This window comes from Argentina silus (assembly GCF_951799395.1).
Source record: "Argentina silus genome assembly, chromosome: 2".
Lineage (NCBI taxonomy): Eukaryota > Metazoa > Chordata > Actinopteri > Argentiniformes > Argentinidae > Argentina > Argentina silus.
In genome coordinates, this window is record NC_139656.1 from 9,309,647 (window position 1) to 9,453,825 (window position 144,179).

A 144,179-nucleotide genomic window follows, 5' to 3' on the forward strand; every position below is an offset into this window, starting at 1 on the left:
CTTTGATTTTGCTGCCATCTTCTGTAAATAAAGGGCAACTTTTTAATGAACAACTCCCCACCTATAGATCGCAAATATATAATCTCATTACAGAGATCATACAGTAATGAAATATGAAAAAGTATACCAATAAAGTGTGACATGACAGGCATAATGATTATCTTATGAATGACAGTTTAGCAAGACAAGTGTTGATTAGCTATTATATGTGAGGCATTACCAAATCTAGTCACACAAAGTATGTTTAAATAAAAGCAAGATTCACCATGAAGAAATGAAACGTGAAGCCCACAGAAGAAGAATGAAACATGAAGGCATGCCTTATTCGTGGATAGTCAGAATAAGTACTGCGCGTGCTCAATAGAGGCTTTGCTTTGTTATTTTTTCCCCTCTGGAATTTTGTTTGGTCGGTAGTGGTACTGCTCTGCTACGCTGCGCATGGTTCTACTGTAGCCGGTTATGGCGGCGATGTGTATTTTTCCATGAGGCGGGGAAAGAGAGTTTTTCTTTCGGACTGCGTGTGTTGAGATAGACCGAGGCCATGGCTGGGGTGTTCGACATTGATTTGGATCAGCCGGACGAAAACGTGTCTGACGACGAGCTCGAAGATGCAGATGGGGTGAGAGATTAGCTAGCTAGTCTCTAGGTACCTCCTATACGGTAGCTGGTGTTAGCATTTAGCCATAGTGAAAAAGTGAGGCCCAGGCCAGTGCTATTAGCTTGGTAGCTAGGAGGTTTGATGTACAGACACTGAGCTGACTAATTTGGGAAAATGGCTCGCTAGTGAGCTTGTTGAGCTTTGGTGGTTTATTTTCACAACGGCAAATAATATTAAACTAGCCAGTACAACTATCTTGGCGTCAGCTCCTAGTAACATTACACTTAGTTGGCTTTTAGCTCGCTATTGAGTGTTTGTCTTATTAGCCGGGTAACGCTGGGAGAATGAAGATAACGCTAGCTAGCTTGCTAAAGTTGTGGCAAACCACAAAGCAGTAGCACTTCTTTAAGTAGTTTTTGGTTGTTTGTTTGTTTTTGTTTTTTTTGGTGGGGGGGTGTAAGAATGCCTATGAAGACACTATGAAAACTAATCTGAAGTGCATGAGAGCAGGTGGGGGTAATATCAATTAATTCAGATATAGATAGATGCATACGGTTCATCATGCAGATGCAGTAAATGTACTTGACTGCAAGTGTGTATGGAATGTATGGATACGGTTAACAATGTAATGCCAGCCTCCAAGTTTATTTCAGAAATAACCCTAACTTATTCAGAAGGGACTTCATAGGTTCTTGTTATATGCTTGACTCATACAGTACACCTCTACTGTGTTAAAGGCAGGCAGCAAAGTAACAGGAAGTGTGGTGTATCAATGATATTGCTTACTGAACGAATAAAAGTCAGTCGGTGCCAGTGGGCAGACTGTCTGAATCATCATACCAGCTCTGTCTTTTCTGCCTTGCTACTGGATCTGATTAAGTTTTCTGATCAGCTGTCATCAGTATGGCACACTTATTTATTATATTGCAATGAATCCTGAATGGCAGTGGTTCTTTCATGATTCTGAGTCTGTTGCCCACTGGGTGTGTGGGATCAGTCTTGAACGATAGATAAAGTTGGCAAGCAGAGTATTTATTCATTTATTTATTTATGTATTAATTTTTCACCAGGCCCAGATTGGTGAATACATGGAGCAGTGCACTGGATTTGAATTGTAAGTATTTAAGTTAATTGAGTATTTGACACATCGGTTCAACACATCGGTTTGGCAAGCACTCTGACATAATTCACTCTGTCCACCCAACGTCTTTGTGAACTATAGGTACACCTTTGCCCACTTGTTATGCTATATGGCGTTATGAACATATGGAAGAATGTCATTAAATGTTAGATGTCTGAGTCATAACTCTCTTGTTTTTGTTTTTAAGTAACATGGATGATTGTGAGAAGTTTGAAATCTCAGAGGACAGTGTCAACAAAGGAACTGAGCAGATGGGGCCAGAATGCTTTGAGTTGCTCAGAGTTTTAGGAAAAGGAGGCTATGGAAAGGTGAGGTATTCTTCATGAAGCATCCCCGTATTTACTCCAAGTAAGAAAATAAATTCATGAATCCAGTGAAATTAATCTTTTGTCCTCTCTCCGTCATTGTCAGGTTTTTCAAGTTCGAAAGGTATCAGGTGCTACTTCGGGGAAGATATTCGCCATGAAGGTCTTAAAGAAGGTGGTTGTGGTTTTATACCTATACATGTGTCTAGTGTATTGCAGAGGAATAGTACAAGGTGCATTCAGGCTTGTATTCAGAAATGAGGCGAGCATATTCAAGTCATAGAACCAAAGTACTTCCCATGAAACCTTGAGGCTATTTGTTCTCTCCAGTGTCCTATTTGTATGGCCTTCTTTCAGTAATTGACAACCGCTGGTCTGGTTTGCATCTTGGCCCAGGAACCCACCTCAGTTTCCCAGAAGCCTAGAGGTTTGGTTGTGGCTCTGTTTGTTTATAGTTTTTATGAGCCTGTATTTACTGTAGCTACCATGCGGGAGTTCTGATTTCTATTCTACCTCCATGGCTGATGAAAAAGGCATTTGACCAGCTTGCAGTGATCACTACCAAAATGAAACATCAGGATTTTCCCCAGTCTTTCCTACACTGTGTTGGAAGCCAATGTGCTTTAACAGACATGCTGGAGTTTAGCATGGTTGATTGAACCTGCTTTGTTAGAGCCCAGCGATGTATACTTATGAGTGTGACTGAGGCTTTGCTGCCATGCACAGCCACTTATGAGAGTGCCCTTTGCCACTAGGCCCAGCTTAGTCAAACTGAAACAGATATAGTATTGTTCCCAATGGCTGAAATAGTTTGAATGCTTTAGATTCCTTTGCCCAAACAAGATTTGTACGTGTCATTGACCAGAGGGCAACAATAACAGCATTAATGACCTGCCTCAGAGGAGTTTCTCTTTGGACTGGGAGAGAAAAAAGAGAAAGCAAATCATTATAATCTAAGCCAGATGGTAATGAGCATTTACTAAACTACGTTTACAATGCCTGAGACGGCTCTGAGAGAAACTCTAACCTAGTGTCTGTTGTTGCATACTGTACACCTCAGTTTATGTATCAATAGCTACTTGTTGTCGTGATGAATTTGCTTGCTCTACAACCCATGCCTTGTTCCCTCCAGGCCATGATTGTGCGTAACGCGAAGGACACGGCCCACACCAAGGCCGAGCGGAACATCCTGGAGGAGGTGAAGCACCCGTTCATTGTGGACCTCATCTATGCGTTCCAGACCGGGGGGAAGCTGTACCTCATCCTGGAGTATCTCAGCGGTGAGTGGGACACACACAGCCTGGCATCACTCACAAATTATTAATTGCAGCCTGAATCCATAAATATGGTAATTCTGTCCATTTTTCATCTTTTTAAAGGGGCCATCTGGGATTGGTACATCAATAGTAATGATATATAGTCATTGATTCTTGAAGAATGTGACTTATAGATGCTTTATGAGCTCAACTTTCTTACCTCATCAGAACCCAAAATATAAGCTTGTTTTATCCCAATATTTGTATCAACAATGTAATTGTAAACCAACACTATAGTTTCAAGACATCAACTATCATTTTGATCTCATGGTATTGTTTGAATCCCAGATTGCCACTTTTTCATATTTCATACAGTATATTCTCTGAGTAATGAGATGATATATTTGCGACTTACAGGTGGGGAGTTGTTCATGCAACTGGAGAGAGAGGGGATCTTCATGGAGGACACAGCATGGTAAGCTAGAGTCTGCATTTGCAGGTTGCAATTCTCACTTATGTTGTGTAAATACATCTGAGATGGAGGTAGTGATTACATTATCATCATGTATGGTGGTGAAAATACAGGAGTGTTTTGTTACGTCGCTATTTATAGAACAAGTCAAATGTCAATGTTGAAACCACAACATCTGAAGGCATGAATTTAGAGTGTAATTGAAGACAGGAAATGTGTTGTGCTTCCTTCCTTGTTCCTTCGTAGAAATGAATCTATACAATGTATTTGATATTTGCCAAATGCATGTTATACATGAATGAATGGAGGGAGGGATTTGGTGCAAACCAATACTTTGTCATACTTTGTCACGTAACCATATATTTGCTCAGACAAATTTCATCAGGCAATGAATTTACAATTCTAGCATTTGAAGATTGTTTCACTTTACATTACGTTGCCCCTTTACCTGTGTAGTTAAGACCAAAGAAAAGAACAAGTGAGTTTAAAGATTGTTTGCTGTTGGCAGCTTCTACCTGGCTGAGATTTCCATGGCTCTGGGGCACCTGCATCAGAAAGGCATCATCTACAGAGACCTGAAGCCAGAGAACATCATGCTCAATAACAATGGTAACGTCAACAGCCTGGGGATAAACATGATGCAGAGGGTTAGGTGTAGACACCTGTAATATCAGACCCCTTTCATCATGACAGAGGTTCTCTCGGCCTGGCTCCCTCTGTGCCTTCGCCACTAAAACTCTGGGCTCACCTTCTTTACCTCCTGAATGTTACCTCAGCTTCAATGAAAGAAGACATTTTCCATCAATTATTTTGTTTAATTGTTTGTATTCCTCTCTTTCTAGGTCATGTAAAGCTGACAGACTTTGGCCTGTGTAAAGAGTCCATCCATGATGGCACGGTTACCCACACCTTCTGTGGCACCATAGAATACATGTAAGTCACACTAAATCAGGGCATTCACTGAACTGATGGGAGTGGGATGTGTATTTGTTAGGGTCCTTTCCATTTGGAACAAATACATCAGGTAATGTCTGTCTACATTTGTCAGCTTTCTATCATCAAGAGCTCTACACACACTTTTGGATGGTCCCATTTAGGTAGATTGTAACTTGCACATTACTTTTATAGCCCAGTTAACACAGAAGCATGTCCCGGTAACTTCCAGTCTGTGTAAACTGACCTGGTGTAGGGCGTATCGGTCCTGTACCTGTGGCAGACCTAGTCACGGTCCTGGTAAAAAGCTGAAACATTGCCCATTCAATCCCATGCTCTGTTTAGGTTCGGGGGTTTGGCGCTCACTAGAGAGCACCAAGCAAAGTAGAAACACTTCATTGACTATGCTTACTTACTACTATGCATCATGAGCCAAGCGTTCAAGTGGTCTTAGTTTGTTTTTCCCTCCAGTGCAATAGCAAATAGTTCCACTCAGAGCAGGCAATAGCTAGCTAGTACTAGTGTGACTTGTTGCATCTGCTGTGAAACCTAGCTGTAGCTAGCAAACAAAGTTACTTTGAATGATGATAGAAAGGTAAGTTTGTCATTGTGTTACAAATAGTTACCTACAGTAGCAAGCCAGATAGCGAACTACATATTACCTGAGTGACATGACTCAGAACTCTGATCATGTTTCAGTGCAGAGCTGAGTTTATAGCTGTTGTGTATTGCTCCTCTTCTAGCTGATGTCTGACGTTTCCTGGCTTTCTAAGTACCTCGGTTATAATCTTTTTCTGACACCTGCCAATTATGAAACTAACAGTGTAGGCTACCATATATTGTGTCCCCTGAAACTAGATAGCTGGTCTGTTAGTAGTTTGGGTGTGACTAAAAAGTTTGTGATAACACTATCATGTACATGCCGGTGCGAAGCCATGTCTGTCTCTATACTAAAATAAATATACCTTGCTTTTTGGTATAAAAGAAGAAAAATGTTGTCCCCTGCAATTAGCTTGTTTGTGTGTTTGCAGTTTATGTGCCTAAAAGGTTTTGATTATTAGCATGGGAAGTTCGCCATTAGCTTTTGCATTGCACTGTTTGGACTGGACGGTGGGGGGTGAACCTAGATGCATATCTTTTCAATAGCTAGTTTGACGAAGGATAAAGCACGGTAGGGCATCATTCAACAAAACATATCACTGGATAACTCGCACTACATTAAATACTATTACTAGCCTGCATTTAGTAATGTATAAGGTGTTTTTTGTGTGTAAGATGTACATTATTTTTCCCCAACATCTCCACCTCATTTTATTGGTTATAGTCACTTTCACCTTCAACATCCACCCTGAATCCACCCTTCCGGTGGGATCAAGATGATCCTTTTTTCTGCATAAAATGATCCTAATCAGTATCTTTTGAGTTTTGTGCAAATATATGCAAAAACAACATTCATTCTTGATTTAAAGGTCCGGTTGAATTCCCATATCCGAAACCCTCACCGATGATCAGAATCACATTTTTCAGTTTTGAAATACCCAATTCCAAGATTTAATGCAATCCGTTTAGATACGTTTTGGAATACTGGGCCCAGGATATAACCGCCCATATGTGTAAATGGGGTAAATCAGTGCCTCTGTTAACAGGGGTCAGACCAAAATCACTGGGAGTTTTATTCAGGCATTTTAGATTAGATTAGATTAGATTCAACTTTATTGTCATTGTGCAGAGTACAAGTACAGAGACAACGAAATGCAGTTAGCGTCTAACCAGAAGTGCAAAATAGCAGAAAGTGCAATGAACAGTATTTACAGGTAGTGCAGTATATGATCAGTAGTAGTGCAGTATAATATAGCAGTGCAGTATAGCAGTATGAGTACAGTAGCATTATAGCAGAATAAATAGTTACAGTATGAACAGTGTAGCAGCATATGAGCTGTATGGGTAATGCAGTCTAGCAGTATATATGTATTAACAGTAGCATGAGGTAGATAGCAGAATAAATATAAATATGAATATGGAATGCCGTATAAACAGTATAAACAGGTATGTACAGTATGTGCAGTATTTTACTGTTATGTCTATGGGAATTGGGCTTATGACTGTCTCTCCCCCCCCCAACCCACACACACACACCAAAGGGCCCCAGAGATCCTGATGAGGAGTGGACACAACCGGGCAGTGGACTGGTGGAGCCTGGGAGCCCTCATGTATGACATGCTGACTGGAGCAGTGAGTACGCTTACCCCCTTGAGCTTCTACCTCACATTAGATTTGATGTCAGATTTGATTTGTGAACATTGTTCCCTCACAGCCACCGTTCACTGGTGAAAATAGAAAGAAGACCATTGACAAAATCTTAAAGTGCAAACTCAACCTCCCACCTTACCTCACACAAGAAGCCAGGGACCTTCTAAAAAAGGTAAGCGTTTCACTGATGGTCAATTCAATATTAATATTGCACTGGTTTGAATATTGTAAGCATTTTTGGTCGTATTTCAGGTTACTTACTCACTTATTGTTTGATTAGTTAGATGATGGATTTGGACTAATATTCACCCCTCTGTTTCAGCTGCTGAAACGAAATGCCTCATCACGGCTGGGGGCGGGACCAGGAGACGCCACAGAAGTGCAGGTAATGATGGAGATAACAGACAGGACCGGTTGCAGAATGGCTTGTGTAGAGCACTGTTGATTGAACTTAAACTGACGGTTGTGAGATTGTGTAGTCAACGCTACGGTGAGCAGCAACATGTCTGCTCCTCTCTCTAGACCCACCCGTTCTTCAGACATATTAACTGGGATGATCTTCTCGCTCGCAAAGTGGAGCCTCCATTCAAGCCTTTTCTGGTAAGTGAGTCCCATTTCCCACCCTCAGATAAAGAGCACCCGACAAATAGTCATGTCTTCCATGACCCCTCAGAGAGTCGAGGGTTAACTTGCATGCCCTGCTTCCATTTGCAGCAATCAGCTGATGATGTCAGCCAGTTTGACTCCAAGTTCACCAGCCAGCCTCCGGTGGACAGCCCTGATGACTCTACGCTCAGTGAAAGTGCCAATCAAGTCTTCCTGGTAGGCAGCCTCCTGCTCCATTTGGTCTCTGTTAGACCATGGCCTCTTTTTGCCGTCTTATTGTGTGCGCACGCACAGATGCTGGACGGTTTGTTTTTCTTCTGTTTTTGACCGAAAAAGGTCGTTGTTATGAGAAACAGTTAATGCATTACATCTGTTTTGACTTTTTATGTTCCTGGAAACTCTGCTGCCCGTTCCGCCACATTGCATGATATGGTTTAACGTGTTTCATTGCTCATCTGCTTTGTGTTGTGTTTTGTTGTAATGGTCCTTGATGAGGATGACTCTAATCCTCCCCTGTGACCTCTGTCTCACATAGGGTTTTACATATGTAGCCCCATCTGTGCTTGAAAATGTCAAGGAGAAATTCAACTTTGAGCCAAAAGTCCGGTCACCACGAAGGTTTCTGGGAAGCCCAAGAACACCAGTGAGGTAATTCCTGTTTAATTTGTCTTGTTGTACTTGGGATCCTCAAGTTTTTTAAGAATTTGAATTTTCCCATTAAATAGTCTTGGCCACCTGTGGTTGAATCCAGTATCCTACTGGTCTGCAGTTCTGCTTTGGTTTGATCGCAACTATTCAAATGCACTATTCTAATCCTCCCTGTCCCCTCAGTCCAGTGAAGTTTGCAGGAGGGGACTGCTGGCCTCGGGGGGCCACACTGCCTGGAGCCACGTCCCTGCTGTCCCCAGGAGGGGGTGGAGACCAGCCCATGGAGGTGTCTGGAGTGGAACAGATGGATGTGAGTGCCAGCTCCGAGGCCTCGGCCCCCCGGCCCATCAAACAGCCCTCTGGTACCAGCAGTGGACTCTTCAAGAAGCAGGCCTACCCCATGATGTCCAAACGACCCGAGCACCTCCGGATGAACCTATGACGCTCAGCTCCACCCAGAACCTAGAACTCTTCTACTCCTCCTTCCCTTTTTCATTTGAAAGACTCATAGGAATTAAACAAATGACTGACAGACTGTCGTCACCAATCACCAGCTCCTCCAAGCCACCTTCCCTCCCCTTCTCCCTCCCTGTGTCTCTGGCTGAGCATGGGAGCCCCATAGAGCTGCTTAGATGGCTGCTGCCCTGCCCTGCCCTGGCCTCCTGTACCCCAGCAGATATCAACACTGATCCTCTCTAGCAGCCACCTCCTGAGCAGGGAGAGGGCTCCCTCTCCCACCAATGAGAGCTTTAGTTTGAGAGAGGGTTCCTGTCCTGACTATTGTTGTCCTCCTATGCCATGTAAGAGCAGCGGCTGGAGGATGAGAGGCAGGCTTTGCTACTGCCTGATTCCTGTTTGCTTGACTGGCTTGTCATATGACACACTGGTGCTTTGTACATTGGGGGGGGGAAAGTGTCCTGCTGCTGCGCTGCTTTCCCCACCATCAGTGAGATGTTAATGATCTTTGAAACTGTGTAATAGAGACATTTTAGACTGAAGGGGGGGGAGATTCCCTCTTTAATGCCAGGCTTCCTTTTTTTGTATGACTTGCTGACAAGGGGTTAGAGGCTATAGTATTAAGTAGGTGGAATCAATCACAATGAACACATAACACTGTATTCACTTTTTCCTGCTAATTTACAGAATTCAGTTTTTAGGATGGAATCCACAATGCCCGTTTCTGCTTTGTCACTTAAAAATCTAGTCAGGATAAGATGGACACATCTGGTGTCATTGATGGAGGGACGACAGTAACAAAACTCTATGACTTCAGCTGAAAATATCACCTGATATATCACCACCATCAATACCAAATGCTGACACTGCTTTACAAGTCCAACTGGATTGCTCTAGGCCTTTCTATAGATTTTTGCATTGAATGTAAACTGACTTTTAAAATGCCTTTTTTTAGTGTCACTTACTCAAATGACCTCCATGAATTCTCCATATGTTATGATTCATGCAGTTGTATTATGGACCTGTGCTATTTGGGCATCAGCTGACTGTCATATTAAGCGACCAATAGAGAGCTTTTCATATTAATTTTAAGTCTAAGTAGAATATCAAGGCCAAATTCTCATCACTGCCTGTGGTATTTACCTGATGGTCAGGCTACATTGGGCTAATGTACCTAGGTGCTTCATGAGTATGCAGGCCATTTGACCAGTATGCAGCAGCCTGGGTGGCATCAGTAAGGCTACCTCTCTACTCTGGTTACTTGGCCATGTAGTACTCTTCCATTTGAAGTGATTGTGTGAAATGTGTGTGATATAAAGCTGCAGTGTGGGGTCCTATCTGAGCCTCTGGAGCCATGACATTTGATCCTCTTCCCCTAACAGGAACATTTGTCAGATCAATCCAACCATGAAGTATTAGCTGAAGGCAGTATGCTGCCCCAGCACTAACCCTCACATTTGTTATTAAGTGATCTGGATTTTTCACATTTTGCCTGAAGATTAATTAATATTTGCTCCAGTTAAAACAAGTTTAGACAGTTTCCCTGTGTTTCTAGCATCTGATATCTACAGTTCATTTACCAAGACCAAGAGCACTGTTTTTAACCAAACGTTGTCGGTTATTTGATCAACTTGAATATGTCTCATTCAATAACAAAACTATTGTATTCAGATTATTTCCGAACAAGGCAGGTTACATGGGTTGGTCTGTGGAATCTGCTCAGGTTTGGCCAACTCCATGCCTCTATGGAGTCACCCCTCTACAAATGTAGCTCTTCTTTATTGTAATTGGACAAAAAAGGTGTGTACTGTTTGTGTGTTCATGTGAATATGAGTGTCCTGACTGGATACTCATATGTCCTATATGATGTCCTATATATCCTAAGACAGCCAAGGTTTATCTTAAAGCAGACCGTTGCTACCCCCTATGTCCAGGTGAAGTTGGTCAAATGGTGGCAGTAGTAGAAGGTCTTAGTGTGTCAGCAAAGGGCTGGACTGAGCTTTGGCCACATCTTCCACAGCGCTACAGGTTCCATTGGAGAGGATGGAAATTGTGCTCTAGAGCAACCTTCACACTCACCATTGACTGTTTGTTTTTAATCCATTTTAAACACAAAACATTTCGATGGTGATTTGTTTTTCCAATATGATATTTATTTCAAGTGCCATTTCTGTTTTTCCACTGCATCAGTCACACTATGCAAATGATGTATTTATTGTATTGTCAGTTGTAGACCAGGCAGACATGAATCTGTAAATTACTTTGCTTTCCTTTATGTTTGACATTGCTGGTATTGCTTTTGTAGTTATAATGTTTTATTTTTATTTTTTATTATTTCTTATGAATCTCTGAAAGAAACCTCAAAAGCAGCAGTTTGTTCTATCCAAACTATGAACAATGTTCTCAATGTCTTACAATATTTATGGTGCAACATTAAAATCATACTGTAGGGAAAATGTCAAAATACTTTTTTTTTTTTTTAATATATATATATAACTATATATATATATATATTGTACCTGCTTCTCTAACTCTGAAAACTTGAATCTCAAGATGCTTGTCCAGAGTATTTGAAACTTGGGCAGCTTAGTTGTGTGGTGGAAAAAAAAAATGTAATCACTGATGCAAAAACCAATAGGGAATGGGGGTTGTGCCTTTATTGACAAATTGCATGTATTTGCGGATGTGTGGAATGCTATTGATACAGAGGAAGATCAGACCATGTGCTTCTCTATAGTGGTGTAGTGTCTCTGGATGAAGTGTTTTTCTTGCTCTAACTTGTTCAAGTTGATAGTGAAGTGATCTGGGTTTGTTTTTCTCAAGTGGGTTAGGGCTGGAGGACCTTTTGTATGATGTTGTTCAGTGCTAGACTGATTTGATCCTTGGGGAACATGAATATATGATCATCACATTACAGGACAGCTGCAGACATTTCATCAGTGTCAATATTTCACCCCTCTATTTCCATGACATTTCAGGGGAGGTGAGTTGTTGATATGATTTGTATGTAATGGATGGATGATGACAAATAAAAAAAGGCATTACTGATTTGAAGCCTGTGAAAGTGATTACAGTATGACCCAGGCTGAATGATGCTAACCCAAAGCTGTTGCTTAACTATCCTCATAACGGCCATTGCAAAGGAATGGCCAAAAAGACACAGACTTGAGGTAACTGTTTTTGGCCATTTAAATTCTGCAATTTATCAAGCTGCGTATTCAAACTTTTTGTTACTGCAGTGAAAGCACCAAATGATCATGGGAGACCCTAATTTGTGAATAGCCTATGATTTCTAAGTAACATTTTCAGTGGAAGTGCAATCATCATTAGATTGCATTGTTCTGAATCAGACTGCTCTGGCCCTAGCCCTGTCATTGTTCTGAATCAGACTGCTCTGGCCCTAGCCCTGTCATTGTTCTGAATCAGACTGCTCTGGCCCTAGCCCTGTCATTGTTCTGAATCAGACTGCTCTGGCCCTAGCCCTGTCATTGTTCTGAATCAGACTGCTCTGGCCCTAGCCCTGTCATTGTTCTGAATCAGACTGCTCTGGCCCTAGCCCTGTCATTGTTCTGAATCAGACTGCTCTGGCCCTAGCCCTGTCATTGTTCTGAATCAGACTGCTCTGGCCCTAGCCCTGTCATTGTTCTGAATCAGACTGCTCTGGCCCTAGCCCTGTCATTGTTCTGAATCAGACTGCTCTGGCCCTAGCCCCGTCATTGCTTCAATGCCTTATACACAGAAAGCACCATCCAAACAGAGCCGACACATACTGTAGTCTTCTGTGCATGTGTGACGGATCCAACAAGATGCTTGACGGACAACTGTCTGGCATATGTTAACATGTTACTGAGGATTCCTCATATGAACAGTCTTGAATGGTAACAGGATTAGGACAGAATGGTAGAGTTGAAGCTTCTCTGTCCATCTGACCTTTGCACTCTTGATTCTAAAGCTGAATAGTTGTAAGTAATTGAGTGACAATAAAGTCATAACCAGCTTCAACATGTCTGTGTGTTTTGAATAAATATAAATGTAGTCCAGGGAAATTGGTAAATTCAAAACACAATTGTATATATTTTATTAAATGCATTGATTGAAACAGATTTTATGCATAAAAACATGTTCATGTGACATGATTTCACTACATAATGAAATGTGATAATAAAATAGATGCATCTTCCACTCTTTGGTTTTTAAAAGGATAACTGCACCACTATAGAAAAATAATTTATGGATCAAATCAATCTCACAATCTTAGTTGCATATTTGTTATCTTGAAAACAAATTCAAACTCAAAAGATATCTCAAAAAGCTGATGGACAATTTGTAAATAAAGACATTCTGAACAATCCAACTCTGTGTTATTAATTGTTTCTCAACATTTGGAGTATATTTTGTTCTTTAACTGCTAGTCTAGCCTGGATGTCAGCTCCAGAAACAGACTGGCATCCACAGGCTAGTCAGATACATCACTGCGCACTGACACTCTAATGCAGGACCTCAGACTCACCTCCTGAAGGGTAATATGTAAGCTGCTTTTCATTCAAAACTGATTCAATGAACTATTTCCCTTTCACATTGAAATCTCTGCGCAAAGTACAGGACAGGTTCGCTTATTACAGCGACATGTCTATCTTGCTTGCAGAGTGTTGAAGTCTCTGCTCTGTCAATGTTATGATGGACTAGAGTAAAAGCCAGCATGCACATGGATTTCCAGGAACTGGATCTGAGGGTATTTGAGGGTATTATATCCTTTGCAGCTCAAAGGGAAAAGTGTTTGAAAGACCTGGCCTCCTCCAAACACAGAACAAAAATGGTCTAAATTTGATCTAACTTAGGAGTGACAAATCTGGTTAAAATACTATACTCTAATATATTCCTCTTATGAAGCTATATTTACAGGTTAAAGAAACCTCACGGTATTCCCCATCAGTTCTGTCCAATAAAGGAGAGGCTGTCTGTTCTTCTAAACTGGTAGTTATAACAATAAATGAACATTTGCACATGATTTTAAAAAGAAAATGAGAGAACCATTAAAGGGCATGCAGAGCACGTCTATAAAAGTGACAAAAAGGGAGTTCCAGTTACAGTAACGGTAACATGCCAAGGTGCCAAATGCATCCCAATGCAAATATGTGCCCTTACTGACATTGGCCAGTAGAGGGCACAGCCCTTAATGAATGGAGGAACAGTGTGGTCAACTTCACAAGTCATGGAGTATTGCTATCAATACCAAGGTCAAACATCACAAACAATGTCCGAAGGCTCTCAGCTTCTCTCCATCATCTCTGTCTGTCTGTCTGTCTGTCTGTCTGTCAATAGATCTGCAGGTAGGGTGATGTGGCTCCATCCCTCCACTTGTGAATCTTGTCAGTGATAGCTGTACGGCAGAGCGGACACGTCTTCTCCCGGTTGAACCACAGAGCGATGCACTCATCACAGAATATGTGCTTTTGTTGACAAAAAAAAAACAGGACTTTGATCAAACCATGCTCCGTGCATACTAAAGAAGCAGAATATATGTGACAAACTAAATTGTCTGAGTTAAAAGTGTGTGTCTCTTCCATCCCTAACCCTCTTACCTGACACAGGAGGGCCCGAGGCTCCCTGTACTCTGCCTGACAGATGGGGCAGATGTCTCCTGCCTCGCTGCACTGGCTCCTGGTGGCTGCTGCCCCCGTGTGCTGAGAAACGACACCATGCTTAGTTCATTAACCAGACAGACATCCTGGATTGAATTTAATGTCAAGGCTTATTCTATTCATTTCCAGCATCAGACAAATAACCCTGTTGGCTATTTGAAGTTGCTTTACAGTGAGTGCAAAGTCTCTTCTGGACAGTCAACCCAGCATATGCAGTTGTGAATATCCTATTGTGTGACATAAGCTTAGTATACATATGACATGAACTAATAGTCTTGTACCTCGCCATTGAGAAATATTCTCACACTCTTCTGAAAAGATCCCCATTGTCCATACAGTCCTAAAAGCTAAACAGAAGGAGAAAGAGTTTAGCAGATGGGGTTGACTTGACAGCACAATTTAACATTATTTTCAGGTTGCCTAGTGATGTGTTCTTGTGAAGGAGGACAGCTTTACCCATGCATCTAAATCTGAGGGGTAAAAATGCCATGCGATCCTAGTGCAGTCACCTTCAGTATGAAGTAGACCAGCGCCAGCAAGACGCCCAGCGTGAGTCCAGTGGTACCGTCCACCTCCTGGTAGGTGACCAGGTAGCGGAACCACAGGGGAATGGGAGCAACAGCCTGGTACACCTGGCCCACCTCTTCAGTCAGCATGTACCACCGCCCCTGGGGACAACAAAACAGTCAACACTCTCCATCACCTGCTCAAAAAGGTGTCAGAGAGCCTTGTCACACAACTGGAGATAGTAGCCTATCCTCCCTTACCTGGGCTCTGTATGTCACCAGAGAAGTGGGCAGCAGCAGAATAAGGCACTTCAACCCCATGAAGAGGAACTTGACTATGAAGTTGGTCACGCCCACTGCCCATAAGACCTCCCAGAAGCCCAGGGGTTCAACAGTTGGGCTGAGAAAGATGAGGCTGAGAAGAGAGAGAAAGAGATGGATGGACTATACTCTGATATTACACTTGTGTTTCCTCTGAGCACATGATGTGACGGGAAACTCAGTCTTACCAATAGTAAAGTGTCTCAGTGAGAAAGGTGTAGTAAAGCAGGAGTGTGGAGGACGTCAAGAAGAGTAGCAGCCATATGCAGTGCAGCTTTGAACTACGATCCTGGTGAAAGATACACAAAGAAAGGATTATATTCAGATCAAAATTTGAGGAAAGTGTGGATGTAAAACTTTTGCTTATTAAAGGAGCAGGGTGTAAGTCTGTTAGAAATGTGCCACTGCGACAAAATTCAGTTCGAAGTTCCAAAAAACAACATCCTCCCTAATAATAATATAACCCCCCCGAAATGCGGACATAGCTGTTGTGTTTCCGCATCTGAGTCCACTCCCCTAGCACCCCCTGACCTGTAACATGTTTGTATACAGTGTTGCACCCGATACTCCATTTTAGAAAGAGTTTTTCGAGACCAAAACAGCATTGGTAAATTAAATATTTATTTCAAGGGGTCTCAATCCCTGATCACTCTCGATTAAACACAGTCATTAAAACCATTAGAAAGCTTGAATCTTACATATTGCACCTTTAATGACTTACCTGTAGAAAGACTTGGGTTTGAATGTTTTTATTTACATAGAGAAAAGTTGTAAACAGGCCAACTCCAACTGCTAGACCTGAAACAATGGAAAAGATGTTAAGCTAACTCCTTTGAGCAAACTAACTCCTTTGAGGCCTATGTTGTTACCTGATACCTACCTAGGGCATGTTGGATGACTAGCTTAGCACACAGGATCACTATGAAAGGAAGACTCTTCTGAACCCAGCGAAAGAGGTAGCGTAGTTCAGAGAACGAGGCACTAGCCTCCCCAGACTCAGAGTCAGAGTCAGCCGGATCAGGTTCAGGGTCATTGTGTGAGTGATGCTGGGGGCGACTATATCCATGGGAATGAGAGTGGCTGTGGGAACTTGCTCTGGACCTCCGGGACGACGCCCCTCCGCTAGACTCCCCAGGCCCGCTGGTGATTGGCACCCGGACTTCACCACACTCTGGGATGGTCGAACTCCCAGTGACAGGTGTCCTCGTTAGAAGCTCCGGCTGCAGAGTCAGGGATAAGCCGTTTCCTGCCTGGGCACCCAGCTCGTTAGAATTAGACTGCATTACAGTTGGTGATTCCTTCAGTTTCAGTGCTCTTCTGGAATCACTCCTTTACAAACAAGTGAAGAAAAGAGGACACAAGTAAGATAACCTGGTTAGCTAGTGGTTATAAATGTGCAATGGTAACTTACAGCCACAGGTTGTTTAGTTGCCATATTGATTTACATTCAGAGGTTCAGAACCATTGATAGTAGGATATTATCAAATCCACTTTTATATCCATCTATCTCGCATTAGCCATATATCTACTTAGATAGCTATCTGGCTCTAGTCCAGGGCTTTAAGTGCGGCTTGCTGACGCTGAGCCTACAACCAGCCATCTACCTTGTCTCTTGTTCACATTATCAACGTAGACAACAACAGTAATTGACAGCCTGCTACGGATACGCCTAAACTAAAGCTATCCAAACTAGCAAAACAGATAGCTTGCTAAGTGTGACAGTCAATTTGACATATCTTTTTCAGATAATCTGGAGCTGCTAGCAACGTTGTGGTACTGATGAGTGATGACATTTATCCAAATTATAATTATGACAAGTTTGCTAACTAGACATAAGTGACAGATTTTCACTTGAATCTGACTCTAGCTACCTAGCTAGCTAATCTAGATTGCTAGCCTTTTAGTTAGGGATTCGCAGCTCAAAACTCTGAAAATACCTGTCATATTGAGCCCGTTGTTTCATGGTAAACCACCGATCTCCATCTAATAATCTGTCCAAAAACACAAAATGAAACGAAAATAAAACAAACGATCGAAAATAAAACTAACTCGCTAGCTAAGCCATAAGCCTATCGTCGTTTCGAAGACATCTTTGAATACGGCTGCATCAAAGTCGCAAACTGACGTAAAATCGGTCGACGGTTGAAAGAGAAACACACACACACACACACACACACACACACACACACACACACACACACACTCTCTCTCTCTCTCTCTCTCTCTCTCTCTCTCTCTCTCTCTCTCTCTTCATGTCTAGCAGTCGTTTGTCACCTTTATGTCATATTCAGTCACAATTTACACATCTTGTTTATCATGGTGAGAGCTTGTGAAAGTCTTTGGGTTTTAGCAGTATAAAGCAAGTCTCCCAATTATGTAAAGAGGCAGAGAATATTGTATTAGTATGGTTTTGTATTGTGAAACATCTAGTTTTATGCTCCAAACCACATGCATTATTGCTCTATGCTCCTGGCCTCTACAGTGGGCTGCAGATCAAACCCACCTCAACAGTGTATATTTACCACAGGAAACAAGACCATCCCAGATGAACATGCTGTTAATCTTCCTCTATTGCCTGGGTCCCCAGATGCTGCTGGGCCTCATGCCAGCCATCTGTTCTCCTCTGCCATCCATCGAGCAGGCCTGCCTGCCTGGGCTCACCTGCAGCTAGGGGCCACGGCAGGTCATCTCCCACTGTATAATGGATTACCCACTAGATGAGACTGGCAGCGTAGAGAGCTATCCACAGACTGAGACCCATTCCTACTACCTCTCCTGGGACAAGGGAGATTTGTGCACTCAACACTGTGCCCTGTCATAGATACTCTCACATTACGTGTGATATCCACATGTAATGATCCAACAGGAGAGTCTTGAGGTAAATCTGGCTCTGTTGAACACAGATTGATGATGATGATGATGATGACCCTGCAGTATCATTCTGCCCTACAAGTGGTGAAGCAATTATTCTGACATACTCTGTGTCCAAACTGTTAAAGAGCGAGGGAGTACACCCACATATAGTGTACAACAAAGAATAGTGTCTAAATATAGGCTACTGCATGTTGGGATGTACTGTATTTAGTTACAGTACCCCTTTGACTTATTTGTAATGAAGGGTTGTTTTCTTTAATCTCGGTCTCTCAGTTGCTTGGGCAGTATATGAGCGTTAAGTGATCCGGCGCTGTACCCAGTCATCATCCTGAAAAGAGGTTAATGCGCTGTGGCTGTGAGCTACTCCCAGTTCCCCCGTGCCCTGTAATTGTGTTATTATGTTGTAGAATTGTCAGTGGAGTTGTAGGCCCCAGTGAAGACATCTGAGCAGTGCCTGTGCAGGGAGGTTAACTTGACATATAAATTGCTATCTGCCGGAGATGAATGGAGCTCGCCAGAGAACAGATGCGGAGAGCAGTGACCTGACATCGCTTTTGACAGACTCAGTCTCTCCCCCTCGCTCTCTCTCGCTCTCTCTCGCTCTCTCTCGTTCTCTCTCTCTGCTCACTGTGTCAGCTGCTGCCTTTGATATCTTACTGGAGCTGAGCTGCCACAGACAGAACCAGAGCCTGTTTCCTATTGACCTGGTGGGGCTGTGGTGTGGAAGATGGGGCCAGGTGCTGCTCATGCATGGTGGTCTATGACTCATGCCTCTGAGGTCACAAGTCAGGTCATGAATCTCATTCATAGAGGGCAGAGTATTATGTCCAAATTAGGGTTGGCCCGCTATAAAATATTATTGAATATTGTGAGCATATTGTGATATTTGGAACAAATTGTGATATTTGGAGCATATTGTGATATTGTTCTCTTACAGGAAATAGTCTATAAAAGTGCTAAAATAGTTTACAACACCCACCATTCACTCTACGAGCTGCAATTTAATCCATTTTGCTCACGCTTGCATGTCTCCACCATACTTCAGGCATGAATGATATTATCGTATGTTGTATCGTGATATAGAAAATGAGTAATTTTCCTAGTAAAATTGAATTAAAAAATGTGGAAATCGCCCAGCCGTAGTCCAAAAAGATAGGTGAAGAATATCAAGTTCAAGTGCATATTGTATTACTTCCTTAGATGATTTACATTGACCTCGCATAAAGTAAATGAACCATCAGCATATAGTAATGCTTCTCAAGAGGACATTAGTTAAACATATATATGTTCTAAGGAAATATCTGGTGATGTTATCTATTCTGTCCTAATATCACTGATCAGCTGTACATGCCTAGCCATTGGGCTTGCTTTATTGCCACGATACAGAGCTGATTCTGTGTCCCCTTCTATGGGACAGCTCTTATAGCAACCGTTACAATAGTGTTGTTTATACAGCTGAGGAGACAAAAGAGTCAACGACTGATTGATATCCTGTTAGTGTGTGGAGATTTTGGTGTGTGTGTGTGTGTGTGTGTGTGTGTGTGTGTGTGTGTGTGTGTGTGTGTGTCTGTGTGTGTCTGTGTCTGTGTCTGTGTGTGAGTCTGTCTATTTGTCTGTGCATCACACTCACAGCAGCATGAAGACTTCATTGCATCACACTCACAGCAGTCTGGAGACCCTCCAGTTGGCAGGGCATCGTGTACACAAGCACATCTGTTATTTTGCAGTGTGGACTGGGCAAGGTAGCTAGGACAAACAGGACGAGATATGGAATTTCTTGGACACAGTAACATTAGTTATTGACTGTAAGTGACATCCATGAGTGATTGGAGGAGGGTGGGGGGTTGGAGCCTTGCACAAGGACACAAGGATAATGAAATCATGTCTTCTACAGCTCCCCCCACTCTCTAAGAGCTAACATGCCAAGGGCTTGATTTGCTTCAGTGGGCTTCTCTTGCAGCAACTAGATCCCCTTGCCTGTTATGGCTTGATCCATAGGCTGTGTCTACTTCAGAAGGACCCCCGTCACCCCTCTCCACGCCTGTGTGATGTTACTGAGGAGGAATGCCTGGTTTGGCAATGAGTGTATGGGAGCTTTATCTTCCTAGTCTGATTGATGACTGTGTGTCCCCAGAGGAGTCTGCTGTCTGCTGGGGTGTGTGTGGGCCCTGGGCCGGCGCTGAGGGGCTGAAACCTCACTGAACTCCTGAAGATGGCAGGTCATGTTGAGGGTCTTTGATATGAGTAGTGAGGCTAAGAAAAGATTTTGTGGGAAGGCTTGGCTTGTTCGGAGCTTTACTCTCACACTTTTCTATTCTATTCTATTTGGCACTATTCATTCCAATGCATTCCAGAGAAGGAGCTATATCTCAATATGCTCTTGACATACACCACCATAATACATCCTGAACACCACAGTGGAGTTTGGTATGTACTCAAAATGAACCCTCCCAACAACATCCAGCAGAGGGCGCCTCATAACAGGAGATGAGCGTAAACAATGAATAGAGCTGTATGAGAGTAGGTTGTCCCTTCAGCAGCATACAGTACATCGTTACTTAACTAGTAAGGAATGTCTGCCTCTCCTTTGTCATTTGTTGACAAAGAAACACATACATTATACACGTAATTCACATGGTTTTCATTTCACTATGTAATATTATGTCAATCAGTGTTACAAATAGACGTATGGCATTGTTTGCAAACCTATTTCTAAGCAAATGTGTGTGTGTCAAATCAGGAGCTTTTATGAATCTCAATTGATAACACATGTCAAAGACATACCCTACATCAACATTTCGGTGGTGTTTACTGTAACATCTCATGGCTGGTTTTATTCCCTCCAACCTTAGAACAGTCATGAGCATCAGCTTTCCAAAATCTATTGGCCAACATGTTGAATCGTCACCTCACTCTCAGACATGGCTTCATGTCTGTGTGAATAGAGAGAGACGACCAGAGCGGCAGCTCCAGAGGCCAGTCTGTGAATAGTTATAAATGTGCTAGATAGTAGTAGATAGTATGGCAGGCCTAGATCCTCTCCACTCCACGTGCGTGGCCACGAAGGTGAAATAAATCGTTCCACTGTGACCTCTGCATGCTGTTGCTTACTCAAAGCCTGCTCTCCTCCCCTTCTGCCCGCCTGGCTGCCCACTCTGCTTCATGTGCCACCCTACACAGTCGCTGTCCTCTTTACTCTCCCCTAAGAGATGGCCAGGATAGGCTCCTTCCCTGACCGCTGCTCAGCTCACCATCCACGGCAGTCTCTCAATTGTCACTCTGATCAATGTGTGTCCCATGGTTATCTGGGCCATTGCATTAAGTGGGGTTGCAAACTCAGAGCCTCTTCTCTTGGATAGACTCACACCACTCTCCCCATCTCTCCTTGCTGTTGTGATGTAATGACTTTGTTATTGCAGCACACGCATATTTAATATACTTAACAGTTTCCCCTTAAATAGTGTTATTTAACCTTCATTTGCATTTTGGGTATCACATTTGTTTTCCATTCTGCAATGTAATGTTTTACCACGCTGCTTGGGGATGCATAATGTTAGTGTTGATGGTGTGCATCCCAGCAGAGGTCCTCACTTCCCTGGCTGATACTCTGGAGGCCAACTGCCTTGACTGCTCTGCTGTGCCAATCCTAATAAATCCTCATCGTAGAGAGCAGCCCCACATTCCACAGCAGCCAGAACTTCCCTTAATCTGCCTCGGAGATGGAGCAACAGTTGGCCTGGAGGGCGGGAACGGGAGAGGGCTGGGGGGGCTAGAGCTCCCCATTGACAGCGCTGTGCTGTGTTTGTAAAACGCCGGGAATGTTGGGATTGGATTCATTCTCTCCCCCAGCTCTGTAAGGAACTAGTGGGAAGCTGACTTTGGCAGATGTGTTAATTCTCCCCAATGTTCCGTACATACGTAGAGCTAGATGTTCAATGCAAAGAAAACAGATCATATTACGTTACCTGCTACATTTGTTTTTCCCATGATGTCCTAAGCTCTGTGCCTCTGTGTGTGTTTGTGTATGTGTGTGTGAGAGTGGGCTGAACTTGGAAATGCTTTGCAGATGTGAGGAACAGCTATAGCCCTGTAGTCATTTGTCTGCCAAGTGATTTTTGTCAGCAGAGTGATGGACATAATTCACCTTGAGGGTTTGATGGGTTCCACTTAAAGATCTGGGGTAGTTGGCGGCCAGGTTTGTGGATGTACAGTTATCATATAGGCTGAGGTTATGTTTCTCATGCAGGGGTGAATTATTGACTGATTGATTGACCAGTGTCAATAAGAATGGCTCTGGTCTGTTTTTGCTGATGTGGCCAACACTGATAGAAGATCGAGGTGGTCTGGACTGTAATAAGTGCCTGTGGTCCTTCTCTTTTCCTGCTGATCGCTAGTCCGAATTGATTGCTTTAATTTGGCCTGTGATGTGCAGGCTCTTGCCTGTGATTAGTGTATGTGTGTGTGTGTGTGTTTGTGTGTGTGTTTGTGTGTGTGTTTGCGTGTGTATTTGTGTGTGTGTTTGCGTGATGCGCTGTGTTTAATTACTGCAGCAGATGAGTGCTGTGTGGCCCAGCGGGGGCCTGAAGGAGTGGGAGGACCATGGCTGTGCAGCACTAATGCACACTACGTCTCTGCCTTATGATGGTGTACGGTACAGTACGTCTGCACTGATAGGGGAGAGATGGCCAGGGCTGGGAGCTGCGGGGATAGGACAGACTACTTATCCATATCCAATTATGACATTTCAATACCTGGTGAAATGTATATTCACAAGGCGCAGCAATAATCCCTATGCTATGGGGGTGTAATACCCTCGGTTCTGTTAACTCTGATATCTCCTAATAATTTACTGATGTATTCAGTCTGTGGCCAATCATGTTTAAAGATAATAAAGCTTGCCACACCCATACTGCTCAGAGAAGACCAAAAGAGGACACACAGTTCATGTCCTCATGTCGTTAAACAGATCTTCACCCCTCTCTCACTTCTTTCTTCCTCTGTTTTTGTTTAATAAAAACATGCTTACTCATCAGACGATGGCGTCTCCCCTTTCTGGGCAGGAGCAGCCATTCCCCAGGGCCGTTGAGCGCGCTCTGGATTTGCACAGAATGCAGATGAGATAAACAGGCTTTTCTGTCCCTCTCTCCCAGCCCCCTGGGTACATATCATCCTCCACCTGCGTTTTAATCAGTATGACAGTATGTACTGAAGTAGCACTGAGCCAAAATCCCTGTTTTATTACATATGAAAGTATGCAGTGGGTTTTATTTTATTCATGTTTAGCTGAATTGAAAAGATATTGACCACAGTCAGATATTATTGAGATATTCAGGAATCTGAAAACATGTTTTTGGCACTATGAATGACTAGCACCCACATTTTATATTTTTTATACAATTATTAATTATTATAATTACTAGTTTCATTTGAATGTTCACCTGAAGAAAATATGTTGTGTCTTATTTGATGGTCAATGGCCTATACTATATATAGCCATGTAATCCAGAGTTCCTAAATGAGTCAAAGTGCATACAAAATGAGTCCAAAGTGCATGTGTGAGTCCCAATCCCCTCATGTCCAATAGCTTGGCCAAAGCGATTTGGCACTAGGTACTATGTCACCAACATCCTTCATTGTGAAACGGTACCACCTGCTAGTAAGGCAGGTGCCACACATAATGACCCATAAGTAGAGTTCCAGTTTGCATCAGTCCTGAAGAATATGATTAAATAAGTTATGTGATTGAATATCCCACCAAGACAGTGCCATTATTTCTTTACAAAGGAGAAACCCTTATCTGTAGTAACCTCAAACTCTATTTAATTATCTAACATTGTTTCATGAATGTTAATTTGAAGTTTAATACACGGATCCTAATTATGTTGTTTCTTTGATCACACTGCAGCGTATCAACCAGTAGAATAAATACCAGTTGTTTTTTCTCAGTCATTAAACAGATAATCTCACACTGATTAGCAAAGCTAATTACAATTTCCAATTAACAAGCTGCTGAGCTCTATATGATCTAACCTGACACGTTGAGTAGAACAGTTTTTTACCACTGAAGCTTTTCCCAGCTGTTGTCACGCCCTCCACTTCCACCTAGCCTGTGCCAGTCTCTCTCTCCCCTGTCTCTCTCTCCCCTGTCTCTCTCTCCCCTGTCTCTCTCTCCCCTGTCTCTCTCTGTCTGTCTGTCTCTGTCTGTCTGTCTCTGTCTGTCTGTGTGTGTCTGTGTGTGGGCGTGGCTCCAGGCTCCAGCTATCCTGTTCACGTCATCATCTCCACCTGTCCGATCTACACACCTGCGGTTCATCAACTCATCACCTTGCTGTATTTAAACCCCGTCCACTCATCCACTCATCGCCAGATCGTTTGTTGTTGTTTCACATCAGTCTCGCTCTCGGGCGCTGAGCAGTGCTTAGTTCTCTGTAGATTCTCTGTGTCTAAGTATTTGTCTAACCTCGCTCTCTTTGTGCTATAGGACCAATACCCGGTTTTTGGCTGCCTGCCTGCCCTGCCTCCCTGCCCAGTCTGCCTGTGTACTTGTCCTGCCTGCCCTGCCCTGCCCTGCCTGCCTACTCTACCTGTCCTGCCTGCCCAGCCTACCTACCCAGTCTGCCTGTCTACCTGCCCTACCTGCCCTGCCTGCCAGCCCTGCTACCCTACCCTGCTTGCCATTCCACCCTGCTTCTCCATTTTCCCCTATTCCCTCATTAAAACCCGATTCTTTTTATGTCTCTGTGTTCTGCGCTTGGGTTCCTTAGCTCTGACTGTAACAGCTGTTCTCTTTTCTGGCGTCTCTCTCTCTCTTTTGTTGATTCATTTCAATTAATTGACCCAATATGCCCTTGCATGTCTACAGGGGGTCAGTGAGGCACACATGCAGTGCAATCAAAATTACATGGTCTGCTCTCTGTGACTTGTCATTGCAATAATTAAAGCAAAGCACATTGTAAATAGAAATCCTCCTCTTTTCCAATGAAGACCTATTTTTAACATACTGTATGTATCTTATGCCTTTTGAATAAATTGAATTGTCCTTAGAGCAACAACCATATCTCTTGTCTATCACAGAGATACAGTCACAGGCTGTGCTCGCTTGGCATTCTGAGAACACACGAGTCAGCATCTGTTTCCTCCGGTCCACCTCAAGGGTTCTGTGGTTATTTCAGGAGGTCAACAGACAACCGTTTATACAATGGAATGTTTACACAGTGGACACACTGCAATGATAAATGTCATTTCCAACTGCAGTATATAGATTTTTTTTCAGTTATCAGAGGTCTTTATTTTTGCACTATTTTCCTGTATTTAATTGTTTGCACCGTTTCGATCCTCAGCTGTGGAGGGAGATGTCCCTATTAGATAACAACTGGTTTTATCTCCCCTCCCACCTCAAACAGAGACAAATACTCTTAACCCTGGAAAACATTTGTTAGTAGGGCTGTGATCTCTCCTAATCTTCTGTAGGAATTTACTCTTTTGATATATTGTGTATATATATATATATATATATATATATATATATATATATATATATATGTGTATATATATATATATATATATATAGAGAGAGAGAGAGAGAGAGAGAGAATAGAATAGAGAAAAAGAAATGCATAAAAACCTAAAATGTTTAATTTCTTGCAGACATCAAAACATTGTAGCTCGAATGTCTTTATCATAAAACAATAGGGTCAGTTGGTGCTGAAATATCAATATCCTGTCTATGTGCATATGCAAGCAGAGGGCATGAGGCTGGTGTGATTGACTACCTCCACTGAGCTTTGTGTGTGAGCTGGCAGCCTGAGGCCTCGGCTTGCCCCTCTCCATCCCCTCCAGCTGTGTGCTTTAACCCAGGCCTTCACCGTGGGCTGTGTGGTCCACACATCATTCACACAGACACCAGCTCAAAACACACACGTGTGCACATCGTAAGCCCTAATTAATGCAATCACTTGGCGCAATTTACATACATTACCATAGATCATACATGTTTAGGCAGCTACAAGGTTGTTGCTAACTCCCTCTTAATCGTTAGTGATGGAATGGGGTTGTGTACAGTAACAACAGTTACAGGGATCTGGTCTAAAGAGGTTAGTGAAGGAAACACTACCGCTCTGCTACCTGCTCATGCTGCTTAAGTGGGTGTGTGAAATACATAGGCCTCATTACAGCATAATTGCAGACTACCACTGAGTATGTATCCATTTGTTAGCGTAAGGGCTCTTAATACTAAACAATAGGGCTCTCTGTTTCAGCTGTGGAGGTATGTTTCTAATAGCTGTGTGTGAGAGCAGAGCTTGGCGTTAGACAGTAGGCTGGGATGGTAATCCACCCTCCCTTCTCTCTTTTCTGGTTAATATGCATTTCATTAGCAGGCCTGCTGCTGTGAGCCCTGCTCTTTTGGCTTGTCTCCTCAAATCACAGCGTGACTCCCCCGGGACCATTTCTAATGATTCTCATGGATGGCAGCATATCCAAATACACTTCACATCCAGTCACAGGGACATGTATGGATGATGCACCTCTCCTCTCCCTGTTTCTAAGTGAGACGGATGCAGATTAGTTTTTTTTTAATATACCCATGTGTGTGTGTATGTGTGTCTGTTATGTATGTGTGTTTGTGTCTGTGTGTGACTGTGTGTGGCCAAGGCACTAAAGTCTGGAAATTGATTGGTCCAGGAGCTGTTTCTTTAGACGGGGCCTGGTGAGGCAGCCACAGAGGATAATCTGATTTAAAGCATGTCAAGGATTGTGAATAATTTCCTCATTACCCCCACCCCTCTTGTCATTTTAAAGGCATATTTTATTTTACGAGGGTAAGGAATGTGTGTGTGTGTGTGTGTGTTTGTGTTTGTGTGTGTATGTGTGCATGTGCATTTGTGTGTGTCTTTGTTTGTGAGTGTGGACCAAGTATGTATGCTTGAGGAGGTAAAAATCACTCTATGCATGCACACTCTGTCTCTCTCTCTCACTCCTGTTTCTTCCCCCCTCCTCTCTCTTGAGAGGTAAAGCTGTCACAGTGTCACTTTTCCCATCCATAATTGAGGAGTGCACAGTGCACAAAGCCCTGAAACCGTGTCACCCACTTCCAGTTGCTCCTGTTGAATAATCAGGCAGAACCAATGGGTAGGGGGGAATCTGCTCATGCAGCTGCCTGTGTCACTGTGTTGTGTAATCAGCCCCAAGTATCCCCCACCCCAACCCCTAGGACTCACATTCTCCTGCTCCAGTTGCTCCAGTTCTGTATGGGTAGACTTGAAGCATGCCGACCTGAACGGTCGGCTGTGAGAGGCGTTCAGTGAGTCATCTGGGGGTCGTGGGGTTGGGGTGTCTGGATGGAACTGAACACCAGCTCTCATCTGGCCCTGACTGTCATGTCACGTCACTCTTCTAGTCTGTGATGATAGTGTTGGTGGGTAGAGGCAGGGTTTATAGGGTTCAAGTTGACCTTGAAATGAGCAACACATCGACTGTGTGTGGTTGTTCATATATTCCACTGGAAAAATATATGAAAATGACATACAGTGGGGAGCTTAGATTAGATTAGATTAGATTCAACTTTATTGTCATTGTGCAGAGTACAAGTACAGAGACAACGAAATGCAGTTAGCGTCTAACCAGAAGTGCAAAATAGCAGAAAGTGCAATGAACAGTATTTACAGGTAGTGCAATATATGATCAGTAGTAGTGCAGTATAATATAGTATAATATAAGCAGTATAATATAGCAGTGCAGTATAGCAGTATGTGAGTAGCAGTAGCATTATAGCAGAATAAATAGTTACAGTATGAGCAGTGTAGCAGCATATGAGCTGTATGGGTAATGCAGTCTAGCAGTATATATGTATTAACAGTAACATGAGGTAGATGCAGAATAAATATAAATATGGAATGCCGTATAAACAGTATAAACAAGTATGTACAGTATGTGCAGTAGTATTAAAGAAAATATAGGATATGTGCATTATGTGCATTATGAACAGTATGAACAGTATGGACAGGTATGTACAGAAGAGCAGTGGTATTGAGTAAGAGCAGGGGAGGGGAGTAATAGTGCAATAGTGCAATTGTCCGGGTGGGGGGGGGGGGGTTGCGGGGGTAGTAGGTTGTCAGGTAGGTGTAGTGTTCGTGTTCAGCAGGGTGACAGCCGCAGGGAAGAAGCTGCCTCTGAACCTACTGGTTCGGGTGCGGAGAGACCTGTAGCGCCTCCCGGAGGGGAGTGGGGTGAAAAGTCTATGGTTGGGGTGAGAGATGTCCTTGACGATGCTGCGTGCCTTACGCAAGCATCGTTTGCCCTGGACAGCCTCGATGGAGGGGAGTGAGGAACCGGTGATGCGTTGGGCAGTTTTCACCACCCTCTGCAGTGCTTTCCGGTCCGATGCCGAGCAGTTGCCATACCATACTGTGACACAGTTGGTAAGGATACTCTCGATGGTGCAGCGGTAGAAGTTCACCAGGATCTGAGGAGATAGATGGACCTTCTTTAGTCTCCTCAAAGAAGCTTAGTGGCGTAGCACACTAATGCGCATGCCGCGTAGTCGCAAGATTCCTGGTTCGATTCCGACCCTCGACAGATCTTGCATGTCATCCCTCCTCTCTTTCACCCATCCTTCCTGTCAATCTCTGCTGTCTCTATCTCAATAAAAGCAGAAATGCCCTAAAAACATATTTTTTTTTAAAAAGAAAAGAAAATGACATACAGTGTAATGCTATTGTAATAGTATGATGGTGCTGCCTTTATGCTGCAGTCGCTAGAAATAGTTGTAGCATTTTCCCATTGAAAATAAATAACTAAATAACCATGCTGAATCATTACTTATGATGCATTGGCAGTCTGTGACAGTGCGTGCACCTGCTAAGAACCTGCTCCTCCACCTGAATTTGCTTTTCCAAAATGATCGGGACGTTTCTGGGCATCTACCACTTGCTGTCGGGGTGTAACCTGTGACTTGTATGTGTGTGGCTCATTAACCTTTGTGTGTTAAGTTTGTGTATTCTGATGATTATTCCTAGTAAACTGTTTGACATTACAGTCTTGTCTTTGTTTGGGGATTGAGGGGATTTGTTTGACATTTCGGGTTTGCTGGGTTCAAGTTCATGTAACTAAGACATTCGCTGGCTAAAAATGTGAAAATGATTGACAGATTCATTGTTTCATTTGGAAATAGTTTGCATTGAGCAAGGGGAGGGAGAGAGGAGACAACACTATTCTGAATTGTCTTTGCAATTCCCATTGCAGTGAAAAGAGGGCGCAGTCCTACATATGGTGCATTTAATTAGTGGACAAATGCAACAAGCTCCTTGATTAATTGGCGGTTGTGAGGTTTGAGGAGGTGTTGTCCACACCCCCCCCTCCCCCCCCCCCCCTTCCTGATGATTCACATAGTCGCAATCAGATACAGGAACCATGATAATACCAGCTCTGGAAATGGCACTACAAAAGGCTATGAAACCAAAATCAGAACTGCAGTGAAATTACTTTATGAAAAATGGTGTTGCAAGGAAATTCCCAACAATATGACTGTCCCCAGTGATCAAAACACAAGGGCTGTGGAGGACTGTTGAGTACATGATGGTATGGTGTTTTCTAGGCAAAGTAACCTGAGAGCTGTAATTACTACGTAGTACATGTAAAACCCCCACTTCACAGGCATTTGGCAGGGACACCTACGCTCTTTTGGGAGAGTGGATTTCCTCCATAACATGAGTGGTTCCCTGAGCAGGGGTCCTGGGGAACTATAATATAGCTCATGTAATAGGCCCAGTGGTGAGTTATCAGTACAATGGCTGGGAGGAGTGGAGCAGGGGATCTCGTGTTAAGATATATCTCCCTCTCATCTCTGTCATAACTCATAAAACTCATAAAGTGGTGTCACACACAAGGCTTCTGAAGAGAAAGCGTGGTAGAGTGTTTTACGAGGAGGACTAGGACTCACAGAGAGACAGCACAGTGGTCCTCAATGTCACCTTAATAGATTTTCTGACTTTTGTATTTTTATGGACTTTTTTTTTTTACTTAACAGTTTTTGTTTAAATGTGCTGTATTTTCCCTCAAGCTACATTTGCTGTTGCTGCTATGGGAATTACTTGTACTTTATCGTAATGTCCAAGCAGGTAACAATTTAGTTTTGCTTCATTTATGCTGACATGGGCAGGTAGGATACTGTAGCTGGAAAAGGTAAATCTAGTCTCAATACAGAGGAAATGACTGAATTATTGGATCCATAACATCCACATTTTTGACATACTATGATTGCTTTACCTTCTCTAGGTGTAGCTATTTACTCCTTTTAGAATAGTCATTCTAGTGAGATGAGAGATTCCAGACAGGCGTTAGTTATGTTAATTTGGTGTCTATGGGTGGGGAAGAAAGACTGTGGTGTTGTGTTTGTGTTTCCCTGCCACTCAGCTGCCGTGCCGTATGAAAGCAGACAGCTTCAAGGTTTTCTTTTCTCTCTTCAGTAACCAGACTATTCAAAGCTGTGAGTGACCCCGAGCAGAGCTTTGTGTGTGTGTCTGTGTGTGTGTGTGTGTGTGTGTGTGTGTGTGTCTGTGTGTGTGTGTGTGTGTGTGTCTGTGTGTGTGTGTGTGTGTCTGTGTGTCAGTGTGTTTGGTGGTTTCGTGGAGTAAACTAAAGGCCCATCAAAGCCAACCAGCTCTGAGAACATAAGGGAGGTTTCAGTGAGGGCAGCTTTGGTTTATAACATTATACATGTAGTGCGATTAAGAAAAACAGATTGTATGGTGTGTTCCATGCTGAGAAGAAAACAAATATATGCACAGTACATGAGTAGAAATTCACCCTTAGTGATTTAGAGAAGGTGCCTCTTCACATTTGTAAGGAATGCTAGTCAAAATCCCAGTATGAAAATAGAGATAGTATGCCATGTGGCTTTATATGTGATGAGGCTTCTGCTGAAAGGGGATGCCACATGGGAATGGTGATGTCATTCAGACTGTGTGTCCCTCCCTCTGCTGGGGTCTGTGATGTGGGTCTGGGTGTAGAATGTGATGTGGGTCTGGGTGTAGAATGTGACATATGTGAGAGTTTGTGTCGTCAGCAGTTCAGGCTGGGCTCTGGAGGCACATGACTCTGCAGAGAACTGGGGGTCACTGTGTACGTCATAGCCTGTGCTGGTAACAGAATCATACATGCATGAAAATATGTATCTATGTCAGGATATTCTTTTACCATTTATTTAAAAGATTAGTTCTGAATATAAAATGACCAAATTATAGTCATAATTTGTTCATACCTAGTTTATAATGTTCCACTTTATATTGCTCCCTGGTAAAAATGCTCATGATAATATCCCATATCACAAGCCTAATTTGGCTCAATATCCCACACTGGGATGCTTTTTCACAGTCTCTGTCAGGTTAATTCTGAATGATTTCCCTGTGTATTCCTGAATGGCCTACCAGGCTGAGTGTCCTTGGCCACATCTCTCACAGAGCTGTCTAGGGAACCAAGGAAAATGTGATCCCCTGTGTGTGTGTGTGTGTGTGTGTGTGTGTGTGTGTGTGTGTGTGTGTGTGTGTGTGCGTGTGTGTGTGTGTGTGTGTGCAGTGGAACACTCCAGTCCTGGCCACTGCTCCACTTTGGGTCTGAGCGTCGCTCCTCAGACATCTTGTGTGTTTCTGGTGAGTAATCAGGTAATTGATCATAGAGACAGGTAATTATTCCTGTGCCAAGCTCACTGGCAAATGAAAAGTCCAGTTGGATCCATCTCCTCCAACACAACGGAGGAAAAAGTGAGTAAGAGGCCAAAGGGAGGAGTAAAGATGGGATCTGAAGGGATGGATGGTCAAACTAAAGCCCTTAAATCTAAGGCTGAAGATTTTAGACTTTCAGCCTCAGTGTATTAGAAGTGTGTGCACCAGATGTCCACACTACCAGATTCACGCTGACTAAAACTACACAGGGGTTGAACTGACAACTGGTAAAGATCTCCAGGTTGTTGTTGTTGTTGATCCTTCTGTGTCATGCATACAGTAGCTAATAAATACCATATGCCATTTAATACTGTCACTAACTACAAGAGAGTTGCCAATCCAATTAGAGTCTAAACATTAAATTTGTAACATGTAAAGCACAGCAATAATCTCTTGTAGTCAATACAGTCAGTTAGTTGGAGCCTTTCAATCAGTGTCGTGTGAGTGTTTACTCAGGTCTATGCCCCATAGGTTATGAAAGGTGAGCTGCTGCTGCTGTGACAGAGTGCTTACAGGGGGATTTTCCCTCCTTCCCCCCTGACTACATCAGAGACCTTGCCTTTCAGCTTCATTGGTGTCATTTAGGTTTGTTCTGGGTTAGTGAGTAAACCAATCTCCTTATATATACCCCTGTCTGCAGTTTGTCTTGATTTATGAACAACCGATAACCAAGCAGAGCTTTGGGGCCATTTGTAACCTGTCATTAAGATGTACTGGTGGGGTGTTTTATTTTTACAGACAAATAGTTCAGTCCAAGGTAAATGCAGTGTTCCCAGTATGTTATGGAGGAGATGCATCTCGCTGGTTGTAAGGATATGGAATAGATCAGACAGGGAGGAAAGGGTGATGGTATTGTTTGTTGTACAGTTTGTTTGTGGTAATAGCGTGGCCGTCTGGACCAGAAGATCTTGTTCCCTCACTGCTATCACTCTTTGTCATTTTTCATCTTGGTGAGTGAGAGTCTTTCCTTCCGCTTCCCTCCCCCTCAGATAACTGCCCCCGCCTCCTCTCCTTCCCTCCCTCCCCCCTCCATGTAGTGAAGTGGTTGTGCTCCTGTGGGCTCTTCCCACCAGAGACATACACTTATTTGACTCCAAGATAAGCTAGCAGTGTGCTGAATGGAAATGCTAACTCTAGCATGACACCCAGGCCAGGAGAGACTAATCAGTTGTTGAAAAATAAATAAATAAAGCAGCACTGCAAATCTAATTTAGCCTCCACGTATACTTCTGCTGAACTGAATTGTAAAAAACAGGAGAACACATAAGGTTTTCCCTTTGTCTCTGTTGGGAGGGAGGGAAGGAGGGATGGAAGGAGGGAGGGAAGCAGGGATGGAAGGGGGATTGAGCCCCGCAGAGGTGAGAGGGAGAGAGGAAGTGAGGGGGGGTGGTGCTGAAGTTGAAAGAAACGAGTCTCTGTATGCACCAAGAAATTGTAGACTCGTCATTAATTATGTATTTCCTCAATAGAAATCCCTCTAAATACACTCCCAGAACTGACATTAAATTGGTTTCCTCCAGGCTATGTGGAGACAGAGAAAGAGAGAGAGTAGAATACGGATGACAAGAAAGAGAGACAAGGGGAAGAGGGCAGTCAGGGAGAAAAAGCTTAGCAGACAAACCTGGAAATGTAGCCCTAATCACATGAGAATGTTAAATATTCAGTGATAGAATGGAAGAATGTCTGAAATATAAATGCAGCCATTGTTAACAGAAACATAGGCCTACAACTTTTGCAGTTTCATTTTTCATGTCCGTAAGACTGCATAGAGTACACTGTATTTGGCACTAGATGTAACATAATTGGTCTGTGTGGCAGTTTTAGCTAATACTGCCTAATTCTTTGGTCTAATTATGGCAACTTGTATGTGCAATGCTATTTACAACCCTATACTTTCTAAGGTGTTTTCAGAGTAGAACTTTCATTATGAACAACAACCTTTCCCACCACTGGGCATAACATGCAGGAAACTAATGATTGATGGCTAAGACATGTTTGAAGACACAGAAGGATGTGCCTTTCAGTAACAAAAGGAGTTCACACCTGAAAAACCCTTGGGGCCATCTCAGAGTCACACTACCCTACTGGCCTCTGTTATAGTAATTAGCTGTTGTGTTGTGGTTTGGTGTTGGTGTGGTATCTGTGACCTGGGGCAGGAGCTGATATCAGACTGATGATGTACTGTACTGTATGTCTGGAGCAGAAGGAACTCAGTGGGTTTTAAGACAGCTCCAGCTCCAACCTCAGCCCCTGGGACCTCTGGACCAGAGAGCAGAGCAGAGCAGACCACTGCATCACCTGTCCAGAGATAGGGTCTTCCCACCCCCCTGGACCTGTCACAGCCAAGGGCAAAGCGGTCAGAGCTCAGCCAGACACAGGCAGTGTTGTGACAATCTACTACATGTACTGTATTTACCAGTAGAGAAGCCAAAGGAGATGGATGGTTGTGTTTGGGAACAGGGACAGCACAAGGAAGGGATGATCCATAGACACGCCCTATCTTTCCCCCCATGGTTTTCATCGCAGGGAGATAATTTCTCCTACCTCCACTCACTTTGCTAGTCCCTTAGAACAGACTTGAACCCCAATCCTTTTGATCTTTACCAGTAAAGAATGAGGTGGAGAGAGAAGGCAGGGTGACATACTGTCCTCCAGTGTATGCCTCAGTACCAATGAAATAACATGATACCAACACTGCCACTGTGTTTGATATCTCCAAGCAACAGACAAGACAGTTAATGACACGTTTCCCTCAGCAGTAATGTGAGCTCCAGCTCAGATTCCATACTGTAGTCTAACAGGCTGGGCTGTATAGGGTTAACCCCGGGGCTCTCTCCTCTTTACCGTGCAGATAGAGTTCCCTGTGTCTCAGCAGGAACCCACTCTGATGAATGCAGCCAGTGGACCACTAACACATGAGTCTCCCGACTCTGAGAGCTAGTTGAAAAACATGGAAATCGCATTCAGAAGCACTCTGGGAGTTGCTGTGCTCCTTCCTGCCTTCCCCCAGCCTGGATTGAGACCCCTGTTGAAACCTTAGGGAGAGGTAGTCAAGCCAGAGGTGGGGTGTCCTGTGCTGTATGTGGCGATGTGGGCAGTTAAAAAGGCCATAGTGTGATAGAGGAGCAGCAGCCACCACCCTGTGGGCTCATATTCCACTGAGGCCATTGGCTGCCTGGACCCAGCGGTGAGTCATCAGCACCATAGAGAGATGAATCAGACAGGAGGAGAAAGGCCAGGGTGGACTGAGGGGAGAGGAGAGGAATGGAGAAAGAGGAGAGAACAGAACAGAGTGGACCTAGGGGGAGTTGTATATGTATATGAAGGTGTAGAAGTCTATCGAAATGGGATGCTCTGATTCTTGGTAAAGAGACGTTTATGGTTTGTATGGGCAGAAACAGATTTATAGTATTACAAGCTCTGGTGAAGATATGTGAATGAAGTGAGCAGGGACTGTTAGGTATTTCTCTGTTGAAAAAGGTTTTGTGAAAGCACTCAGGAGTTTGAGGACACATCTGATTTACAAACTAAATAGTCTCAGCCAACATACAGTATAGCCTCTAAACTGTTCACACGTGGAGTGTTTTTCAGAATACTATTTCTGCACAATGTCATCCCTTAAACAAACAGAACTGTCTTTGTACAGGCGGACCAATAAATGGCATATTTCACACCTCATTTCCCTGGCAGTCTTGCAGGCTAGGTTAAATGAAAACTGAATATTGAACCATATTGCCCAAATTACAACCAATTGTTGTTTCCGGTATTTCTATTCCTTTTTTTATTTCACCTTTATTTATACAGGTAAGTCAATTAAGAAACATTTCTTATTTACATTGACGACCTGTCAAGGGGCGAGTGCAGCAAGTATAACACATAAATAAGTTAAAACAATAACACACCAACAACAGTCAGACAAAATACACATAATGCAAAGTCAACAGTATGTGAAAGGGTTAGAGAAGTGACTTCAACCATAATGTTACCCACAACAGGACACTCCATACTGTATACATGCATAATGCATGAGCATTGAGCAAGTACGTAAATTGCTTTGCAAGGGTGCATGTTGGGAGCGTTTATGGTGTATTGCACCATGGCTAATGCCATCATACAGATATTCCCACACACTCAAATTCAACCTCTCCTGGCAGTGGACAAGTCTGCCTCCTCAGCAAATGAGGTCCGATATCAGCCTACCTGTTCTCCATAGTCAGGTAATGACTTGCAGACCTTGTTGCTCCGCACATTCGGTGCCGAAGACTGAACAGCTATTTCATTGAGTTTGACGATCAGTATCATACACATGTATTCTAGCTTTTGAAAAAAGTAGACTAAAAAACACTTAATGTCATGGATGGAAAATGTTCACTAGAAATTAAATATGATAATGTGTATAACTTGTATATACATAAAAGTACATGATGTATACATTAATTAAACATTAATATGGAGGGGGGGGGGGTGTCTTGAGGGGCTCGGTAGAAAGCAAACACTTATAAGCTACAAATGAGTAGCTAATATGTGTTCACTAAAATAAAGTGTTTGCAAAATATTTAATGGATAGACTTAGGTCAGATACACCTGTTTACCCAGACTTCTGCCAAAGCTCTTTGTACACTTATTGACCAGTAACTAATATGTTCAAATAAACTGTTTCATAAATATTGAGTAAAATCCTATGAAATATTGATGAATGGATCCTTGTTTTTTTCTGTTTCTCCACTCCTTCAGCGCAGCTGCATCTATGCCCCTCACAGGCATAAGTTACCGTGGTCTTTGTTTGTCTTCTAGGGCCTCCCGGGCCTGTTGTGAGCCCCATGGGGATCTCTCTGTATGGGCTGGGGACGGGCAGGGTGAACCATGCTGGCTGGCTGGCTGCTGGACTCAGCTAGGGAAAGCACCAGCAGGTCTAATTCAAAAGGACCTGAACCAGTACTGATTATATTCCATAGCTACATATCTCTCTTAACATTCCACTGGTTCACTGTTCACTCAAATATCCATTAATAAAACAACTATTTAATCTAACCATAATCATCTGTTGTCAGAAATATGACGTGGTTATACATATTAATCATATCACAACTTTAATCTGTGTGTTTCTGCAAGTATTGCATTTCACTCTCAGGCATATATTATCAACTGATGTAATGAGCTCACATGCAGGAAGCTCAAAGGGAAGCCAATCCAATCCCAGCCTGAGGACTGGAGGCCCTGCTGGGAAATGGCTCCATATGAATCAGCTGAGGAAGAGACACATGTGGAACATGTTGATTCTGGTGCCTCTCCATCTCACAGGCAATGTGTTAGCACCCTGCCTTGTCTCCAATTAAGCAATTAAGAGATGAAGCCCCTGATAGGAAACATGGCCGCTCCTACGAGGGTCCTCGAGATCTAGGACATAAACAGCCCTCCAGGCAGACCATACCCCAACCTCCCAACCTGCCCTTGGATTTAACCCTGACCAGGGCTCTCCATTTCTCTCTCTACTCTCTCTCTGTTTCTGATCTAATTGCAGCTCCCAGTTCAGATAGAGAGGATACTGCAGTGTGTGCAAACCTGGGTGTCTTTCTCTCTGAGTGTCTTTCAACTCTGAGTGGTGCTTGTCCTTTGTTGTGGCATTGGCAGTCATGCTCCAGACATCAGGATTCAGTACCCTACTGTCGAAGGCAGCGCTGGTTATGGCTCTGTGGTTGGGTGTGGAGTGCATCCTTTCTAACAGCTGTTACAGAAATGACCAGCACATGAATTTAAACAAATAGTTGAAAATCTGTTTTATTGAATGGCATTGTAAGAATTTCATTCACACACAATCTGTTGATGCCTTTTATGTGCTGCATATAGCTTCATGATCCATGAAAATAAACTCATATACCTGATGTTTGCAACTGAATGCAGTGTGAGTGTTCCATTTTCTATGAAAAGGTTATCTTATTCCAACTGTCACCACAAAGAAAATGACAAAGCACACTGTCACTAAGGAATGTCAGGTATGTTGTAGTCATTCACACAGGTCAGGTTCTGACAGTTTTCTGACAGCTGACTTCTGTGTTTGATGGTACAATTTCAACAATGATCTAATTCTTTGCCTCGTCTCAAGAAGCTCACACACTCTGCTGCCATTCCAGTTGCAGGGAGTTGGGGTGCTCATTTCATTAGTTTACAATTCATATTGAAGTTATTAATCCCATGCTGTTTTTGGCTGCTTAAGGAGGAAAAAATCCTTGATTTAGACACCTTTCCTCCATCTGCTCACAATGTGTGTGTGTGTGAGTATGAGAGAGAGAGGGAGAGAGAGAGAGAGAGAGAGAGAGAGAGAGAGAGAGAGAGGGGGGGGGGGGGTAGAGGGAGGGATGAGGGGGCTGGGTAGGAAGGCGGAGTGAGGGAGAGTGAGGGAGCCTAACAACAAGGGTCTGTGAAAAGACTGCAGCGGGAAAAAGTGTGTCAGATCATTTACCAGCGGGGATGCGCGACGTCGTCTTTTCAGAGGCGGCAGCCCTGCAGAAAGGCTCTTGTCTAGTCAGCAGCACAACAAAGGGACGGCCACGGCTTTATTTGTGCGTCTGGAATGTTCCTGCATAGGCACGGCGTGTACCAGCACCCATACAAGTGGCCTCCCGCTTCAGCTGGGGACGAGGCAGGGTGCTAACACACAGCCCACTAGAGGCACCACAAAACAGAGGCATCAGAGAGCCGCCTAAACAAAGAAACCAAGCAGTCTTAAAACAAGTGAGCCGCCAAGCACTTTATTCCCTCAACTACAAAGGACAGACCCTGGCAGTCGTTTTGACTCGACTGAAAGAACACTGCTCTGCCCAACTGCTTTTGAGTGACACAATCTGACACAGTTTAAAAGAGCCCCTTTTTGCCAGTAGCTGGCTCCGTCTGTGCCACACAGGCCCTTTACAAAGCAGCACTGACTGGCGGATCTGAGGGGGGGGTGAGCCTGCATAGCCCCACAGTGTATATGTCCACCCCCCTGCACGGACAACCCACAGGGAAGACAGCCAGGGATGCAATTACTCACAAAAAGAACAGCCATATTGGGTCTCACCAAAATGATAGTTCTCACACAATTCCCTTGTTGACCTGAGCAGCTAACAGGACATTAGCCTGATTGGAGCTCTAAGGGTAGAGAGGCTGCGTTTGACCCCTCAATCAGCATGCCTTTGAACCAGCACATTCTACCCGCTGGTCAGATAAAGGCTGGCGGCTCCAAGCCAGGAGTAAATCTGGGGGTTCTGTTAATGTACTGGAACTCCAAGAGAAAAGATTGAAAGCTTTTGTCTTTATGGTACATGTCAGTTATTCTAATGTTTCATCATAGTTCATCAAACTCCCTGAGAAACCCACAATGTAATACATTTTGAATTGCTGATTTATCACAGTCTTACTTCAGGGATTAAATTGGTTCTGTTTGAATTGATAATCACATGAACAAAACAGCACTTATTTAGCAACATGAAGTGAGCAAACAGAGCTTCCTGTTGTCTCTTTCAGGCTCTATAAATAGCTATGTTTACTTTCTAGTATTGAAATGTGCAACCTGGTTTCAGTAATTATGGTTGTACCGATCAGTGTTCTTTAGTCAGTCTCAATAAACACTTGCAAATACACCCATATGTGTATATCTTTCTTACAAGCTTTATGCAATTCATCTGTTGATTAGTGAGCATGCTTATTAGGCCATTAACATTACCAACTGAGGGCTACACATAAATCAACACATACATGGATCCCTTAAGGGATTACTGAAAAAAAAAATTAAAGAGAAAAACAAATTAAAACTTGAATCCCATGAGCTTTAATTTTTTAGATCAAGCCTCTCTGCCTTTTAAAACATAATTTCAAATACAGACACAGCCTTGGCTCTTGAGATGGCTTTTTATATTTAAATAACTTTGCAGTCAGGTCCAAGTATCATTATATGGGCAAATGGATGGGATAATTGCTTGTTCTCATTGGTTTTACAAGCTCTTCACAATCCATCATAGTATGCTTAGGCAAAAAAGACTGAATGAGGTGTGTGTGTGTGTGTGTGTGTGTGTGTGTGTGTGTGTGTGTGTGTGTGTGTGTGTGTGTGTGTGTGTGTGTGTGTGTGTGTGTATCCAGGGTGGGAGGTGCTACTTTATTTGAACATGGCGCCCTTGTTGACCCACTTGATTACTAACCCGTTCCTCAACTGCAGAGTCGAAGAAAAGGATATTACCACTTAGCCTTTGTAAACAAGAGCTGTGCTGTTGAACTATAGACCTTCGATTTCTGGCCTCAAATGCTACCGGCTGCTGACACCTTGGCTCTTTCAGAAAAGCTGTGTCTGTCTGTGAAGGGAACGTTTTCCTGGGTGGTCAATTCTATTGATTTGCAGAAAGCTTTTTGAATTTGTCACGTGACTCCTCCATAAGAGTGTTCATTTTGTCTCTGCTTAAGGTCACACACTTGTCACACACACACACACACACACACACACACACACACACACACACACTCACACCTGGTTAACAGCAAGACTGCATGAAAAAAATAACTGTAATATGAGTTCAATTGAATTTGAATATTGAATTTCATGTAATGAAATCTTCAATTCAAAGCCAATTTGATTAGTGCACAATTGATTTGTAACTGTTAAAATCACATTGAATTTAAATCCTATAATTGCTGCACTCAAACTGTTCACCAGTATTTGAGCATCCAGATTGACATTCCACTTACGCTTCAATGTTTAACTCACTATCACTTATGACATTGATCTAATATCCTGTTCCACTTGTTGCTGTTTTTCTGTCTTATCTGACCACATGGTTTCATTAGATTCAGGCAAGGTCCCATCACAGCTCACAAAAGCTCCGATTTACTATTCACTTTCTACAGGATTTAGTCACAGAACAGTAAGACTTTCTGACACACGCAGCACAGCTCCTTTTGCAGACACACAGGGACTGCAGAGCATGTCAGATCAGATGTCATAAGAGCAGTCGGCCAGCTCCAAACTGCAAGCCAACTTGTTATATCTTATGCCTTCATTTTCACCATTTTCCCATTGTTTTACATTGTGTCTCTGTAGGACTTTGCAAAGATAAGTGAGAGAAAAACACATAAGCAATCTAGTTTCCCGTTAGTTACAGTGTTATGACAATTGTACATATCAGCTGTATCATCAATTTTTATTTTATTTTAAACAGTTTGACACAGATATATCTAGGGGAGAGATGATAAAGAGAGGGGAAGTGAATGTGAAATTATCAGGCTTGTCTGGTGGGAGATTTAACGATGGGAACTGTTCAACCTGCCAGGATCAGATCAGAATCACTGATGGGAATCAGATAGATATCTAGTGGCCTTGGAGACTGCACAATATCACAGCAATCATTAACAGATGGGTATTTGTATACAATGGAGGGCAATGACTTTTACTGAGGATCTCCTAGTGTGACACATTCATGATCATGTGCACCTTGCCTGAGACACAAGTGTGAGGGAAGATATCAATGCTGAAGGAGTATTGGGTGACCATTGATACAGTAGGTCAGATACCCAAATACATTTTTGATATGCCAAACTGCATAGGCCCATTATATGGACATAACCTAATAACTAAATAACCAAGAGAAGAGGAGACTGGAAAAAACATTCCAATTGATCAACAACAGCACATATATACAAAAAAATTTGTAACTGGTTGTTTGCAACAATGAAGAATATTTTGGATTCGGCTTCTTGAAATATCAACCACGCATCATCAATCATCTAAAAGCATGGCTTCCCTTGTTCACACACAACACATCTTTTCAAAGAAATGAAGGAAAGCATGTAAGGCCATCATGAATATCAAAACACTTTAGCTGCAAAAGTAATTCAGTGAACATGAACTTTCAAAAACATGATACAAGCATATATTTTGCAATCATCATGTCGCCAGCCACGCATATAACACATTCAGTTGATTCTGCTCTTTGCACTTCTTCACATGCATGGTGTTGCAAACATGTTACACTGTGTACTTATAGACACACACAAATAATATCCAGGTATATTATATTGCAAGGGCACACTTTACATTGATGCAAATGTTGATGCATGGATAGCCTACATTTCTTTGAGGATGCACTAGGTGGAGCACTGTGAAAGTCGGCAAGTTTAAAGGTTTGATCATTAGTAACAAAATCTGGTTGCTCAGTAGCGCCACTTGCTCTCGCCTAGCGGCAATACCCATCAGTTACAGTGTTATTACACCCCTCATGACCACGAATGAGCCAATAGGCTTTGGGAGGCAGAGTTGTCCCTGTGGCCGCCATTAAAGAAAGGAATCCATGAATTCAAATGGAAACCAGCAGGAACAGAGACCGAAATAATGGTTAAAATTACCGTAAAAATATAGGCATATGCCAAATTTCAATCGGTTTTTAAGGATGTATTTCATTTTTAGATCGAATTTGAAGGTGATGGAGGAATAGAGGGACGTTTTTAGCAAAGACCGTTTTAAGCTAAGGGGGAGGGGGAGAGTTGCTTCTTTGCTCTCCTTTTCTTTTTGTTTTAAGAGCATTTTTCGCTCCCTTTAAATTTTTACTTCATGTGTATTTGAGAGGTCGACACAGAGGTTGTGAAGACTACATTTTAACTGCCTATATTTTCGGCAGATAAGAGCAGTCGAAAGGTTGTTGAATTACAATCTCCAACCGATTGTTTTAAAAATAATTCTCGTAGATTAGCTTACATACATCTCACTAAATACATTTGAAAATCGTTCTTTATTTCCCGGGAACTGAAATGATGGAATGTTCGATCTCGCTGTGAAAGGATGAGTTCTTGTTTTGTACCAAACGGGGCCAGCTTGGAGGATTGCCATTCCAATCTATTCTGTCTGGTAAGAGATTTAAAACTAAAGGAAAAGCAGCCATTTTTAACTAGCTGAGAGAGCTTGCTAACGTTAGCCACAGCAGAGGGAGAGCAGGCGTAGGGCCTGTCGAGCAGTGCAATTCAAACATCATTCACCAATTCATATTTATTTGCATACTGCGAAGTTGTGCACGATTAGTAAGCTAAGAAAAAGAACGGTGTTATCTGTTACTAACAGCTGCATGCATAGGGTTTGCCCGTATAGATGTCCAGTTTCATATTATTAAATGCTTCCAGAGTTTTGAGGCAATAAAAGTGCAACTAGCTACGTGGTGTGGTGGTGATAAACATGTTTAAGTCAGCTAACGTTAGCTGGCTTTACCATGTGTATTATTTACCACCATGCAACATTACAAATATTTGTTTGTCTAGCTGTTTACTCGAGTCTCTTGGTTGAACAAGATTCCTTTTATCCCATAGCACTGTGAAGCATGTTTACGTGACCTAAAAAACATAGCACCTAGTATCTAGCTAGCACAGCTCCCGTCATGTCGTTTATATTTTGCACAGTCAGACATGCACGACTCGCTACACTGTTGTTGGCATTTGATGGAATATAAAGTCTCGCGAACATTGGTTTCTCGTATGTCAACTCCAGTGTTCAATCATGTTCTTAGTTGTGTAGTTTAAAGTTGCTATTACGAGTTTAATTACGTTAGTAAATGATAGTTTTTGGCCTCTATTTTTGTTTTGCAGATAACTTATTTTGTCCTCGGAAGTTGTCAGCTTGCTTGTCAATCATTTGTTGTTTACACTCTGGGCTTGCTACACTAGTCTACACACGGGCCCCAAACTGAGTTATATAAACAAGAGTAGCTACTCTAGATATTAAACGCATATTTGACAGATAAACGCATTCTATAGAAGTGTTTAATCTGTTATGTATTCAGTCTAAAGTTCTCATCATGCTAATACTGTTGTCAGTCAGTGGCATCGAAATTAAATTATATTAGCTATAACTTTTGATTGTCCTCTTCCCCCTTCCCACCAACCATTTGTTTCAATAATAGCATTGCAATTGTTCTTGTGTGAGTGGATATTGTATGGGAGTGTTTATAAATGTATGTCCAGGAAGGAGGGATAGATTGAATGGAAAGATATCATAAACATTGAAGTGTTAATATAGTTTGCATTAGAAAATATTCCATGTATTCTTCAGCATTTGTCATGCAGCTGGAAGAACCAACCAGAAAGGCTAGAGTCAATCGGGGAGACATTTTACTGCAAACTGAGGCTAATCATGACACTGCTGCACGCATGTTGTATGAGTCACACTGAACAGACTTTGTGGTTTCTGCTGAAAGAATGCGAACACAGCCTGGTACTTTTTCCATAACTTTTAACGGTTCGCAGGAGTCTTAACGCTGATTTTGTTTTGTCTTTATAATGGCTTGTGCTTGCAAATGTCTGAATGGTAGGTTTACATATGTAGGTTTTGTTTATTGCTTAGTTTCCGACACATGCTGCCATTTGAATCAACAGTCACAACTGCTGTGTTATTTCTTGGCAGTCTAATTTTTAACCTTGTTTTTAAGTTCTGTAATTGCAGTACTCATCACACTCTTCTGGGCCATGCCAGGATTATAACACAAACACTGCAGTGACAAATGCTGTGCAAAGGGAGGGTGGATGAAGCCAATAGGATTTGCATTCTCCAGAGTAGAGGATGCAAACAGACACTTGTTAGTTTCATGTGTGCTGTTGCTGCTGCTCCTCCTGGTTGCAGCGGGAGGGGTGAGAGAGCTGCTGGTGGTGGGGTGTGTGTCTGAGATGATTTGAGCAACTTCACCTGTTGCTTGTCTCAGGCTCAGAAAATGACAGAAAAGCAGCTGTTTGCACTTAGCATTTTCAGTGGGACCTGAAGCCTAGAGCTGTGAGAGGGAAAGTGAGTAGCTGACGAAAGGAGGTCATAACCCCTAAACCCAAACACATTTTTAAGTCAAGTCTTTCTATGTCCGTAAAATTGCTTTGCCCTCAGATTCCCCTAAAGCTGCTGTATTTTGCCTCACCATCTGAAAAGCGAAACTTGACGACCCCCCTCCTTGTCCTTTGCTTGGACACTTTGCATACACAGTTTCCTACATATCTAGGCAATAAGCATTAGATCGAAACATGCACCACAAAAGCATCAAACACCATAGTTTGACTCCCACTCATACAGCCTGTCACTGATGGGCTGTATTTTAAAAAGACAGATTGAGCGTAGAAGGCACAAATCCTTGATGGAGCAATCGGCCTGTTGAAGATTGCCACTTTGTATTTGTAGAGGTCATTTATGTATTGAAATAACCGATGTGATCTCTGACAGGGAGAGTTGATGTGCAGGGTTCTCCCCAAAGAATGTGAGAGTGGTGCTGCGCCACACTGTGAACTTGGCGGTGCCACTATGTAAACATTTCAAGGCAAATTAAACTGTATATTTAGTGATGATAGAGAAACTACCTTTGATCTCCAAGGGCATCGTTGTTAAAAAACGAAAGTGAAAGAGAAAGCGTAATGATTTTTCTCAGTGAATTGATCGTTTGCATATTTTGACATGAATAAACGCGAGTCGGGTTTTGTTAATGCAGTCCAGCGCCACACTGTTCAAAAATCGTGGGGGAGAACCCTGATGTGGATCTATCTTAAGTGTTAGAAAGGCCAGAGAGACAGTGTGTGACTGTGGTGAAAGTGTGTTGTGTGACGAAGAGCTGTCTCTATTTTTATATACAAGAATGAAGAGGCTGATGTTACAGTCCAAGCTTGGCCTATTTCAGAAACAGTCAGTTTCTTTTTCAGATGATCTGGTTTCATACAACAGTTTCCACCCTCCTATTTTGTTGTGTGCACAGATGTCTTTTTGCAAGATGCAGGTGTCAGGTAGTTCCTTACACCACTGTCTCTGCATGATAAAAGAGGCTGCAGAGAAAGTAGTCATCCTAGTAGTCGTAGTAGAAGGAAGGAATAGAATAGTTGTGGCACGTAGGCCTCGTTCATGTGTTTGTGATTTGAATGAAGCTAGGCATGTGATTGTGGAATAGTGGTTGAAAGCCTCTGAGCAAGCTTCTTGATCTGAGACATTCCATGTCATGCAGCTTGATTAATTTGATAATGCATGGTAACAAGACAGTTATGTAAGTGGCTCAGAGTTATTGTGTGTTTGCCAATATTAAGACTTAACATTGAAAGATAAATGAATTTAGAGGTCTTAAATTGTATATATTGTTCCACTGAGCGGGATTTTTGCTCTCAATGACTGTTATAAATTCTCTCAATAGTTTTTGTTGCCTGTTTATTATCAGCATATGTGATAATATATATGAGAATAGGTTTTATTAAGATAAATTGTATTATTCTGTATATAATGCTCAGCAGTGTTTTCTCACTGGCCAGCGTGTGCCTTGACACGTAGAGTGGATAACTAACTTGTTATTGTGATCCAGCTTCGCTCCAGTTGACACCACAGAGCTCTCTGTTTTGACAATTCTTAACACTACCCCCCACCACAAATCTCACAGCTTATCCCCAGCAAGACTAAGACCACTGTGCTACCACAACCACAATAAATTGCTCGCTCATGCTCAAAGCATTGAAATTGATTTAAATTTACCCTGTGAATTTTAAGACTAATTGGCTACTTTTACAAAACAGCAGTTTGTCAACTCGAGCAATCATCCAGCAGTGCAAAATAACCTGCTCGAAAAAATGAGCAAGACCAGTCCATACAGATCAGTTAAAATGTCTGCTGCAAGGAGTGATGGAAGACCCATCTCCATTAGAGGAGCCTTATAAGGCTCATGAAGCGTGTGGCTCTTGTGTGTTTTGTGGTGGTGATAGTGTTGGTTTTTGTGGTGTGTCGGGTGGATGACATGGGCACAGAGCGCCGGTTGTTGGTCCTGCTGATGAGCGGCAGCAGTAGCAGTGGAGCGTAATGTTCCTGGTTTAACACTTAATAACCGTGCCAGTGATTTATGGCCTATGAGATTTTTTTGTGTGTTTTGTTCTCTCCATAAAAGCAAGACAGCTTTTTTTTATGAAGCAGACTCCCCAAAGCACTCATCATTAAAAAGGATTAAGGTGGTCAGACCCCATTTACAAGCATTACGTTGTTTTTTTTTGTTTTTTAGCTTCGAACATGTTGTTCATGGTGAAATTGAAAGCACCTGAAGCTAAAGTGCACACAATGCGAACAAAAATAAACAAATGTGTTTGAGCTTTTCTCTCAAATCTCTCTTTCAGCTTCTATCATCATCGCTCTCTCTATGTAGTCACTCTCTCTAATACTCTCTAGCTGTCTTCTCAGTCCTCCTCTTTATCTCTCTCCTCCTTCTACCTGTCTGTCCCTTTTTCCTCTTCTGGCTGCTTTTGGCTTTCCTTGTCATAAGTGTTCTTCAGAAGGCGCTTCATAAAAGACGATTCATGCCTGCTCTTTAAATGCTGCTCAGCAGATGTTTATTCACAGTGGCTCCTGTACCAGTGGCTGACACACTCTCTCTTCCCCTTCCCTTTCTCCATCTCTCCCTTTCCTCCTCCAGGCTGACCTGACAGGGATCAAATGGAAGCGGTACGTGTGGCAGGGCCCCACCTCGGCGCCCATCCTCTTCCCGGTGACTGAGGAGGACCCCATCCTGTGCAGCTTCAGCCGCTGCCTGAAGGCAGATGTGCTGAGTGTCTGGAGGCGCAGCCAGAGGCCGGGCCGCCGGGAGCTCTGGCTCTTTTGGTGGGGGGACGATCCCAACTTCGCCGAGCTCATCCACCATGAGCTTACAGGTGAGAGGAATGAATAAATCAATGAATCAATGAATGAACACACACACACACACACACAGAGCAACATATTATTGGTCATGAACCAATGATAATGTTTTGGTAGGTAGCTGATTTAAACCTGAAACAGAAATCTTTCATTTGCATGGTGGCATTGGCTTATTAAGAGAGAAGAATGCAGCCAAACCATGGCCTTCTTGGACCAAGGGTTTCAAATCTTTTCAGATTCATTTTATCCAATTGCCCTAGCTTCACTTACGAGAAAAGGAGATGATGAATGTGGAATTTATTTTCCTTTCAGTGCACCTTTTTAACACGTTCACTCAAGGTTACAGAGATGGCTGAATGAGTGATCACTGTCAAAGATAATGAAAAAGTATGGCTTGTATGTGTCTGTTTGAAAAGGAGCCTCTTGAACGCTGCAGACCTCAGAGCACACCCTGTCATGATAGCCTGGTTGTTGTATAATGAGAAATATTACATGGTTCACGGGTTGATTGTCAAGCTGATGCTGCAAGCTCAGAGGATATCCATTCCCTGTAAGTGAGAGCTTAGAAGGTGTTAAAGTTGGTGTAACCTGATCTCCTTGGTTTTCCCCTCATCCCCTAGCTAAATGACAAAACCATGCTGGCACAGCCAAACACCTGCAGGTGAACTCTCTGTCTGGTGCTAGCTGACAACCAGAGTTATTTGTGTGTCTGTGTGTGTGAGATCGCAGCATCTAAGCGACTCCCGCCCTCCAGCACATAAAGCAGCACCCTGCACTTTGTGCCGGCGAGGCAGAACAAGAAGGCCTATTGCATCTTCCCATTTAAAAAGAAGGAGAGAGAAGAAGGGAAGAGAAATCGAGCTCCCTCCTCCCATGACTTTTGTGAAAAATGGAATATGCAGGAGCAACGATGCAGAAAGGCAAATGCATCATGGAGGTCTGGCGCTCTTGCTCGCCACCCGCCCCCCCCCCCCTTCTGTCGTGTTTTTTCTTCCTAGCAGCAGTGGTGGATGGACCGAGGCCATCTTTATTCATGCTCTCTGGCGGTGAGATTGAACTTCTGAGTCTGAGCCGTCCGACGGCCTTCCTTCATTATGGCACATTGTGCCTGAAGTGGGCTGGAAATGGAAGCTAAAGGCTGTGAGGGCAGCCAATTCAGCCCTCACGGGCCCCAGCAATAACCTGCAGAGCCAGGGCTGGTGTGTGGGGGGGGTGGCACTGGGGATGTGCATGTTTATACACTGCTCGGTGCATTCTAGCAATTACTCACATGGTGGCGTAGCCTATTCTTGACATTTTTAAATTTTAAATATTGTTGAAAAGTCCACTGTTCTACTCTTTGGGATTGGTATTGTATTTACGTAAGAAAAAAACCCAAACATTTTTCATGATCCCATTTACCCATGCACGATAATGCTGGTGGTTGTGTAATCTGTGTGTTTCCTGTTTTGGAAGCTCCTCTCTCTGCTGGAGGACACCCACCTCACACAGCACTGGTCCCTGCCAGCAGAGCAGAGCAGAGCAGAGCAGCCTCACTGGACTGATCTGAGGTCAGACAGAACCCCCCCTACCTTTCCCTCCTCTCTGTTTATCAGGCTGGGGCGCCTGGAGTCTTGACAACACGGTGGTCGTGACCCTGCCTCACCAGCCTGAGGTGTGAACCTGTGTTTCCTCCTGTGGATCACACCGACCAGTTTCTCCGGGCCCTCAGAGTGTATCTGCCTGTGCGCAGATAGTGTGTGTTTGTGTGTGTGCACATGCACACTGGATGGGCCCAGACAGGCGGGGTGATGATTGACAGCCTGCTGTATTGGAGACTCTCCTGGGCATGCTGGCAGTGGAGGTGTGAAACTACAGACAACGGTTAGCGGCGGTAGCGGCAGTCGGACTGGCCAATCCACGGGCATTCAACTGGAATGTCACAGCCATTGTCAGCTGCTAAACACCCTGCTCATTTACCCACATGCATGTGGGCGATTGGATTTTCCTCGGCCCAGAGTCAGTGGGACCATGCTTGGAAATTGAAGCATTGTTTTCTGATATTAAGCATGTTTTCATTTGTCTGTATTGCAACGATGGTGGTAAACATGGAAATGTGTGTTTTTCTTTCTAGTCAGCTGCAGAAATGGTGCCTGCATGTTTTCCCCTTCCACCCTCATTAGATTAGCGGTCTGTGAAAGTCTTTTAATTTTGAGCAAGTGCCATTTCTGTAAACCACTGTGCCAGTAATCCCTTCTCTCCAGAGAGAGAGAAAGAGACAGACAAACAGACAGAAGAAAGAAACAGGGAGAGGGGAAAGCTTGAGGAATCTTTATTTTTTTTATTTTTTTTTACGCCTGACACTTAATCACCATTCAAGGAGAGCGTAGAGAGAGGGCAGCGAGGTGGGGGTGGGTAACTGGGAGGGGGGTTAGAGGAGAAGACCGCTAGGACCGCTAGGCCCTGTTCTCCAGTGTTCTTAACCGAACACTTGAGAGAACCAATTCTAATCTTCCTCTGGCCATGCACAGAAATTATTCCAAGAAAATGAACACGATTGCTAAATTAAACTGCTTGCCCCCCCTCCCACTGGGTACACCATAGGCTCTTATTCTCATGCAAATGCACTCCGCTCCTCCTCTCCCCCTTCCCAAAAGCTGGTGGAGCCTATCCAGGGGCATCCACGAAACTGGAGATAAATGCTGGCATTTCCCCCCCCCCAAAGAACGATTGATCTTTTTTTGCATAGAAATTAGGAATGGAGGCCTGTCTGTGAGGGTAATTGCTCTGCGGTTCATCCCCCCCCCCCCCTCTCTGTCAGGCCACAGTGGGGTTGTCTCTGCTGGCAGCCTCTCCCCTGGGCTTTACCAGCCCTACCTGTTGACTCCTCCGTTCCACACTGCTGCAGGTGACGCCAAGGCTGCAGGCTCTGCTTTGCAATCATTGCTCCAAGTGTGTTTCCCCCCCCTTTACCCCCCCTTCCCCCCCCTTTCTGATGAAAGTGGAAATGCTGTCAGTGAGGTAAAACTGGAAACAAAAGTTCAAGAAATTCTGAAACTTTTGCTCTGTGTATGAATGTAAAACCTTTTTTGTGTCCAGTATTATGATGGAACCATACATACAATCCTCTGTGCAGTTTGCAATGGGAAGGTTAAAATGGAAAGGAAGAGAGTCATCTGGAGACCAGGATCCCTTATCAGCAAGCCATCTCCACTGTGGTCCCTGGGGTACCGGAACTGAGCAGCACACAGATTCATTCATTACCGTGTGTTGGGTCAGATCTCTAGAGAAGAGGAAATAAGAGTGCACTTGCAAGACCATCTCTGCTGTTTCATTAACCACACCTTTTTGTTTTGAGTCTTTGCAACCAGTGTTGGGAAGCAAAAATGCCCAATTTATCAGCTTTCTTGTGAATAGTGTCTGTGTAGGGCTGCGTGTGGCAGTCGCTGCTGTAGTTGGCATTCTGTTCTTGTTGGCATTGCCAACTTCTTTGGGCATTGTCAGGCCCGTCCATTCTTTACTTATTCTCTCTATTGAAATCAATGTTGAGTTAGAAAAGCCCCGGCATGCACCTCTGGGCAGTTCACAGTTCCAAAGGGCATATTTCAGTACACTTGCGGGCTGTTGTATGCAGGTTGACTCAGTATCTATTTCTTGCCCTCACCCCTGCTGAAGATGCCTGCCCTTCAAAAGGAATGAGGTGTCCAGGGAGGACAGATCTCTCAGAAGATGCCTGCCCTTCAAAAGGAATGAGGTGTCCAGGGAGGACAGATCTCTCAGATCTGCGAGAGGAGAGTTAAACATTCTGACTGAATCACAGCCTGCTGAGTGCAGATACCATTGTTTTTGTCAAACACTTTCTACAGAATCTAAAATATATAAAGGACTACATCTTGATTGTACCCGTGGTCGGCTTTAAATTTCGAGCAATTTATTCAGACCTATTTTACTGTGTATGGTGTATTAGAAAAATGGCAATAGAAAAATGGCAATATTCACAGAATTCTTTTGGTTTTAATGGAAAAGGTGTTTGTGTGTGTTTGTGTCTGTGAGAGAGTGATTGCCCTGCAGGAAGCCTAGTGTTTAGAGAGGATGAGTTGGAGTACACACTGCTTCTCTTTTACTCCAGTCTTTGAGTGTCTCTCTGAGGATTTATCCTCAGGGCCAAGTGTTGACAAGTGCAACTGTCTCAAAAGATGTGCTCTTTTTGCCCCTCAACAATGGATGACACTGATGAAAGCTTAAGCCGTAACGTCTACCTGTCCCTAAATCAAATAACAGTAAGTACTGCTAAAAAATAAACCTTTAATGGCTTTTTTGAGTGCGAACCAGCTACATCATTTTGGAGCTCTTCAGCCCTGTCAACATACTGTAATTGATACCATACATGATGCCCACAGTTAACATTCATCTTAAAGTAAGAAAGAAAATGAAACGGTACAGTATTAGGCCCAGTCCATTATTGCTATCAGGCCACACCTAAGGAAGAATTACGTTGTTTTCCCACTCAGGTGTTGCATTTATATTATCAAGTTGTAGGCCTATTTAGCTCATGATCACAGTTGCCTGAGATGGTTTGAACTACATTTGGATGTTGTGGTTGCAATGGGGCTGTTGATGTGTATCTAAGATAATTGGTGAGTGATATGCCCTATTAACCTTGGCAAAGGATTCTAAGTGCTTCAGTTTTAGTCTCGGCAGTGTCAAGCATTAAATGCTGAGGCTAATAAATGGATAAATCTAGAATGCTAGTGGTTGGCTTTTTAGAGGGAGGGGGGTGTTGATGCCTTCTGTGCTTGGGGTTCCATTTTCCAGGGCGAATCTCCAGCCTCTTCCCCCCCCCCTTCCCCCTACTCTCTGATGGATCTCCATTGGCTGGCTTGGGGCTGGCGCAGCGCAGGGATGCGGCCATGCGTGCAGCTCCTACTCTGGGCGCGGGCGCTCTCGGTCTGCTCAGGAAATATTCATTAATTAGTAATGGAGACTTTGTGGAGTACCACTGGTGCTCTCTCTGCTCACGGATGGGGAGAGTGGGAAGGAGAGGGGGGGGGAGAGAAAAAGCTCTGCCTAGCCTGGAAGAATCCCCCGGAGCCCTGTGGATCACAAGACATTAATCTTGCTGTTTAATGACCGACTGCCGCTCTAATTACTTGTGCATAGAGACCTGTAGCTGGAGGGACCACCTCTAAAATGCTGCCCTCTCCTCTCAAATCTCCCCTTTACCATGGACAAACAGTACCGGAATGGGCCCTGAAACCTGTGTGTGTGTGGGGGGGGGGGGGGGGCTGAGTAAGGTGGGCTGAGTACTAGGTGTAAAGCTGTATCACAGCATCCCTGCTTGTCACCAGGCTCTAGGAGAAATCTTACACGCACTGGTTCTTGGTGGAAGTGCCTGTGGTCGTTTGGTGTGTGTGCATGTGTGTGAGTTTTGGGAGCTTCCTCTGTGGAGCCGCTATGGCCCTGTGTAAGAGCTCTGTTAAAGGTCAGCTCATTTGGGCCCGCCACATGGGAGGGGGACATGAAAGTGTCGCAGCCATCAGCTGAGCCCATAAATCTGTTTTTGAACCAGTCTCTCTGTGAGCCGGCCACCACAAACCCCCACACCACAGCCAATTAACGGCCTGGAATTAGGAGCCATGGAGTTAAGGACTGGGGCATTGATTTATAAGCTGTTGAACTGACACTATTCTGGTTTTGATATGGAGAGATGTTCACTCTGATCAATCTTGTCACCACTGGAAAAATAGGCAGATTGCCTAATGCGTATATATTTCCACAGTGGCATTTTCAACAGCCTGTATTGGAAGTAAGTGGTTTCATTTAGTTGAATGTCATAAGTGCTCGCTATTCAACATACAGATATTTGTTGCTCGAGAGAAATGGAGACAGATCATCTTTTGTTCCTGTCTTTGTCGCACAAGAATGCTCCTAATGGCCTTTTTAAGGACTGTGGGAACATGAGTGTGTAACACACTCCACGCAGTTTGAGTGGAAACAGGTTGCACCCTTTTATTGAAGCGGGTGTAGTTCAGAAGTCCATTGAAACGTTTCCTGTGATAGTGGCAGCTCTCTCTGTCTCTTCGGCAGAGCTATACCCCCCCTCCTCTCAGGCCCTCCCTCTCCTCTCATTGCTCCACACACTGCTCAGGTTGCAGTTGATATTTTAGCTGTTGTTGTGTCTGTATATCAGTGTTTGTTTATATGCTTGTGTCTGTCAGTAATGATAGGTTTTGTCTGTTTGTATGTCATTTTTTTCTGATGGTCTTGAGAGTATTTGTGGTCTCTTGGCTGTGGTGTACTATGAGAGACATAAGGTCGTTAGGAATGCTTGATGCAAACCAGACGCCTGTTTGCTTCTCGGCACTAGAGGAAAAGACTGAGGAGGGGGGGTTAGTGGAAGAGGGGGTGAGAGGGGGCTAAGGCAGATGTGATCTTGATGGCTGTTTATGTAAATGTAGGTGTAGGGGTTTCCTGTAATTTACGAAGGGGCTATCTTTTTTTTTTTTTAAATAAAAGAAAGGGAATGTAAGTTGGCTACAGAGGAAATTTAGCCTTCGTCCCCCTTGCTGTTTGTTTGATAGGTTTGAGCCCCTCTCTCCTCTCCTCCTACGCACTAACCTTGGACCATATGTGTTATCAGTCACAGTGGTGATCTGTCTATCTTCAGCATGGGTTTGGATGAATCCCATGTTTTTTTTTCTTAATCTGGTGTTGTTGTTGTCAGGGACTGAGCAGGCTGGCTTTCTAGTTGTTGTGACCTTTTACCCTTTGTACCGCCATGTCAGAGGCAAGATGGCTGGGGCGTCCATGTTAAATCCCTATTCATAAATAGACATTTAGAACAAGGGCTCCTGCACATAATACCAGCCCAGTTTCCCAGCACGCTGATTTAATTCATGGTCCTCATTTCAGGTTGAATTGGTATATGGATGCCGGTCTCTCCTTCGGGTTCTTGTTTCCTCTGCTCATTTGAATGAATATGGGCCAGTGTACAGCATCCTTCTCTGTGAGAAGTATATAATGACGGATTCATAAGTTTGTAGCTCCATCATATTGTGTTTTTTGCTGGAAGCCACTCCACTCAGCAGACAGCTCAGGGTTGTTTTCTTTTAGCTGAATGTGAAATCGGTTTGGAGGCTTGCTCACAGTGTCCAGAGGGGCTAAGGCATTTGATAGCAGCGTGAGTGCAAGTGGGGGGTAAAGGGGGGATTGGGGAATGAGAAATGTTTCCTTCTAGATGGGGTGGGGGATAGGGAGGGATTGAAGAATAAGGTCAAGCTCCCTTCAGGAGGGGTGGGGGTTCTTTTCCCCTTGGGCAATGAAGTTAAAATTTCTGCCCTTTTTAAGTTTCTCTGGCGCTTGTTTACAAGTGCACCCATGAAATGTAGCTGGCCCTCTACTTAAACTCATGAAAGATATATGAGCACAGATTCCCTTAAACAAGCTTTTCAGCACTCCCTGCTCCAACGCAGGCAACAGTGTTTCACTGTTGCTAGGGGGTGAAAATCAGTTTGATTTCCTCTTCAGATAATATTGTAATCAGTGATGGAGTTTTACATCTGTAGATTTTCACCTCAGCACCTACCCCTAACCCCTTTCTCAATGTATTTAATACATTTTAATTGACCTGAATTTATTGCACAGTTTGGTAACTCCTTAGTACTCTAATACAGCGAATAAACCAAAATGTCTTGTCAAATAAGGCATGAGGATGGCGGGTCATGTCTGCTGTTTATTTTTTTTAGTGCTGTATACCAAGTGCTGTGACGTGGTACTCATAGGGAGATGTTTGCTGGAGACATGTTTGAAAGGAGCTTAAGTGCTGTAAGATGTGAGCAGTGGCTGTTAATGGGATTAGCAGAGCGCCCAGGCCAGTGTGGAACGTGATCCAGAAACAAACCCTGGTATTAGAGTGTGGTAGACAGCACCTGGAGGCTGCAACCACCAACAGCAAGCAGCAGGTCTCTACTTGACTCCTAACAGGGCTCAAACACACTCCAACCATGAATGAAAATGTGTGGTGAATGTATGCTGTCCAATTCTTTCTCTTGCAAAGAAAAAGACTTGGTTGTATTTTTTCCCTCCCCTTGCTTGTGGTGAACCTATGATCTTCCGATGTCACTAAAGACAGTTTCAAATCTATGTTGAGATGACAGCTACAGTGTGGACAGTAAATAGTTTTGCTACCTTAATATGTCTATCAAACTGTCTATTGTCTTCTCTCAAAGTAAGCGCATTTTGAGTGAGATCACTTTCATTTTCTGTAACTTTTTTGTTTGATGTGTGCACTTTCTTTCATGCCAGATGTGCTTGCTTTCTGCTGAACAAACAAGTATATCTTCTATTTAAAAGTGTTTGATGAGTATTGTTATTCATTAGTTATTCAGTAATAGCAATAGCAGTCCACCACCAAGTTATTCTGGCTCTGTCATACGGTAATGTTGTGTTAATCAGGGATTGCATTAGCTTTCAAATGTCAGCATCTTTGACACGCAGATCCACCAAAAGTCTGCGTTTTGATACATTTCACCTGCATTCCAATTAAACAAATGAACAATATCTCTATAAACTGTGGTAAAATGAGCGTCGCACTCAATTATGGGTGTTGGAACATAATATTGCTATTGCTAAAACACTGCGATTATGCTCTTTTCAACTGTGGACTGTAAGATGTATTTGGAAGACACCAATCAGAGGGGGAGGGTCCGTCTCAGACAGGCATTGCCTATTTAAATATAAGGAGTTGGAACTGAACGGTTATGACGGGTTATACCGAATATTTGACGATCGACCGCTACCCAAAATTCCATTACCGTCACAGCCCTATATCTGGCTCTTGAATTCCCATCACCACTGTAGACATCTCTTTAACACCTTGACTGTTTTAACACAGAGTCAGGAAATGTTATTTGTTCACAGCCGTGGTGTGAAGTTGTTAGTGTTAGGTCTTACATTTGCATCTCCTGCTAACCTTGTCTCGTCAAACTGGATTGGAAACATTGCCATGTAACAGTTGAATTAATGCCATATGTTAATACAGGATTTAAATTGGTAGTCTTGATGGTGTGGTAAACAAAGAGAGGGTTATTGAAAGTGGCCTTGGAGAGGAAGTGTTTGTCTCAGTTAATAAGCATGCTTATTGTTGTTCGTGCTGCTGTTTCAGGAGCTGTCGCTGCAGGAGGCTTGCATGTTTGTACCTGCTGGTTCAGCTCACCTTATCAAACAGACCTGTTACAGAATGTCCTCAATCATACATAAAGGACACCTCTAAAATACATAGAATAGAAGCACAGGTTTTTAGGTTCTGTTTAGTGCTTGTAACTCTTTCAAAATATAATTTGGTGGTGCTCGTAGTTTAGTAAGTGGGTGCAGTATGCTTGTTCCACGTGCAGGGAGAGAACCTTGCACTGGAGGTGTTTCAGAGTAATGTGATGGTTAAAGAGTAGCGGGAGTGATGTGTTTTGTTCTCTGGAGGACTTTTACCTCAGCCCACCCTGGCTCTATCTAACTCCATCTTCCTCTCCCTCAGCTGAGGAGGACGGTGTGTGGGAGAGTGGCCTGTCCTACGAGTGTCGCACGCTCCTGTTCAAAGCCATCCACAACCTGCTGGAGCGCTGCCTCATGAACCGCGGCTTTGTACGTATCGGCAAGTGGTTCGTCAAACCCTACGAGAAGGACGAGAAGCCTATCAACAAGAGGTAAGGGGCTCTCCTTAATTCTCCCTGACTCCTCCTTCCCTGATTCCCTCCACATTTCCAGTTGTCAACTATCTTGCTCCTTTCTTTTGTTATAACAAGCACACCCAAGGATAGTGAGAAAATGTATTGCATTCTTGACCTGCTAATTTAAACTAGGGTATTTTTTATATATTTTTTGTATAAGTATTCAACTCCCCTTATTCCCTCTCTGGATAGATTTAGCATCGAACCCTTCCAGTTCCATCTACGCTGCGAATACCTACGGTAAGCTCCTTTAGAGGAGTGAGCTGCGTTTGAAAGGTTTTGAATTGGACTTGGGCCCATGGGCCAGTGTCAGCCCTCCTCTTCCCTCTGCTCTTCTTGGAAGTGTGTTGCTGAGCAGCTGAGCCGTCCCCTCTATCTGGTGGGCAGGTTTTCTCCCTGTCAGTGTCTGCGCTCTTTGATAAGAAAACGAGACACTGCTGGTGAGGGGAAAAAACAAGCGGGGTTGCACTGCACTCCCTGCCGCCCCATTCACATGGCTCCCACAACTTCATCTGGCCCTATCTCCCTCCAGATGATGTGTGTGGTATTTGAATGCAGGGATGGAGTCTTACAGTCCTGTTTATTAAGACCTCCTGTCCCTTTTTTCATTTACTTGAATATATGTATTTGGATGTGAAGCATTGCAGATTAAACAGAAGCCTAATAACCAAACGGCAGTATTTTGTCGTGAGCAGTCCAGAGCAGGGATTGAAAACCAAACATGATAAAGCCCTAACAAATGAGGGGAGAGCTGAGTTTTGTATTCAATGGGTAGTACAGTGGAGTCCCTGGTATTGTGTTTTTGTTTTTGTACTAAATGTCTCACTCGTGTTGTTGCCAGAATCCCCAGGAAATCAGGTGACCACAGGCCATGCAGTCGGGTGACAGCATTGTGATGTGAAAGCTGCTGGCTGGGGGACAGAAGGGTGGTGGTTGGTTCCATGGTTAGAGAGCAGTCAGTCAGTCAGTCAGTCCCACTCAGTTAACCTCCAGAGGTTGTTATCGGACGGCTGTTTGATTTTATCTCTTGTCTGTTAAATACCTGAGAGGAAGTCTCAGCCCTAACACTGTCTTATTGAGGGCCCCTGCAGACAAAGAGCTGTCTTCTTCCTACCTTATAGAATGTAAATTTTCATTGCAGTAGACATTGAAATGCAGTGGCATTTTAAGTCCTATACTGTATAGGCCACATTGAACCGATCTGTCTGTTCAGTGTGTTAGTCACAGAGCAGCTCTGCTCTGACACTGCCTGGCTGAGATGGCCTCAGTCGGGGAAAGGGAACAATGGAGTTTCCTCAGCCCTGGAATTCACAGGCCCTCTCCACTCTCACTGTGCACCAGGGGTATAAATAGATTTATTTACAGCCACCCAGAAATCATGTTCTCTTTAGGATGTTGTTTTTCTTCTCTCATCAGTTTGTTCCTGTGTTCCGTGGCTATGCCGGATTTGAACAAATAAAGTGCACGGCCATGACGGATATTCATTAAGCCAGTTTGTGTTCTAATGCAGCACCAAAAACAGGTGGTTTTGTAAACCTTTGCACCACCTTTGATATAGATAGCAGCTCTCGCTATTTAGATGAAGAAGAGTCACTTTCCTTTGAAGTAGGATGTAAGGCGGCCGTTTGAGTTGGTGTTGTACTAAAGAGCACAGTGCAGGTGTTGAGAGCTCTTTGCTTTGCCTCCCCAGTGACCGGCTCCAAGTCTCTAAGCTTTGTGTGTTTTTCACTGAGGAGCCATTTAGGTTTGTCCCAGAGGAGTCTCCCTAGAGGGCTGTCCCCACCCCCCCGGGAACCTCCATCCACCTTACATCATATCCCATCATTTCCACTGCCATTGTGGAGCCTAGTCGATGCTGACTTCTAACCGTCTACAATGGTTTTGTCTTCTTACTCATAGTGCTGGCAGTTTAGGACTAGTGAATAATAAATTAGAGTGTTTATTGAGACACCCACTTGTCTTAAGAACTCTGAAAGGCCTTTTCTCAGATGGCCTGGGTAAACCTGTTAGAGAGCGTTAGGTCACACCATGCTGTCCCGCCAGTGCTTAAAGTCACACTCTTAGTCCCACTGCAAACTAATGACTTAAGCAAAGCAGGCTGCGAACTCACTGTTTCACGATGGGACTTCCTCTTGTTCTTCTCTTCAAAGTGAATGGCGTGTATGTGATGTGGTGGTAGTAGAGAGAGTGGAAGTGTCTGCCGTACTAGTAAGGCCGTAGAGGAAGTGTGTTGCTGCGTAGCCTAATTCTCAGGTCATTGATGCCCACAGATCATCAGACAGCTCTAGAAGTACACCCATCTGCTGTTGCTATGTTCTTTGTTACCACCCCCCTGTTGCGTCTGTGTAGCATCATCGAGGGCTCCCATTCCAACACTGTGTTGCCATTCGCCCATGTTTGTAACCCAAACCCCAAACCTCAGCTTGTTTGAAATGCTTACGTCACTTCTCTCACACTCACTCCCCCTCCCTCCCTCCCTCAGTCGTGTTCTCTTTCTCTCTCTCTCTCTATTGCTTCACATGCTCTTAAAGTATGTACATCCAGTTCTATGATACTTTGTTGGTCTAGACAGATGCTAGACTAAAGGAGGGTTCCAGGTCCCTGTTCTTCTCTGGAAACCTGGACTAGATTACCCTGAGGCTCCCCTGAATTGTTTTGGTTTGAGAATGTGTCTGAGAGAATGCATTGCTGCACTGTCTAGGCAGGGGGAAGCAACGGAAGCCATTTGAAAGAGAGAGCGAGCAAGAGAAGGAGAGATCCTCCTCGTTGTCATGGCAGCAGGGAGATGCACCCCGGGATTGCATGTTTCCAAGGGGAAGGAGGATGCTTGTCCTCTATTGGTCAGCTTCAGGGAGACTTTTTTTATTTTTTTTATTTGTTGACCTGAACCTAATTGGTTGCTCAGAGCTGTGTTAAAACCAGTCTCTCATATGTTTAGATTTCTCAATCAAAATGGCTCTATATTTTAAACATGGCCTAGATTTGAACACTTCTGTTTAAACGTGTGATTCAGTAGCTACTGTAGCCTATATTTTTTTCAGACTTGTAACATTAAATCACTCAAGCTCTGTCATTAAACCAGGGTAGCTTATATCAGCTTGCCTTATAAAACTGAGTGGCAATGAATGAATGCAATGCAGTGCCTTATGCAATGAAGCATGCTTGAGTGTGTGTGTGTGTGTGTGTGTGTGTGTGTGTGTGTGTGTGTGTGTGTGTGTGTGTGTGTGTGTGTGTGTGTGTGTGTGTGTGTGTGTGTGTGTGTGTGTGTGTGTGCATACATCTGTGTGTGTGTTGTGCCTTTGTGGTGTGTCTCTCTCTCTCTCTCTCATGGTCAGATTGAGGGAGGTGAGTGACACTCCTCCTGCACTGGGCGGAAGCAGAGAGCAGTGCTCCGTTAAGTAGGACAGCGCAGGATAAAGAGCCACAGCCTCCAGTCTGGGGCTAAAGCGCTAAATTTATCCCCCTCCCCCTGACACACAGGCAGTCACAGACACACAAACAAATACATGCACACAATCACAGGCAGATGGAGACACAAACATATGACTACCACACATGGAGAGACCCACATATGCACACTTTAATATTGTACAGAAGCAAATGGGTACGTGCAACATACAAACACACACACACACACGCACACGCACACAAACATACACACACAGACTCTCTCCCACAGATACCCCATGCACACAGCCACCCAGTAGTCTCTCTAGCAACAGGAATTCCAAAGAGACCAGCGTGCCATGTGACCAGCTCTGGATATATCATGTTGCGGGCGAGATCCTGCGGAGCAGATAAATATGGCTCTTAAGCACAGGAAAGTGAGATTACGTCGCCAATTCCCCACCTCTTTAATATCATCCCTTTTACTCTAATACCAGCTGGAGCTCCCTGAGCAGCAACAGTTACAGTGATCTGATCTCCCATTACTGAGCAGATGTCATAATGTTACTCAGCCTTTTTAGTGGCATATGAAAATGGCGTAAAGCACAGCTGTAAAAATGTACGACAATGGCAAAGCCCCTATTCCTCTCCTCTGATGAGTCGACTTGTGTACAGGGGCTAAAGGGGGCCAAAACCGGGCTGAACTATTCCTTCCATGTGCCCTCTGCTTCCTCTCCTTGTCCGCCCTCTCCCAGCCCCTCCACAAGGCATTCCTCCCATTCCAGCCTGCTCTTCCCATGTGACCCGGAGCTCTGCTCTGGTGGAGCTGCACAGCACGGCAGTCTGAGGAAGTCGTCATAGTTAATCTGTCAGGCCTCCCAGCCTCTCTCTCTCTCTCTTGAACGTGTGTATTTCCCATGTACTCTCTGTTCCAGAGGTCAGTACATACAGGTCTAGGCATTAAATACATTTCATCGAGGATCAAATGTGCTAAGGATTTCACGAAACCTGTGCAGCACCTTTCCTTGTAACCTCATGAGGGGTAGCGGTGTTAGTGTGTGTGCGTGTGTGTGTGTGTGTGTGTGTGCGTGCGTGTGCAGCTCTGAGCCAAGGACAAGGTGTCTGAGAAGTGGCAGACATTGTCTGGCCATTATACGGCCCAGTCTGAGGCTAACACTGACCTTTTTCCCAGCTCTCAGCCTCCACCACAGACAAGGACAGAAACGTGTCTCCTCAGTTCAGCGGTACACACTAGGATGCTTATGTTTTTTTTGGTTAAGCCACTCTTCTGTAGGGCTGTGCAATAACATCTATACAGACGATTATTACCGATTATTATTATTTGTCATGATACTGTATCGATAATCCAGCCCTACATCACTATGTTGTTTCGGGGGCGGACAATTTGTTCCCCGAGTTGTATCAATAATGTATTGTATACAGACAACCAAGGTGGTACACACAACATAGTAGGCTGAATTCTCGGTTAAATGTTTACATTTTCAGTAAATGTACGTACAGTATTGCAGTGTATCACCATATGTATTGTATCGCGATGGTATCGTATTGTGAGCCGTGTATGGTGATACGTATGGTATTGTGAGGTGTCCCAACCAGGTAGTAGGAGCCTGAGGAGAGACACACCCCCGGTCCCCTCCTACCCCCCTCCTACCCCCCTCCTACCCCCCTCATCATTGAGTCCAGTGTTGAGAGGAAGGGAAAGCCTCCACAAGTAGGATTAGAGAGATGGGACTGGCTGTCAGTACACTCTTTAGGCAGAGGAAGTAGAGGAAGTGCTCTGGGTGTTGCAGTGTCTCTCTCTCTCTCTCTGATAAATCTGAGCTGAATTGGATTTCTCTGGTTTCTCTGGGCTGGCTCCTCTGCAGCCTCCCTCTGTCTTTTTCTGTCTCTCTCTTTCACTCTTTCTCTCTCCTCCCCTGACAGCTCTAATCTGACATGTATAAAGTGGCTTCCTCTCTTCTCCATTTGTGGCAGAGGGAAATCAATTCTAAGTAATATGGCTCTGTGTTTGAATGCATGGATTTTAAAGTTGGTTTACTGTGTGCTGCTACACCATAGGCCTAGTCCCCTGGGTGAGTGCTGTATTTATGCTTAGGACTGAGGTGTGTGTGTGTCAGTCTGTTCCCCAGCAGACTGTGCTGATGTGGTCAGGTGGGCACAGTGTGAACCCCCAGCGGTCATGTGGTCTGACAGTAGGGGGAGATTACATCACCCTGGAAGCATCTCCTGAGCTCTGCGCTCTCTCTCTCTCTCTCTCTCTCTCTCTCTCTCTCTCTCTCTCTCTCCGATGACTGAGCTGGGATATCCTGACTCTCTCTCTCTCTCACTCTCGCTCGGACACCAGTGCACCTGCCTCTTTTAAATGAAATGTGACTCACATCAAGTCATTATTCAGCTCGGCGTGAAACCCAGAGGTTGACACTTGTCTCTCGTATACAGCAGCATTGTGTCCAAGGCAATTTCCCCCTCTTACCTTATATTGGGTAATATGGTGTCTGCATGGCTAAAGATGACTGAGGCGTGCGTGCGTGTGTGTGTGTGTGTGTCTGTGTGTTAGCCCCACCCAAAACAACAGCCACTTGTTGTCAGGAAGTGTGCAGCTGCTAACCGGAAGCCTTGTTTTTGTAGCACTGCTGGCCAAGCCCAACAAACATCTGTGGAATGTGACATCCCTCCCCCCTCCACATTCTCTCTCTCTGTCCTACATTTCAGTTTCTATTTACTCTCTATTACGTTTGATATGAAGAAGTGTAGTACTATGATTGTGCAAGCTATTTCTCTGTGTGTGTGTGTGTGTGTGTGTGTGTGTGTGTGTGTGTGTGTGTGTGTGTGTGTGTGTGTGTGTGTGTGTGTGTGTGTGTGTGTGTGTGTGTGTGTGTGTGTGTGTGTGTGTGTGTGTGTGTGTCCATAGTGGTGATGATTATCCCAGTAAGTGTCAATGGTAGTCAGGTTTTCCCCCTCCTCTCCAACCAAGCCTACAGGTATTGGAGAATGGGAGTATCTGTTTTGTTGCCCACAGGATTCTGCTCCTGTGTAGCTATAGAGCTGTGTGTGTGTTAGACTGCACACTCTCAGGGCAGGGCTGGGCTCCTGTAGTCAAAAAGTGTCCTCTCCTTTCCTTTTTAAAGCCAGTTATAGATTTCCGTCATATTGCTTCCATCAAGGACATGTGACGAGGTTTAGCTGTCTAGGACCATTGAGAGGTTTTTACCCTCAACCTGTGCATTATTGGTTGCCCATCCATTCCTTCACAGATACCTTTACACCCAGCCCCACCCCACACTGCCCCGATTCACACACATACCTGCTGTGTTTACCAGTGTGTGTGTGTGCAGGGAAGCGGGGGGGTGTGTGTTTGTGTGTGTGGAGCTGGCCGGGGATGTTTGCAGAAGAATTGAGAGCTTACAGAGTTTGTTAGGAGCTGACAGTGTGTGTGCGCTGGCCGTGACCATGACAATGGGGGCCTTGGTGGCCTGGCCGCTGCATGCTGGCCCAATGTGATTGTGCTGCAGTTTTCAGCCAGCTCACTGGGGCTCGTGCTAAATCCCCAGCCCCTTTGTTTGTGTGTGTGTGTGTGTGTGTGTGTGTGTGTGTACGTGTGTGTACGTGTGTGTGTCAGTCAGTGACACAGCGGTTAAGTCATGTGTTGCTATTGATCTAGTTTTTGTATTTTGGGGGAAGGGGTTGCTAAGGGCGTAAAAACAAACACCTGTTTCCTAATTGACATCCATTCCTCACATCCTGGGAGAGAGATGATCCGTTTAGCTCAATTGACCCGCCGCTGAGAAGTGCCTCAGAATGATTCCACATATTTGATCGATACAGGACTCACTGTTTTGATCTAGAGCACTTAAACAAATCAGGCTGAATTATTTTCCAGAGAATCTGAAAGAATCTGAATCCTTAAGAATTGGATTAAACGCTGGCCTCTTCCGATGGTAACTAAATAGATTGTTGTTCAAGTGATAGATATCTCCATTGTCCATGTTGATTTTATGTGGTTGTGGTTCTGCATAATGGACCGCAGGTGGCAGTCCTCCATCCCTTCAGCCTACTGCTGCTCACACAGTACACACAGGGCCTAGCCTAACACCAGTTTGCATTGGAACGTTTGAGAGTTGGACTAGTCTGTGTGTGAGGACCAGGTTGGTTGTGTCTGTGGGTGTGTGAGTAAATTATTAGGATTTGACAGTTGTATACTGCAGTTATGTTTACTAACTCAGGCAGTCAGATGGCTACATACAGATTATCCCCCCCCCCCCCCCCCTCCCTGTGTGCTTCCCCGTCTCCTCTCCTCCTCCTCCCTGTCTGTCAGCTCACCTTAGCCCTGCTACAGTTGAGGCCTGCGCCATCTCTCCCTCCTGCACCATGGTAACAGAGGGGGCGGAGCACATGCCTGTCTCTGTCTCCAGCCCCTCCTCCCTGCACTGTGTCACACCCCCACAGGTGGTTGGCTGTCACGACCGTAGAGGCACGCCCCGTGTATGTATGTGTGTGCATGCGTGTGTGTGTGCATGTGCGCGCGCATTTTCAGAAAGTGGGGGTGAGGTGTGAGGCTTCCTCCCCTCAGTGAATTGGCCTTCTGCCCTGCCTTGCTTCAACAGCCCTAACAGTCACAGGAGGCCAGCAGCTTAGCACTCAGCTTCTGGGCGGTCCTGACGCACCTTACTTACACAGTCGTCTTTCCTTTCAAATCCAACGGGGTGGCCTTTTTTAAATAGTATATTCGACACTCACCTCGCCTGTCATCGATCCTTTGAACTAGATGCACTGTGACGCTCCCTGGAGACTTCCCAAGCCACACAGTCAATACGGGAGCCATAGGGCTTCACCTCTGGAGTTCCTACCTTGCTTTCTAACTTCCCACCTCCGTGGCGAGGAGAGGCAGGGGGATCCTGTGGTTAACAGCCAGTCAGGACGTCTGAGCTGAAGACTGGCCTACAGACGGCCATTAGGAAATGTATCTCGTCTGTCAGGGAGATTCACCCACCCAGAGCTGTGTGTGATGGACACGAGACATCAACGCGCAGATAAACACACACTGACACCTCCACGTCCCGTCTTATCAGACAGGCGCCATTGTCAGAACCTCCTTGTTAGTGCAAGTCTGGTGTGCGAAGAGAATGATGAAGTTTTAAAAGATCATGTTCATAGGAGGTATTATTCTCTCTCCCTCTCCTACATTCACTCCTTCAGGCCCAGTGATGTATTATTAGTCTGTCTCACAGTTCCTTTTTATTGCTCCTTCTTTTCTTTAATCCTCTGCAGCAGGAGCCGTGCCAGTGAGCGAGCGCGGCGGTACAGACTGATATTTGCTTAACCAAATCCTCTGAGGAGGCACCCCTCTTTTGATCCACTCCCAAATTCACCACGTCCGCTTTCATTTGATCGTCTGTCGTGTGTGTGTGTGTGTGTGTGTGTGTGTGTGTGTGTGTGTGTGTGTGAGTGTGTGAGTGTGTGAGTGTGTGAGTGTGTGAGTGTGTGAGTGTGTGAGTGTGTGTGTGTGTGTGTGTGTGTGTGGGAGATGAGAGCAGACGGAGAGGGGCTGCTGGAGACAATGGCCTATGTCTTACTCATCCCTTCTTTTCCTTCTCCTTCTATCTTTGTTGCTTTCTCTGAGTTGAAGTACTGCTGGCACCTGCAGGCGTTGTTTTTTCAGCCTACCCTTTGGTTGTGTGTTGCGTGAGCTCAAGCACACACACATTCTCAGAGCTCAAGCACACACACACACACACAGACACACACACACACACACACACCTGTCAGTGGGTCACTGGTAGCTTGACCTCTGTATGGGTGAAGTAGTTTTATAATCCCTCTCTTAAACTCCCAAATTATATTACATCCCATTGGTTACGTTTATGATTTGGGGGGATAAACTAGAGTCTACAGGTTACGCAGGAGTCTTAAGAATGCGTCTAGTTCATGTGATTTACGTTTTCCACGGGTTGTTTGCTGAAATGCGTCCTCATAAGGGTGGTTGACTAGTGAAACAACTTGATTTGGATAGTCATGTAGGTCTCCCCTGACCACGTCCTTCTCTGGTAGGCCAGAGTGTGAGGTGAGACCCTGTCATGTTTAAACGTCCCGTGGATGAGAGATTTCATTGTAATCTCAGACAAAAGTGACAGGTCCTTTTTCACCTTCGCTCTCTTCAATGGGCTCTCTTCTCGCTGCTCCTCCGTCCATTAGCAGGGAAATTGAGTGTTTTGCCCTCTTTCTCTCCCTCTCACTTGCACTCTCTATTTCTCTCTAGCTCTCTCTCTCTCTCTCTCCCCCTCATCCACTCTCTGCTTCCACTCAGTTGTGTCATCCACAGGGAGTCTCAACTGTTCACAGATTCACTTCCAAAATGGTATTGGAGCTGAAATAACTCACTCATTTTGGCTGTCTTCTCTCTCTCTCTCTCTCTCTCTCTCTCTGTAGTGAACACCTGTCGTGCTCCTTCACCTTCTTCTTGCATGGGGAGAGTAACGTGTGCACCAGTGTGGAGATCAACCAGCATCAGCCGGTCTACCACCTGAGTGAGGAGCACCTCACCCTGGCCCAGCAGTCCTCCAGCCCCTTCCAAGGTGGGTAGACACACACACACACACACACACACACACACACACACCCCTATTATACCTCTGCATGCTCCCCAACATCACTGGGATACAGTGCCCAGACCCCCCCCCCTCCCCTTACCCCTACATTGCCCCGTGGGGCAGGATTTCATGGCTTAACTGAGCATGTATCATTGGCTGTGAGCGCGTGTAGAAACCAAAGGGGAATAAAGACAGTGAGTGAGTGTGCAGTGCAGAACATCACTGCTCCGTGTCGCCGTGTGAGAATAGACCGCTGTGTGTCTAATAGAAGACGGGGGTAATCCTCAGGTATTAAGAACAGGCGCTGCTCCTCGCTTCATCACAGATGGTGACAGTAATGATGTGCCACCAGCCCCCGTCTCCCTCCGTCCCCCTCCTCTGCCTTTTCCCTGTCCTCCTACTCCGCTACCCTCCCGTCTGTCTTCCACCTCTCCCTCGCCGCTACCTCCCCTCCTCCTTTTTCCTGTTTCCTTTCTCTCCCTCCACCAATCTCCCTCTTCTTATTCCTCCCATCCACCCTTTTCCCTCCCTCCCTCCCTCCCTCCCTCTAGCCCTCAGAGGGCTGTCCCCACTAGCTCTGCTCTGCTGCTGGAGACATCTGTGCAATTAGTGGGGCCCAACGGCAGTGGTGGCACCGCCGTGTACAACACAGAGCCCAGACGAGACGAGAGGAGAGGAGAGGAGAGGCCCGCGCAACAAAGGAGCTCTCATCAAAAGACCCAGCTCAGAGAGAAGGAGGAGGAGGAGGAGGAGGAGGAGGAGGGGCGCTTTATGGAGAGATCATAACACCAGGCACAAGTGCTCTGTCTTAGGTTAGAGAACAAGATACCACCTCTCCTCTCTTCACCTCATCTCCTCCACAGCTAGATCTACTCTGAATTGTGCCCCCACCCTCCCCTCCTAGCCCCTATCTGGCGCCTAATAACGGTGATGACTTTCTCCGTTTGCCTGATCTGGAGTGCACAGGGACAATCCTCCTCCCCTCTGGCCATAATAATATCAATTGTAGTTAAAAGGCCGGTGCCGTTTAAAACCCCTTATATTAGAGATGGGTCTATAGATTCAATAGCAGGTCAATTAATCTCATCGGGGTGGAGAGAGATGGTTTTGCAGCTGGGCAGGTCAATAGCTCAGCTCTCCCCAGTGATTCTCTGGTTCATCTGTTTTACCTGTTACCAGCGGTGTAGTGGAGGCTGAACACATGTAAACGCTGTTAACCTCTCAGAATGGGAGTGTTTACCCACCTTTTATCGGTAATCTTTTTTTAAAAAAATGTTTTATCGGTAATCTTTTTCCTAAGACTTTTTGTTGGACTCGTTACTTGCATTTCTTTTAAGACGTTTGTTGAGTATGCTTGCAGTATGGTGTAAATGATGATAAAATACTGCACTGAAGTTTTAAAGATCCACTACAGAAGTTTATTTGCTAACTGTTGATTGTGCTGACTGCATGGTTATAATATAATATCTGTAGATTTCTTGCCTCATTAAACCACACAATTCTTAGTTTTAGCCTTACAAACATTGGCAAAATAAGCTTATGTTTATGGGCATTGGGAGCCTTTTTAGACCATGGAAATAATTTAAGGGACCCCCTTTTTTTTAAAGAGCTATAAAGTATTGCAGTTTAAATTATGTATTTGAATTTTGTCTCATTTGTGTTTCTGATACTATGGGTCGAAGTGATGCTGTTCATCACTGGCATTTAGGGTTTACCACTACACCACTACTGGCAACCAGTCGCTATTGATCAGAGTAAAGGCTGTTTTTTGCTTTTTAAATATGTGTAGATCGACATATCGTTGCTCAACAAAAATGAAGTGTCTTACAGAGCGTTGGCGACATAAGAAAGTTCAGGAGGTGCGTGACACCGCTTTGCGACACCCAAAAGTGTCGACTGGACCTCATTTCTGTTTACCGTCATCAGCAGTGTCGATCGACAAAGCATTTAAATGTAACCTTTAGGCTGCGGTTTGGCTATTCCTGCTTCACCGGTATTGGAGCCCCATGTTATGTATATGACTAATGAGCAGACAGTGTGATAAACATCATGTGTCTTTAATTGTAAATACAGACATTTTCATCTCTGAGTAACACACAAGATGTGTGCGCAGGTGTGTGTTCTCACCCTACTTGTGTGTCTGTTTTAGCAGATCGAGCGTAGCGGCAGCGCTGGGCTGACGTCCCCCCCGCCTCTCTCCCCCCCCCCCCCCCTCACCTCTGACAAGCTTGGTTTACTGTGTGGCAGAGCGCTCGAGCCTCTCCAGGATATGACCTCATAAAACAGTGCATAGTGAATGTAATGAACTCTCAGCCCATTTAACTGATCTGAGCATATTTGACATGTCTTCAGGGAGATGGAGACAGAGAGGGCGGCCGGGAAGAAAGCCGTATTTCCGTAATTGTGCTGAATTTTATATTTTCCCTGGCTCCGGATTTTCCCCCCCCTCCAAATAGAAATGCACCCAAAGCGAGCGAGAGAGAGAGAGAGAGAGAGAGAGAGGGGTTTGAATTTAATTAAAGTTAATATGATCACCCAACGCTCTGGGTTGTGTAGGGCTGCCTGGGTGCTCCTGCAATGCAAACGACCTTAGGTTTACAACCGCTTGTTCCCTCTCAATAGTCGACCCGTTTCTGCTGAGTCTGTTTGCTGCAACAATGAGTATATTTCGTCTTGTGTAATGTGGACTGTATTGAATACTGGAGATGTTAGTCAGCCTGTTTCATGTGTAGTGTCGTCCCTGACTGGAAGGTATTGGGCTGCCTGCACACACCATCCGCTTACTGTACCCTCTCCACCCGACCTCAGTGGTGGGATATAGATATAGATTTACCAGGCTATTCTCCTTTTCTGAAGGTTCACACCATGAGCCCTGGAGTTGGTGGTGTTTAGCTCTCGTAATGCTCTGAATGCCCTCTCAGACACACAGTCTTCTCTCTAGACCTGAGGCTGAGACATGAGCCCACCTCTAGATCCTCTCTGTATATGACGGCTCTAAATGGACCCCTGTCTGCTGCCGTGCAGGAAGCCTGCTAATGGATCCTCTCTCTGAGGATGGGACCCCCCTCTCTCCCCTGCTTCAAGGAGAAGCTCCACTCTGACCAGCCACACGATCAATACCCAGGGACATGGCAATACAGTCCAGTAATGACACCAACTGGAAGAGCCAGCTAGAAGACGGGGGATTAACAAATGGTCACTTACCTACCTCCCCCTCCTCCTCACCCCCATTTATATTTCCTGCCCCCCCCCCCCCTCCCCTCCCTAGTGATTATGCTAACCTGTGAGAAGGATGTCAGTGTGTGTGGCCTTTGTAAAAGGAGCACAGGGAAATGTGTGCATCACTCCCTCATGCCTGTCCAGCTCTGTGTGTTTGCTGTGGCAGAGGCCTTTATTAGGCCCTGTTTATGGGCTCTGAGCGCCAGCTCCTTGCCAATAATGGGCTGCTGTATTGCTCTGTAAGTGTTTGGCGAGCCGCATGGGGCTGGCTGGAGTGCCGCGCGTTGTGTAAAGGTCAGACTATGCTGAATGGACTGAGGGGGAGGGATGGGGTGATGGATGGAGCGGATCGGGGTCATAGGTGGAAAATGGGGAAGGATGATATAGGATGGGGATCGCTGTGTGTCTGTGGTGAGATATGAGGTGTGCTGACTCTCTCTCTCTCTCTCTCTCTCCCTCTCTCTCTCTCTAGTGATTCTGAGTCCGTTTGGGTTGAATGGGACTCTGACAGGACAGTCTTTTAAGCGGTCGGACCCACCCACACAGAAGCTGATTGAGGAATGGAACCAGTTCTATCCCATCAGCCCCAGCTCCAAGGACAGCTCAGAGGACAAGATGGAGGACATGGACTGGGAGGACGACTCCCTGGCCGCCGTCGAGGTCCTCGTTGGTAAGAACCTCTCTCCACAGCCAGCTGGTGACAAGGACACACAATGTGTCTGTTTGATAGGGTCAGCCATCTGTCATCTGCATATGATTCTGCTTTCAGATGAAATGTACAAACAATGAGTCATTTGATTTAGATGCAGTTACACTGTGGATAATCTCTCGATTCACAATCTACATGTACTGTATTTGTTATGAAACTGAACAGTTTTTTTCAGAGAAAGAGTTCGCTGCGGTGCTTGGAGAAGTAGTATCCCAGGTAGCTGACTGTGTGTGTGTATCCCGTCTGCCAGGGGGTGTGCGGATGGTGTATCCCGCCTGCCTGGTGCTGGTTCCCCAGTCGGACATCCCCTCAGTGACCCCTGTGGGGTCCTCACACTGCACCGCTGTCTATTCGGGCGGCCACCAAGTGCCTGCATCCCAACGAGACTCTGCCATCTCGTCGGTCACCCTCACGCCTCCCACCTCACCCGAGGAGGCCCAAACAGGTACTCACTCATGTCTGCTACGCTATAGAAACATGCCCCCCCCGTCATGTTTAGAATAGAATTGATTTGTGCTTTTTATTTAAATCACATTAACCTTCTCTAGATAATAGGAAAAGCTTAGTTATCAAATACACCAATGAAAGTCTACTGACTGGTCTTTGGTGCATGTCCCCACCATCCTGAATGGTCTGGACAGAATGAGTTTTGTTTGATATTGGCCCTTTATGGGGGAGAGTGAATACCTTGCCTTCCTCTCTCCCTCCCCCAGTGGACTCCCAGTCGGCTCAGAAATGGGTGAAGTTGTCGTCGACGTCGGACAGCTTCAGTGTGGACAGTACCAGCCACCATGGGGGCAAGATCCCACGCAGATTGGCCAGCCAGGTGGTGGAGCGTGTCTGGCAGGAGTGCAATATCAACAGAGCCCAGAACAAGTATGTCTCATACACACACCCTACTGTACACACACACACACACACACACACACACACACAAACAAACTGAGCCAAGAATGATATTTCCTATTGTATCATGGCATATGATACACATGCACAACAGAGCCAAGAGAAACTTTATATCCATCACCGCACACATGTATAGTCAACGCTCTTTAGAACAAGTGTCTACCACGTCACAGAAACAGTCAAAAGAGTGTACAACAAATATTACAATATCACAGGCCTACTCAACAGAGCCCAGAAGAAATGTCTTGTACACACACACCCCTCAACATTGCCAAATGTCTGTCAAATTATAGGTTACACTCAAGTGATGAAGTGGAGTTGGAAATTAAACATTGAATGAGGCTCAAATTCCAAGTGAAGAACGTTTAGGAAAGACAGTATATAAAGAAGGTGAGAATAAGAATGACAAATAATCCATTTCTATCCAGTGTGCTCAGTGAGTGGTTGTATTTTCCAGGCGTAAATTCTCAGCAACAGCCAACGGTACCTGTGAGGATGAGCTGATGGAGAAAGTGGGAGCCTGGGATTTTGTGGAGTCAACACAGAGGTCAAGCTGCAACTGCTCGAGGTACGTGTGTGTGTGTTCTTTCTGCTGGACTAGCCCCTGCGGTCTCAATCCAAGCCATCTGGAAGAGGATACACTTAGGTGTCACTCTGCAAAACATTCATTGAAAACCATGTTTGAGGCTGTGGACTCAGTTCCATTGGATTTGTATTGGTTGACCTTAATAAGCAAAATTACTGTCTGGAACTTAAGTTAAAGTCTGGAGTATGACAAGCATTTTATTCTTAATGTGTATGATTTGTCTCTATTTCTTATTTAAGTGATAACCATGTCAGGGTTCAAGCCCCTACTTGTGTTTTTCCTGGAAGCTCAGACATTTATTCCCATGGTGGGTCAAAAGCAGTACTCTCTAGAAGAGATACGCGGCTGGTTTGACCTCTGGGAGAACTGTTTAGGGAGATGGCTGTTCTAAAAATGGAGTGTGTGTCTGCAACCCCTAATGTTGACAAATGAGACAGTGTGTCTAGTGGGTTAAATGTGAGGTTGAATGAGGTTGAATGTCGCCAGTCGTCTTCTTCTTTTATACACACACACACACACACACACACACACACACACACACACACACACACACAGTGCATTCGGAAAATACTAATGTAAATGTGATATTTCAGTTTTTTATTTTTAATAAATTAGCAAACATTTCTAAAAACCTGTTTTGGCTTTGTCATTATGGGGTATTGTGTGTATATTGATGAGGGGAAAAAATGAATTTAATCCATTTTAGAATAAGGCTGAAACATAACAAAATGTGGAAAAAGTGAAGGGGTCTGAATACTTTCCGAATGCACTGTGTGTATGTTTGTGTGTGTGTGTGTGTGTGTGTGTGTGTGTGTATATATATATAGTCGGGGGGGGGGGGGGGGTTAAGTCTCCCATTAACCAGCGCACTAAACCATTTGGTAATAAGCGGCTGCCTTTAATCTGTACACTAGCCAAGGGTGAGTGGTAAAGGAGCTTTACCCACTTAATAGAGTTTTCACCGATGCCAAACTTTGCTAGGACGCCTTTTCAGCATCAAACAATATCACAAGCCCCCACGTTTGGGTCTCACTGGCATGTTGAAGAACATGTAGAAGTGTCCTCATTAGGGAAAGCCTATTCAAGCCTATCATGAAGCCGGTTTGGTCCTCTTTTATGATCACGGGCAGCAGCTCCACTAGCCGTCTTGCAAGAAGCTTAGAGCACTTCATTGTCAATGGTGATGAGACAAGTCTACAAGACCCACATTTGTTGTTCTCTCTGATTGAAGATATATGCTAAATACAGAAGAGGTAGGCACCCATGCATGGCTGGGCTAGGGAGACAAGACAGAGGGACAGGGTGGGGGACACTACAGGGGGGGACGACGACTTGGTTGACCCCCTCAGGTCAACGTCATCACGTGACTCATCAGGACACAATCTTGTACTGCACCATCTGTGTGCTCTCAGTAAGGGAAAGGCTGCAGTCAGCAAGTCCCGCCACACACACACACACACACACACACACACACACACACACACACACACACAGAGCCACAAAAACACACCATGCTGCAGCTTGCACAAAGCTAGCTCCTTGACACCCTGCCTTGACACATATATATAATATAATATATATATATATATATATATAAGCTTTGCACAGAGTGAAGAGGACAGAGTTGGGGAAAGTCTGCTGGAGCTGTTAATTTGTTGGAGGGAACCCAGCATACGGGTGACATTGAAAAGGGAATCCCTGTGAGCAAAAATGGTATTGGCTCAGGCGTGCGTGCGTGTGTGTGTATGTTTTATACTAGCACGTTGTTTTCACTCCAGCCTGCTCTCTGCCGCAGTTAAGCAGCCGAGTTCTGTTCTAATCCTCTGAAGTAGTGGGGAGGACAAAAACTCCCGCCATTAAGAGGGAGAGCTTAGTTGTCAACGTGCTGCGCCCTGACCACAAGAGCAGCCTGCGGTTACACTGTTGACAGACGACCCACCAAATACACCTTCTAACCCCCCCTGACCCTGAAAAGACCATTCTCTCTCTATCACTCACACACACACACACACACACACACACACACACACACTGCAGTCAAGGCCTGGGTTTGGGCTGCTCAGCCCCCTTACAGTGAAACGTGAACGCTGTATGAGTGGGTAAAGCACGCCAGTGCTAACCTAGCGGCTCTCCCATGACCTGGCCCACAAATGTGTTTGTAGTGGGCGGGGGGTGTTGACAGCGGTGCTGGTATGCCTCGGACGGCCTGGGGCAGCAGGCTGGTTAGCAGGGGAGCGTGACAGTGCTAGGGCTTTATTGGCCGGTCAAATGGCCATGGAGTGGATGTCTGGCAGGGCGGCAGAGGGGGCCTGAGCTACTGGGGCCACACCACGAAACGTTCCAGAGAAACAGGGTTCCAACCAGGTGTTAGGGAATACTGCACTTGGAAAGAACAGGATGGGATGTGTGGTTTTGGTTGTGATCTGGATAGTAGAATGCAAAATAACAAACATGATTTTTGATTGGATGACATGTTTCGGAAGCAATTCATTTATTCAGCCTATTAATTACTTTTTAACTGCTCACTGGTTTAGTAAGTCAATGCAATGAAAAAGGAGGCAATTTGGCAGGGGCTTTATCAATTTATTAAAGGTGCTGTCTGTAATTCAAACAACAACAAAGCGGGTTCCGCGCCACTTTTTTGTTAAACAGCTGAGGGATGTGGCTGGAGAAATGTAACCATTGTTTACAAACAATGGAGTAAAATAAGCTTATTTTGCATTCTGATAGGGTAAAACAGCTTAGCCTAAGCTCATGAGGCATTATAAGTCATATTCTTCAAGAATCAATGGCTATATATTATAAAAAATGTATGTACCAATTACATTGCCACTTTAACAAAGCAAATGAAACAATACAGCTCACTAAAAGACGGATTGTGTACTCACTTCATTAAATTCATTGAATGTGAATAATTGAGCAAGTTGTGAATGTTGTATGTCAATGTTGAACTTTCTCCTGCACAAATCTCGTACTTTACATTTATTTGTTGTTGATTGTTTACATAGCTAATTGGTTTAAGGTTAGATATGTTCAGTTTTAAAACAAGTGCTTCAGTGTTTGAGAGTGTTGCTGCTTTTTTTTTTGCTTTTTTTTATCTATGGTACAGTTTTGATAGATTCTTTCTCTCTGAAGTATTTCATTTAATCTCTGTCATTGTTTTAAGCCTTTGTGAAGGTTTTGGCAAGCTGTCTCCCTCTACATAGAAATGACACGGTCCCTCTGTTCCATCTCTCTCCCAGGCACAAAACCCTGAAGCAGCGAGGAGGCAGCACCCCAGGCCAGCCCCAGTCTGCAGGCCAGCCCCCCCAGCCGCCCACCAAGCACAAGGCCGGGGGCGAGAAGCCCGACAAGGGTGACAAGCAGCAGAAGAGGCCGCAGACACCCTTCCACCACCGCAGCTCAGCCTGCGATGACGCCACCATGGAGACGGAGGCGGCCGCAGCGGGTCAGAGGTTAGCCATGAGGGCCCAGGAGGGCGGGCGCTTCCCTGGCCTGCGCCAGGCTGATGTGGGCAATGACTCCAAACCCCCCCAGCTACACAGCCGAGGAGTCAGCGGGGGACCCCCAGAGCTGGCAGGTTCGCCGCAGCCCCCTCCGCTCAGCCCCCACCCCTGCGAGCGCGGAGAAGAGACGGGGGACTCCATGAAGAACCCCTCCACCCCACACAGCCAACACTTCTACCAGCCACCCACTGAGCCCTGCCTGGTCTCCCAGAAGGGGGGCGACGACCCCCGCATGGACGGCCTGGCCCAGCACTTCCACACAGCCTACCCCGAGCCACTGGAGCCCACCGTCTACGTGGGTGCAGCAGTCAACTTGGAGGAGGACAGCTCCCATGCGCCCTGGAGGTTCTTCAACCTGCCCCGCAGGAAAGAGGCAGAGCTTCCCACGCCGCTGCTGCCTGGGGACAAGCTGAGGGACGAGGCCTCGGGAGGCCAGGACAACGTGGTGTCCGTCACTGAGTGAGTCACATTCACTGCCCACTCATACACATAGAGGGAGCTAGAGGCCCCAGTCATTCATTCTAGCTAGGCGTGCAATACCGTGTCCCCTCTATTTCATATACAGACTGGTCCCCTTTTTGAGGACCTCCAACATTCGAGAAAAAAAAAAACATGTTTTGAAAGAGCAGTGATGCAAAACCAAGCCCCTCCCCTCCCTTGCCCACCCCCCGTTCCACCGGCCTCAGAATGTTCTAGGTGGCGCTGAGCGCACACGGCACGTTAATCTCTCGCTATGTGCCCTTTTGACATCATACATCACTAATGTGCCTGGCCAGCACTGCGGCAGGCTGGAGACATTATTGATCCCCAACACACACAGGACCTGGGGATGGAGGTATGGTTAGATAAAGAAATGGATCCATCTACGCCCCTTCTATTACAACCACCCCCCCCCCCCCCCCCCCCCTCCCTGAAGGATAGTGTCAATCTCAAAGCATTGATATCATAGATGTGGCTTTGGTGGGAGAGGGAGGAGAGAAGTGGACATGAGAGATGAGTGGGCTGGAGAGCATGCAGGCAGACTAACTGTCCAGTCGGGTGGTGGTGGTGGTGGTGGTGGTGGTGAGAATTATCGGAGGGGTTATGCAATTCCAGGGTAGGCTGCTGGGCAGGGCTATTCTGGTGTGGTGTAATCCTTGTGGCCGCAGCTTTGAATGGCCGCTAATCTCCGGCCTGGGCCACTGCGCACTGTCGCCTCGCATCAGAGCCTGACCAGCCCGACGAGAGAGGGGAGCTAGGTCACTCCCTCCCCTCTCCTACAGAGGGGCAGCTCTCTCTAGTAGCATCTAAGCAATAACAACTAGAACACAGACCATGCTTATTGTTTTGGCCAGATACTGTGAGGGTGGGCCATTCTTAAAAAGAGCTAGTCATGAGACCAAGTCTAAGCTGATTATCTTGAGCTTGCAAACTCCCATGGTTCCCCCCCATGTCTGCTTCGGTATCCTCCTACCATTAGGTAGCCCCCCCCCCCCCCTTCCATTCTCATCAGTAACTGACAGCACTGTGTACCCCTGCTCTCCCTCATGCTACCCCTGTCTCATCCCAGACTGATGGCCACCTCCAAGAGGCCTCTGAAGGTGTCTGAGGAGCTACTGCAGAAGTACATTCAGAGGAGGAACCAGTACCTGGTGTCCGCCATCACAGACGGAGACCATGAGCCCGAAGTGGACCCCTACGCCTTTGTGGATGGGGACGTCAAGTTCTCCTTCTCCGACAAGAAGGACAAGACCGGCGCTGAGCGTGAGCCTGGGAAGAAACACAAGGTAGGTCTCTCTGCTTGGCACGTGGTCCCTGACACACCCATTGGGGTCCTGTCAGGTGAAGGGTGAAGAGATGGGTAGGGCTCATTATTAGGGTCAGGCTTTGGGTACGAAAATAAGTCATCTGCATTCCTGGAATTGTGCACTAGGTCTTGTCCTCTTTCGCTTTCCCCAAATCCACTGCACAGGAAGCCAGCTCTAATTCCCATTGTTATCTAAGCTGAGGGATGCCAAAATAGTTTGACGCCTCTAATTTCCTCACGCTTGTTTTGTTTTTCCTCTCTATCTGCCCCCTCTTACTCTCTCCTCCCTCGCCCGTGGGTTCTTGTGTTAATGTTAGTTGTGTTTCCAAACCTTGGCCACCTGTTAGCAGCGGAGAACGCCCTAAGCGCTTAGAGATCGGGAGCAGGGAGGAGAGACTGGGAGAGAGATTGTGGGGGCGTGTGGATGAAGTGAATTGGTTGCCTCCCTCCCTGTGTCTGAGGCTGCATGTCTCCCTGTGTCTGAGGCTGCATGTCTGCAGCATCCGTGAAGGCGCTTGGCTTTAACAGGCGAAATAAACCTAGCTCACTGAACCGTGCCATTTAAAAAGTCCTTTTTTTCTTTTTTTTCTTTTTTTTTTTTCTTTCATGAGGGCTGAGATTTTTTTTCTCTCCCTCGTGTGTAACTGTACTGTTGCCGCTGCTGCGCTGCTCCGGCCAGAGATGTCCCCCAGTGGCCACAATGTGCCTGCGTTTGCGTGTGTGTGTGTGTGTGTGTGTCTGTGTGTGCACTCACTCGCTCCCTCTCCTCTCCCCAGGATATGCTTCACAATGCATTGATGACACTGCAAAGTGTCAGTCTGTTTTTGTGTTTTTATGTGTGTGTGTTCATGAGTGGGCTCCTGGCAATCAATTCCTTTTGCCAAATTGGCTTCTATTTCTCTTTTTAAGATGTTTATCTGTGTGCAGGAGTTTGGTGTGCTGCCAATGCCCCAAACGTGATCTCTCCCCACTAGAAGCCCCTGCCTATGATGTTATACACTCACTTACCAGTGGGGTGTTGCAGAGAAAACAGGAAATGCTAGTGCACTACAGGGCACAATATGAGCATCCCACTGGCCTCTGCTGAGGTTTCAGCTGGATTTATTCAGTGCTGCAGGCTGCACTGGTATACAATGAGGTCGCCATGTCAGTAGTGCATCCACATTCTTTGGCATCACAGAAATTGTAGGGTTTGAGTCAGGACCTTTTGAATAAGTGCCTGAGCGAGAGAGAGAGAGTGAGTGAGAGCTCTTGCATGCAGACAGCCTTGGAATAATAAGGGCAGTGTGATGCAAGCCTGGAACACGTCCATCTACAGTGCCTTGTGTAAGTAATGGGACAGTGAAGCATGTTTTCTTCTTTTGGCTCTATACTCCAAAAGTTTAGATTTGGAATCAAACAATTATGTTGAGGTTGAAGTATAGATTGTCGGCTTTTATTTAAGGGTGTTTTTGTACATTATAACACTTGTTACACAGTCCCCCAATTTTCAGGGCACCAGAAGTAATGTGACAGGTTCATATAATGTCCAAATTAAGCACTCATGTTTAGTATTTGGTCAACAATCCTTTGCATGCAATAACTGCCTGGAGTCTGCAACCCATTGACCCCACCAGACGCTGGGTTAAATGAAATGCATGTTCAATTGGATTTAAATCTGAAGATTGAATTGGCCAGTCAAGAACTTTCCACTTTTTGGCCCTGAAAAGTTACTATGGCAGTATGACTTGAGTTATTGTGTTACGTCATCCAATGAATTTGGAGGCATTTGTGTGTACTTGTGCAGACAAGACGTTTCTGTACACCTCAGAATACATCAGTTAAGACAAGTTAGGCATTACAAACCATCACACCCCCTCCACCATGTTTCACAGATGAAGTGATGTGCAGAAAATGTTGGGCAGATCCTTTTTTCTCCAAACATTCTTGCAATCACTCTGGTACAAGAAGATAATATCCTTTTTCCAGGCTTTTTAGATACTTTTTTTTAACAAACTGTAACCTGACTATCATTTCTGAGGATAACGGTTTGCACCTTGCAGTAGTTTGGATGTTAATCTCTGACACATTTACACCTACCTTCTGGAGAGTGTTCCTGATCTGTGTGACAGTTGTTCTGGGTTTTTTCTTAATTATTGGTAAGCATGACACTTAATATAGACAGTTAATATATTGCATTCCATACGCACACACATACACAAACACACACTCACTCCTAGTTATTGATAAGGGAGATGGCGTCATTAGTGCTTATAGGTTTTCTTTTGTGGTTGTGTTGTTGTCTTTGCTGCTGTGCAGCGGGCCTTTAAGGGAAACAGATTAAAGGCCTTTACACAGATAGAGAGCCCCTGGAGCGTAATGAAATCAATGGCTGGAACATACCATTCCAATTCCCCAGCAGTGCTGCTGCTGTGTACACTGGGCCCATCAGAGGAGCACACAGCACTGAGCACTATCCCTCCCATATATTGACATCGCATTAGGCCGCGTTACCCGGCCGTGGCATTTCTCTGATACACTGCAAGCCTAGTCTGGAAATCTCATTAGCAGAGTCAGTGCAGAGCTGCCCCCCCTTCTACCTTCTCTCTCTTTATTTATTTTTTTTGAAGTGTGCCAAAAATAAACCCATTCTCCTCTGAGAAAGCAGCCCTGTTCTCACAGGCTCCAGACACCTGTGTAACGTTGCAGAAGCCAAAAGAAACATTTATGGTGTTTTTTTCTTTTTTCTTCATATTTCTCATCTTATACTGTGTTTATTGAATTACATCCTTGATCGGTATTTAAAAAAAAAAAAAAAATGTTTTATCATGTTTCATCAACTTTTTCCTGTCTGTTAAGTTTCTCTAAATTTGTTTCAAAATGTGTGTGCAGTGTTGATCTCGCTCTCATTCCTTCCCTCCTCCTGTCTCATTTTCTCTCCCAGGGGGAAGATGGAGCAGCAGGCCTATCAGATGGTAAGGATGCCCTGTATCTCCACTGCAGCTCTTTGGCTTGTTAGATGACAGGGTTGCCATTACATGAGCCTTCGGCCTTTCTGTCAGCACCACTAGCTTTGGATAATGGGTGAAACCATATTGTTGCTTCACTGTCATGGGCCTCCCTTAACAAAAGTCAAGGGTCTTTAAGCTTGGGTGTATCCGTGGCTCATGTTGATATCTATTGTAATGGAAAACTCGAATTCAGAGATACACAGCTTCAATTTTATTGAGATTAATTAGCAAGTTGTGACATCTTTGGCCAGTTATAGTGCATATAGTGGCAAGACTGTCCTCCTCAATGGTTTCTCTACCACTGAATTCCTCCTCTGTGTAATCATTGCCAGGTTCTGATATTGAGGTCTGGGTATGTGTTTGAGGGTTGGGAGATAGGTGCCTTGTTAGGGTTGGATGGTTACTTACCCCATCTCTGTGTGTATTCCTCCCCCTCAGACGCCCAGCGGGCAGCAGCCCACAACCGCACAGCGTCCACCAGCCTGATCCACGAGACAGACCTGGCCGTGTCCATCAACGACCTGGACAACCTCTTCAACTCTGACGAGGATGAGCTCGCGGTCAGTGGGGCCTGCCAGCAGCCTGCTGCACTAAACCACAATGAATATCCCATTAGCTAGAGTACTGCCTGGCAAGAGAGCTGTGTGTGTGTGTGTGTGTGTGTGTGTGTGTGTGTGTGTGTGTGTGTGTGTGTGTGTTGCATACATGCAGTTCATCAGCGGCTGACAAGTCATCCTACAACACATTGCAGTGTAATAGTGGCTTAGATTCAAATAGGCTTTCCCCAGCCCTGAGATGGATTGATTCCAAAGTGTTCCATACCCCACAGAACTGCTGAAGCTCACAGTCCAAGCCCTTTGCGGTGACTATGTATAGACCAGCCTGGCAGTGCTACTGCAACACTCTAGGGTGCAATGTCACCAGTGTGAAGGGATCCCAAAACCTCTACTCAAATGCCCTCACTGTTGTGGAACTTAGCATTGACTTGCTGTCCCCATAGTAATACAATATGTATGTGTATGATGATGTTCAAATTCACCGTTGAATGTAACAACGTGTTTTTGTTTTTTCCACAGCCTGGTTCCAGGCGAGCGGTGAACGGAACGGACGATAAATTTGGCAGCAAGGAACCAAAGCCAACAAATCTGGACCCAGTATCCTGCATCAGTAAGTCTGCCTCTGCTGGCTCACTGCACACTGATCAGATATGGCTCGCTCACCTAGCCCCAAGCGCCATGCCCCAGGGAAAGAGTTGCCCTAAGCATTGGTCTAGGATCAGCTCTCCCTATTCCCGAACCACTTAAGGCTTTAAGATCATGCACTGCAAATGTGCTTGGGGCATCTTTAACCTATGCAAAAGTCATCATATGATACTTGGAAAGTACGGGATTGGATCCATTAATTCCCTAATGAAGCTTAAAGCTCTTCAGTAACAAGTCTGAGCACCATTTGTTCTCCGGAAAGATGTGTACCCACGTTGCGCCACCTAGTGGTAGAGTTTGGCTGTATTTAGTGATTGATTGTCCAAGCAGCTGCAGCTCAACTTAAAACAGACAGCTCTGAGCCTTGGGGCAGGAACCACTCTTGTTATCTTTATGTGACTTGCTCAGTGCTTTGTATTCAAAACAAGGGGCTCATCCAGCAGCAGGAGTCTCAAACTGTTGCTCATACATATTGTCTGAGCTTTCATTGCCTTCGGATTTCAAATCCAGACTTTATTCTCTTAATGGGAACTGTAACCTTCATTTCTCTGACTGTTTTCACCCCCCCCCCCCCCCCCCCCCAATCCAGGCTCAGCAGACCTGCACCAGATGTTCCCCACGCCCCCCTCCCTGGAGCAACACATCATGGGCTACTCCCCTATGAACATGGGCAGTAAGGAATATGGCAACATGGAGCATGGCGCCGGCATGACCTCGCTTGACGGCACCTCCCTGGGGGGACAGTTCAAGATCGAGGTGGAGGAGAGCTATTGCAGCCCAAAGCCCTCGGAGATCAAGGTGAGTTTGGACTATAACTTCAACACCAACCGACGACCCCTTAAGCCATGGATCGATTCACTGCGTCACTGAACTTGTATTTCTTGATTTCAGGATGCCGGTGTGCACAAGCCTCTTAATGGTTTTGAGTTATTGTCGCTTCATTTTAAATGAGAAATACATGAAGGTCTCGTATTACTGTGGCTATTTGACAGCTACTGTATGCACACATGGTCTCACCGCTTCATTCCCTCTGTGCCCGCCTCTCTTAGGACTTCTCCTTTGTGTACAAGCCGGAGCTGTGCCAGGCGTTCGTGGGCTGCTCCATGTTCGCCCCTCTGAAGGTCCTGCCCAGCCAGTGTCTACCGCCCATCAAGCTGCCTGAAGAGTGTGTGTATAGATCTAGCTGGACTGTGGGAAAACTGGACATGCTCAACCCTGTACCCACTATGACTTTCCTTAACAAGGACAGGTAAGACCACCGCACTCAAGTATATCCTGTCAATAGCCAAAACCGCTTTCCCTGAAAACCATTTGCCTCATCTTCTTCTATATGAAGCACTTGAAAAAAGAAGCACACTTCACCAGTAGAAAAAGTACTGAATAGGGCCCACCTGCTAAGTATGGGAGGGCTGTCTCACCAGCCAGACTGACTGAGGACCCTCTCCGTCTAAAGCCTGTGGAACCAATAGAGATTTTTCCACTCGCTCCAAGGATTCTTTACAATTCGCAATGCTCATCTGTACTGAGGGATACCGAAGCCAGAGTGTAATTTAGACTTACAGGATACAGACAGATACCGTGGCTGTCTTGAATTTGTGCGCAAGCGCAGAAACATACACGCGCACACACACACACACACACACACACACACATACACACACACACACACAGGTTTATCCCTTGCCCCCTGAGGAGACTTCTCCATTTCTCATGCATGGCTGATTGAGGCAGAGGAGGGAAATGAGTGTAAAATTCATCATGATTGAAGGTGAGGATTATCAGCCCAGAGTGCTGAGCTGGGCCTGTGGCAGCTGGATGTCACCTCTGTGTAGATCATCTCACTGTTTATTTTGCAGATATTATTAACCGTTTTCTACACAACTCAATACACCCACGTGTCGTAGCTGCAAGACCTCATCCGTAGTGTGATATTGGCAAAAAAGCAATTGAGGGATTTGCTGTTCTTTTTTATTTTTCAAAATGGCTTCATTCAAAATCAGATTAATTCTACTTAAAATGGTGGAGAATTGCTGTCGTCCAAACATATGCCTATGTGATTTGAGCTGTACCTCTGCTCCTGGTCAGAGGGGCTGTAGAGGGGGGCCTTCTGTGCACAGCAGGGAATCTGCAGAGTGCTAAGACTGGCTATAAAGTCCCAGGTTGTAAAGGAGTCATGGGAAATCCGTTTATAAGCTGGTCAGGCTGCTTTTATGGCCCTCAGTACTTAACCTGCCTCGGGTATAAAGAGGGCCTTCTCTAGGTGCAGGGGCCTGGTTTGAGAGAGGGCTCCACCAGGAGTTGTTTCCCACACGTATAGGGACAGGCTGTGCTCTCTCCTCGCAGCTGCTTGCCTGCCCAAAAATAGACTCTCCCTCACGGAGGGGAGCTTGTTGAAATGGCAGCACCTTCCTCTCTCTCGCTCTCTCTCTCTCTCGCTCTCTCTCTCTCTGTCTCTCTGTCTCTGTCTATGTACCACGGTCGCATACCCTGACAGTCAAGCAGTCATCTCAGCTTGTTCTGCATTCCTCCCTTGTTGAATGTTTTTACATTCCTCTCCCTTGTTAGCTGACCTATTTACAGGAATGGGGTTGCACTTGATGATAGTGAAATGCATTGTTTACATACTGACATTTGTAACCATACACAGAGCTGTCTTGTCTTGAAGACATAGGATACAAACTAGCAGGGCGCTGCTCTGTCATTCCCAGATATACAGTTCCTGCATGCTCTGCTGTGTTACTCACTCTTCTGTATCTCTGTGTTCATATCTGACTCCTCCTGTCCTCTCTCTCTCTGTTGCAGTAACATCCCCAGTGTAGGCAGTGCCATGGACCAGGACTATAGCCAGAGCTACACGCCCCAGACCCACACGCCCTTCATGTCCAACAGTGCCCCGCCTAGCAACAGTGGCACGGGCATCCTACCCTCCCCAGCCACCCCGCGCTTCTCCGCCCCAACCCCACGCACACCCCGCACCCCACGCACCCCCCGGGGTCCCTCCAGTGTCCAGGGCTCGCTCAAGTATGAGAACTCGGACCTGTACTCGCCCGCCTCCACCCCCTCTACCTGCAGACCCCTCAACTCTGTAGAGCCTGCCACCGTGCCCTCCATCCCTGAGGCCCACAGCCTCTACGTCACCCTCATCCTCTCTGAGTCGGTCATGAACCTCTTCAAGGACTGCAACTTTGACAGCTGCTGCATCTGTGTGTGCAACATGAACATCAAGGGAGCCGACGTGGGGGTCTACCTGAGTGACCCCATCGGAGAGGCCCAGTACCCCTGCACCTGTGGTTTTAGCGCTGTGGTCAACCGCCGCTACGGCAACGGCTCAGGCCTCTTCCTGGAGGACGAGCTGGACATCATTGGACGGGGCTCGGACGTGAGCCGTGAGGCCGAGAAGCGGTTCGAGGCCCTGCGTCTGTCGTCTCTGGAGAGGACGGGGGGTGGGGGAGGAGGAGCTGGGAGGGGGGAGCGCGTCCCAGACGAGCTCATCCTCCTGCTGCAGGACCAGTGCACCAACCCCTTCTCACCCATCGCTGGCGTGGAGCCTGATAGCCTGGCGGCGCGGGGAGCCGAGGGTGCCCCTGTTCCCCCCTGTGTGAGGGTGGAGGAAAGGGACTACCACAGCGACTGTTACATGGCTCTGGAACACGGCCGCCAGTTTATGGACAACATGTCAGGAGGCAAGGTGGATGAAGCACTGGTCAAGAGTACCTGTCTACACCACTGGTCCAAACGGAATGGTGAGACCTTTGTTTTTCTTGTTTGTTTTCATAAATTTGCAATGTGTCATTCCAACCCCAACCTTTATGACTGATGATTTAACCTATTCAAAATCATAAGCTTCACAGGGGTCTCTAAATGCATGTACATTTTTTGTAGTAATAAAAAAAAAAAAAGGTTTCAGCATGTAGTTATCTAGCGTTCTCAGTGTTCTGTGTGTCTCTCTCTGACTCCTCCTCCTCTCCAGCGGTGGACGTGAGTGCCCTGTGCTCTCAGGATGTGTTGCGGGTGCTGCTCTCCCTCCAGCCTGTTCTCCAGGACGCCATTCAGAAGAAGAGGACGGTGCGATCCTGGGGCGTCCAGGGACCCCTCACCTGGCAGCAGTTCCACAAGATGGCTGGACGAGGCTCCTACGGTAAGCCACCAGGGACACAGCGTCCTCCAAGGGCAGGAAGCACACTGTTTTTCAAAGGATACTAATTGCTTCAGTGTAGTAGTGCCACCCAACCTGAGCCTGGTAATGACATTTGTTGTCACTCTTGTCAGAGTTTGTGTGTGTGTGCGTGTGTGTGTGTGTGTGTGTGTGTGTGTGTGTGTGGCTGAGTCAGGGCAGGCAGATGCATGTGTGTGCTGGCAGATCAATAGGCAGCTCAGTCACACTGCTGTACTCCAGATGTCTGCTCTGTGGGGAGCCGCCGCTGGGACTCATTTGAGGCTCTCAATCTCGCCCTGAAAGGTGGCTGTGGTGGCTTGTTTAGGCACTTACTCACCACCTTCCCTCTCTCCTCCCTCCCTCAGGTACAGACGAGTCTCCAGAGCCCCTGCCCATCCCTACGTTCTTAGTGGGTTATGAGTATGACTTTGTGGTGCTGTCACCGTTCGGCCTGCCCTACTGGGAGAAGCTGCTTCTGGACCCCTTTGGCTCCCAGAGGGACGTGGGCTACCTGGTGGTGTGTCCTGACAACGAGGCCCTCCTCAGTGGAGCCAAGAGCTTCTTCAGAGACTTAACGGCCGTCTACGAGGTAAGGCTGACAAAATGCCTACAACAACACCAATTGGAATTGAATTGGAATTTCAAGAGATTGAAGTGGAATTGACACTAGCCCTGCTAGAGCAGCTTTCAGACAGCATACTGTAATTATTGATCAGATGGTCGTCTCCGGTCCCCCATGACCTCTCATTTGAATGCCTGCACTACACCAGCTCACTCACTCATTCCTGTGTCTAATCGTTCCCCGCTCCTCTGTCTCTCTCTTTCTCTGTGTGTCTCTCTCTCCCTCTCTTTCTCTGTGTCTCTCTCTCTCTTTCTCTCTCTTTCTCTGTATGTCTCTCTCTCTTTCTCTGTGTGTCTCTCTTTCTCTGTGTCTCTCTCTCTCTTTCTCTGTATGTCTCTCTCTCTTTCTCTGTATGTCTCTCTCTCTTTCTCTGTGTGTCTCTCTCTCTTTCTCTGTGTCTCTCTCTCTCTTTCTCTCTTTCTCTGTATGTCTCTCTCTCTTTCTCTGTGTGTCTCTCTTTCTCTGTGTCTCTCTCTCTCTGTATGTCTCTCTCTTTCTCTGTATGTCTCTCTCTCTTTCTCTGTGTGTCTCTCTCTCTTTCTCTGTCTCTCTCTCTTTCTCTGTGTGTCTCTCTCTCTCTGTCTCTCTCTTTCTCTGTGTCTCTCTCTCTCTTTCTCTGTATGTCTCTCTCTTTCTCTGTGTCTCTCTCTCTTTCTCTGTGTGTCTCTCTCTCTGTCTCTCTCTTTCTCTGTCTGTCTCTCTCTCTTTCTCTGTGTGTCTCTCTTTCTCTCTGTCTCTCTCTCTCTCTCTCTCTCTGTGTGCACCCTGTAGTCTTGTCGTCTAGGCCAGCACCGGCCCATTTCAAAAGGACACCCGGACGGCATCGTGCGAGTGGGAGGAGCGGCTGCCAAGAAGCTGGCGGAGCAGCCGGTGAGCGACTGGTTCCTCAAGGCTGCCAGCGGTAACAGTGACGCCTTCGCCAAGCTCAAGCTCTACGCACAAGTGTGCCGCCACGACCTCGGTATGTTTGATTGACAGATTGAATGCCCCTTGGGTAGAGCCCTTGGCTTTTCAGTAGATGGACTCTGCCCTTTGTTAGTCCGTGCTCACCGTTGATAGTTCTGATGACATGGCCAAATTCTCTTGACTCTCTTAATTCTCTTTCTCAATGTTGGTCTCAGAGGTGCTTTGAAAAAGGTTCATGTGCTGACTAAATTGACTGGTTCTCACTGCTACTGTTTGCTTGCAGTTTGATTTTCAGGCTAATGGAGTTCTTCATTGTGTGTCTCTCTTCCTCTCAGCTCCATACCTCGCTGCACAGCCTTTAGACAGCTCCCTCCTCATGCAGCCTAGTCCCCCTCCGTCATCCAACCAATCCTCATCCACACAATCGTCCGGCTCCTCCTCCTCCACATTGGCAGGCCCCCAAAGCTCAGTGACCCCCGGAGGCCCCTCCCTTCCCAACAGCAGCAATAGTGCGCCTGGCAACAGCGCTGGCGTAGCCAACAGTGTGGCGGCGCCCTCGGGCCAGCCAGGCAGTGGGATGCAGTCTGCCAAGCCTAGCGCCTTCCCTCCCTTTGGGAACATGGGCGTGCAGAGCCAGAGCCATGGTGGTGCGACCCAGGGCGGGCAGCTGGGCCAGCAGGCTGGAGCCCAGAACACTGGCCTCCCTGGAGACAACTCCACCAGCCAGACTCCAGGGCCCACAGAGCCCCTAGAGAGGTACTACATAGCACTCATGCATGCACTTGTACACTTGTACATATGCATGCATATACACCAACCGCAATAGTTGACGTTGCTCCTAGTTTGTGTTAAGATTATTTATATCTGAGCATTCCTAATCCTAACCTCTCCGTCTTCTCTCCCCAGCACCTTGGAGAGAGAGAAGGTTGGAATACCGACGGACGGAGAGTCTCACGCCATCACATACCCACCGGCCATTGTGGTCTACATTGTGGACCCTTTCACGTACGAGGAGCCTGAGGGAGGTGCGGGCCCAGCTCACTCCAGTGTGTGGACACTGGGACTGCTGCGCTGCTACCTGGAGATGCTTCAGTTCCTCCCCCCACACATCCGCAACTCCATCTCTGTGCAGGTCAATTAACTTAATTTAATGGCTTTTTTTTTTACTTTATTGGTGCAACACAAACAAACAAATTTTTTTGGGGAAAAAACAAGGTGTTAATTGGGTGGATGGGTGGGCGGGTGTGGAGTAGTGGGTGGGTGTCTTGAAATAGAACACATTTTAACAAAAAATTCTGATGTGTGTGTGTGTGTATTGCTCCTGCTGACCTGTGTTTGTCTCCTCTTTCAGATCATCCCCTGCCAGTACCTGCTCCAGCCTGTGAGAAATGAGGAGCGTCACATCTACGCCCAGCACCTCAAGTCCCTGGCCTTCTCAGTATTCTCCCAGTGCAGACGACCCCTGCCCGGCTCCACCAACGTCAAATCTCTGACAGGCTTCGGCCCCGGCCTGGCCATCGACACCGCACTAAAGAGCCCTGAGGTAAACAGGACTGACAACTAAAGGTGTAGCGTTAGCATACTAACTCTCTATCTGTCCTGCAGATAGACTAAACAAGCCCTCTGCTCTCGTCATGTTCAGTGTGGTAGAGAGAGAAGAAGAGGCACTGAGGTGAATAGAGTGTTACACTAACCCCCTCAGTTCTGGTACAGGACCAAGGGAACTTGTAACCCTCAGCTTCTCTTGAGTTTTCTTTCCATTATCTGCTTGGGTAGCTCACTGAGACCTCCCTAATGGGATCCAGCTTGCAGGTGTAGACGGAGGCGGGTTCAGACTAGGATCCAATCCAATTTACTCTCCCAGTCACTGCTACATTTCCCCCTAACACAGAGGGAGACGTGAGCTACTTAGCTGGATAAATGGAATGGCTGGGATTTGGGTGGGACGGTGGTAGTATTGACAGCACAGTGGCACTGGCAGGATCCTACCTGGCTAGCCAACCAACCCAGTCAGTGACTTGTAGACATACGATGTTGTAGTCATAGTGTAGATAAAGCCCCAGATCCTGGTCTAACCTTTGACCTTTCCCCCGTCCACAGAGACCAGAGTGTTTGCGACTCTACACGCCTCCCTTCATCCTGGCGCCTGTGAAGGACAAGCAGACGGAGCTGGGGGAAACGTTCGGCGAGGCGTCGCAGAAGTACAACGTGCTGTTTGTGGGCTACTGCCTGTCCCATGACCAGAGATGGCTGTTGGCCACCTGCACTGACCTGTATGGAGAGCTACTGGAGACCTGCATCATCAGCATCGACGTGCCCAACAGGTGGGGCTGCACGCCTTCATCATCCTCATCATCTTCACCATCAACATACCACACGCTGGAATGTTACAAATAGCAGACCTTCACAGCTAACAGTCTTTTGAGCAATGCAATGTTTGTTGTGGGTTGAGTTTGATATGAGCAGGTGACAACGGCTAATTGTAGATGATGTAATTTTACTTCCACCTTACATGTCTTGGGATTTGTAGTATGAAGTGTTCAGTAGTGGTTTCTGAATGACGGTGTATAATATGTTTGTGTTTTCAAACAGAGCGCGGAGGAAAAAGGGCTCTGCCCGGAGGCTGGGCCTGCAGAAGCTGTGGGATTGGTGCTTGGGGCTGGTGCAGATGACATCAGTGCCATGGAGGGTGGTGATTGGCCGCTTGGGTAAAATTGGACACGGGGAGTTGAGAGGTGAGGGAAACATTAAACCAGCAGTTTTAGGATTTGCCTTATAGACTTAAAGCACTAATATACTATTACACATGGATGCTGTCTTGCTCATTCACTCATTCCCCACTCCCCCCCCCCCCCCCAATCCTAGATTGGAGCATTCTGCTGAGTAGGAGGAACCTCCAGTCTCTGAGCCGCCGTCTGAAGGAGATGTGTCGCATGTGTGGCATCTCTGCCTCGGACACTCCCAGCATCCTCAGCGCCTGCCTGGTCGCCATGGAGCCGCAGGGCTCCTTTGTCATCATGCCAGGTATTGTGTCCTCCTGTGTGTTTTGTTTCTTTCAACACCATTTACTTACTCAATGATCCTGGCCATAAACACACTATCATAATCTCGCGATCAAATCTATAGTGATGAATGATTTCTGCTCCCCTTCATCCTAGCGGTGTTTTTCCACAGGGAGTGGCAGGCCACTTGGTGTGTGTGTGTGTGTGTGTGTGTGTGTGTGTGTGTGTGTGTGTGTGTGTGTGTTGTGATGGATGGTGGCAGCATATCATAATGCATGTCCCTTCTTGTCGTTATCAGATTGATGGCTCAGAGGACAGTGTTCCTCAGTCATAAAGCACTGGTTTTGAGACTCCATTGATTTTTGTCTGATGTGATGGAGCACTAGATGGGTTTATTTTTGGGGAGTGAAGGGATTGTCACACTGCATAATGTGGGCCTCTATGAAGACTGGTCCCTCCAGGCCATGCCTTTTATTGAAGAAGATTAGTGTTATACTTAAACGGATGTGCTAATCTGTTCAACTGGGAATTGAGTCCTGGACTTAAAGATGAGTGTACTCAAAGGGATCATTGATGACTATGATTGAAAGATTATGGATTTTATTGCCGTCTTATTTTACTAATTGATCGATATGAACTGTATGATTTAAAAAAATATATATATATTATTGTGATTAGGATGAGTGTATTGACCTGTCTGTCTTTCTTTCTTTTTCTCTCTCTTCTTCCCTCTCCAGACTCTGTGTCGACAGGCTCAGTATTTGGCCGCAGCACTACTCTGAACATGCAGACGTCCCAGCTTAGCACGCCTCAGGACACATCCTGTACACACATCCTGGTGTTCCCCACCTCCGCCTTCGTCCAGGTGGCCAGCTCCAACTACACTACTGACACTAACATCGACATCGCCTTCAACACCACCAATGGTGAGTCAGTCAGTCAGTCAGTCAGTGCCCTGCTTCTGCTCTGTCTGCCCTCACCTGTCACCTTCACTCCAATGGAGAGGCTGCTCTCGTTGGACAGGCAGAGAGCTCTCCTCTTTATTTCTTACTCTTTTTAGTCTATTGAAAACCGATTGTAAACTAACTATCTCTCCCTCTCTTCCTCTCTCCAGATGGGTCGGACACTATCGGGATCTTTGACCTGCTGGACCAGGAGAATGACCTGGTGGACCCAGACATCATCAACATCCTGCCAGCCTCGCCCACCACCTCGCCTGTGCACTCCCCAGGCTCACATTACCATCACGGGGGTGATGGCAGCAAGGCGAGTCCCCAGCCCACCACTTAGACCTCACTGTTAGCTTTAGAAAAGCCGCATGGCAGAGTTTGGCCTTGCAGGTTTCTCTGCTGCCAATAGAACGCGCACATGACTGTCGACCCTTGGGGCAAGTGTTTGATTCCCAGTCTTGCACTTTTTGTTCTGTGACCCGTCTCTGCCTGTCTTCCTCTGCCATTACTATCAATAAAATAGGAAAATAACATATATATATATATATATATATACGATTTAGAAAAGCCAAAAAGGTCCCAAACTGTTATTGAAAAGATCTAAAAGAAATGTTGAGTATTGTATTGGCCTATGACTAATTCTTCTCTTGCTGTAATTCCAGGGCCAGAGTACGGACCGCATGGAGTCTCATGATGAAGTTCCTAACATCCTGCAGCAGCCCCTGGCCCTGGGCTACTTTGTGTCCACAGCCAAAGCCGGCCCACTGCCTGACTGGTTTTGGTCAGCCTGCCCTCAAGCTCAGAACCAGTGTCCCCTTTTCCTCAAGGTACAATACCAGCCTCTGCCCTCACTTCTGGACATAAGACCCCTTCTGATAATATGCTTGCCTGAAGTGCTTGTTAACATTTTATCTATCACATTTCAGTTTGTATCATTCCATAGACATCGCTTTTGACAAACTCGTACCTCGACCAGTGTACACACAGTTTGAGATAAAGCCAATTAAATGGCAATCTCACACCACAGGAGTGTGACGAGATATCAGCATCAGTTGTTTGGGAGGTCGGCAGGGCTCAGGTTGTTGGAGCGATCCATCGGTCTCTGACATCTCCTGTTTTACCTGGCCTCAGTTATGAGATGTGCTCCTCTCTCCTCCATTATTGATTTAGTCTCTGGCAAACGGAGGTTTCAATAATTCAGATCCAGTGCTGGTTTGGTCAGGCACGTTGTGTGTGTGTGGGTGGGGGGGATCTGGGAAAAAAGATGGTCATTTTTCAGGGGGTTGACAGTCAAAAGCTTGTGGTAGTAAGGTCAAGCACTTATCATAATAAACATCACTTTTGCCTACACTGTTACTGAGTGTTTGTTCTCGGCTTGCTGTGAGAGTGTCTTAACCAGCTTGTCTCTGACTCCTTGTTGTTCTCTCTGCCCAGGCCTCTTTGCACCTCCACGTGTCTTCAGTGCAATCAGATGAACTGCTGCACAGCAAACACTCCCACCCCCTCGACTCCAATCAGACCTCAGACGTACTCAGGTAAACACACCCACCCATACACTCCTGGCTAAAGAATGCAGGGCTCGTCCGTTGAATATCTTTAACACTCACAGACACACACTGAAAGTGCATAAGTGCCTGTGAAAGAGCATGTGAAGTAGCCCCACTTGATTTCATACTGTGAGATGCGTGTTCTTGTGAATAACACATGCGGTATCTCCTCCCTCTGCAGATTTGTGCTGGAACAGTACAACGCCCTCTCCTGGCTGACGTGTGACCCAGCGACGCAGGACCGGCGCTCCTGTCTCCCCATCCACTTTGTGGTGCTCAACCAGATGTACAACTTCATCATGAACATGTTGTAACGAACAGCCAGAGGGGAGAGGAGAGGACAGTGGGACCCTCCAAAGGGATTCCAACCTGACAGATGACTACTACAGTGCTGGGCTTCAATACTCGGGTGGATCTGGAACGGGACTAGATCAGAGGGCCGCTGGAGTGCTACTAGAATAGCGACGGCTCAGCCAGCTCCTGCCACTGTGACACACACAAGTAGAAGGACAGAGAGAAAGAGATCCTGAACAAATGAGGCTAATAACAGGAGCGAATGAAAGAAAAAGATTCCTGTTGCCATGTATTCTGCATGGTAGCACCGAAATCGGCCAGTTCATGTGGGAAACATGTCTGTAAAGTATTGGAAGAAAAGGGACATTTGTGATCGAAAAACTTGAGAATGGATCCTTGGTTTTAAGACCTGATATTCCCTTTTCCTTTGGATGAAATTGTATCCAAATGAAATGCCTGCATCTATCTTATTTATTGTACGTTTTTAAATGTATAATTTGTCTTATTTCTTAACCTCTTTTATATATTAAAAAACCGAGAAGGTTTATATTGCCTTCCTGCTTTCAAGCAATTGGTCTAAGATATATGTAATCGTCTTAATTAAAAAACAAATGAAAAACCTAGAAAAATGAAATAAAGTCGCAGTAGGTTGCTTTTAGAATATTATTTTTTGTAATGGGGACAGAATATTTGTATTGTCACGATGTACAGAAGAAGTAGATTGGAGAATTATGTCCATGCCTTTGCGTGTGGAGGATTTACAGCTAAGCTGTAGCTGCAGAGGACTTGTACAGCAATGAAGTTCACTGTGTTCAAATAAAGAGGTACATTGTCGTATATAGTATTTTATACCACACATTTAGACACAAAAACCAAACGGATATGGATATATATATATATATACATATATATATATATATATATATACATATATGTATATGTATATATATATATATGTATATGTGTATGTATATGTGTATATATATATATATAAATAATTATATATGAATGCCGTGCCAGCGATGGGTGGTGCGGCTTCTGTTTTAGGAATAAAGTGCGTCAACTCAATTGTTTCTCCTGTGCTTGTGTTTATTGCTGGGGAGGGATTGTGATGTGCAATTCAACAAGGACATCAATAGTAAAGTGAACTATTTGCATCGCTTGGATATAGCAAGACCAGTTCATATCTTTATGGCAGACATGCAGTGTCATTTACAACACATCCCCATATACCTCTCCTTATCCCTAATATAAACCCTTATTGGCTCTGAAGTCCAGTCTTTGAGCACCATTTCTTTGTGGTTATGGGTGCATTTAGACCAACCTCATTTTACTTCTGTGTGAAAGTAAATGTGTGGTATAAATGAACTTTAACCAGATAGATGGGATGGATAGGATGGATGCCCATTTGATATGCAGTGTTTGTTCACAGAGGAAGATCAATGTCCTGTATCTTCCCCTGTTGAAATTAAAATTGTACTATCACTTACTATTTAAAATCCAATGTCATTTCTCTTTACTTGCTTACTTCTGACACCTCATTCATACACAAGTGTGGAAATGAAACATTTTCATAATATATGTGGACCTCTTGGGTGTAGATGCATATATTTAGATATTCAATAAAAACAGAACATTTCGATTCTATTGTATATGACTAGTGCCATGTTAGGCATGTGCAGATACATTTTGGGATATAGTTCTTACAACCTTACCTCAGGCACTATTATCTCTGCCAAATACAGTCTTGAGTAAACCAACAGGATCTAATAATGATGAAGACTGCTGAATAATATATCAACTAGTGTAATCATGCTTAGTATAAAGCAAATATTAATTATGCAATTGTTGTAGTCTAATTTGATAAACAAGTGAAAAAAGCAGTGCTCTTCAATCCTGGGAAACGGGTATACCATGGAATAGAAGTGCAACATACATCATTTTATTTTAGCCAAGCACACACATCTGATTCTACAACTATAGACTTCAATTCGTATACAACTAATCAGGTGTGCAAGCGTGGGCTGGAACAAAATCCCGCACAACCTGTTCGTGTCCAACCAGGGTGGAAGACCGATCAGTTATGTGACTGACCAAAAGAGGTCTCAGTGAGAATTATTGACATTAACTTTAAATGTATTATTGGCTATTTAAACACTAACAAGCTACCGCTACAGTACCTACATTTTTTTAATTAAATGATTATCTAACTACATGTATTAATGAGTTATTTGTAAGCCAGAAAGTACATAATCATCGTATGTGATTGTGTCCCTTATTGAATCAATTCCCATTCATTCTTGCCTTGCCTTTGTTTATCTGTCAGTGAAGGAGCCGTAGCATCATCGGAGCAAAATGCCTAGAATCTGAGCACAGTGCACGCGGAGCTTGTACTAGCAACTTCCACTCTGTGAGCTAGCTGTGGTGGCTAAACGAGCTGCTAACACCTTCCCTGTATAGTCCGATATTTATATTGTCTTACGACTGTAATCACAAAGAGACATAATTTAGACATTATTGTGATTACATGTAGAATAATCAGTACATATCGTTATACTCTGTAAATAGACATTTTCGGTAGAATGGGGCTATCAGAGCCTGCGAGCTAGCAGGTTAGCTTCAGCGGAAAAGACAGCGAATGCATGCAAGTCACACTGGCAGGTTGGAGTAGCAAGCTAAGCAAGTCCGAGGTCTGAAGGCCTAAGTAGCTACCGTTTCCTATTGAAACATCTCAAAAGACCATCTGCAGTAAGGTAAGTGTAATGTTTCCGCCGAAGATGACATATGATTTAGCTAGCTATATTCAGAAGATAGGATATTAGTTGTAGGAACTAAAGTTACAGACTATAACCAGCGATAGACTTGCTAGTTAGCTAGCTAGCCAGTCTGAGCTAATATTGGCCAGCTTGCTAGCTAGCATGGCATGTCACACAACACAACAGTGTGTTAATTTGTTAGCTAAACCCATTCCTCATGAACCCAGGGACTTCTTGTTGAATGAAGTCAGCATATAGCTAATTTAGTTACTGTTACATCGTAACAGTAACTAAATCTGGCTACTTTGCAAGTAGCTAAGTAGTCATCAGCCTGATGGCTTGGTAGCAAAACCTCAGGTTGGAAATAAACAATTTCAGGGCTTATGACTAGCTTTTGGGAAGCTTTTGAGTTCAACCCTTAGCTGTTTCTGTCCCTGGCTTCCAACCCTATTGGGGTTGCCAGAGTTTTGCAACAAATTGCCAGAGTTTTGCAACAAGCAAATACCTACACTATGATTCTCTGATCAGACTCTGCAGCAACAGAATTGCTCGGCTTTCAACTTAGTTAGGGGGACAACTGACAACTCTACTGTCTCTTTCAGGTTTGAATCCAGACTACTAAAGATGTCAGAGAGTGCAGGGCTGCAGTTTGTCAGCCCCTATGCCTTTGAGGCCATGCAGAAAGTGGATGTGGTGAGACTGGCTGCCCTGAGTGACCCAGAGCTCAGGCTGCTTCTGCCATGCCTTGTGCGAATGGCTCTGTGTGCCCCAGCCGACCAGAGCGAAGCCTGGGCTCAGGACAAGAAGCTCATCCTCCGGCTGCTCTCTGGGGTGGAGGCTGTGAACTCCATCGTAGCGCTCCTGTCTGTTGATTTCCACGCTCTGGAGCAGGATGCCAGGAAGGAGCAGCAGCTCAGGTAAGCTCATTAAAGAAACCTGCACACTCTGAGACTGTAAATAAGGCTAACTCATTAGTGATCTACACCGTCTACTTATAAATACTCAACTCAGAGACACTGATTCAACGTAGCTTTTTAGACCAAGTAACACAACTTTATCTTTTAGCTTTTTTGTAAGGACACCGTCTTGCCATTTCTCCTAAAGATTTAAGTTAGTATTGAGTTTGATAGGTAGAGGTTGACAGTTGTGTTCTCCCTGGCAGACACAAGGCTGGAGGTTCTAATGGGGAGAGCATTCTGGTGTCTCAGCTGCAGCATGGCCTGACCCTGGAGTTTGAGCACAGTGACCCCCTCAGGAGACTCAGGCTGGCCCTCAGTGAACTGCTGGCCATAATGAACAAGGTAACACCCTGTCGTGCATAGTGCTTGCTTTTATCTTTGTGAGCACCCAGATTGAATTTGAGATCATTTAATTGACACGTCTTGCCGTATGCCTTTCAGGTTGCTGACTCCAATGGAGAGTTTTTCTTGAAGTCCTCAGAGCTCTTTGAGAGCCCTGTCTACTTGGAGGAGGTTGCCGATGTTCTCTGTATCCTACAAGCAGGTACACACATTGCTACAGAAAATACCTCAATACACGAAAATGTAACATCTTATCCAGTTTTCAATTGTCCTCTGAAACCTAATTGAGAGTACGTTTTAGAGACACAACTGTTTCTTGGATTTGTAAGTGACAATAGATGACTAAAGTTTCGCAACATGGAAGGCTATTTTGATGATGCAGCTCTCTACAATATAATGGTGTTTTCCCCCCTTTTCCTCAGAGCTGCCCTCATTGCTGCCCATCATAGACGTGGCAGAAGCTTTGCTGCATGTGCGCAATGGGGACTGGTTCCTGTGCCTACTGGTTGCCAACGTCCCTGACAGCTTCAATGAAGGTAGAGTTCCACATGTTTGGGCTGTTACAAAGTGTTGCCCAAACATTTCTTATTATGCCCAGTACACTCTCTCAGCCATACCGCCAAATCGTGTTGTTCTCATGCCTCTTTTGGAGGGTTAGGGTTAGAACGTGCTCGTGATTTCATTGGATGTTACATTCCAAGAACCCTCCCTTACATGCCCATAGAAGCTTGTTGTTATATGCGTCGTCTTGACTCTTTTCCGACCAGGCAGACTATTTTGCCAGAACTGTGCTCTATACACAAAATCTAGCTGATGAAGGCATTAGGTAAGTTATTTAAATGGTCTGACGTGTGGCGAGGCATCACTCATTTCAAACGGGTTTCCACCCCTTTGTAGATACTTTCTGCAACAGTTTTCTCCTGGCTTTCAGGACTAGGAAAGCCTGGCCTCAAGAAGGTTATGCCAGTGCTAATACAAAATTGTAAATGAACTGCTCCTATTGAGCTGTACATGTGCTTGGTAAGCTGATCCTGTAGAGGGAATGAATATACTTAATCTAATGGAAGAATCTATGTTTGTAATTGTAATTCCAGGCAGAGTATTATTGATTTGCTATTTCATGTTTTTACAACCCAATTAGATATTCCCCCTATAATTCTAACCATCGTTCTGCCCCAGAAGTAAATATATTCTTCTGTAATAGATAGATGAATATGATTCTCTTGCTGGTAGGGAGAGAGTGTGGTCCCTGCTTTGAAAGACACATTATGAGCAAATGGAATGCTTGCTGCCTCTGGTGCCTCCTTATCACTGTGAGGTCAGAGCTGAGTCAATAGCTTATTTGCGTGAAGCTTGAGGAGGAAGCAGCATGCAGCACTACATAGCACTGAACATTAGTAAATCCTCATGGCTTGTTATTGGAATGGCTTATTTTATTGAAGCTGAGGGAAATCAATCAATTTAAGGGTGAAATGGTGGGAATAGGCCAGTCTAGAGGCATCAAATGTGATCGCGTCTAACATGAACTGGTAACTAACTCACTTGCCTCTTTATGGCACATGCAATTCCCCATAAGTAGCGGAGATGGAAGCTACAGTAATATAATTGCATGTCATAGTCTCAGCCGACCATAAACCGACCATTTTGCCTTTTAAACTGTCAACTGCAGTGAAGAACAGGCAATATGAGATGTGGCTTCTAAAATGCAGGCTTTTGATAGCTGTTAAATCTTATTTACAGCCAAATAAATGAATTATCTTTCTACGTTTCAGTGAATTTATCTAAGCACTTGGTCGACTATGATATTGGTAACCTAATGTACTGACATGTAAGGTGAAACAATCAAAGAGAAGGAAAGCCTCTGGCCTCTGGATAACACAAGTATTGATAGTAATGAAGTAAAATCCCCAAATTGTACAAGTACATTTCCCACAAAATGTTAAATATCTTCAACCACATCCCATTATTTCTCAACAGATTATTTGTGAGAAATTTGATTTGGCTTTGTTAAGGTTCTGACAACACAATTTTCACTAATGATTATTCGTTAGATGTATTTTAATGGCATCTTTCTTTCAGTTTGCAGGGGTCTCATAAAGAACGGCGAACGTCAAGATGAGGAGAGCATGGGTGGGCGACGCAGGACAGAAGCCCTGAGGCAGCTGTGTCAGATGAACCCCTCTCAGGCCCTCAACATCAGAGCCATGGTGGTCAGTCCGTCTACCTTACTTTACCACTCCTCCCAGCCAGGCAAAACCACACAAACACTAGTAATGTGGTGAGTCAGTCAACCCCACCAGGGAGGCGATCACCACTAACACTGTGTCCTACTGTTGGCTCACTTTGTTAACCAGCCATTTTCTCTCTCCCCTGTGCATTTCCCCAGGTGGAGGAGTGTCACCTGCCTGGTCTGGGTGTAGCTCTGACTCTGGACTATAAGCCTGACACAGCTGATGATGCTGTCAGCCCATTGGTGTCCTATGTCAGCGGCCTGCTGCTGGGCACCAACGGCAAAGTTCGCACCTGGTTCAGCATGTTCATCCGCAACGGCCAACAGGTAAGATCACCGCCTCCAATGAGATTCTCACACACCTACGTCTCCTGCACAGAGACACTCATATTCACTTCTGTCTCACACACTCACTCCCTCCTTCTCTGTCCCTAGCGTAAGCGTGAGAGCAGCTCAGTGCTGTGGCAGATGCGCAGGCAGCTACTATTGGAGCTGGTGGCCATCTTGCCTCGCTCACGCAGCACCCACGTGCCCAACGACAGCGAGAGCGACACGGAGAGCAGCTCTGGGTACTCAGGACTGAGAGAGGAGCACGTGGTTAAGGCCAGTGCACTGCTCAGGCTCTACTGTGCACTCATGGGCATCGCAGGCCTCAGGTAAGAGAGACCGTGTGTCTGATTATGTTCAGTGTGTGTTTAGTGATGAGGTGTTGTGCGTGCACCAGTGTTAATTTCGTCAATGAAGTTAATTGCGAAAATAACACCTATTGATGATATGATAACTGACTAGATAAAACTATTAACTAAACGAAAATATTGTTTTCATTTTGGTTGACTAAAACGTGACAAGATGACTAAGATCGGACTAAATTGACGAGTTTGTGGAGAGATGGAGGCGTTTTTGCTTGATCCAATCAAAAGCATGCATGACATTAGCATTAGAATTGTAAGACTTTCTCGTTGCAATGTTGTTGTTGGTGGAAAATGAATACCATGCCCAGGTCATTTGCAAGTCATGACCACCCCATCTCTGCCCGGCAAACTGGAGAAAACTAATCATTGATGCAAACAGGCGTGCGCTTGCTACTGTACCGGCAGAAAATGCATGTTGAATGCAACATGAGAAGAAAGCTTTTGCACCCAAGGACCTATAGAATAGAATCTAAAGACTGTTAGTGAATCTTCTGGTTTGACAGGGGAGATTGGTTTGAGCAATGCGCTGCACAGAATCACTGATCTACAAATCACCTGCGGTGAAGAAATAAGCACCGATTTTCAGCGAACCTGCGCAGCGCCTTGCTGAGGCTGATCCTCTCAAACGCAGAGCTTGTTTATGCATGCATGCATGATTAGGCCTACTGCCATTTATCTGCAATGCCGCTTATGTATCTGTTTTATCTGCTCCAGAGTAATGAGTTGTTCTGCTAATTTGGGTGTTGAAAGAGAATAATGTGATAAAGTGATATGTTAGTAAGACATCTGTTTGCGCATGGAAACAGTGATTTATGTTGACTATGGGTTAATGAGGCAATACGAATGTAATGTGACTAAAATGAAATGACATTAAGTCGACTAAAACAGTTTTCATAGTTGTCGTCATTTTGACAATAACCACAGTAGACTAAATCAGAATTCAAAAGACAAAAATATGACTTAGACTAAATCTAAAAAAGGGTGACAAAATTAACACTGGCTCAGGTGCGAATGTGTGTGTGTGAGGTGCCTGTGTGTGTTTATGTGAGATCCTGGTGGTCACTGCCTTGAAATAATAGATCTCTGTCCCCTCAGGCCCACCGATGAGGAGGCTGAGCAGCTCCTCCAGCTGATGACCAGCAGACCCCCGGCCACTCCTGCTGGGGTGCGCTTCGTCTCCCTGTCCTTCTGCAAACTGCTGGCCTTCCCCACCCTCGTCAGGTAGGGCAGGAGCCTCTTCTCTCCGCTAACCTCAGACACCACTAGAGAAGTCCCACTCTATCCCCCTCTAAACAGATGGCAGGCAGATTTCAGCTCGTCTCTCAGCCCCATTCAAGCAGCAGGTGGTCTCATGGGTTGTTTTCCTGCCATAGCGCTGATCAGTGTCTTTGTGTATCTGAGTGTATGATATTGTGTTGTAAGTGAATGAGCTCTCCTCCCTGTGTGTGCATGTCTCACCAGCACCCCGGAGCAGGAGCAGCTGATGGTGATGTGGCTCAGCTGGATGATCAAAGAGGAGGAGTACTTTGAGAGGTGATGATTGCCTGTCCTTATTATTGCCATATAATGATGGAAATTGTACTAGTATTCTAATAATCGCTGATGTTATCATCTAGAACTGAGGAATTGTAGAATATTTTATATTTACCCCATACTATGACCGTTGTACAACTGATGAAAATAAAATATAACCGTCAGTGCTGGACATTTCAGGCGTGAAGGAGTCGCTCCTTGTTTGGTCTGTAGTGATTGTCCTCCAGTTAACTGGACACAGTGTTTTAATGCTGCCTGACAAAGCAGGAGTGCACAGAGTGTGTTCATAGCCCAGTTTCCACTTTGTGCTTCCTGTATCGTCGTCTCTCATAGGGGGAGGCTGGGGCGATACAGCGCTCCTCTCCAAACAAACAGAGCAGTGACGCAGGGCTGAGGGGGCTGGAGAGGGGGGGGGGGGGGTTTAAACCCGGGAGGCTCTGACAGGCTTTTTTAAATTTAATAAGGCCTTCATCGACTGTGATTTATCACTGCAGCAGCCCAGCTCCCCTTGTCCCCGTGTGTGCGTGTGAGAGTGTGTGTCTGTGTGGGGTGCAACGATGCTCCATAAATCTGGGGCTGTGGGCCCATCAGTGGGGAGGTAAATGAGTGTTGGCGGAGGCCGTGAAGGGGACACTGGGCCACAGGAGGAGGGGGTGGGTAATATGGCTGGCATAATCAGTTTATTAAAGTGCCATCCTCTAAGATGCATTGTAAGCTGGTGTTTTAAATCTCTCTCTCTCCTCTTGTCTCTTGTGCCCCCCCCTCCAATCTCATACAGTGCTGCGGGCGTATCCGCTTCCTTTGGAGAGATGCTATTACTGGTTGCCATGTATTTCCATAGCAACCAGCTCAGCGCCATCATCGAGCTGGTCTGCTCCACTTTGGGGATGAAGGTAAGGTGGAGGGAGGCAGGGATCAATACCTCAGTCTGGCTGGCCAGCGGCTGTAGTCACTCCTCTGCTGCTATGCAGGAGCCATACACCACCCGCCAACACACTCAGCCAGTTCTGTCGAGTTACATTTTGTTACGGTGTATTTTTCATTTAAAGAGGTGATTTGATTAAGGGCCTACTTTTTTTTCAGCCCTTGGCTGTGTTTCAATGTTGTCATGAAATGTCTTTTATCAAATATGAAAAGAGGGGACTTAAAAAAAAAAGCCTGTTTTTTTTTTTCCCTCAGGATGTTGATAGCTTGTTTCTGCAGTAAAAGCGCCTCCTCAAGATATCATTGCTGATCTCTCTCCATCTGTCTGTAAATGGCATCTTTCTCCCCCCTTCCAGATTGCCATTAAGCCCAGCTCTCTGAGCAAAATGAAGACCATCTTCACCCAGGAGATCTTCACTGAGCAGGTACACCGGCCTTTGTCCTTAGTTGGGAATAAGTCGATATTTCAATGTAATTCCGCGTTTCCTCTTTGTGCTTTATTGGCCGGTTGTGTTGATATGATCTGTGCTTCAGGTGGTCACAGCCCACGCGGTGAGGGTGGCCGTCACCAACAACCTGAGTGGCAACATCACGGGCTTCCTGCCCATCCACTGCATCCAGCAGCTGCTCCGCAGCAGGGCCTTCACCAAACACAAGGTCTCCATCAAGGTAAGCCGCTCCACATTCTATGGTAGTTTCCCTATTTTATAGTCCTAATGCCCAGTGCCTTCCATGTTCATGGCTCCATCTACTGGCTATTCACAGTGAACCAGGCTTAATGGTGATCACTATTGTGAATTCCATAAAGTGAGATAGCTACAGTATGGGTTGTTTTGCACACTCTCTGAGCACAGATAATTGATTGAAGATCTAAAGCAACTGCTGAGGGGGATTTGTCTCCCAGTGCCTGAAGTACCCCCCCAAACAAAGGCAGACAAAGACGGATGTTTCTCCATGAATGTGCTAAAACCACTGATTGTCCATGTTGTTGTTGTTGTAGGACTGGATCTACAGACAGCTGTGTGAGACGTCCACCCCTCTACACACCCAGCTGCTGCCCCTCATAGACGTCTACATCAACTCCATTCTCACCCCGGCCTCCAAGGCTAACCCCGAGGCCACCAACCAGCCTATCACTGAACAGGAGATTGTTAATGTCTTCCAGGAATCAGCAGGGGTGAGTGGGCTTGTTAACGGCAAAATGCCTCATACAATTGATTGATTTGGTGTTGATGCATGTATTTTCAGTGTCTAATAAGTGTGTGTGGGGCGGGGTCAATAGTGCAATAAGGGTAATGAAGTATACAGCATGAATGGTCTGCTACTAAAAAAATTATTATTACAATTAAATTGCTGAAAGGTGGGAATTGGTAAGTTAGTGATATAAAACCACCATGAAAAAAGTCAAAGGTCAAATGAGGGAGAGTGGGTCTGTTTCAACTAATCTATCCATTCCTTATGTTCAGGGGTCATTCAGAGTAAATTGCTTTTAATGTCATTATGGTCTCTCAGTCTATTCCGCTGTCTACAGCAGCTGGAGTAATGAAACACACTATGTTATACATCAGCAATGCTGTGCTCCATCCACTTCACCCACTTATTCCGCCTTGGTTGTCCTGCGAGAGAGCTATTTGTTGTCAGCCTGTACATAATACACCCTGCAGTTCAGCTGTGACCAGTCCCTGACCTCTTCTGGTCACCCTCTCTTCTGTGGCAGGTAGAGGGCGGGCGAGGACGCTCCAGATACAGCATCACCACACAGCTCCTCATCCTCTACTACATCCTGTCCTATGAGGAGGCTCTCCTGGCCAGCACAAAGACCCTGGGTAATGTAGTATGTACTGTACACCACCACAATCAGCCCCATTCACACACACTACTTGCTCTGCCACTCTGTTGGTTGTTTCTGCCCCCTCTTCTTCCTCCTCCTCCTCCTCTTAGGCTCCCTTTGTCTTGTCCTCCATTGAGGAAGGTATGTCGTGTTTGAGACAGTGTCAGAGGGGCAGAGAAAGACAGGTTTTGTCCTCTGTTAAGCGGTTGGACAACTCTCTGTTGCTGCGGGTGATTCACCCACATCAACTATTGGGTTTTTCTCAGTCCTCCATTCATTGTCAGTGGAACAGTGTGGTGTGTGGAGGTGTGTTGGCTACCTAGGACGGCTGTAGGTTACTGCAGAGCACAGTCAGTGTTTTCTGGAATGATAAGAGGTCCTCCTGTCCTTCATTAGTCCTCATTTACATAGGTGTTTATGCATATCCTCTCCGGTCTCTCCTTAATTGCTGTGTTTATTTAAGTGCTCACCAGTGTTAATGACCCCTATGTCAAGGAAAAATGGCCAGGGCTCTGGAAGCACTCGCACAGGGCTCATAACAGATGAAACCACTCTCTCCCATCCTGATCTGAGTCCTGTCTCTCCTCAGCCCTGATGCAGAGGAAGCCCAAGTCCTACTCTGCCACCCTCATGGACCAGATCCCCATCAAGTACCTCATCACCCAGGCCCAGGGACTACAGCAAGAGCTGGGAGGTGAGACTCTGGGCTTGGCTTGCTCAGCCTCGCTAACTAGAATAACATGCATGTGTGTCCAGGTCATCATCATGCGTTTATACATTCAAGATCAACTGCAGCTGTAACTGTCATTTATTACCTTATTATACCTCATCATTGGACAGACCAGATGTGCCCCGTTTGTCTCACTGTGAACCACCTTGGCCTCTCCTCAGGCCTGCACTCTGCCCTGCTGCGTCTCCTGGCCACCAACTACCCCCACCTGTGCATGGTGGAGGACTGGGTGTGTGAGGAGGAGGTGACGGGCACCCTGCCCCTGCTCAGGAGGATGCTCCTCACCAGCAACACCTGCAGATACTCCCAGAAACAGCTCCACGAGGGTGAGGGGAGGGGGGAGGAGGGGGGAGGGGAGGAGGGGGGAGATGAGACAGAGAGGGGGGTTGGGGAGTGAGGAAAGCAGATGGGGGGGGGGGGGGGGGGGCGATAGGGAGTTGAGAGTTAATGGGGAATGGGGAGTTAACAGCTGATGGGAATTAGGTAAAGGGAATCAGCCTGTGGCGAGAGGCAAGGGAAGAGTCTGATGTGTGGAATTGGGAATGGCTGGTTCTAGAGTTAGAGAGGTAACATACACACAAGGTCGTTCTGTATAACAAGAGATCCAGAGCTTTAGCCGGGCTGTTCCACTCCACTGCACTGGTCCCTATGTAAAGTCAGTCTGCTATAATCCTGCAGGGCTCCAGTGTCTGGGGGATTAGGCTGCTATTACCCTCTAATTGTGCGATAGAGCCCCTGATAGAACGGGACTAAACACGTTCTCTCTGTCTGTGAATCAGCCCTACGCTCCCAGGCACAGCTAATCTAATCTGTAAAACTACATTATGGAAATCTAGACATGATTTAATCCAACATTCTCTGCTGAATATAAAAGAGAGACATGTTCTTTGTAAAATCAAAATGAAAATTGTAACCTGGAGCTTTTTTGGCCTGCTTATGTAAGTGATTTAAATTGTGTGCAGTGCCACTGAGATGAATAGCTGTTTATAGAAAGGGAGAAAGGCCCAGGGGCGACCGTCTCCTGGATTACAGTGGACACGGAGAGAGAGAGAGGCTTCTACGTTACAGAGGCTTGTCGGAGGGATGCTAGCAGTGCTTTTGTCCCTGTGATATTAAACAGTTATCTGTTGTTGTGGAGCTTGATCTTTTAAATGTATGACTCAGCCCCAGTGTGAGAGGAGAGAGGATTGTGGACTCTCTCCCATCCTCTCCCTCCGTGTTCTCTCTACAACCCGTGGTTTCCACTCCCTTTATGCACACTGATCTGAAATAACTGGACAGGTGAAAGCAAGCCCCTCTGATATTGTCTCCATATCAAAAAAAGGAAAGAGGGCATTGTGTTACCTTTTGTGTATGAAATGTGCTTGATTTGATTTGACTACTAAGACTGTACTCCCTGTGCTCTCCCCCTTCTTTTCTCTCTCTCTCCAGCCTTCCAGAAGGTTCCATCCAGTGGGCCCAGACTCATGCGGATCCTGGAGCACCTGACCCTGCTGGCGGCTGGTGACCTGATCCCTTATGCAGAGCCCCTGACGGCCAGCATGGGCCTGCTGCTGGAGCCAGGGGTCCCCCGCCGCATCCCCCAGTCTCTCAACAAGCTGTGGATGGTGCTCAACACCGTCATGCCCCGCAGGTCAGCACACAGCAGGTTCATTTGATCCACTGTTGCTTCACTAGTGTTTCACCTAGATTCATTTTCTTAGGCCCTGAAAGAAACATTCAGGGTCTTTTCAATTCAAACCAATCGTTGTCATATTCCTTAAGGTTTTAGGCAGGGGACAGCTAGGCTGGGGGCCCACCCCCCCACTACGTAATGGTAGGGGAAACACTACTGTACTGTTTGCCTGCAGCCTCTCTGTTCAGCAGCCCTAATAGGAATGGTTCAGAGGTACTGGGTCAGGTCATGATAGGAGAGTGACCCCCACTGACCTCAAGGTTCCCAGGAGCATAACAACAACAAAAAAAGCCAACACCAGAACAGGCGTCCGATCGATCTCTCACACACACACAACACACAGAGAGAGAGAGAGAGAGAGCTCTGTCAGAAGGACAGCTCAGGGCAGGATAAGGGTGCACACTCCAGGGGGGAAGTGTAATGGATTGTTGCCTCCTCCCCCACTCCTGGTATTGAATGGTGCGGTGGCCCAAGGGGAGAAAGGAGTGATGAATCTGGGAGCAGTGCCTGTGTGTCGGCCTCTCAGAAACCCATTGATTAATGTCAGCAGTCTGCAGGAGGGAACACAGCTCTGGGTGGAAACTGGTGCTTACAGCTGATTCTGTCTCAAAGTAGAGATTGTGGCTTGATTGGCACCTTTTTGTGTAAAATACAAATTGAGCAGGTATAATAAGCACAAAATAGCATTGCAATATATATCTAGTAACAACTCATCAAATATAGACCCTTTATACTAGCCGCAGGTGACATTGTGACTTACCTTCTTAAACCTGTTTGCACCTGCCAGGTGGCATTTAATCCAATGGAACTGAATAAGAAAAAAAACTTTGTATAAACCCTTTAGGACCCTCCATCGCTTCCTGACGCAGGTTGATTTGAATGCATCATTCCAGCACATGCCCAGTTATGTTTGAACAGCACTGACATTATTTGACACAGGGGCTACATGTTGTTGTTGTTGTTGTTGTATGTTCCCTATGACTTGTGTAGGCCCAGTATGTACTGTATGAGGGTAGTAATGGTTCTCTGTTCCCTGTGACAGGCTGTGGGTGATGACTGTGAACGCGCTGCAGCCCTCAGTGAAGATCCTCCGCCAGCAGAGGTACAGTCAGAATGACCTGATGGTGGACCCCCTTATCGTGCTGCGCTGTGACCAGAGAGTCTACAGGTACACAGCCACCGTGCATTTAGGTGGACTTATTCTTGCATGTTATTTCTGCCATTGTTGAGGGCAGGACAACAGGATGGAATTTCAACATGTGTATTGTCAATCATATCGATCAAATGAAAATGCATTTATAAATAATGACCTTACCACAGTATTTGTCAGAGGTGTTTTCCTCTCTGCCTAGTGAAATCACTAAGTGTGTGTGTGTGTGTGTGCGCGTCTGTGTGTGTCTGTTTGTGTGCGCGTGTGTGTTTTGACCCAGGTGTCCCCCTTTGATGGACATCATCCTACACATGTTGAATGGGTACTTACTGGCCTCCAAGGCCTACCTGAACTCCCACCTGAAGGAGACAGCAGACTTTGACAGGCAGAGCCAGACCATCTCTAACCTTGGCCTGTCAGGACAGCCAGACACCCCCGAAGTCACACGAGAGGAGCTGAAGAACGCCCTGCTGTCTGCTCAGGTACAACACGCACACACACACATGCGCTTGTGTGCACACACAATCAAGGTCACAGTATGTTAAGATCATACTCAGTTTGGTTCTAAGCTCTTAACATGCTTCCTACTCTGTTTCTCTCTGATCCCAGGACAGCGCTGCGGTCCAGATCCTGTTAGAGGTGTGTCTGCCCACCTCAGAGGAGCAGCAGCCAGGGGGCGTCACTGAGAGCCTGCTGAGAAGCATGAGGGGCCCAACTGGTCCACTCAAACAGGAGAGAGAGGGCCCATGGGCGAGGAGGGCGGAGGGCGAGGGAGAGCCAGAGGGGGGGCTGCTCAGTGACCTGAGGGAGGTACAGTGTCTCATCTGCTGTCTCCTGCACCAGATGTTCATAGCTGACCCCAACATCGCCAAACTGGTGCACTTCCAGGTAACACACTCTTTGATAATGTATCATTTTGTTTTACTTGTCATTCCAAAAAGCCAGTTATAGATTCTATATTGAGCTGTGGGCGGTTTTTCTCCTGTAATAGTGAATCCTGTCAGATTCGGTGATATTGATGCTGTGCAATACGGCCCTGAAGGCTAAGATTAATGTGCTGTACAGTATTTACAGTTTAAGGTCAAAAGGACAAAACAAGGACATGAAGTGTTTGAACCCCCGCGGTGCTGTAGGCCTGTGTCAGAACAGTGAGTGGTGAGGAGGGATGAGCTGCTTGCAGCCTGAATTACTGCAGCATTCCCAAAAGTAGGAGGCTGCCATATGTTGGACTTCATCAACACAATCCTGACTCTCTGCTGCAGTAATCCAGCCTGGATCCATGCTGCTTACACAAGCTGGCGTGCATGCGTGCACACGCACTTGTCTGTGTTTATATTAAAAGACGACAGTTAAATCTCTCTCTTATCCTCTGCTCCCTTTTTTTTTTTTTAAATCCCTATTTCTTCTCTTTTGCCTCTTTTTAAAATTTCCGCTTGTTTCCCTCCTTCCATTTCTCCTTTCCTGTCATACCTTGCCTCTCTTCTTACCTCCCCTCCTTTTCCTTCTTTCTTTCCCTTCACCACCCCCCTTCTCTCCCTCTGTCAGGGTTACCCTCAAGCTCTGTTGCCCCTGACTGTGGCAGGCATCCCCTCCATCCATATCTGCCTGGACTTCATCCCAGAGCTGCTGGCCCAGCCCCAGCTGGAAAAGCAGGTGAGGCCCCCACACCCTCCTCGCCTGGAGCCACGAGCTACACTATCCCTGTGCCAATGTCTCTTCTCTCTGCTTTGGATGGGCATTAACCAGTGTGTGTGTGTGTGTGTATGTGTGTGTGTGTGTGTGTGTGTGTATTCTCCCCACAGATCTTTGCCATCCAGCTGCTATCTCACCTGTGTACCCAGTATGCCCTGCCCAAGTCCCTCAGTGTGGCTCGCCTGGCTGTCAGTGTCATGGGCACCCTGCTCACAGGTTAGCACTTAACTCCTCCACCGCCATGTTTCTCTTCTCTTTCTTTCTCTGTCTCTTTTTTTTTTTTGAGGGGGGGGGGGGTTGTTTCATTTCTCTCTCTCCTCCTCCTCCCGCCTCCCTGTTTGCCCTCACTTTCTCCCTTCCTTATCATTTCCTTCTTTATGGTGTCCCTCTTTATTGTGTCTGGCCACTCCCACTCTCTATCCTTTGATATCTTACTGCCATCTTCTGGTGGGTATCTGTTAGTGCAGCACTGTGTCATAGCTTATGTGACAGGCTTTTTTTCTACCATCTGCCAACCATGTGAAGTCTTCAGCTGCTCTTGTGACATGGATCTCTGTGTGTGTGTGTTTGTTTCAGTGCTGACCCGTGCCAAGCGTTTCTCCTTCTTCATGCCCACACTGCCATGCCTGGTGGCCTTCTGCCAGGCCTTCCCACCTCTCTATGATGATGTCGCTGCCCTGCTTGTCCAGGTGGGCCAGGTGTGTGCCTCAGACGTCGCCACCAAGGCCAGGGACATCGACCCACTCATTGCCAGTAAGTGATGAGATTGAGATTATTATGATTATTATTATGTCATTTCTGAATGGTGTATCAGTGTTGGTGTCTCTCCTGTGGTCTAACCGGCCCTGTCCTCTCCCTCCCCCTACCTCAGGACTGCAGTACCTGAAGGAGAAGCCCCAGGAATTGTTGGTATCTGGAGGGGGATCCAAACTGAGCCTGCCCCAGAGGGCAGCAGAGGAGCTGGGAGGGGCCGACCCAGACGTGCAACTGTGCTACCGCATTGAGGCCACCTTCATGGACATCATAAGCTCCAACTTGCATGGACTATAAAGACAGGCCTACAGGGCCACAGGGGAGGGAGCACTTAAAATGACATCACTCACCTAGAAGGCTATCGTCACAAATGAAACACATGTTTAATTCTAGAACGTTGTTCCCTCCAATCTGCCCTCGTTCACTCCCCGTTCACAGATCAGATAGGACTGGGTAGGTGCAGAGTTGTATATTAGAAGAATGGAGCCAATGAAGGGGTCAATTCTCTTATTGGCTAATGCTCATGGAGACTCAAATAGTTCCTTCATGCAAACCTATGGAGCATGTTGCCAGGCAGCTGTTTGTTTTGTTTGCTTTACTGGCTCGCCAGTCTGACAAATATTGCTAGCTTAGATTAAAAATTTCGAACTGTATAGATACTGCAATTTCAACCGTGAAACTTCTTGGTTATAATGAAAAGTTGTGTGGTTCCAAATGTGTGGTAGTTTAATTGTTTCACATTAAATTAGCTATGACGTTTTGGGACCAAAACTGCCCATTTTTGTCCGCCATTTTTCCCTGTCTGACATTGTTAGCCCCACGCACTTACATATTACATAAAAAAAATCTATATTGGGTAAATCAGGAAGGAATTTCAATGGCACCAATCTTCTAATATACCACTCATAGGTGTAAGCAAATGTGGTGGAGCTGTGGCTTCCAAGTCCAATCCTATCAGATCTGTGAAGGGGAGGGAACGAAGGCGGTTTGGAGGGAACAGCTTTCTGGATTTATGAATGTGATGAATTAGTATAAGGCTTTCCGATTGTCAGTCAGTATGTAAAAGCCAACCAATGTTCTGGCATAAACTGACTGTAAGTCAGTGAAATCACGTGTTTTCACTCTTGTCAGGGTCTCAGTAGGGTCCAAAGTCTCGTTCACAGCCAGCCAGTCTTTTCTGTTAAGATTTGGTCAGTTACTGACAGACTGTGCCATTTTCACCCATCAGTCAAGTCTTTCTTGGGTTGAAAGTATACTGTAAATAAAATGCATTTAGATATGAGTGTTGTTTTGTATCTGGTATGTATGTATGTATGTCACTGTTTTGTAGTAAATGAAAGATAAAATATGTTAGGTCTGTTTTCTTGACCGCTGTACAAATATATTTTCTACGCTGAATGTCTTGTTACCTTTCTCAGCGAAAAAACAAGGTATTTCAAAATATCAGATGACCTTGAATTATGTAGTATTTTTGGATTGTACGCTCATGTTTGTAATAAAACCTGAAACTTGTGAGGAGTTTCTGTGATTTTTCCATGAAAAGCATTAAGGTTTTTTCTTATTCTCAGTCAGCTGTTTCCCACTTTTTGTTGAATGAAATAATTCACCAAATGCTGAATTTATCTTTGCATGTTCCTTGTATAAAGGAAAGTGTATTCCACCGCAGTAGAACATTGAAATTCCACAGATTCCTGACAGAGGTCCAGTGATTTGGCCCCAGGCCATGGCTGAGTTTATCTTGGTGTCCCTCTGGGACCATTCTAAAGCTCCCAGCACAGGGGCCGTGCCAATCCTACTGCTGAGCCTGGAGCTGTAGAGCATCCACTAGGTTACTCTCACCACATACATCTGTCTCCATTACAATCACCCAGCATAACTGTTTGCTTAGACGTACAAGCATTTACCTATTGTAATTGTTAAAGGGCTTGATTGACTGGTTCTTAAACAGAGCTATCCCCAGCCAGAGCTCTTCAGTCAAGTGTGAGCTATATTTAAGGTAAGTCTGAGCGGTGTTATTGTTTCCAGGCGAGTGAGGTGAGCCATGATGTGTTTTGAACTATCTACATTAGGCTGACTTTGATGTAGCTATATAGTCAGAGCTGGTATATATTAGCTTTAATTCTGTCTCCTCTAACCTACTGCAAGGCCTCTCTAGCTGGCTGGCGGCTCATGCGAGGTCGCCATAGTTAAGTGGTTTGCGGTGTGGATGCCCATCACGTTCCGAGCTCAGTGACCCTGCAGGTACTCTCTGCATAATGGCGCGAACGCTGAGACACCTGTTTAACCTCAATTATGAGCAAAACTGCCAGGTATCAAAGGTAGGTCACGGAACTTTATGAGCCTCTTTGAACAGGACTGTGTTTAGTAGTGCGGCTCGACTGAAACCAAAGCAAGTACCCACACTGTAGGCTACACAGATATGAGCGAGTATCCATTATTAATGTAGCGTACCGTCAAGATCAATTCCAACCTTGGCTGTCCACGGCTTCTTAAATGAGTCGTCCGCTCATCCGCTGCGATTTCCGCTGTTTAAAGAGAGACGGATCAGTAGTAGACACTTGCTGGAATGAAAGTGATGGCTATCGAATGAAAGCCACCCCATGTTATTCAAGCATTTTAAGAGATTACTCTTAAACAATGAGTAATAGTGCTTATTGATTAAGCTTTGTGGGGGAAATTGGAGGACCTGGGCTGATACAAAAGAACACTTATGCAGTGATGCATCTCAAGATGATAGGCCTACTTCACAATAATTGATTTTCTTCTCTCATCTAAATCAATGTGTTCATCCACGGTAACATTCTATAAAGCTGCAGTTAGACTGTCTCCTTCACGATAGGATTTTTTGACTGGTATTCTCTCATTCGCCAGAGGGCACTCTTGCCACATGGTAGATATTCATCTTCCCATTTGATGAGCAGAATATGAGTTTATCAGGAACCAATAAATACTCATCCAGCTGCAAATTACTCATCCAGCTGCATCAGTGCAAATGGAGGGGGAACATATTACACCAGAATAATGTTAGGAAGCATAGAATACTAAGCAACACTGGTCGTTTTAATTTTACTGCCAGGTGTTATGACTGGACTGAAGTGAACAACCTAAGTGTGCGGTCTGGCCTTATCACAAGCACCCTGGAACATTTCAGCTGGTTCATCCCACAAGAGGTTGTGTGGTAAACATCTCTATAAAACTTGGTCCCTAGTGACTTTTTCAGGGTTCATCTTAACAGCTTGCTCAGGAGTCTCTTTCTACATAATTTCACCTAAGAGTCATGAAGCAGCTGTAGACTATGGATGTTCTAATGTCTCATATAGCTTTTTAACACTGACTGCATACACTGTTGTGTACACATACAAAAACAACAGAATGTGTTTATTTAGCTGGAGCCAAGTCATCTGAGGGTTTACTGAGCTGCAGCTTAATTTTGAGCTGGAGTCTGAGTGAAGTCTCCTCTTCCTCTCTATTGTGGGTGCAGTTGTAAGGCGCTCTGTGGCAGTATGAGTTTATTGTGCTGTAACTCACTGATGCTGAGAGAGATGCCTCAGGCAAGCGGGGGTGAAATCACAGAGCTGTTTTGTTTTCACTGGGAGCGCTTGTGTGTTTACAACACCTTGCACACCTTGCACACAAATCTTTGCTCCTTTTTCCCCCTGCAAACATCAGTTTTATCTGCAATGCAGAGAGAAACGTTTTGGCTAACTCAGGGAGAGCTGAGTGATTACCAATTACTCAATTACATATGTCAATGTCTGATAAGGGTAACAGACTATTTACTAATTTGATACAGGTATTAAATTAGCCAAATATGTGGTAAAATGACTTTGGAGCCACAGTGAGTGGGAAGTGAGTTTTCAATATTGCATATCAGTGGAGCTGTTTGACCTTTTACTGGAAAAGTGTGCTGCCTGCTACTGCCTCCTCCTCCTCCTTACTGTTCTTCACAGCAATCACAGCTACCCAGGAAACGTCCTGATGATTACATCTAAATACAGCTGAGATCACACTTGTGCTTTGATTTGATGATTTGACACCTGTTTAATGCTCCATGTAGCATGTAGACCTTCTTTCCAAAATATTACATCGACTGCCTACTTTCCATATGGTATTGGCTGATGCAAACATGTGATCAGGGGGAATAGAGATAGTGATCTTACCCAACAATGTCCGCATTTCTGAGACCATCCATGTCAACAATCAGTCGATCCCAGCACAGCTGATGCCAAGACATTACGTTGAACAACAGCAGGCCTACAAGTGTTTTGCAGTGGATCAAATTGACTGGTTGAGACACCTCTAGAACCCTGCTACTTTCAACAGGCACAGACATACAGGAGTCTGTCACAGAGCCAGACGCATTACATCACCTTACCCCCCCACCCCCACCCCCCCCGATCTCACCCATTAATTATGAAATGACTCTGGTTAATGTTGACAAAAGGCCCCATAAGATTTTAAAACAAGCGGATAAGAGGATCACAGTTTGAGATCATGTATTGTGGTTCCTGTTTGTCATATTAAAACAAGCTGCAGTGCAAATCATGCTGTCAGTGCACTGGAACCACTCACTGAAGCCATTTATAGCCTCTCACAATCCAATTAGCATTGTTTCAAATGCTGTAAAGCATTAATTTAGATGTAATTTGGTTTGGAGTCTCACTGCATGACATCATGTCTTTAGGCAGGTTAGAGAAATTGGAGACTGCAGCATCTACAAAGTACTTTTTCCGTTTGTTCATGGTTTAGCAGGAAAAGGTAACCATATGTTGTTCCAGCATTTAGTCAGGTAATAGTTGAAATGTAGGAGATGCCGTGCCCCGAACGGTTTTATTACAATGCAGTAAATGGCATTTATCAGTTGATCTATTACAGATCCCTTTTTGCTAAAGTGTGTAACTATTATATTGCTCTTCCTGTGTGCTACAGGAGATGTAGTGGCTTATGCTTAATACACTTCAGCTGATACACAGTACCTCAAGCATCTGCCATTCACAGAATGAGAGTCTATTTTTTTTCTTCACTCAATAGCCATAAAAGCCAAGCCCTTAAGAGGTAGTGGAAACCGTACTTCAGCTTGTTAAGAGCCATTGTGGTTACTAAAGCATTCTTTCATCAGATCACTGTCAGAAGGAAACACTGTAGATACAAATACAATGTGACTCAGCGCCCACCATGTGTTAGATGTGCACTGCTGAATCAACCACAAGGCCAACCCTTTCAATTGCCTAGCCTAAGAGTGATAAACCACACATTCTCAGAATAGTGCTCTCAGGATATTTTAGATTTTCATTTAATGCAGTCAAATGTCTTGACCCCTTAGACACATTTAACCTGTTTGGCATGTTTAGTTGTTAGGGGGTTGCCTGAATGGCCAACTGGACCAATTAGGTCCTGATGGCCCTGTAGGTGGAAGAACACAATGACATGAGCTGTTACACCAGACAATCTGAGAGGAGTCACCATGACAAGCTTTCATTTACAAGAATATGTCAGACAGCTCTAGTAGCAAAGAATATGATTATTGCCTCCATTGTCAGTTACAGAGATTGTTATTGGTTTAAAAGGCCATCAGGACAATAATGATACAGGTAAATCCATGGTCCTGCAGGTCTCTCTCTACTCATTATGAAGCCTGTTATTATCCACAGTATGCTAGCTGCCCTGTAGCTGGTACCCAGGTGGCAGGTGTTTAGGCTGAGTAGCTCTGGTGTGGCAGGTGGACCATTTGGTGTGCCGACAGCCGTGTGTGTGTGTGTGTGTGTGTGTGTGTGTGTGTGTGTGTGTGTGTGTGTGTGTGTGTGTGTGTGTGTGTGTGTGTGTGTGTGTGTGTGTGTGTGTGTGTGTGTGTGTGTGTGTGTGTGTGTGTGTGTGTGTGTGTGTGTGTGTGTGTGTGCTCCTGTTCCTGTTCCTCATTAGCTCCCTGGCAGAGGTGGTGTCTCTGCCCACGTTGGATTGTCAGAGTCTGTCATGTCACCTCAGGAACCCAACTGTTGCATGCTGAGGGGATGGGGGAGATACTCTCCATGGTGTATAACACTGATACTGAGCATATACAGAATTATCTGGGAGGTATGGATAGGGCAGTTATGGTGGACCCTCAAATTTTCTACAAAGCCTGCATGTATAAGAAAGGAACGTACTGCTTGATCTGAGAACAACAGGAGACAGACTGAGACTGTTGTTGTTCACAGATCTCCCCCCACCCCCCCTCCCAGGGTTTGAATGTATTCTTCACGATGTGTTGCTGGGAACAAAGGGACACCATTAAAGCTTGTATAACATCTTCCAAACTTTTAATTGAAACCCCCACAGTTGAGGAGAAAGCGTCTCCTGAAACGAACGGATCGGGAATTAATTGGCAGTGTGTCAGCGGCGTATTTACATTTTGTTCTTTTAAAGACGCAATTAATTACAACAGATGAAGAAATCTGTGGAGAGATGAAACGTGTTGCACCCTTCCCCTCCTTCCTCTCCCCCTCCCCCTGATACTCCCCTGCTCTGAGGGGGTGTATTCTGGCTTGCCAATTAGCAACAGACTAAAAAATAGCTCCTGCTCCACTGTTTCAGCAGGTAAAAGACCTGAGATATAAATTGCCTGGGAAGAAATGTGAAATAGAAGGTTGTTCACATCATAGATATAGAACTATTCTATCTCTATGGTTCACATACTGTGGTGCTCTAAGCTATGATCTTTTTTTAAAAAACCATTCTGTTTAAGTTTTGAAACCCCTAAAGAAACTTCTAAATTAGTTGTAACATTTCAAAATAGGAATGAAAAAATATTTAAAAGTAGACATTTTCCCCATAACAATCTTTTGGGCCATACCTTTGCAATGACACAGCCTTCCCATGGACACTACCAGCAGGAGTTCCCAGATTGTCAATCAGTACACGTCCAGTACATGGATGTGTTAAGGCGGAGATGCAGATCAGGGTGGAGCGACTGATCGGAATACAGTCTCCAGGCGTGTTATGAACATAACCGTGACTGACTATGCGAAAGAGAACACTTTCTCAGAATGAAAGATAGGGCAGTGTGAGAAAACGTGTTCTTTATTTGAAGGAGAAGACAAACTACTTCTTACTTTTAGCTATCTATTTATATGTCAAAATTCTAGGCTTGTACAAGGACCACTTTTGGCGAAGAAAATCACAGTCAGCAAGCTGTTAATCTGTAACCAACCTTCCAAAAATGGATGCATTCAAACAGTCAAACAAAGTATTTACAGTATACAAAATGATTGTGATTGGCTATTTGGTTGGGGAGGAACCGCGGTTTAGACTTGGCATCCCTTGTTGTTCACAGGCTGGTCACACCATTCATCCCATCTGCGGAGTCAGCACCCTGTAAGAGATAAGATACCTACTCTGGTATGTCCTCCCTAGCCTGTCCTCCCTAGCCTGGTACTTTCCACTATAGCTCTTTGTGTAAGCGTGTGTTGCAACATCTTTCTTGATGACCTGGCTTAACCTCTCCATGTATTAATTCAACGTACTATGGGACTAATGCTTGATCCATCGCTCATTTATCAACAGGCCATCACATTAGTAAATTTAGCACACTGCAGTAATGTATTTTTATTATAGCAATAATAAACTGTTTTTATAAAAATAATTTCTAACAGCAGTGTTACGAAAGCCAACTAGCCAGCCTACAGGTAGCTCTACTCTCATCTATTCTAGGCGTGCTATTCTGTCTAAAAGGTTAAAAAATAATAATGTCCCACATACTGTACAATAACAAACGAAAATCAGAATTTCCTGGGATCACGTCACACGTGTGGCTGTTGCTGTGTCCACACAGAATCCCCCTTCCTGGCATGTCGCACTGACGTCTTAACATATTGCAGTCGCCACTCCCGTTGGAGGCCGCGGTGTGTTGTGTATCCTCGGTTGAGGTGGAGACAAATTATTAGGAGGGGGGGGCTGACACAGCTAGTGTCCCCCCCTCTGTGCCAGTAGGGTGTTGTTTGGCGAAGACAGATGCCCTGGAGAACCTAGGAGTGCATCTCAGCCATTTATCCTCCAGTCAGCAGGAAGATATTAGGAGTTTGGTCGGGTGCCATGGTACTCTGTTTAGGGATACCCCAGGGCTAACATCCATGGCTACCCATCATGTGGAGACAGGTGTGATGCAGCCCTGATTAAGCAACATCCATATTGTCTCATTCCAAGGAAGCTGGCTCAGGTAAAGGAAGAGCTGACCTACATGATGGAAATAGGGGTATTGAGCCTAGTGATAGTAAGTGGAGTTCTCCAATGATTTTGATTCCAAAACCTGATGGGGCACTGTGGTTCTGTGTCGACTACCGGGAAGTAAATGCAGTGACCAAAGCAGACTTGTATCCTATCCCCGACTGGAGGATTATACCTGTATCTATCGGATTGGCAAAGCTCAGTGTGTGTCAAAGTTTGATTTACTGAAGGGATACTTGCAGGTGCCCTCGTCCGAACAGGCGAAGGAGGTCTCGGCTTTTGTGGCACCAGAGGGCTTGTATCGATGCTGCATCCTTCCCCCACTGCATTCCAGTGATTGATGAATACTGTTTCTACGGGATTGGATAATGTGGTCACATACATTGATGATGTGGTGGTGAATAGTGACTCATGGGCATAGCATGTGGATCACATGCAGCAATTGTTCCAACGTTTGGAGGAGGTAGGGTTGGTGATTAATTTACCCATGTGTGAAATTGGACAGGCACAGGTGATGTATTTGGGTCATGTCGTGGGGCTAGGGAAGGTGAAGCTGAGGGCGGCTAAGATCCAGGCAATACTGGACTCAATGATTGACAAGGAGGCATTGGCCTTGGTATTTGCCATACAGCATTTTGAAGTGTATGTGTACAAACTAGTTTACTAAACTACAAGGCGGCCTTAGCCCTCTTGACTCGGTGAGAGTAGTGTTAACAGGTGGCTGGCTAGTTGGTTTTCGTAACATTTTGGGGCTCGTCCAGGATGACAAGCCCCTACTGGGTGACTATTGTATGTTAGGAATAGATAGCCCAGATTGGTACAAGGCGTCATTCCTCCCAAACCAAGGAATGAATAACTGTAAAAATGCCCCTGAAGAAAAATAATGATGTTTTTTTTTTGTTGCCCCTTGCCCCCAGTAACCACAAACAGAGTGACATATTCCAGTCAAGTCACTGCAAAAAAACTTTTAAAAGGAACCTGTGCTTTTGTACTGAAAATGCATTAGTCATAAGAGATGGAAAAGGAAAAAGGGTCCTCATTGAAGTTTAGGAATAACAACTTGAATGCCCTATATTTTCACCCCAGTGACTGTGGAAAAGTTGGAGAAAGTTTGATGGCAAAACATGAAGAGGAAATATGTTAGATATTGTACCATGGGAGCTTCCATCACTGCATGTTTTTTTTTGTGTAGACCAAAGAGGGTATTTTAAAAAATGTGTATAATTGTACCTCAAGGTAACCCAAGGCAGTTACATCACATTGGTTACCTAAAATTCATGGCAAGGGGTGGTGTAGGAGGGTCTGTTTGTGCTATGTTCCTCTAACACATTCTCTAGTCTTTGCCACCATCTAATTAAAGCTTTGATTCTTATGTTTGAATGACAGTGAACTGAGGCAAAGCTGAATAAACACAATGAATAGGAGATTGACGGGTCAATTTGGGTGCCTTATCTCTTATCAGTGTTGGTGGCATTCACATTGATTATGGTGGCCATGGACTACTTCCAAAATACAGTCCTTGAAATGAGCACGTCTCTTGGAAAACGTCCATTGGTTTCCCAGCCCAACAGATGGCTCCCATGGCTGGAACGATATCCATATTAATAGCATGATTACAATGCATTACATCAAGATCTTGTCATTAACATTGTCATTTAAAAAGCAATTATGTTTTTTGATTATCATCAGCCATAGTGATACAATGTGTTTGTGTTGCCGGTGGGCTTTAGATGGCAGATTGATTTTCTCAGTGAAGACGGCAGTGTTTAGACTCTCCTCAATGACTGACACTTAATGAGCTGAAATAGAATTAGCATAATGCTTTTGTGGAGGAGGGTAGAATAAGGGGGGAATTGGCTCTGAGGAGAATATGTTGATTGTGATAAAAGTGCATTCATGGTTAAAGATGGAGCTTGAGACCTACATGGAGGTGAGAGGTCTGTGAGGCCTGTTAGCCCTCAGGCTGGCCATACGGTCCCACTTGCAGCCCTTGTCCATCTGGCTGGAGTGGCTTTGTGTCAAGACTCTAACCCTGGAGCTACTGCTGGAGTGAGGAGGAGCATGGCCAAGTTTTGGGTTCACAGGTAAACCAATCCACTCACTGCACATTACCAAAGCTCGTCCTGAATCTGTGACACTACAGAAAGACCAACAACAGTAATGGAATTCATCCTCGAGCCCAAATAATTCCATGAATGGAGCAAGCTTGTTTCAGTCAGTGCTAGCTGTCTGTCGGCACACATGAAGCATGCACACAATCACATGTTACGTACACTGAAATGGCAGCTTATTTAGGTGGTCAGTCTACACACCTCTCCATAGCCTACTATATTGTTGCTGATACTGTTGTCGTTACTGTGCTATGAGAGTGTTGCTATTGTTTTTGTTCCTACCACCACCCCCAGCCTCCACCTGCTTTGGTTCTGCTCAGTCTGTATCTATCGGGGGGTTGATAGATGGGCTCCCTGCCATGTTAAATACATGTATACGTTGTGGTCGTTAATAACTCCCAGGCAGGGAGCACTCAAAAGAGTGGAGCCATCCATATATGCCAAGCCTTATTGTATTACCATTTTATATTCAATAAATGGTTAAACTAAGACGTAAATGTTCCTGACTGAAGTAGGATAAAAGGGATAAGTAGTAAGTAAATGAAAGACATTTTATTGTTGTGTTCGAGTCTGTGTTGGTTCAAACCTGACTGAGGGCAAACCCAACTTCCTGATGAAGAGAATCAGGTTGTCGGTGTGTAAGAATTTGATCCCATCTTTGATGCTGTTATTATCTCAGGTGTGAAATCCTTTCCTCCTCATGCTGGAGAACCAGGCGGGCGTGCTCAGCTGTGAAATTGTATCTATTCTAACCCCCCCCCCCTCCTGTCCTTTCTCTGATGGGGTGGTAAACCGATATCCCTTGGTAAAAAAAATAAGGCATATCCCACTGTGAGACGAAGCTATTGCATTCCACAGCTGAATAATCAGGTGCCTCCCTCCCATGCCCCACCATGTAGCTCTCTCTCTCACCACTGATGAAGGGCTCACAACTGTCACACTGTAAATAGGGTATGTTTTCTCCTCTAGAAGATACAGGCTGATCTTGCTAAAAAGTGTGCTCATTGGAAGTGAAGTGTTTTGTATTGGAGCCCCTTCATCATAAATTGGAATCATCTGGAATGTATGATGTCTATGAGGCCTATTCTGCCCATCCTGCTGCAGGCCTGCAGTGGCTTCTTCCTGCCTTGTCCTGCTTTGAGAACAATGTCCTAGTTTCTCTCTGTGATCCACCAAGAGGCACAGCAGATTGCACACACCTCACATGGCTGCCAGAAGGGAGGGTAGCAGTCTGCCTGGAGCATTCTGGTTCATAGAGCTCTGTTGAGCAATGACATGCCAGCCCACTCTACTATAGTTGGCTACCAATCCTTATAGCCAACAGCTAATGCTTGTTCATTGTGAAAGTTACAGCGAGGGAAGGTTTCATTTTCTGTCATACCACATACAGTAATTAAATATATATCGAATTAGAGATCAAATTAAGGAGAACATTAAACTGTAAGCTTAAAAAGCATGTAAGCATGTAGAAAAATGAATGAGGATATATGGTATGGAGTTGAGTTGTGAGTTTTATTGTGGGATTTCAGCCCAGGACATTTAACATTTCCCATTGCTCCACTCCATTAGTTTGGTCTTGGGTTGGATTAACATTATTCTGCCAATAAGACACATTGATTTTCTTTTTCATGCTCCCTTCAAATATGAAATGTTCTTTTTGAGAAAGAGACAGGCTGCAGCAAAGGCACAGTCGACTAACAGTGTGTTGGATTCCCTCCTAGTGTTGAGATGTGTGGGATGAGAGGAGATGCTTGTGGAATAATTCAACAGGGAGAGACAGAGAGAAGACAGAGCCCTCCAATATGATCCCGGAGGGCCCTATAACAATCCACTGTTCTCCTCCCGCCACCACCACCATTACTGACACAATTGATTAGGGGCCTGGGACTGATGATACAATTCAGCTCTCCCCTCAAGCACAGTCGCAATCATACAAGCGCTTCTTATAAATGATAGACTGTCTGGAAAATAAAAGGAGATGAGGCTGGCCTGAGAGGAGAAAAAGAGAGAGAGGGAAGGGAGGGCTTGTAAAAAGAGAGACATTAATGTGATACAGTTACCTTTTCATATGCTCTGAAACATTTACGTTCATGTCCTCATATTAAAACACCGGGCGCAGTGTCAACGTATTGATGCAGCAGGGACAGGAACATGAAAAAGGCATAATTGCCTCTTAGGTGGTTTGAATGGCTAACTAGAGAGCCTGACATTTTCAAATGGTCATGATTTTGAAGAGATCAGGACACCCAGGCACAGCAAAGGCTTTCTATTATGAGCAGCATTTAAATACAACGGCTTCTGCCCTGCCTATGAAAAAAACATCTTTAATGGCTCCATGAATTTCTGTATAAATCGGAATATAGTGTGTTCATTATTGCCGGTGTTCATCGACACCCACACACACACACACACACACACACACACACACACCAGGTGGCTCTTTTGATTTAATTAGCACTGTTGAAGTCCAATGAGTAGCAATGCAAAATCAGATAGTGGTTTTCATCACAGCGTGGCATATTATTAAGAGCAGATATGAGAGGTAGATTTGTCTATTCTCACAGCCTCAGGGTGGGCAATAGATCACAGAGAGCGCGGATGGTGTTTGTTGAATTATGGGTAGAGGATGGAGGCCTAAGTACCGCTAGTTCCAGGTTCAAGCAGAGCTGAAACAGTATGTTCTTAATAAATAGACACCCTCCACACTGCACTGAGCTCTAATGCAAAGTCACCTAAGTCAAAGTCTGAGGGACAGCCTAGCAGTATCATGGAATAACAGTAGCGGTTCACAGTGCGAAAATTCACCCTCCAGCACACACCATAGACGGGCCATTTTAATGGCTATCTTCAACATCAGTGCTAACAAGGCCTGTCCACCTGTGTGATGCTCTGATTATGCTGCCACTCCCATGGCTGGCTCCTTTAGTGTGTGTGTGTGTGTGTGTGTGTGTGTGTGTGTGTGTGTGTGTGTGTGTGTGTGTGTGTGGTGTGAGGGTTCATGGAAGCAGACTAATTGAATTCCTGGTGGTTTGGTGTAATGAAACCCTGTTAATCGGCTTCCTAACCACGCTCTGCATTTGTCTTCATGAATCAGGGCAGCGTGTAATTGCTATTTTGACACAGACCTCGCTGCAGTGACTTCTCTCCTCCTCCTCAGACTGCACCGAAACTCATTTTCACCATCTTTTTATGTCTGGCCTGCGGTTGGGGAAGGGAATAAGGAATAGAAGGAAAGAACCATCATAATTTAACAAATCTAAAATTGGTAAACAACAATCTATAAACATATTGGCCTTTTTTTTTCTTTTTTTTATTCTGTCAAGAAAGGTCACCAATATTGTAACTGAAAAGGTGATATTATCATCTACGTAACAGCACAGTTATGCTAATCAAATGGGGTGATGAGTTGCACCAGGGGTAACTGTTTCCTGAGAACGACAGTGAATAAACACACACACACACACACAGAGTAATGTTTTGATTCACTCCTCCGTTGTGCCTAACTGTACTAGTCCTGTGTGCCCTCTGAGGTGTACTGAATAGGTCAGGAGTGAGATAACCCCACCTCCCCACAGTAACCCTCCCAGTTACCCTCCCAGTCCCAGCACAGCCCATCAAAGCAGGGCAGATGAAAGCCTGACCCTGGAAGTCACACTTGCTTATCCAAACAGTGGCATATGCTGCTGGGTCTCCTCGAAGAGGGGAGATTGATGCCAAGCAGATGGAGGGCAGGTTGGGTGGGTAGAGGCTGCGATGTGGGGGTGGAGGGGTGGAGGGGAGGGGGGTAGGGCTGGGCAGTGGGGGCCTATGGGTTAGCACGCTCTCTCTCTCTCTCTCTCTCTCTCTCTCTCTCCCTCTCTCATGTACACACACACACACACACACACACACACACACACACACACACACTTGCTCCATTGGTCCTGTGGTTGAGCGCAGGAAGGTTGCTGTGGGTTGCCAGATGTTCTGCTTTGCATACATGTCATGTTATGAAATCTTCTCCTGCTCCTCTCTTTTCACCAGTGGTGTGGTGACATACACTGGTCATTGATATTCCTTTCTGGTTGTGCTTTATCAAGGTGATGGTGTCCTGTTTGATACCCCCTTCCTAATTCTAACGAGGTCCTATTTTTCCAGAGTGGTTGCCAGAGCAGTATCTGCTTATTCAGACTTCCATCAGTGTAGAACTTTTATCAAAGGATATTCAGTAGATGAACTGTGGACTAACTTTCTTATGAAGCATGTTCTTGTTTAGGGAGGTATGAGTATAAACTCCATGGAGTTAGACTTTTATTTTAGATTTAGACATTTATTAAAATCATTGACATAAGAACAGACAGTCATTGACATTTTCAGGTATATTACATAAAGTATTGAACCTTGAAATCGCCTTTCATTAGACGATGTATATATCAATGATGGTGGGGGTTGTAGTACAGTAGGTCAAGGGTAGTTCATCATTCTGTCAGATGAGGGAGAAGGGTAACATTGATAGAATGAGAGGAGCAGTACAGAGTGATGGAAAGATAGTGGGGGAGGGAGAGGGAGAGGGAGAGGGAGGGATATAGAATTGCTACCATGTGACGATTGACAGAGATGAATGTCTTCTCCACAAATCATTGCTGATGAATAAAGTGCCAGAGGCTAATTTTGTTTAGAAAGATGATGTCCTTGAACCATTGTTCAATGTCGATAACACAAGGTAGACTACCTGTATATTTGATATATTCAAGGAGTGAAGCCTGGGGGTTTTCCTATGTAAAACAAAAAAAGTATATTATTTGGTAATATAAACAATGGCAGGAAAATGCTTGTCTAATTAGAGAGAGGGGTTTATCAGTGTCAGCTAGAGAACAAATCTAATGAAGTGGGCACACATGAAAGTCATTTGTAAAGTTTTTTCAACTTGACTGAAGCTTTTTATTAGTTAAAGTCACAATGAGCCGCCTGTGTTCCATTTGCCTGCGAAACCCAGTCAGGGCAGATTATTTTACCTCAAAATTGTTTTTGTGACCCTAGGATATCCTATCTGTCCTTACAGTACCTTGTTTAAACCCCTCTTTTCTGCATGACAGGCTCCAGTGAGCTGGCAAAGAAGAGGAGGCGCGCCTTTTCAAAGCTCCCTGTTTCCTTTGGCAGAGGCAGAGTGTGCTTTTTCTCTGTTTATTAACTGCCTCCTGGGTCCCCTAACTTTTTCTTGGAGTCCTGTTTGCTGAGTTTAACAAGATCTTTTTTACATCAACATGATTTAGTTTCCAGACGTTACAGTGGGACCTCAGGGCCTCTGCTCTGTCTGGTTCCTGCCTGTGGAATTTCAATGCTCGCTCCATAAAGTGGGTATTTAACGTTGCTTTCTAGTGTTTAAACAGGAGAAAGAAGATTAACCAAAGTGTGGTTTTAGTAATGTTATTTCACTGCATACATGGTGCACAATTTGGGTCTATAAGTGCTACCTACAGGATGATTGAAAGGCAGCCAGTGGGTGGATGGAGTTTGTATTTTCAGTCAGGCTGATGATCATCACTGTTATATGACTATGTGTGCGACACAAGAGCTATAGGAGGACGTGACACACCATACTGTTCTGTATGAACTCCCATACCTACCATAGCTGCCATAAGCACATGTTCCTCTGCTCACATGCACGCCAGAGACACACTGTATGACATCTCAGCTATTCTTATTAAAGCCAGATGCAAAAGCTGAGCTCCACAAAGACATGTCTGTGTTCACAAGACACATCAAGATGAAGGGGTTCTAGATTACAAGACAGAACACACAAACCAAAACTTTAGAAAACAAACCCACTACCATCATCACATCTGTGACTGGTTATATTTACATAGCCATCCTTCTTTGATATGAGACGAAAGACTTTGATTTGACCAGAAGGAGCGGGAAACATCTCTATCAGCACAGCTCTGCTCTCTAAACAGGCCCAATTAGGATGACAGATGACTTCTGCCTTGGCAAGCGTCCCACAAGGAAACCAATACACAACTTGAATAACAACACAAACAAACAAAAACACCAAAAGACAGGAACATAAGTGCAATTTCAGCTTTGGAATTTCATTCTTTGATCCCCCTCAGTCGATTGTTCTTTATCATTCCTGACACTTTGTTCTATTTGAGGAGATTTGGAGCGAAGATTTTGATGCATAATGGATGCAGGGCTGGATAGGAGCAGTGTCCTGCGGGATGGAGGGGAACAGGAGAAAAGGCGTGCTGCTGTTGCTGATTGCCTCTTATTGAGCACAGCTGCCTTTGGGACAGGAGTGATGAGGCACTCAAGCATGCTGCCACTCCCCTGGGACCCCTCCACCCCCACCACCCTCACCTCGCACCATGGTATGACCCACATGTGCTACAGTACATCTATCAGACTGATCTATCAGACTCCACTGCCTTGTTGAGACTGTGAGTAAACCTACTCTAAAAATCTGTTAAGAAAACTCATTAGTACGCACATGCTGTATCCTGAGGACAGAATTAAGTCATCATTATCATTTTTTTGTGATTCTATCTTCATAGATTAATTTTCCTGAGGTCAATCGCAGCCCTGGAGCTATATCATTTGTTTTCACAGTTGTGAATTAGGAAGATAATTGTGTTGAATGGCAGTGCAATCACAGGTTTTGTTGTGTTTATTATGTGCATGTGAAGACCAGGATGTATTAGAACGTCCTCACAATTTTGTTCCAAATATTTCCTCTTACCCTCCCTCTTGCTTTTAATGTTCTCTCTCTCTCTCTCTCTCTCTCTCTCTCTCTCTGTTGTGGTTGTCACTGGTTGAGCTGCCACAGCCTACACAGGCTCCTGAACCCCGGCTCTGATAAAAAAAAAGAAAAAAAAAAGTGTTATGTTCAGTGATGACAAGAATTGATTTCCAATTTCCTCCACAATGACTGCATCATTGCCAGCGACTCAGGCAATTTGGCCTACATTACCGTGCCAGCTAGGGGCTGTAGATCAGGGTGACAGCTGTCTTAACCTGGAGGAGTGCTTACATTGATGAGAAATTGAGAGAAATATTTAGTGTGAGTGATGCCTTTACGGTTGGTGCGGATCTTGGAAATAGGGTCTGTTCTTTGGAGAATTGCACAATTCTTACAAAAAGAAAAATCCTGTGTGTGTGTGTGTGTTTGTGAGAGTGTAGGCTGCTGGTGAGGGCTTATTTCATCTGCTCTTCTATTTGGTTTTGAGGGGCCTTGTATTTCTTTGTGTGCAATATGCTATGACGTTGGGGACAGAAGTGTTTTGTAGTTTTTACTTTGATTTGTATTTCCTACTCTGGCAGATTCCAATTTCTTGTCCTCGTGAGTGTTCACAATGCCAGGCATTATTGAGTGGAAAGTGATTGTGTAACTCCCACGTCATTCACCCTGGGATGAAGGAACTCATTTATTCATAGATGTGGCTGCTTGCGGTGATTATTTGTTAGAACTCCCGGGCTTGGTATTACCTGTCAGTGGGACATTGATCTGGTATGGATTTCTACTGAGGTAGAGGAAAATCCCAAGCATTAGAGAAATGATTGTTGAAATGATGAACATGCATTATCAGAGTTGTAGACCTCCATTTTTGTCTACAGATGTCTATGTGTCTACATATGACTATTTGCTGTAAATTGAGCTTTTGTAAATCAAAGAGAAATATTAAATGTGATTTTTGTTGACAAGGGTGTCATGAAACAGCATGTAGCTGCTTTGTTTTATTTCTTATTTATTGTAATTTTTGCTGGAATCCCACCCCTATCCGTATTTGTATTGACATTTTCGGACAATGGGAATGTAGATAGGGATACAGAGAGAAGAGACAGGGCATACTGCCAGACCTGGGTAGCAAACCCAGGACATTGGGGGGATGACGTACGTGTGTGTGGTTGTCAGGTGCGTTAAAGCTGAGCCACGTTTAACATGTTGCTGCTTTAGCTTTCCCTTCACTTTTTCATACTAGCAGCCACCCTGACTGGGCCTGCCTCTCTTTGCTCAGCCACTGAAATGTGGGCTCTCTATGGGCCTGGCTGTGTGTGTCTGCTGACAATGAGGTTAATGGAGAGAAAGTTAGAGGGGGGAGGAGGCTGCCCAAACAGCCTGTCCCAGTGTGTGTGTGTGTGTGAGAGAGAGAGAGAGAGAGAGAGAGAGAGAGTGAGAGGGTTAGATGGTGGGCAGGTCCCACAGCCCACTGGGAACAGTGACAGACTGACAGGGCCACGGCTGGAGGTGGGGAGCCAGCCTCTCATCAGCAGGCCTCCACCCGTCAGCCCCTGTCTCTGCTGTCATCCCGGGAAATGTCACCCTGGACACACTGCTGGGAGGAGGATGCCTGTTTATTTTTACTCCCACTGAGCCCACACATGGTGGAGTTTTTGAAGGATCTGGTAATTGAGACTAGGGGATAGAGGCCTGTAAATGGGTGCAGTAAAACTTGGTTCTCTGTGCCATCTTTCTAGAGGATGGTTTTGGTTCGCACTGTGTGTTTGTGTGTTTGTGTGTGTGTGTGTGTGTGTGTGAGTGAGAGACACAGCTTGTGTGTGTACATATTTGCATGCATATGTATGTGGGCTTTTTAGAGGTCAGGGTTGTCTTAGGGCTGTGGTGAAACAGCCACTCCCTTGAGAAACCATACTAAAAAACATACACTCACATCATGTGAGGGGAATAGGAGGAGGTCTTAGGTGTTTGTAGCCTACTTGAAAGTCATCATCATCATCTACACCTCACATTATGCACTCAGAGGGACACAACCCCCATTTATTTCTCTCTCTCTTTGTTCGCCATCTGTAAGATTGCGTCTCTATCAGTTGACAGTAGTTCCTCTTCAACGTCCTGAGCAGGTAGTTTTATCATGGGGTGTTGCGTATCTGGCCTAGGGGATAAATGGAGGCCCATTTGTCAGCTGTAATGTGATGCTCACAGGGGCTTAAAATCACAGATCTGTTAGTCACTTTGACGAATGACCAAAGGGGGCGGGGAGTGTTCAACACTTGAACTGATTGGATGTTCAGTGTGTGATATCACATCAGACCATAGAGTTAGTATATTCTGTAGGATTGTTCATGATGTTGTTCACCTTTTCACAGGGTTCCATTATAACAAGCAGCTGTGCGGGAGGAGGGGTAGTGTTGAGGTCAATGGATGGAGGATCTATTGATGCAGTTGGTAAAGAATCAGTCTGGAGTCAAATAGGTATTATGGTTCACTGATGCATGATGGATACACTTGACACTTTTCCTTTCATGCAGTCAAGCATTTACGTGTTTCACACTGGTAAAACCAGTCTGCTTTCATAGAATGCTTCCCTGAATGCCTGCATTTCTTTCACCTCAGACATGAAAGAAAGACTTGCTAATAAAAAAAAGAGTTCATCCTTCATAAATGTCAAGTGTTCAGCTATTCATTGAACAAAAGATTTACTGGAGCAAAACCTTTGTTTACCGATAAAAGTCAAATGCAGTGTCTCTTATGTTTTTGGTACCTGGAGATGTAATGAGATGAAAAAGGGGCATCATTGGGAGAGGGTCCTGATTCAGAACTCACCTGGTTCAGAGATTCACACCTCACCTGGTTCAGAGGGAGGAGTGTAATAAAACCAATCCCAAGGTAGCCATCACCTTTTATATGGAGAGACATTACTTCCAACCTAATTGGCAATGGGCTACACATTATTTCAATTAAACTCAAGTGGTAGTTAACCGGTCCATGAAATGCTATCTTTTTGACGCTGGCTATAAAGGAGGTAGTAGAACAAGCTTAGCTTTATAGTTGTTATCTACTCATTTACATTCTACACACCGTTCTCTGAGTAGACCTATGCATGTGATTATAATGAATGATAACAGTTATGTATATCACTTTTTATTTATTGAGCTTTACATAAGTGGGTATTTCAGTTAGCCCTGTTTACCTCTAGATTAACCCTCATGATATCAATCAGGAGCTCTTTGGTGGTACAGGAAGGCTGAGGCTCCCTCTGGACTGCATGAGAGCCAGTCAAGTTGAGTGGATCTGTTTTCAAGACATGTCATTTACTCACTGCTACAATCCTTGGACAAACAAACTTGAGATTTACCATCTTCTTAACAATTAGAACAAATTGTTTAAATTCTCTATTCATACTGAGTGATGATTCAGCTAATCTGAAGCATGGTGTAAAATAGAGTCTGTCTGGATAAATGAGACACACTCCTCAAAGCAATCCACTGGCTGTGATTAAACAGAAAAAAAAAAGAGGAAAATCAATACGTTTAATTTATCCCTCAAGATCATGGGATGTATTAGTGTTGTTAAGCACATTCCACTCAAGGTGGCAGATGAGCGCTTCTCAGGCTCGTAAAATGACTCATCTTTTAAATCCTCTTTAATAGTGTGTCTCCAATACCCATTAAATGCTGCCAGACCATCATTAGGCTACATCTCATTTCTTGTCAAATGGGCTTGTCAATGACATTGATTCATACCCACAGACTGAAAGTGAGAGCTTTCCACCTCTGGGACTAATGCTTGATTCACAGAAAAGCACTATGGGGTCGACATGAATTCAAAGTTAGCCCTGTTCACTCTCTTTGTTCCTCCCACTGTAATTTATAGTTTAATAAAAAGCATTGCTCACACTGTGAGCAACGGGGTGCTTCACAACAGTGTTACTCACTAAACGAGATCCTGCAGTCAAACGAAATGATCTCATGTCTTATTTAGGGCCTTGATGAAGGCCTTCTTAGATGAATTAGATGAATGTATGTCTTCTTTTTCATTTGTTTTACAGGCCTGTTTTTTTTGCTAAAGGAAAGACCCAAAACTGCCCTTCTAATTGTTTGCCTGTAATCTAGTTTAGACCTAACTGCTCATTAAATATGGATAAAGACAAAATGTTGTGATTTCAGCGGGTGGACTAGCCTATTAATCTGGCACTGACAAATTGATAGTTTCTCTAGTGAAAAGCAGAGACATTTTTTGATAGTGCACTAGCCTTTGTCATGAGAACAAAAGTAACAATGTCAATTTTACACAAATTAATTCCATTTCTCAGTCACTCCTGTTGGTCAACTTGAGAGACGTTTTCTGATTTATTTTCTTATTAACATTTTATTTTGGAACAAATACATTAGGTGAAAATAGAAATGTAATTTTGATTTCCCCATGGATCTCAAAAACCTTTTAAACCTGTACTTTTGTTGTAAAATATAATGGAGACAATAGCTTGGTGGAGAGTCAGACACAATTGAGAATGCTGATCACACTTTAAGCCGTGGATGCACACAACTGTGATCAGATCTACATCTGATCACTCATCTGAACCATATTTTAAGACCAAGTCTGAACGTGGTCATAGATAGTCTGGTGTGTAGCTTGCTATCCCTCCATTTCTACATCCTTTGCCATGCCAACCTACAAAACCATGGTAAGCCATGGACAGCCACCAATTAAGAGAGCGTAAAACGTGTATCATACAGTACCAGTTGTGAAGGTCAATTCATTTCACAAGTAATTACACTTCAAGGCTCTTAATCTTAATGAGATAGTTAATCATTTCATGCCATGCCATATCAATAAAGGCTGTCAAGATTTTTCTTTATTAACCTTATAATTGTCAAACCTCATTACTGTGAATAGGCTCTAACAGTTATGAGTTGAACACACGTAATGAAGGGCAAGACAAAATGGAGGTATGGAGCATTTAATTCTTGCTCTTGTGCTTTTCATGTTGTGAATGATAGGCCTCAGGTGAAGAGTTCTCCATGCCTTGGCCACATAGACGACAGAAATCTTTCTAATCAAAATCAGATTGAAAGCGTTGGTGAACTGGTCTGGGTGTGATAACATGTCCTCCTTCCTGTAGCCTGTTTGTCTCCATGGGCATTTGATGAACACCAATTCATGACAGAAAGTTTCCTCTAAACACAAATTAATGTGATTTTACTTGATGTATAATAGTAACCCATATGCATTTAATAGGCATATCATCTCACAAGACATATGCAACTATGAGATTTCCCCACATCCAACTTTTGAGGGAGAACAGACAGTTTTGTGGTATACGGTCAAGTGTGTCAAAAGTACTGTCAGAAATTGCAGCTGTTTATATGACATTACAAGAAATCAAGTCCTTGTTTGAATAGAAATGCTGCTGTATTCGGCACACACTATGTATCCATGACAGATATCATGTTTACCTCTCATGACAGCAGAGAAAGCAGTTTGTGACAGTTTGTTTGACCGGTGCTATTTTGTGAATATTTTAGTATTTAGATTACCTTCAGCAGGCACCAGTGAAGATTTGTCAGAATACCTCAGACATGAGTGTAACATGAAAACATAGCAGGTGGGTTTTAAATAAAATATGAGCCAAGAGGCTTAAGATAAGGCTTCCGCATAAATTTTTGATCTGGATATTGCAGCTGGGCTGACTGTGGGAGTGAGTCCAGGGATAAGCAGAGCCTGGCCACAGGGTGGTGCTATTTGCTAATAAATGTTCCTCTGCGTACACCTGAGGTTGCAAGTCTAGCCATGTGGTGCCTTTTGTAAATTGAAGAAAACAGAATCAGGCAGGGACATTATGGTCATCTGTATCTGTCTAGACAGTTGAGTTGATCAGGTGGGATGCAGATATTAAGGCAGTAGGAGGTTTAAACACCTCATGTTTATCCAGGGAGCTTTTTAAAATGGAAATAGACAGTGAGCATGCTTGCCACCTGTTTTCTTATTCGTCTCGCCCGTTAGACAGATTTTCTACCCAGACACACAGAAGCTCTCTCACACACCCTCTCTCCTCCTTCTTTTCATTTTCACTCACTCATTAAATCAAACTCAGCTTCAGAGGTGAAGGTAAACAACCCTCCCAAATCCACATCAGAACCAGTCGTCTGAACCCCACGGGCATTTTAGAACAACCAACGCTGTATTAATATTGTTTTTTGGTTGTGCTGTTGTAAATGAGTAATGACGGAAAATGGTATGGCGCAACATTGTATTAACGTATGTAAAAGGATGTTGATTCATTGTCTTGTGATAATCATAGAGAGATGACGGAAAATAACACTGGGACAACGTTAAAACCAAACATTGCAGTAGAATGTGGTAACACCATCATGGTTGTCATTTGACATTCAACATTTAATTTAATTTAATTTCATTCAACATTGTTTATCATGGGTTGACAATACAGGTTTCCTGAAAATGTGCATTTGAAGGTCATCACACAACATTGTGACAAGGTTGCATGTGGACTGTAAAGGAATGTTTTCTACATTGGTCATGATCCAACATTGTAACAAGGTTGACAATTGATTCTTAACTAAATTGAAGTAAACATTTGCATTTAATTAATAGAACTTTAATGCTTTACTTAACATTGACACACTGTAAGCTATATGAGTACTTTCTCTGTTATACTATACAGTATTGTATAATGTACATTTTTCTAAACTTCTTAATATTTGTTAGCCTAATGGATTTTAATGTTGTATTTACCTAAATAGGCTACATTTTAAAACTGTTATTTTCAGCTGTGATATGGTCTGATGCTGACCGTCAACTACTCTTAAGAAACTTTCATTTTCAACGCAAATGCAATCATGCAGCAATGTTAGATGATGAGCATCAAATGACAACCTTAAGTCAACATAGTTATTTTTCAATCACATCAACAAAACTGTTCCAAACTAATCCAAAATTGCAGAAGCTCCAGCGTTTGCATTTCAACGTTTAAAACTTTAAAAAACTAAAACTCTTAACAACCGTTGTACAACATACATTTGGTTAGTTTTTGACTGTTGCACAACTGTGACATAATATAAAATGCCCATGGAGAAGGAGCTTGAGTCACACCATATGTGTTCCCTGCTCTGGCTACCACAGTCTCAGCACATCATCCTCCATCACACTGGCTTCAGATCAGAGAGGAGTTTCTTTATCCAGTCCCTGAAAATCTCTATAAATTGTGAAATGTATTGTTAAACAATATTGGTTTTAGCACATCTAGTGCTTCCTGTGTGCTACTGCGTTGTGAGGCCCAAATGTACAGTAGGAGCATCAGACCCTCTGTGGTGGAGCCAGCCGTATTCAAAAGGCTTTGCTCCACTAAGAGGGCTCACTCCCAGGGCAGAGCTCCAGAGTACAGGAGAACCTCCAAGCTTTGCTCAGTGATTCATTCACTGACTCCAGCCTCTGCGCCTGTGAGCACTCCCTAAATTCGGCCACTCTCCCTGTTTCCCAGATTGCAGTGTAGGGTGCCAACCCACGCTCTCAGCACAGCGTGACAACCCCGGGTTCAGGCGCTTGGTTGCTTTTCCCAGTGTTTTGCAGTGTGGTCTAGTTCTTTTTTACATTGTGAACAAGTCCCTTTCTGCTCATAAGTCTTAAGTATGGCAAAGCATTTGTAAATTTGCTCATGCAAGAGAGTGTGTTGAACGTATTCCCAGTGAATGCTGTGGATCTTTCCCAGGGTTCAGTTCAAAGGGAAAGAGAGAGACGGCCAGATGGACTCAGGAGAAGTTCAGGCCTGCCAAAACACTCTCTCAACCACCTGCCACCACCTCTGCCAATAAAGACCGCTCTCCATCCAGCCATTCACACTTGCATCATCGACCAACAGAAATGGCTGCTACTCTGCTATTAGCATTAGTGTTGTATTGTTCTCTATGGGTGAAGCTAGCATTTTTTTCAATCAAAGCGCTGTAATAAAAATGTGTCATTGTTGGTGACCTAACAGTGCATGACAGTGTGCTTGGGGGCTGAGAAAGAGAGAGCAAGAGAGACCGACAGAAATGCATTCATCACACTGCCCACAGATTTGATGTTCAGCTTGTGCAACACTGAAGCAGGAGGAGGACACTAAAATCAAACTGACTACTTTATTTCAAATGAGATGGGATAGATCTCCCTGCCAAACCCATGTCTTTACAGCTCTAATCGAGAAGTGCCTTTGAAGCTAGACAAATCAATACACAGTGTAAAGCTTTTGGTACCAACCACGGAATCAGCGTTTATGGAATATTGCACAGATTTTGTCCAGTGTTAGATTGTATCCATATACTGTATCTCACTGTAGAAGAGAGACATCATTACTGCCAGGGTCACACTCAGATCCATGCTATTGAGTGAAATAGTGTTTCGAAACAACACATGTTTGGTTAGCAAACATATCAGGCTTAGTACATCAAGGCCATCCATCACACACACATTCTAGTACATATAGTTCCTGGAAACATGGTAAGCTTTACCCCCCCCCACTCCCCACATAGCTGTTTCTACAGGTGATTAATCTCCTAGGCCTTGTCTACTGACGTTAGGCTGGTAGCAGGACTGTGTGGCCTGACCAAGCTCTCATACATCAGCCATCTCTAAATCCCCCTGCATAATTCCTGTCATTCCAGCCAGATCAATTCCCTGGACAGCTAATTGAGATTGAATGAGTGGAAATGTACTGGCTGGTACTGAGCAGAACAGATCCAGCACAGCATCCCTAAAGGGTAGAGGCTGATCAGCTCTGCCTAACGACAGGTCCACAGGCATAGAGAGGGAAGAGAGGAGCTGTGGAGGACTTTATGGCTACAGTAGATTCAGCCTTCTAATCATAATTCATTGTTGGCCCTCTACTTATGAATGCAGTTTTCCTCACTTCCATGGGAAATGTTATCCCCCCCCCTCTCACTCTTTCTCTCCCTCCCTCTCCCTCTCTCCCTCTCTCTCTCTGCTGTGACTGTGCTGGCAGTGTGTAGGAAGCTGCTGCTGAGAGGAGGGCAATGCTGTTGACAGAGTGAGTTATCAAAGGATGTCGTGTTGATTAGGGAGGAAACATGCTCGTGGTGCACGGTATTACATTATTTATTTGTACAGCCGACAACTCTTTCCCGGGGCACCTTAGTACTGTACATGAGTTTCATTTGTATATCCTATCCTGTGTTTATAATCAGCCAGGACTAAGGAAAGGCAGGCTGACTTCAGCAGGGCTCCAAGTGGGATTTGAGTCCAAGTCTGTGTTAAACTCTAAGGATTATGAAGTTTTCACAAAGTAGTAGAGTAGAATTGCTGTCTGGCAAAATCTGTGTGTTGAACATGCTGTTATAACGCCACACTATACACTTAAATTGTATACATGAGGGTCTGGCAAACGTCTAATCACATTGGTATGATTTATTGCTGTACAGTTTACTATATAGTACAGACATTAGTGTTGTACTGTAAGTGTTATGTTATGTTGCAGGTAGTTGCCCTGGCAGGTAATGATGATACTCCTGGAGTGAGCAGGTTTCTAGGGCAGGACTAGTCTCTGATTTAACAGGAGTGAACCCCTCTCTCTCTCTCTCTCTCACTCTCTATCTCCCTTTCCTGTTATGAATTATATATGGGATTCAGTCTGGCAGCATCACTGTAGAGATCAAACGATAGAAAGACTCGACAGAAAGACTGAGAGAGGACTGACAGACAGACAGACAGACAGACAGACAGACAGAGGACCAACTGATCGACAGAGAGACAGGAAGGTAGTCTAGAGTTATTCTTCTCTGAATGTATAAGCCTTAATACAATGAGACACAAAGAGATATGGGTGATTGTGTTGGACATGGTGAGTGTGCTGATGGACTGATGGTTTGTCACAAAGACATGTGCTCATGGCCTATTTCCTGTCAGGGCTCAGAGTGGATAACTCTTGGTGGTGACAAATGGATGGAACCCTTCTGCCAGCCAGCTACTGATAAATCCACTCCTAACATCACTGAATGGCAGAGACAAGATCCTCTTCCTCCTCTTTGTCTTTTATGTTATTTTTTTGTTGCTACATGCAATGTTAAATGGGATATAAATGCTAGAAGTGGTGAAGCCTATTCATTGCACTGGGATTACTGTCAGTAATACAGACATACAGCAGGGTTGTTTGGAGAAAGGATGGTAGATGGCTTTGAGATGCTGAGACTGAGACTGAGAGTGATATCGGTGTGTGGATCATCTGATCAGGCTGTGACAGTGTTCTGCACAGTGCCATTCAATATCATAACACTAATCATCTCCCTCTGGCAGCTGATGGGCTGTTAATACGTATGCTATGCTAATAATGCAGGAGAGAGGCTGCAGTCCTCCCCACCCCCCGTCCTCCATAAAGCAGAGAGATTCCTGTTGACGCTTGACAGCTGTGCTTGTCTCTGGAACATTCCGCCATGTTGTGTTACTGTCAGTGGAAGCCCAGAGAAAGCATTTGATTTCTCATTCACTGCAGAAAGGGGGGGCCCTGGAATGGAATTCATTAATTTCAGCGATTTGCCAGTCAAAGCTTTTTTTAACCAGATGGAACATAAACAAACACAATCGTGCGCAAATGAGTCCAAATGAGATGTGACAGTTGTATTGAGCTTAATTTATTAGCAGTGATTATGCAGGCCCGCTTTCCCCTGGCAGCTAGCAGAAATGACTGAGCGTAAATAAAAGAAATCAGCAGCTCTATGAAAAGTGGATATTATTAATAGTGATGGGTAGAGCTGGTGGCATGATGAGATTCATTTAAGTACTGATTTGCCAGGCCTTTATGAAATACATTGTTATTTTGTGTTAGACTGAGCTCTCAATTAAAGCTGTGGCCCTAGTTTGCAAGCACTGCTCCATACACTATTGCATGAATGCACACTATGAATTTTAATGTGCCATTTTGGGTTTTCTTGATGATCACATGACTAAATATGAGGTGAGTTTGCTGGTATGTTTTTCCACACATTTTGTAGCTGTTTTGAAAGAGAGTCTAGAATAGATTTTGCAAAATATAGTTTATCTTTCTATTTTCTTGTAAAAATAAAATTACTTCATTTTGTCAGATGTAAGAGATTCAGGTAAAATTGGAGCTATGGAAAAGAAAAATCGAACATGCAACCTTTGGCATATCACCATTACCCCTTGTGACTTCATGTTTGCTAAAAGATAGAATCTGCATGGCTTTTCCATGTCATTAGCTTGCACTCTATTCTATCTATATCTATCTCAGCTAAGCAACATCAACTCTGTTTTATAGAACTTGACCCATATTCTTCAAAAGCATGAGCACACAGCATGAGCAGCATCTAAGGCATAAAATGCCAGTGAACACTGAACATGTCCATGGCAGTCTGAAGAAACTTTCAAGCTTTTTCACCTGAGGCGTATTCAGCACCTTGGTACTGGTTCTGAATATTGTATTTAACTGTATCTACTGTTATTACTGTTACTACTTTTAGTGCTTATATTTATGTTTACATTTTTACTTATTACACTGTATTGTGCTGTTAATTGATGTTGTAGACCTGCTCTGCCTGAAGCATTTTGTTGCATTGTGTACTTGGTGTAATGACAAATAAACTTGAACTTGAACTTGAACTTGAACTAGAGTCCTCCTCAGGAAGAGACTGATGGTAGGGCTGTCAGATACTTGCTGGATGGCTGTTCACTTTGCCCAGTTATGGAAACAAGTGTATGGTTGTTCCTCGATTGTAGAAGCGAATCCTTACATTGGCTGTTCAAAAGTAAGGCAACAGTACAAAGAGAGGGATTTGGGATAGAGGTTCCCACAGTGGCTGGCTATTGTATCTTCTTATGGATTAGAATCTTTCTTTGGTCATTTGAGGACCAGACACAATTCACATGGGGACTTGCAATTTGAATATAGTAGAACCAGGCCACAACAATACCAGCATCATTTTTAATGAGTATAACCATCAAGCTCACTATCAATCAACAGTACAAAACATGCTCCTTGATTACAATATCAAAGTAATTAAACAGCTTCTTACCACATTTCATCTTTTCGACCTGATGTACATTTGATGGTTACATTTGATACTCATAATCTGCATCTTTTGCACCTTCATGTATGACAAGTCCAGAGGGAGCAGGGAAAAGACTGAGCAAAAGAGATGGAGGGAGGTAGTAGCATTGGTTTTCATTTATTTACACGCAGCTGACAGATTAATCTCCTCAGTCGGTGTGGAGAAGCAGATTTCACAGCGCATTAGCATGTGTAGGTTCACCTGTCACCTGAGTGAGCCGGGCCTGTATAATCATGGGAATTCATTTAAACGTCTGGATCAATATTCAGAGGTACTCTGATGGTGAGTGTGTCTCTTAATGTGGTGATGTAATCAGTTCCCCCCAGTTGGAGGGGGAAGACAGCTGATTTCTTCATGGGATACCTCAACTACATGGAGGTACTGTAAAGGGTCAAGGGGGAAAGCGAAGAGGGAACTAGGAATAATGGCTGACAGATCACACAAGATGGAGGACTATTGTGATGAAAGAGGTTGACGTACATCTGTTAGTGACTCTCTATAAGTCCCAGTCTAAGACCTTTGTGGCAAACATTTTAAATGTTATGGCTACTATTACCATGAGATAAATGACTGAACAGCACCTCCGTCTCTATTAGCTAACTGAGAGCAATGATGGATATGCAACTGATTGGAGTTTTAGAAAAATTGCTTTTTTAATCTGCATCATTGCTAAATGATTTTCTTCAACTTTTATTTTTCCACATATACCGTGCTTTGCAAGCAAGATGCTTAATTACTGCAATTTCCACTAGCAGAATTTTCATGTTGAAATTGAAAGTGAAAACAATAGACAAGAAGAACAGATGAATAGCATTAATTAGGCTTTTGAAGATACACTCTAATTGCCTTAGCTGTAGCGTTAAGCACAGGTGGTGTCAGGCTGGTGCTCAGTGGTGGAGATACGTGGTAGAGATGTGACATGTTTACTGCCTGTGTGGGGTGGAGTGGGTGTGACAGGTGCAATACTCCCTATAGGGTGGTGTGCTGGGGGTTGTGGATGTACTGGGCGTTATAATGCCTTAATAACTGTACAAGGCTATGGCAGGACCAATTCAAAAATATTCTTCAAACCTGCGGATAGGCAAACATATCAGCGCTCACCATAGATTTTTCTCATGCATTAAGGGGAAATTAAACGACGGCAAAAGCTTCTGCCATTGCCCTTCACTTGTTATACACACCTACCTCCCCCTGTATCTCATTATTTCCAAGGCGATTGCTCTCAGTCATTGATGAGTGTGTCACTGGAAATCCATTACACGATCTGATTGTGTCAATCTAATACGCTAATTGAATACTACCCTTACCCACTTTTCATCAGTGAAGAGACGACACTCGTGAACTGATTCTGACATAATTAGAACGCCAAGGCTTCAATCACAAGAGGCAAACATTTTCGCTCTCATTAAAGAGCCCATTAAGATTGTCGCTTTCAGTGCCACAGTGTCTCTATCTAATAAGATTTGCTGGAAGTGCACAGAGTACAATTTCCCTCTGTGATCCAGTGAGACTCCTCTTTTCTCTCCGCTGCAGTAAGTGAGTCTAAAGAGACCTCTTTGATCTTGGCTCATTTCTTCAATGAATCCAAATTACAAGGCCAACTATTTTTAAGAACAAAGCTTGGTTCGTTGTGAACAAGGAGAGATAATAATTTGGTTTTCTTTCTCTACTACTCAGGCTGAATAAAGTTTGTTTCACCGAGGGAAGGGAAGCATTGCCTATTGGGAAATGTGTACGGTGTATGAACTCAGGGCTGAAATCTCATCCCCTCCATATCAAATTAATGTAACTGTGGACAGAGTGTTAATTGAATGGAGAGATGTTCACAGACATTTTGCTATTATGGGTGATTGTGTTTTTTTTTGTGATTGTGAAAATCACAATGAATGGAAAATGTCCTAAAAACCATTGAAACCAAATATACCATGATGTACAGTACCATGATGAGGCAGACAAAGGCCCAGTGCTTGTTAAATGCTTGTTGAAGTGCACTGTTAACCGTTTGATCCTTTGGATGAGATTGTGTCATAGAATGGTGCTTGGTATCTTTTAGCTTTCCACACCAAATATACCATTGTTACGGATGGGGGCGCACTTCCCAGTGTGGTCCCTAGGTGTCTTCATCCGGCCGCCCACTGTGCTGCCTCACTCACTCACTCACTCACTCACTCACTCACTCACTCACTCACTCACTCACTCACTCTATCATGGACTTATCACCTGCACCTGTGTTTAATTGTCACTGATGCTTTATGTACCCTCACTTCCCATCACTGCCCGCTTGGTCTTCACAGTGTGTTCACCGTGTGTTGGTCGCTTGAGATACGTAAGCCATTGAATATAGTATACGAGTACTGTTTTGGAGACTTTGTTTTCTCTCTTTTGTTTTTGAGTTAAGTCCGTGTTTGTATCCTGTTTTGGATGATGAGGCAGACAAAGGCCCAGTCATCTCTGTATGTCTGTGCTGATACAGAGTGGCAGTTCTAACTCTGGGCATGTTTACATGCAACATTAGGGGCCCCTGAAGTCACACCAGGAGTAACACTGACATCACGCCCCAAACAAACAAACATCACACAAACACACACACACACACACACACGCATGCACATGCACGCGCACACACACACACACACACACACACACACACACACACACACACACACACACACCAGCTTTGGGGAGATCTGCTTGAGCATAATAATAACTTGAGCACATCTCATAGAGACAGAGCGATAAAATGTGACAGCGAGCATCAGTGGCATATCCACTGGGGGTGTCAGCCATAATAACGTGGCGATGTCACTGGGGTGTCAGCCATGATAACCTGGAGATGTCACTGAGGATGTGGGGCTGAGAGGCCTGGCTGAGGGACTGCAGGAGGAGGTCTGGGAGGTCTGAATACAATATCACAGTAAACAGGTTTATAGTGAGGCAAAGACATCTCCCGCCATTGAGGTCAATAATATAGAATAGTTATTTCTTGAATTTTTAAGAAATAAAAATTCAATTCATACAACTGTCAAACATATGGAGCCTCAATTTGCTTCAGCTGAAGATTTAGTTGGTCATAGACACTAAGTTGATCATTTTGTTCAGCATTTAACATAGAGGTGGGGGGCAGGTCTCCGGGGATAATTTAATATGAGATGAAGATATCAATTGTCCTCACCAATTAGGATTTTACCATTGTCTCACGTCAGATAGTGTGACTCTGTTTGCACTGATCGAGGCTCCAATAATTATTTATATATATTTATATAAATATATATTTATCAAATACAATTAGCCTACCATAGTTACAGTTGTAGGCAACAAATGTAACTTAAGTGTCTATGATATATATATATATATATATATATATATATATATATATATATATATATATATATATATATATATATAGACATGCATGGTTGCATTATTTCATTAGTAATTGGCACCGAGCACGGAGACAATCGATGCAACATTGGTCATTCAATGTGTTAGGTAATATATAATAATATAAGAACATACTCTAGGCCTACTTCCATATATTTTGTATAGGAAGTACTGGTCGTATGAGGGAATTATCCCCGACAACTGTTGGACCTGTTATGATCAAATAAGTCTCTATTTTCATCTATTGGTAATTATTCAACATGGAATGAATAATTGTCCCACTCCACTTGCCAACCCTCTGAACACTCACATTTACTCCGCCTATATTGGTGCAAAGTGTGGTGTTGTGGTGTTGGTCTGGGCAGAGGCACTTTGCGGTGACACCAAATTCCCAAAACGCATTCTTTGAACATGGTTTTAGTGGTGAGCAGCGCTCATTAGCAGAAGCAAATTTGGGCCCATGGTCTCCTAATACAGTATTTTACCACAGAGCTACAATTCCCTAAAATTAAGAAAACACATGTCTGCCTTATGTACTGTCATCCCTAATCCCCTAATTGGCTCTTACTTGTACAGACTGTAGTAGTTATTGTGGATGACACATATGTGGTAACATCTGAAGATAAAGCATTACTTGTGATATGTACCAGCATCAACTGGCATAAGGCATAAGCTGTCTCTCCACTCCTCCACAACTTACAGGATCTCTTTTGTTCTCTAATTGCTGAAAATGTGTGCTATTGCATGACTGTTTCTGAAAAGTCCCCTCAAGAAGATTTAAAACAGAACACCAGGGATGTTCACCTCAAGTACAGTTTTAAGATAAAGAAAAAGTGTTGTGTGTTATCCATATTACTACAGCATGTCTTGTATATCTGAGAATCTGAGAGAGTGCCTTCTACCAACTGTGCTGTGTGTGTGTGTGTGTGTGTGTGTGTGTGTGTGTGTGTGTGTGTGTGTGTGTGTGTGTGTGTGTGAGACCTTGGATGGTCACG

At 44.8% G+C, this 144,179-nt stretch overlaps 4 protein-coding genes across 4 annotated transcripts; 3 read left to right on the forward strand and 1 right to left on the reverse strand.

Annotated features, from left to right (window-relative positions):
- Positions 1-460: 460 nt before the first annotated feature.
- rps6kb1a (ribosomal protein S6 kinase b, polypeptide 1a) lies at positions 461-11,714 on the forward strand. The gene is made up of 15 exons (XM_083685162.1): positions 461-619; positions 1,669-1,712; positions 1,927-2,047; positions 2,151-2,219; positions 3,177-3,324; positions 3,718-3,775; positions 4,281-4,381; positions 4,615-4,705; positions 6,847-6,937; positions 7,020-7,127; positions 7,278-7,340; positions 7,478-7,555; positions 7,670-7,777; positions 8,097-8,209; positions 8,393-11,714. Exons 1-15 carry the CDS (start codon positions 542-544, stop codon positions 8,649-8,651), a joined length of 1,530 nt encoding a protein of 509 aa, XP_083541288.1. The 5' UTR covers positions 461-541; the 3' UTR covers positions 8,652-11,714.
- A 1,001-nt stretch (positions 11,715-12,715) lies between these two features.
- Positions 12,716-17,214, reverse strand: rnft1 (ring finger protein, transmembrane 1). Its single transcript, XM_083685174.1, has 9 exons — positions 17,072-17,214; positions 16,015-16,463; positions 15,856-15,932; positions 15,323-15,423; positions 15,075-15,228; positions 14,817-14,975; positions 14,589-14,654; positions 14,248-14,349; positions 12,716-14,115 (listed from the first exon to the last, which is right to left on the reverse strand). Exons 1-9 carry the CDS (start codon positions 17,095-17,097, stop codon positions 13,981-13,983), a joined length of 1,269 nt encoding a protein of 422 aa, XP_083541300.1. The 5' UTR covers positions 17,098-17,214; the 3' UTR covers positions 12,716-13,980.
- Positions 17,215-42,044: 24,830 nt separating this feature from the next.
- Positions 42,045-94,505, forward strand: med13a (mediator complex subunit 13a). The gene is made up of 30 exons (XM_083697431.1): positions 42,045-42,593; positions 47,140-47,374; positions 56,869-57,037; positions 66,896-67,041; positions 70,748-70,945; positions 71,235-71,429; positions 71,698-71,860; positions 72,348-72,458; positions 75,719-76,441; positions 77,532-77,748; positions 80,692-80,722; positions 81,197-81,318; positions 81,835-81,925; positions 82,550-82,758; positions 83,010-83,209; positions 84,763-85,703; positions 85,931-86,098; positions 86,482-86,705; positions 87,510-87,699; positions 87,980-88,400; positions 88,551-88,776; positions 88,996-89,187; positions 89,745-89,968; positions 90,237-90,379; positions 90,510-90,668; positions 91,384-91,572; positions 91,761-91,912; positions 92,259-92,423; positions 93,031-93,131; positions 93,325-94,505. The coding sequence occupies exons 1-30, from the start codon at positions 42,528-42,530 to the stop codon at positions 93,455-93,457; spliced, it is 6,504 nt and encodes a 2,167-aa protein (XP_083553557.1). The 5' UTR covers positions 42,045-42,527; the 3' UTR covers positions 93,458-94,505.
- Positions 94,506-95,810: 1,305 nt separating this feature from the next.
- On the forward strand, positions 95,811-112,216 carry ints2 (integrator complex subunit 2). The gene is made up of 25 exons (XM_083685460.1): positions 95,811-96,190; positions 96,796-97,110; positions 97,356-97,494; positions 97,594-97,696; positions 97,917-98,030; positions 99,574-99,704; positions 99,881-100,051; positions 100,160-100,380; positions 101,512-101,637; positions 101,878-101,949; positions 102,728-102,842; positions 103,230-103,298; positions 103,408-103,542; positions 103,874-104,050; positions 104,591-104,699; positions 105,294-105,398; positions 105,596-105,760; positions 106,866-107,067; positions 108,152-108,277; positions 108,540-108,741; positions 108,869-109,147; positions 109,805-109,912; positions 110,062-110,167; positions 110,528-110,704; positions 110,823-112,216. The coding sequence occupies exons 2-25, from the start codon at positions 96,818-96,820 to the stop codon at positions 110,999-111,001; spliced, it is 3,624 nt and encodes a 1,207-aa protein (XP_083541586.1). The 5' UTR covers positions 95,811-96,190; positions 96,796-96,817; the 3' UTR covers positions 111,002-112,216.
- Positions 112,217-144,179: the final 31,963 nt, after the last annotated feature.

Bases quoted from the DNA above. Each gene is read 5' to 3' on its own strand.
- rps6kb1a (XM_083685162.1), top strand. From the start codon at position 542: ATGGCTGGGGTGTTCGACATTGATTTGGATCAGCCGGACGAAAACGTG. The intron at 4,382-4,614 runs GTAACGTCAACA...CTCTCTTTCTAG, and splicing joins CATCATGCTCAATAACAATG to GTCATGTAAAGCTGACAGAC. The intron at 7,556-7,669 runs GTAAGTGAGTCC...TTCCATTTGCAG, and splicing joins CTCCATTCAAGCCTTTTCTG to CAATCAGCTGATGATGTCAG.
- rnft1 (XM_083685174.1), bottom strand. From the start codon at position 17,097: ATGAAACAACGGGCTCAATATGACAG. The intron at 14,350-14,588 runs GTACAAGACTAT...GTCGTTTCTCAG, and splicing joins GAATATTTCTCAATGGCGAG to CACACGGGGGCAGCAGCCAC. The intron at 14,116-14,247 runs GTAAGAGGGTTA...TGTCAACAAAAG, and splicing joins CTCGGGCCCTCCTGTGTCAG to CACATATTCTGTGATGAGTG.
- med13a (XM_083697431.1), top strand. From the start codon at position 42,528: ATGAGTTCTTGTTTTGTACCAAACGGGGCCAGCTTGGAGGATTGCCAT. The intron at 72,459-75,718 runs GTACGTGTGTGT...TCTCTCTCCCAG, and splicing joins TCAAGCTGCAACTGCTCGAG to GCACAAAACCCTGAAGCAGC. The intron at 86,706-87,509 runs GTAAGGCTGACA...TGCACCCTGTAG, and splicing joins ACTTAACGGCCGTCTACGAG to TCTTGTCGTCTAGGCCAGCA.
- ints2 (XM_083685460.1), top strand. From the start codon at position 96,818: ATGTCAGAGAGTGCAGGGCTGCAGTTTGTCAGCCCCTATGCCTTTGAG. The intron at 102,843-103,229 runs GTAAGGTGGAGG...CCCCCCTTCCAG, and splicing joins GCTCCACTTTGGGGATGAAG to ATTGCCATTAAGCCCAGCTC. The intron at 109,148-109,804 runs GTAACACACTCT...TCCCTCTGTCAG, and splicing joins CCAAACTGGTGCACTTCCAG to GGTTACCCTCAAGCTCTGTT.